General features: G+C 37.3%; 1 protein-coding gene across 2 annotated transcripts; it reads right to left on the reverse strand.

The window, feature by feature from the left end:
* Nucleotides 1-35,712: 35,712 nt before the first annotated feature.
* tafa3a (TAFA chemokine like family member 3a) lies at nt 35,713-121,243 on the reverse strand. 2 transcript variants are annotated; one of them, XM_059570153.1, is made up of 6 exons: nt 121,117-121,243; nt 120,789-120,921; nt 61,214-61,326; nt 42,479-42,628; nt 40,116-40,240; nt 35,713-36,523 (listed from the first exon to the last, which is right to left on the reverse strand). In XM_059570153.1, exons 3-6 carry the CDS (start codon nt 61,323-61,325, stop codon nt 36,512-36,514), a joined length of 399 nt encoding a protein of 132 aa, XP_059426136.1. In that variant the 5' UTR covers nt 61,326; nt 120,789-120,921; nt 121,117-121,243; the 3' UTR covers nt 35,713-36,511. The 2 variants fall into 2 exon arrangements, with proteins under 2 accessions (XP_059426136.1, XP_059426135.1); XM_059570152.1 differs by having other exon boundaries at nt 120,789-121,229.
* Nucleotides 121,244-143,839: the final 22,596 nt, after the last annotated feature.

The raw sequence follows: 143,839 nt of genomic DNA on the forward strand, positions 1-143,839 counted from the left end.
TTTTTTAGACAACGTGAAAGGGGGCGTGTTTCAAGATACCCAATGGAGTAGACCAAACTAAACAGGGAGGGAGGGCAAAACACTCATCCAAACAAATGCTTCATTAAATTGGTGGTATTGCCAGCTTTGGTTGCAATACTCTTATCGCATATGTTGCACTTTGCTGACTCGGCATCCACTTTTATAAAGTGTAGCCACACTTTAGTCCTCTTTGGCATTGTAAAACGGAAACGTTTTGAGAAAAAAACAACTACACTTGTGTTGTGTGACTGCGAGTATCTACAGAAATCACACAGACACAGCCGCTTGGCAAAAAAACAAAAAAAACAAAACGGCCGCTTGGCTTTTGGAACCGAAATTTGGCACCGAAAGATAAATAATTTTTCGATACTCATAGTATCTAAGTTTTTCATTCGATACCATAAAGGCATCGAAGTTCGGAACCCAGCCCTACACCCTATACAGTTAGTACACCCAAGTAACCAGTTTGAACACACTATAACTATTTAGAACATCCTAGCAACACCTTGGCAACCACTTAAAACACCATAGTTTCCACTTACAACACCCATGCAAACAATTAGAACACCCTAGTAACACACCAGAAACCATTAAGAACTGTTTGTAACAATGTATCAACACCTTAGCAGCCACCTGCGTCCTCTAAGAACACCATAGCAAATACTTAGTACACGCTAGTAACACTGGCAACCACTTACAACACATTTAAAGCAACCATACAACTAATTAGAACATCCCAGTAACACCCTAGCAACCATTTAGAACAACATACAGTATCAACACCTGAGCAGCCACTTACAACCACTTAGAACAGCAAACATATAGTGCACCCCAGTGAACAACGAACAATGGTTCGTGTATATAAACAAAGCTTTGAGAGACAGGCAAAAACAGGTTGGACAGGATTATTAATGAAACTGATTCCATTGCTGGAGGGGTGAGCATATGTTATGATAAATAAATGAAATTAAATGAAATTAAATGAGCTAAATAAATAATGTTGATTGGGGATATGTCCAGAGAGAGAGAAAGAGAGAGAGAATAAAAAAGGAGAGTTAGCCTATAGGCTGATGAGAGCTTTCTGGAGAAGCGTTGCAGTATTAGCCCCCTGTGTACTGCCATTAAGTGTGATTAGACCTCCGCAAACTTCCATTAAACAAATGGAGAAAAGAACCAATAAAGTCTCACAATATGAAACCAATTGTGGAGCAGACTTCAAAAGGCTAATGTCTTTCTTGACAGAGAGTAAAGCATAAAAGAAGGCCGCAATTGTCTTTTCACCAAGGTTCCCACATATTTTCAACAATTAATGTATTTTGGTTTTGTTTCCTAGAAAAGGTTTTAAAAGTTATTTTATAGGCTTTCCACTTTTCCACATAAAGAACAAATGCTATTTGTTCAATTAACTAGCTGGGGGGGGGGGGGTGGTTGTGGACTGTACTGTAATATCAAGAAAAAATAAAAATAAACACACGCACACATTATGTTTTTCCAGTTAGGTTCCAATGCATCATTTCTAATTTTCATTTAAATTAGGTGTACATTTTTTATGTTACATTTATTTCTTTATTTCAATGTTCAAAAAATTATTAATTTAGTTAACAATAACATCACTGGTTCTAACAGGCATAAAAAGGCAAAACATGACTATTATGCATGTATCATGCATTACAGATTGACCTAATAATTTTATCACCGTAACTTTTTTTTTCTAAATGTTTACCCTGAATACTTAATGCTTCTGTTGGCTGAAAACATGCTTGTTTTAATTAATTTTGTTAATTCTTCATTTCACTGTCATCTTCACTGTTTAATTGTCTTGACTAATTATTAGGGATGTAACGATTCACTCAACTCACGATTAGATTTGATTCACGATTTTGATTTCACGATTCAATTCGATTCGATTCAATTCACTTTTATTTTTATTTTTTTACAAAATGATTTAGTTATATATTACATGTGCCCTTTTATTATTACTTGGGCAAAATACTGCATGTTTCTTTGTGAAAATGAAATATAACACTATAATAGTATAGCACTTGCATATTATTGCTCTTTTTTTGGTTTTGATTGCTTCTATTGTCCTCATTTGTAAGTCGCTTTGGATATAAGCCTCTGCTAAATAACCAAATTTAAATATAATGTAAATGTAAATAACAAAAATAAATTGAAATTTTAAAACAAGCCCCAAATCAAATAAAATAAATAAAATAAATCTCTTCATATAAAAAAAAAAAAAAAAAGCCTTTTTGTGCTCTTTGCATTTAACATAGGCAACCACTGCATTTTAATCATGATCCAAACAAATGTTGCATACATGCAAAAAAAATTATCAGTTTTTAATCTAAATTAGATTGTATAATTTCGAAATTGGAAGCAAAAAAAGAATGGTTTGACTTCAGTTTTGTAAAACTATAAATAAAAAATATCTGCATGAGACATAGATTCACTCTTTGCCAGCAGGTGGCGCTTATAGCATTTCCTTGGTTACCACTGTAAACAAAGCAACGCTGCACTTATGAACTTTATTCTGTTAGCCAGCACCCCGATGCGGGCGTCCTCAACGCCCCTCAACTTGCACGTGTCAGTGTTTACGAATAGATTAAATGAAACAGGACAAATTTAATCTTGACAAACTATATATCATTATAAAGCTCTAAGCCTCGAGCATCGATGACAGCTCGCTGTTTTTCAATGGAAAGCTTATAAAGACTGTATTTGCTACATTTGTGTAAGCAGTACACATAAAAACATGAACAATCCACTGGAAAAAAAGTGAATGAAAGATAGGCGAAGGATAGTATATTTGAATTTTGGCGCTCTCTCCTGACGGCTCGTGACACGCTCTGACGCACCTGTCAGCTGATGGAGGCGGAACTTATAGCGATCACCTTTTTCTTTATTTGTTTTATTTTTCAACAGTTTTTATATATGTGAGAGTGTGTTTTATGTTGAATGTGAATGTATCTGCATGATTACCATCTGTTTGAGTGCAAATCAGCCCAAATCAGCTCGTTATTACTGTATGATCATGGATATCAAAGTGAACGCGTCTATATGAATAGAGAGAGTGGATTATTTACTGTATGGCACATTTGTGTTATTACCATCTGTACAAGTGGCCATCAGCACTTATATGCATCGTAATTCATTGTAAATGCTGCATTTCTGGCAATCTCAGGATTTTCTGTAATTGGCAAACAAAGTTAAATATTTTTTTATTTTTCTTATTATTCTTATTTTTCTTACTCAAATTATTCTTATTGCCTTCAGTACAGTTGGTTAATAATTTTTGTATATTTGGGGGGTGGGGGTGTAGACATAGTCTCATAAGAATATTTGCAGGAGTCTCATTTTTCATCTTGTTTAGATTTGAAATAGAAACTCATGAGACATGTGGCTTTCAACCCATTACTTTTCTAGATTGCTCCAGGACTGATTTCATGTATTTTTATATCAAATAAAAAAATATTTAAGAGTGGTAAAAAAAAAAAAAATTCAAAGCACTTCAGTGTCGATAACTTGTAATATTTTTGAGCATTATCAAATCCGGTTGATAAAAAGTAAAGCCCAAAGGGTCTTCTTTCCAAAGACACCAAAATTATGTTTGTAACACAAGTAGGAAACTGTTACAATTATAAGTTATGTAGAACACTTTCAGCTGTGAGTCCCATAATGGGGGGTGTGGTTATGCATTATACAGAGGCAAGATGAAAACAAAAAAATACCATCTAAACTTTTATTAAGACAGGAAGGTCCCCCTTAGACATGCATTCATATAAACTCCTTCCCCTAATTGAATTGCGATTTGTTTTTCATCTCAACCGATTTGAATCGCCACATATTGAATCGATTTATATAAAGGAAAGATTTTTTTTTTTTTTGGCTGTTTATTCCTTTAAAAGTTTTGGAATGATAAACACAGACAGGGAGCCTCAGTCGTTCTACACAAGTACTCCAAGGTGCTAAGCATATTTTGATGCTCTTTGTCTCCATTCAATAATTGATATCCCATGCACTCTTGCTGAGGAAGAAATTAGACATTGCAGCATTCAAATAACTTTTGAGATAAAAGATTGATTTCAAAAAGATAAATAAAATTAAAAAGGGGAGATGGAAGCCCTGGGGAACACACTCAGCATATAAATGAATGGGAGAAAAGGAAACTTCTCTCCAACTTGTGCATCCTACTGCCTGACTGTATTTCCTCTGGCCTGCGTGACCAGACATCATTGTTCACTTATCACCAGAACCCACATTCACATCAAAGCTTAATCATCACTCTTATCTAGAACATATACTGTCAATTTTCTTTTCTTATCTGTAATATTCTCTCTTTTCTGGTGTTTGAATGAGGTTTAGAAAAGTTAGTTTAAAATCACACACAGACAGATAGACTTTGCTAGCAAATGTCTTCTGATGTTAATAATTTTTCAAACTATTACTGTTTGGTAAAGTTTACTAGTTTCAAGATCTATATCTTTGTGTCTTTCCTAGGACTATCAACTTAATATGATTTTTAAAAAATGCAATTAAATAAAAAAATATATATATTGGTATACAATAATGTTCAATTTGTTAAAATTTTTAATGCATTAGATTAAGCAACTAACAAAGAACAGATTTTTAGAAATTAAGCATTACATAAAAATCTGTGTTTGTAATAAACATATTCATCAAGACATTCATTTCAAACCATTGTTTGTGTGTTCTGTGAAAAATCACTCCATCTGAATAAGGAGAGAAATATGCACAGACCAAGCATGTTTACAAGCTGGTTGGTGGATTTAAATGAGAGGACAACAGGTGATGAGCTTTCTCACTGTAGGAAGCGTTATTATGGATTAAAAACTCATATTTGGCAAGAAATAACAATTTGGGGGTAAACAGATCTTAATGATGGATTTGTTTCTTAGAAACAAGCTCTTATCTCTTCACAAGGCATAAATTGATGGACTGGAGTTGTGTGATACTTGTGAATTATTGTGATGTTTTTTTCTCAGATGTTTGGACTCTCATTCTGACGGCACCCATTCACAGCAATCCATTGATTCATTGGTGAGTAAGTGATCTCATTTGAAATGTAATTCTCCAAATCTGTTCTGATGAAGAAACAAACTCATCTACACAACCTAAAACTGGTCGCACACCGGATGAGAAGCGCAGTGCCAGATCGCAGCACGGTACACCTTTAAAATACAAACACTTTATGTGCCTCAAGGGTATGTACATTTTCAGTAAATTTTCATTTTTGAGTGTTCATTACTACGTACTGATACCTAGTGATATTAACTAATGTTAACAAATTAAATCTAGTTTTAAATGTATTAAAAAAATGTACAACTCTATTCATTGTTATCTACAAGTGGCTTCAACATTATATCCTGGGAGAAATCAGCCCTGGGAGAAATCAGACGCCTCAGCGACAATACACAAATCACTATTTGTGCAGGATTTGTTTTTGAATTCCTCATTAACCATAAGTTATGTTCACCTTGTTCACAGTGGCTACGCTAGTTCATTGTTCAGCACTGAATTGGCAAGTCAGATGATCCCAGCATACAATCTGCTGCCAAAGACTGCCGCCAAAACTTCAGCTCTCATCAGCTCTGCTTCCAATTGCCAAGACTGCAGCACACAAGGAGCTCAGATCAGGAAGAGGAAAACAGCAAAGAATGATCCTGTTGAATCCCACACAACAGTCCACTCAAACGCAACAAAACACTTAATCTTTAGAGAGAATACAGTAGATGTGAGGGTTCAGCTGTGAGATCAAACTAACAGATTCTCCAGGTCAACACTGAGGGGTTTAGATCTTTTTCTCTGGCAAAGTTCCCTCTGGTATTGGTTTCAATTTCTGAAATATACACACTACCATTCAAAACTTCATGGTCAAGAAGATTTTAAAAAATGTGTCAAAAGTAACAGTACAGCCTTTTATAATGTTATTCACAAACTCACCAACAGCAGGTTACACCGACAATACTCAACAAGGAACAAAGGCAACATAAAGGCTATTTGTATGAAACAATGCAGGTCACATGACAAAAACCAACCAATGAGAGACAGGACACATGACTAAGACAACCAACATGACACATGAACAAAAGAACCAATCAAAACATAACGCAGAGAAATAATATTTGAAAATTAATATGTAAACACACGCACACATACATATATATACATAACATAACATAACATAACATAACATAACAAACAGACAGATAAATAAATAATGGATAAATAAATACAATTTCAATTAAACGCCTTTACTGTAAGCCTGGAAACAAACAGCAAGTTTCAGGATTTTGAAAAGAGAAGTTAAAAAATAAAACGTATATATGTTTTGCGACTATTTTTTCCCCTATCTCTATTCAAAGAAACACATTTGCACCAGACTGCTCTCTAGAAATCAACATCTCTAGATAAACCCATACCTGTCAACTGCTATACACAACCCTGGTAATTCCCTTCTCTCTCATCTCTCAAATATCCCTTAAAAGACAGCTAAGGAAGTGAAAGCTCAAGGGCTTGATTTCTTGACTTCATGCCACAGTTTTTCTCATCCCTGCTCCCTACCCCGAACCTGCTGCTTCTAAAACTCCAGAGACAGCAAGAAACAAACAATAACAACCAGAGGCTGATGAATGGGTCTTGGCATAGGAGCTGGGATCGAAGCGATTGATCCGAACCTGGCTATCTCAGTGGTGCTTTTACCCTCTGTCAAACCCCTGCTAGAGGGAGATGGATTTTGTCGGGCCGGAGCAGTGGATTAATGGTGGAGAGGTGACAGCTGGGTCCGGCGCTGTGGCCATCCCCCTGGGCAGGGTGCGTCTGAGCATGTGTGCGTGATGTATCGACAGTTCTTCAGGAGGTAGATGCTTTCTGTGACTTTATTGTGCGCTGTTGTGTTGACAGCTTGAGGACCTGTAGATCGGCTCGTCCCTTGGCTCTGTGATGGGACTGCTTTTGTGTGGGCCGGTCAGGTGGTCAAATGGTGAAGATATGCAGTCATTTACTCACCCTCATGTCGTTACAAACCCATGTGAATTCTTAGTTCTTGTTTGGAAGATTGAAGAATCCAATGGTCACTTTTTTTCATTTCTTTTACATTTTTTTAATCGATTGACAGCACTTATATATATATATATATATATATATATATGCAGGGTTTGAAATAAAAATTTTGTAGCCAAATTGGCTGCTGAGTGAAAAAGTTAAAGTTACCGGCCATTCACTAGCCAAAAAAAAAAAGTATATTAATTTAAAAAGTTATTACCATTTAATTATTATATGAATTTAATAACATATAAACATAGCGTTAGTCTTAATGTCAGTCGATCCACTGGTTCATATTTGTTGCACAAAAATATGGGTCGATTTTTGCAATGGTCTGAACAAAAAGAGCAGAAGGCTTATTGAAAATGCACATTCATATTCTCTGCCAGCAGCAGGCGCTTTTGGAACTGCAGATAATAGTGTTTTCCCCAGTAACAGTTGTACAGCGCAGTAGCTGACTTTGAAATGTGCAGTGCTTATTTTTATTCAATGAATTCATAGCCTTATGAAGTCAACACATTAAGCCATATCGCAGTTCCATCCCCAAATTTAAGACCTATTGAAATCATAATTAAGGCCTTGTTGTACTATTTAAGACTTTTATGGCCTTAAATTTGATATAACACAATTTAAGATGTTGGTGGGGTCAAAGTGCATGCTATCAGGAGAGTTCAACTGGACAGTGAGAAAATCCCAGAGTGTATGAGTTTTCAGTGCAATTAGGCTGTATTTAAATAAACCGTGATAACTCACAAGTTCAGTATTTGCACTGCATCTGCATTTGGCTTACATTAACCTCCCTGAGAATTTAGTGAGTGAAGAAAAGTAACCACCAAATTGGCTAGTGATCTGACAATGTGACCCACCACAGCTGATTTTTAACCTCATTTGGTGGGTATACAGGAGTAGCCAAAATTCTTTGAACACTAGTATTTTTTATCAGTTAAAAAAAAAAAGTTTTAATTCTGTTATTTCTTTCTCTTGCTCTAGTGTGTCCATAGGAAATATCAGTTTACATTTCCAAACACTCATTTTGCCATTGATGATTTTTGTTTGCACAAGGATTCTGGCAACAGCCAGTGCTCCTCACAAAGATCTGATCTCATCATCATTCAGTTGAAACAGAACAAACTGAGACAGACTAAATCCAAAGGAACTGTGGCAACGTCTCCAAGATGCTTCAAGAAACCTACATTTATATTATTTTTTGTTGTAATAATATTTCACAATATTCCTGTATTACTATGATTTTGATCAAATAAATGTTGCTTTGGTGAGTATAGGAGACTTTCAAAATATTGTTTCAAAACTGTTTTAATCGCAGATTTTTATACCTTTGATATATAATTGATCATAATAAATCAAATGGAGATTAAAAAATATATAATATAAATTAGATAAAAATATTTTATACAATACTATCACCTCGAAAATGAAAACATGCCACCACTAATCAAAATGGTTTGGCATCAAATACTGTCAAAAAGCAATTGTTGTAGTCAGAAAAACAATCTCAGTCTTGGTCTGTTTCTCCTTCTGTATAAAGCTAATGCATGACTTCAGAAAACTTGTAATGTAGTAGTTAAGTTGAATTAACTATTACTTTCATAGGGCTTTTATACCCCCATTTGGAGCTTGACAGCTATGGTCACAATAAATGTCACTGTATAGCGAGAGAAAAAAGATGCCCATCATTCAAAATTATTAAAATTAGGGTGAGTAAATTTAGGTGAACTATTTCTACTACTAATGTTTATTTCATGTGTGGGATCAGCATTTCTGTGTTTGTGGATACAGCGTCCTGCAACGAAGAGTATAAAATCTACACCATAGTTTTCAGAAATGCCTTTTCACCAGTACAACAAGGTCAGACCACCTCTTAAATAAAGAATTAAATAAACCATCCGCTCTAGATTTTTTTCTCCGTCCTAATTTTAATTCAGAGAGCGCAATACTTTATTCTCAAATATTAGGATTCAAAAGCCCATCTCATGTGAAAAGTACATGACAGAACACTGAAGGTCACAAGCTTAAGAGCTCTGGGGCAAACCATTCATTTCAATTCCTTTGCCAGCGTTCCAAAGTGCCGCATACTCCTCTTTTTTTGTTTTGAAACATTGGTTCGGAGGGTGAGGCGAGGTGTCGTTAGCATTCCAGGAGCGTGGCGCTCTCCTCTCCTCTCTCTCGTTCTCTCACCCACCACCACAGCATCTGCAATTTCTGCAGAGCCACACAAACCATTGCATTCTCACCCGAAACATTCCCTGTCAGCTCGTGAACACAACAGGGTGCGCGCTCACGTATTCTCATGCAGAGTAATGAGGATAAAAATGTAAGCAGACAGCGATGGAATTAACAAAACCTCCTTTTTTTCTGCCCCTCTACCCCTTCTGAACGTCAGCCCCCATCTTTCGTCCTCTTCTGTCTTGCGTATTGTGCCTTCCTGATATCTAATTAAAACAAAAACACTGTATGGTGAGACTTCACTCTATCCTGCGTTACTTACAATAGCTGAGCATTATGAGCATTATGTCATACGAATAAAAACGCTACATGAAACCACATCATTGATTGTGCTAATAGAGTGTTATTACTTTTGTAATTATCATTCTTTTGATCCTGAAAGTGACATCTGTCTTAATACCGTCATTATCAGTTGCTGGTTTTGTCATAAGACATGCATAAATAAATAAAAATACTTAAAATGTATGTAATCTACTATATAATTTTATGTCTGTAAGTCTCTATGCTTACCAAGTAGGGCTGCACAATTAATCAAATTTCTAATCGCGATTACAATTATGGATGCCACAATTATGTATCGTTCAAAGCGCCAATTTAGCGTTCAAAGTCCACTTATGTTATTCTGCGCGCTTCTTTCTACATATTATCTTAAGGGTTTTTCCCATTATTTTAGTTTTAGTTTTAGTATAACATTATAACACCAGTCACTTTTTTTTTATTATTAGGCTATTATTATTTAAAGAAGAAACCAATCCAATGTATAGTTGACATTTGAGGCTTAATACTATGGAAAAGCACTAAACGTTTTTCAGTTTTTGAGTGTTTCCAGCTTATTTTCATATAAAAATACAGCATTGCAGTTGCATCAAACAATGTTATAAACATCATTCAATGTAAGTTGTGGTAATCGTAATTAATAATCTCAATTATAATTTCAAGGGAATAATCAACAATTATGATTTTTGTGATAATCGTGCTGCCCTATCACCAAGGCAGCATTTATTTGATCAAAAATACAGAACTGTTTTGATTTTTTTGTTTGCAATTAAAAAATAATGTTTAATTATATGTATATATACATCAAAGGATATATATATATATATATATATATATATATATATCCTTTGATGTAAAAGCTGAATTTTCATTAGCAATTACTCAAGTCTAATATGCTGATTTGGTGTTCAAGAATCATTATCACAGTTGTGCTGCTAAATATTTTTGTTAAAACTGATACATTTTTAGGATACCTTAATGAACAGAAAGTTCAAACAATGATTTGAAATTAAACAATGATTTGAAATAGAAATTGTTTGAAATAACAATTCCTTTTTACTGATACTTTTGATCAATTAAATGGATCCTTGCTGTATTTTAAAAAATACATTTTCAAAAAAAAAAAAAAAACTGACTCCAAACTTTTGAACAGTAGTGTATGTTGCCATCACCAGTTAAATAAATTTATGCTTTAAAGTCAACATGAATTAAAATGGGTTATGAATGTCATTTCTGTTGACTCATACTATGCAAACTGGGATGTGGTCATAGATAAGGTAATTCGCACTGACGCTGATACGGTATAGTGCCAGATCACTGCACAATCATAATAGAAAGTTCTAAAAGTTGCCTCCACTACACGAGTGTGCTGAGGGTAACAGGGAAAAGTAGTAAAAAGACAGAAAATGAAGGAATCAAGTGGTTGTCTGAGCAAAGGGGACGGTGGGAGTGGGAAGGGAGACAGATTGTTTTCTGTTCTCCAGAGCTGCATGAGAACTAAGGGAGACTTTTTCCCTGTCCTCAACCAGCCTATTCATCTGTGTCACAGCCGACGCAGATGTGAGAGGGGAAACGAGAGAGAAGAGTTCATTTTAAAGCGGCTCTCAGTGAGGAAACTCTGTATCTCAGTGCTCATCAATCTAATCTATTATCCCGCTTACTCCGAGCCAGTTATCGGATGAAATAAAAAAAATATATTTTTCGCCCACTCAACCCTTACTTGTCACGCATGAAGGCCACACTGCTGTACGAGTTCCTTTTATCTCTCTTATGTTCGCTCATTTTTTGTTATCGACTGCTTGTGGAAAATTTAAAGGATTTTTTTTTTGTATTTAAAGGCAAAGTTCACTAAAAACGAAAGTTTGCAGGCCATTCAATATGTAGTTTCTTTTTTAGTTAGTTTGTTCCTTTATCAGAACAGATTTGGAGAACTGAGCGTTACATCGCTTTCTCAGCTATGGATTCGCTGCAGCGAATGGGTGCCGTCAACAGATGATAAAACATCCCAATTATCCACAAGTAATCCATACCACTTGCAGTCCATCAATTAATGTCTTGTGAAGTTCAAATCCATCATTGCATTTTAACTTCAAATTGTTGCTCTGGCCAAAATAGTCCTCTAGCCATATTATCGCTTTCTCCAGTGAAAAAGTTCTCATCTGAATCAGGAGAGAAATATGCACAGACAAAAAAAACACCATTTACAAACAAAAACACAACAAAACAGTACTACACAAATATGTTGGTGGATTTTGAAAAGAGAAAAAAAGGAACAGACTTTTTCACTGGAAGAAGCGTGGTGGAATACCATAATGAAATGGTATATAGTCAATTACAAAAAAATTAAATTTTAAACTGACATCCCATATAATATATAAGGGTTTCAAGACACTTTCATTATTGAGATCTGCTAGCGAAAAATAAAATGTGATGCTTTCACACCGCTCTTGTGGTGCAGTGCCAGACTGTCCATTCACACAGATATGTGAATAGTCTTGCGTTTAATGGCTGTGCTTGGAAGAGTGTACTTCAGCAAGTCAATCAGAAGAAGTAATTGTGTCTAATAGGTGCGCCCCGTCGCTCGGCCCGAGAGATTTCTCTGTTCTCTGATCGCTGCCAAACCTCTGACGACCTGTCTTCTCTCATGAGTCCTCTGTCACCAAAAATAAATTGCCTGCTCACTGAACGGGTCACAACAACAAGCGATGTCATTACTTTCACGGCAATTGATCACACCTTCGGAGTGAAAAGTCAATAGTCAACATAATTGTTAGTAGTGTTGAGCCTCACATTGAAGAGGTCTGGATTGTAATGCATGCAGCTCATCTTGCACCCCTTCACTTAAGTGAAGTTGTGCTAGATTTTGAAACAAAATTGTGTGATGGGTCCTGTACATTTAAATTCTTAAAAATAAAAGTGCTTAAAAGTTTCTTCACAGCGATGCCATAGAAGAGCCATTTTTGATTCAACAAAGAACCAGTCATTCAAAGGTTCTTTAAAGAACCATCTCTTCCTTACCTTTATGTAATCTGAAGAACCTTCTTTTGCCACAAAGAACCTTTTGTAAAACAGAAAGGTACTTCAGATGTTAAAGGTTTTTTATTGAACCATTTAAACGTGAAGCACCTTCATTTTTATACATTTATACATTTATTCACTTAGCTAACGCTTTTATCCAAAGTGACTTACAATTGCCACATATGTCAGAGGTCGCACACCTCTGGAGCAACTAGGGGTTAAGTGTCTTGCTCAGGGACACATTGGTGTCTCACAGTGGATTCGAACCCGGGTCTCTCACACCAAAGACATGTGTCTTATCCACTGCGCTAGCATTTTTAAAGAGTGTACGCGCAACGAGGGTCCAAAATTAACAATTAGGTGCTAACAATGAGAAAAAAAAAATATATAGAAAATGTCCAGCATAATGCATAATTTAACACTACATCTTAAAGCAGTAAGATCTGCAACAAATAATAAAATATGTTTCTCCAACATAAACCTGAATTTTCTTTTCCTAGCCTGCTGTAAGCACAACCAAAAAGGTCATTTCATTATGATTTCTATTTCACCAGCAAATATTTACACTTGCACAGTGTCAAAAATAAATAAATAAAATAAATAAATGTGGTAGATACTGTTTGCACGAACAATAAGTGCAACAAATACCATCTTGTTTACACTAATTGTAAACACTGATAGATGCTGATCACACAAAGTGTAAAAAAAAAAAATGCTATTTATACCAAATGTAAAATATCTGAGCCATGGTGAGCAGTTATGGAAAATAGCCTTTCGGTTCCTTGGTTTAAAATTCTGCTCCTGACAACTGTATATAAAACATCAGTTTCTGATTGTCTGTGATTTTTGTTCCATCATTCAAATTTGTTTTTTTACAATGTGGATAGATACATTTCTTTAACTTGTCTTGCCTTTTTAGGTACAAAAATGTAGGAAATATTAAAATCTAAAATAAATAACATTCTCAAAAATTGTGATATAAACAATATAGGTATATAATACTGGTTTAGACCGGGTTTATATATATATATATATATACAGTACAGACCAAAAGTTTGGATACACCTTCTTATTCAAAGAGTTTTCTTTTTTTTCATGACTATGAAAATTGTAGATTCACACTGAAGGCATCAAAACTATGAATTAACACATGTGGAATTATATATGGAATTATATACATAACAAAAAAGTGTGAAACAACTGAAAATGTCATATTCTAGGTTCTTCAAAGTAGCCACCTTTTGCTTTGATTACTGCTTTGCACACTCTTGGCATTCTCTTGATGAGCTTCAAGAGGTAGTCACCTGAAATGGTCTTCCAACAGTCTTGAAGGAGATCCCCGAGAGATGCTTAGCACTTGTTGGCCCTTTTGCCTTCTGTCTGCGGTCCAGCTCACCCCTAAACCATCTCGATTGGGTTCAGGTCCGGTGACTGTGGAGGCCAGGTCATCTGGCACAGCACCCCATCACTCTCCTTCTTGGTCAAATAGCCCTTGATCCCTTCAGTGTGACTCTACAATTTTCATAGTAATGAAAATAAAGAAAACTCTTTGAATGAGAACGTGTGTCCAAACTTTTGGTCTGTACTGTATATATATATATATATATATATATATATATATATATATATATATATAAACATATCTTTTGTTGTTTGATTAACATGAATGACAGACAGCAGGAATATTAGACTGCTGTCACTTTAAGAGCTGCCCAGATCCAATATACTGCTACAGATGTTTTCTTTCTCAGCTGTTTGCTTTCACTTAAGACCAAAATTACTGTGTTTATGAGAACAATAGACCAATTTTAGACATAAATATATCACCCACACCAAATATGTATAACATATATTAATATACTAATTTAAATATTTAGAGATCTACTGTATATATCTTGAGAGGCCCCTAGTTGAGAAGCGCTGGTTTAAATGTGTTGTGACAGGTGACGTTTTAATGGTTATATTATGCCAAGATTCTGGTTAGCAGCTATGTGATGCAGTAAGCGGCACCATGACCTACGCCATTGTTTAAAATATGGAATTATATTTTGCATAGACTTGTAAAGAGTTAATGTATTTTATACATAGTTTATTTATGTATGTATTTGTTAGTGCAATATATAGTTCATATAAAACTATATATTCCCAATTACATTTTTTACAAAATATATAACATGTCAATTACTGTATACTTGATTCCTGCATAATATGATGCAAGGTGTACCTCAGTGTCCCGGTCACAACTGGCATTCACACTCCCACTCTACTTCTGATATAAAAAAAATATTTTTCCCCCTCTCTTCTTGTGACCATCTGCTCAGCTGTGAATATACATACATTTGTGCAAACCACCATTTGGCCTTTCCTCATAGTCACAAATGCATCACAGCTAATTAATGACTTGCGTAGTGAGCACAAATCGATCTCTGCAAAGGGTCTAATGGGAAATTAAAAATGGTTACCGATACTGAATCTTGCCAAGCAAGAGTGAGGCTGCTGCCACAGCCATTTTGAGAAAATCTCAAAGACACCAACACACCCACATACCCATACACACACACACAGTAAAAAACACCTCACTCTTCCTCCCTCTACCTCCTCACATACACACAGACATACACACACTTACTCTTTTCTTCTGTCTATGTTGTCCCACAGGATGTGATTAGATACAGCAGCAGCCATTCGGCAGTGTGGGATCCCAGTCTGGTCACATAGATTTGAGACTTTGAAGGCACATATATCATTTTTCCTGCAGGCCTCCATAGCCCTGGCCTCCACTCATTATAGAGCTCCTGTCATATGTTTCAGCCTGATAAACTGAATGTCACACGTGTACCGTGAGAAAACAGTCCATATATACTAGTAATCGTAATTTGGATCATGTTGATATTTGACATTATGATCAAATATCTGATTTAATGAGTGATCGGGTCATTATAGAAAAGAAAAGAAAGATGAGGGGGCTTCTAGGAGTCTACGCAGGCATGAATAAGAATAATAGCACATCTGAAAATTGACTCTTTTTGTAATAGGTGATCTACAAAACGGCAGCCAGCCAGATGTTGCTATGTCCCGCAATGTGTTTACCTGCGATTTTGCAATGTGAATCGCAGGACATCCTGTCCGATCAGGATTCCTCACTAACAACTGACAGTACAAGGACACTGTCATGCTAAATGTGTTCGAGGCTGAATTGAGGCAGTGTGAGCCAAAAATAAGGCAGCCTTTCTCTTTTTGCTGCTTCCCTTTCTCTTTCTCTCTCATACACACAGAGAAAAAGGTTCTTTCCACTAAGAGGATTCAAAATGATGAACCATGCTGCTTTTAAGCACATCAGATATCAGAACACCCCTGAAAATAATTTTATTTCATTTGATTGCAGAAAAACAAAATTTTAAAACATTTTAATGACCAAATGTGACATTTAACAGGGTAAAAAAGAAAAGAAAAGCAAGCACACTGTAAAAATTTCAGGGGTTTTTTCACATTTAATTCAGTTACTTGCCATTTCTTTTTAATTGTTTGAGAAATTTCCTAGCAATTTCTGAGACAATTTTTACCAGTGTAAAAAATAAAATCACAAATTTTATATTTTAGTACATTTGTACAGTTCCTGTTTTTTTTTTTCTTTTTTTTTCAGTATCATCCAGAAATCATTCAAACATGCTGATTTGCTGCTTAAAGGGATACAGTAGTTCACCTTCAGTTGCTGGTCCCCATTGACTCCCATAGTATGTTAAAAACACTATGCAAGTCAAAGGGGACCAGAGACTAAAGGTGAACTATCCCTTTAAGAAACATTTCTTATTGTTATCAGTGCTGAAAATGGTTCAGTATTTTTGTAAAAAACCTTGAGTACACTTTCCTCAATATTCTTTAATGAATAGAAAGTTCAAAATAATAGCATGAATTTAAAATAGAAATAAATTGTAATATTATACGTCTTTAATGTCACTTTTAATCAATTTAATATGTCTTTGTTGAATAAAAAAAAATAATTATATATATATGTATATATATATATATATTTGAATCTGCAAAAAAGACAAAATTGCACAACATATAGAAAAAGAATAGAGAATAGAAAGAAACTGTGAAAGTGACATTCAGCCAAGTATGGTTACCCATAGTCAGAATTCGTGCTCTGCATTTAACCCATCCAAAGTGCACACACACAGAGCAGTGAACACACACACACACTGTGAACACACACCCGGAGCAGTGGGGCCTGGGGAGCAGTTGGGGGTTCAGTGCCTTGCTTAAGGGCACCTCAGTCGTGGTATTGCCGGCCAGAGACTCGAACCCACAACCCTAGGGTTAGGAGTCAAACTCTCTAACTATTAGGCCACGACTTCCTCCCAGGTTTTGTAATATTTAGTTAGTCCAAATGTGGTTAAACTATATATTTTTCATAGTTAAAACATTTGTTTTCACTGAACAGCTGCCAAAAATTAACAAAAGACTGTACCCTGTTTGTAGAAGAGTTCTAGACACACACACACACACAAACCACAGACACTAGAAGGTCCAACATTTCTCTTAACGTCATCACAATAGCTTGTCAGCTGGCTCTCTTACCACCTCTGACCGCTATATTACTGCTTCACACTGAAAAGGAAAACATCTGACATTGTGTCCATTGAGTTTTCACTGGCATTTTACAGTAAGCAGCTTTAGGTCTGGCATTGTGAATTCCTCACGCCCTTATTTAACCTGTGCTTTCAGAGGTTCTCTTACGAGAGCTCTCTCGTACTGCGTCTTAGCTAAGACGCTACGGGAAAAGTCTCTTTTCACGAAATACTGAAGCAAAAAATTATCCTTAATTTTGTATTTTTGTAAAGCGCATTTGCAGCAGTACACAGCCATAGGCGAGACGGCTCGCTCGCTCACTGGCTTGTTCTGCGGCAACTGCACAGCCTATCGAGCGCAGGCTGATGCAACATCAGACCAATAAGGGCGCTTCGCGCCCTTCTTGCCACTTCCCGCCGAAACGGGTGTGGCCCAACCTATAAAAGGAGCTCGAAAAGGCTGACTCACCTGATTTTTCATCTCTTCAGCGAAGCTCACGCATCGCTGGATCACGAGGAAGCAAGCGCCGTCTGGAAGAGCACATCAGCAGGACGAGCCATCCTGAAGCCGCTGGCACCGCCGCCTTCCACTGCCGTTCCTGCTGCGCTATCCGGCGCCCATATCCTTTATAATCCTTGTTCTGTCATAATCTGTGTGTGTGTTCGCCCTGCGACGCACGTTCACAAAAGAGCTGCGTCTTTTTAAAGATGCCTTCGTGCGGCTCGTGCAGAACCCCGCTCAGCGAAGGAGATCGTCATGTCATCTGCGTCTCCTGTCTGGGTGAAGACCATGCAGCGCTCGCGCTCGCTGATGGAGGATGTCCTCATTGCGAGCTGATGCCTATGGTGACTCTGAGGACTCGCCTGGCATACTTCTCGAAGCCTGCATCATCCGCTGCGCCGCAGCGCCGTAAGAAGCGCCACTCGCAGCGCCTACCAGAACCGCCTCCAGCTCGGCCGAGCTCGCCGGTTCCCTCCGCTTCGCCGGTCTCCCCTGCATCGCTTCCCGATGCTCAGTGTCCGCTGCTTGCCGACGCGTCATCGGAGGAAGTGGATCTCAGGCCCGCGTCGGAGGAAGAAGACACGTGCTCTCTGCTGGCTTCGGGCAGTGAGGGTTGGACGAGCTCCGTGGATCTCGCGCCAGCTGCTCAGAGGCCCAGCAGACGGGGGGATATCGATAAGGAGCTGATGCGTGTACTCTCGTTGGCCGCGGCGAGCCTCGGCCTCGAGTGGTCTGCACCAGCGCCCCCTTCACGTTCCCGGCTGGATGGTAGCTATCTTCCGGATGAGCGCTCTTCCTCAAGCTCAAAACACGCCCCTTTTCTTCCTGAGCTTCACGAAGAAGTGGCGAAGGCTTGGGACGCTCCATTCTCGGCGAGAATCCGCTCATCTGTTTCGCCAGCATTCTCCACACTGGACGGTGCTAAGAACAGAGGCTACCTGTCACTTCCGCCGGTGGAACAGGCTATAGCAGCGCACCTTTGCCCGCCCTCTGCTGGACGGCGGACTAAGGCGGCGTTGCCATCCAAAGCCTGCCGCATGACGTCATCGCTGCTCACACGGATATTCTCTGCTGCTGGGCAGGCTGCGTCTGCGTTACACACCATGGCGACGCTACAGATTTTCCAGGGCGATCTTCTCCGCAAGCTGGATGAGATGGGACCTGAAGCGATCTGTCTCGCGGATCTGAGGAGTGCTTCGGATCTCTCCCTCCGCGCTGCTAAGTCCGCTGCACAGGCCATGGGACGGGTTATGGCTTCCGCTACGGTGGCTGAGAGGCATTTGTGGCTGACGCTTTCTGACATCAAGGAGTCTGAGCGCGCTGCGTTTCTTGACGCTCCGCTAACTCCTACCGGCCTCTTTGGATCTTCCGTCAACGAGTTTGTGGAGAGATTCGCCGAGGACCAGAAAGCTTCACAGGCGTTCAAGCACTTCTTGCCGAAGCGCTCCAGTTCTGCAGCTAGCCGCTCTAGACCGGCCCCACAGAGCTCTCAGTCACGCCCACCGCCTCCTGCTGCGCCATCACGACAGCGTCAGCAACGCAGCTCGGGACCCCGTTCTCGCTCTTCGAGCCGTCGCCCCGCGCCGCGGGAGCCGCGGCAGTGGATTGCGGTGAAGCCAGAAGCCCCGAAAGCATCCTAGCACTGCTGGGAAAGCGCCGGTGTTCGAGTTCCGCTGCGGCCGAGCTCTCACCCAAGCGCGCCGCTGTTGCAGTTCCAAGAGTTGCGACTGCCTCAGTGTTTTCTGCAATGAGCAAGCCTGCACGAGTGCCCGCTTGCCTGCACACAAAAGCCGGTATCACGGCTACCCAGATGTTTCACAAAAACAGCGTTTTTTCTGGTGTCCCGGCCACGGCCGATGGTGCTATAAATGTTGTGACGATGCCCACTCCTCAGTGCCCATCTCCACATGTAAGCACAGCCCTACACACAGGGCCTGCGCTCATAATGTCGACTCAAGTCGGTCGCGCACACTACATAGTAAACGTGCCCACCCCTCAGTGCCCACAATTACTATGTCACACGCGTCATGCGGTTTCTGTAAAAACGAAACCCGTGCACGCTCGTCCGGCCACGGCCGATGGTGCTTTAAATGCAGTGACGATGCCCACTACCCAGTGCCCATCCCCACATGTAAGCACAGCCCTGCACACAGGGCGGGCGCACATAAGATCGACACAGATCGGTCGAGCGCGCCGCATAGTAAACGTGCCCACTTCCCAGTGCCCACATACACTATGTCACTTACGGCGCGGGGCTTCTGTAAAAACGAGGCCCGTGCACGTACATTCTGCACAGGCAGACGGCGAGTTGGAAGTGGTAAAAGTGCACACATGCAACCCACGGTTACTCGCAGATATATTGAGTCCCACGGGACCCGCTCAGCCTCCCTCCAGTCGGTTAAGCGCCGGAACGGGGTCGAGGATGAGCGATCTGCCCGCTGTGATCAGCGCGCTCCCCGCCTCAGATGCGCAGCACACTCGAGCGCCGCCGTTGCCCAGTCAACGGAGCGCGTGTCACATCCAGCCCTTAGCCATTCATGCGAATGCATGGTCAGCGCTTCCAGGGGTTTCGGATTGGGTGCTAGGCATTATAAAGAGAGGCTACTCGCTACAGTTTTCTCGACGCCCACCGCGCTTCTCAGCGCGCGTCGAAACTACGGTCAAAACAGAAGTAGCACACATACTTCGGGCCGAAATATCGAAACTGTTGAGCAAAGGGGCTGTAGAGCCTGTGTCTCAAGCTCAAAGCGAGGGGGGGCTGTACAGCAGATACTTTCTGGTGCCCAAGAGAGACGGGGGTCTCAGGCCCATACTGGATCTAAGGCAGCTGAACAAGGCATTGATGAAACGCAGTTTCAAAATGCTCACGACCAGGAAGCTCCTCGCGCAGATTCGCGGAGGGGACTGGTTTATGTCAATAGATCTGAAGGACGCGTATTTTCAAATACAGATAGCGTCAAACCACAGGCGGTTTTTGAGATTCGCCTTCGAGGGCCAGGCATACCAGTTTGCAGTCCTGCCATTCGGCTTGTCCGTAGCTCCTCGTACGTTTACGAGGTGCATGGATGCAGCGCTCGCTCCTCTCAGACTCAGAGGCATACGAGTGCTGAATTATTTGGACGACTGGCTAGTTCTGGCCCAATCACGAGCGGAGCTCGTGAACCACAGGGCTGTTTTACTCGATCACCTCGAGAAGCTCGGCCTCAGTGTCAATTGGGCGAAGAGTTCGCTGAACCCCAGTCAGACGATCCTGTTTCTGGGTATAGTTCTGGACTCGTGTTCCATGACGGCGCGACTGTCACCACAGCGCACGATGGGCATTCAGCGCGCAGCGAGTTCTTTCCGCTGCGGCGCGACTGTGTCGCTCAAACACTGTCAAAGGATGCTGGGTCTCATGGCCTCAGCATCTCCGGTTCTGCGGCTGGGCCTGCTCCGCATGCGCCCCCTGCAGTTCTGGCTGAAGGCTCGGGTGCCGCGCAGAGCGTGGGCGTCTGGCCGGCTGCATTTCAAGGTCGATCAGAGCTGCGTTGCGGCTCTAGCACCTTGGACAGCGAACGGCTGGTACCGATCAGGTGTAAGCCTGGGGACTTCCCCGAGTGTGAAAATGGTGTCGACGGACGCCTCCACTTCGGGATGGGGAGCGCTGCTCGAAGGCAGACCGTCCTTTGGCCTATGGTCAGAACGGGAAAAGCTCCATCATATCAACTGCCTGGAAATGCTGGCAGTGGAGAATGCGCTGACGCGCTTTTGTCCCCATATCAAGGATCACCACGTCGTAGTCCGTTCGGACAACATGTCCGTGGTGTCCTACATAAATCGCCAGGGCGGTCTCGGGTCCCGAAACCTGTACAGGCTGACGGAACGCCTCCTGATTTGGGCTCAGCGCAACGTGCGCTCGCTGAGAGCGGTGCATGTGCCTGGACTGCAGAATCTGGGTCCAGACAGGCTGTCCAGAGGCAATGTCCCTACGGGCGAATGGTCTCTACACCCGCAAACAGTTCGGCTGTTGTGGGAGAGATTTGGCAAGGCGGAGGTGGACCTCTTTGCGTCCCACGAAAACGCTCACTGCCCCGCATTCTTTTCCAAGAACGAAAGCGCGCTGTCACGGAAATGGCCGTGCTGCCCGCTTTATGCGTTCCCTCCCGTCTCCCTCCTTCCGCAGGTGATAGAACGGGTGAGAGAAACGAGATGTTCAATACTGCTTGTGGCACCTCTTTGGAAGAACCAACCATGGTTCCCAGATTTGATGCAATTAGCGGATGTCGCCCCATGGCCGGTACCGTTGAGGAGAGATCTCCTCTCGCAGGCCAGGGGCTCGATTTGGCACCCTCAACCGGAGTCGTGGTCCCTCCATGTATGGGCACTCAACGGTTACCCGCTGATCTCGCAGTGGGAGTGCTAAATACCATCACTCAGGCTAGAGCTCCGTCGACACGACGTCTGTATGCCTCGAAGTGGTCGGTGTTCTCCAGCTGGTGCACAGCTCGAGGTTATTCACCCCTTAGTTGTGAGGTGACGGAGGTCCTCTCCTTCCTACAGGAGCTGTTGGATAAGGGCAGAGCCCCATCCACGCTCAAAGTTTATGTGGCGGCCATCGCGGCGTTTTCTGAAACGGCGTCCGGTCAGTCAATAGGAAGGAACGATTTAGTCATCCGGTTCCTCAGAGGAGCTAGGAGGCTGAATCCTCCCAGGCCTCCGTCAGTCCCTATGTGGGACCTCGCGGCGGTTTTGGAGGCCTTGAAGGGTCCCCCTTTTGAGCCTATCCAATCGGTTAGCCTTCAGCATCTGTCGTTCAAGACAGTATTCTTGTTGGCTCTCGCTTCTGTGAAGCGTGTGGGTGATTTGCACGCGCTCTCGGTGAGCCAGTCGTGCTTGGAGTTTGGGCCCAATGACTCAAGGGTCATACTCAAACCTAGGCACGGTTATGTGCCGAAATCCCTCAACACACCGTTTCGGGCTCAGGTTATTGCCCTGTCCGCCCTGCCGGTGTCAGGGGAGGATGGAGACTCGAGTCTTCTTTGCCCTGTCAGGGTTTTAAGAGCTTATGTGTCTCGCTCTGCTGCCTTTAGGCAGACGGAGCAGCTATTTGTCTCATTCGGTGGACGTTCCAAAGGAATGGCTGTTTCGAGACAGACTCTATCCAGATGGATAGTTGACGCCATAGCGTTAGCTTACGCTTCCAGGGGCCTTCAGTGCCCGTTGGGCGTCAGAGCACACTCCACAAGAGGCGTCGCCTCATCGTGGGCGTGGTCTACTGGGATCTCCTTGCAGGATATATGTATGGCGGCGGGTTGGGCCTCGCCGTCTACATTTATCAGGTTCTATAACCTGGAGGTTCCCGCCTTGCAAGCAAGGCTGCTGTCGGTATAGAAGAATCAGGGCCCTGAGGGGAATTCTGAATTCATGAGCGCTAGACGCTGCCGACTGTTATATGGGCAGTATTGCGTAAGACCCGCATTGCCACATTGGTCAGGCCTTGCCTCGGCTGTGTGATGTCATATTGCCGCATCTACGGATGCTGCTAGATATGGGACGGAGGGTTTTTTCCCCCTTTTTCTGTCCCGGACTCTCTGTGAGTCCCTCAGGTGACTGTGCACTGTATATCCTGGGCGTTGCTTCAGGTTTATCGGTGTGTGATCCCTGCGCGCACGGCGTTTTACATCGGGTTCCCGTAGCGTCTTAGCTAAGACGCAGTACGAGAGAGCTCTCGTAAGAGAACGTACTCGGTTACTAAACGTAACCTCGGTTCTCTCTAGAAGAGCGAACGAGTACTGCGTTCTCTGCCGTGCGTACGATTCACTCTGGTTCGCTTCGGCGATGAAATAAATCAGGTGAGTCAGCCTTTTCGAGCTCCTTTTATAGGTTGGGCCACACCCGTTTCGGCGGGAAGTGGCAAGAAGGGCGCGAAGCGCCCTTATTGGTCTGATGTTGCATCAGCCTGCGCTCGATAGGCTGTGCAGTTGCCGCAGAACAAGCCAGTGAGCGAGCGAGCCGTCTCGCCTATGGCTGTGTACTGCTGCAAATGCGCTTTACAAAAATACAAAATTAAGGATAATTTTTTGCTTCAGTATTTCGTGAAAAGAGACTTTTCCCGTAGCGTCTTAGCTAAGACGCAGTACTCGTTCGCTCTTCTAGAGAGAACCGAGGTTACGTTTAGTAACCGAGTACGTTTTTGAAAGCATGTGCGTTAGCTTTTTTTTGCTTGCACACATGCATGAACACACATACTGAAAAACACATCGTCCACAGTTTTTCCATATCAACCTCTCTCACCCCCTGCTCTCTCTTATTATTCTTTTTTTTCTAGTTAAACACACATATGCATATGAGCCCACTAGCTGCTGGAGATGTAAATGATTTTTTTTCTTGAATTATTCACATCCCTAAATGAGCTAACAACCTCAGCAGAGAGCACAGTGTTAAGAGCAGAAAAAGCTGGTGTTAGGTTTAAATTCAGACGTCTATTATTAGAGAGCTCTGGGACCGCGCTACATGTTTAGTTCTGCTAAAATTGTACTGTCAGATTTTACTAAAGATGCATAGTGATGAATTAGCGCTGAAAAGGTGTGGACAATTATTTTTGCATTTGACCTTATACTGAATATGCATTTCTAGGAGTTTCCCTATCAGACGCAATATTTATGAGAGGAGAGTATTCAAATAAATCACTCAATGCGTTTAATTAACCTTTGCACTCATCGAAGCATTTGCGCCATTATTTTAACACCCAAAAAAGCATGTATTAAACTATTTTGCGCTTGAAATGGCTGCAATTATTGTTGCTAAAATGAGGCACCGCAGAGAACAGAGCACGTGGTAAGGGAGAGGATTTTTTCCACATGTAGGCTATTAATTTATTTTGAATGCCAAAAGAACACATTATCTGAACATATCATTCACCAAGACATGTTATTTTTAATTTACTTCAGGAAATAAAAGATGACTTGGAACCCTCAACTAGCAGTCACACAATACTAGGTCTATCTAAGCTTCTAGCAAACCTTCATGTGTTGTCATCCGGTTCTTGTCAAATGTACTGTGACTTCTTCATTTCTTTATTCTTCTTTTACGACTGCGCTAATTTGTGCTGCGCTTGGTATATTGCGTTTTTGTTTGTTTTTTTGCACTAATTTGCCCTGTTTAGTAAAACTGGCCCTAAATCTGTAAATACCTAAAAGATACAGTTGCTTGGGTGTTATGGATTTCTACTGACTGACGTGTTGGAGATCACTGATTAGAGCTCAATTCTAATTGCACAGTTTTTACTGTATGTCCCAATCAGTAGTAAACCACTACTAATACAAGTCTATGTTATGACAACATCACGTCTTTATTAACAGTTTTCTGATTTTCTGTTACACCGTGTATTTGTGGAGTAGATGGCGGAGGAAAAATTCTGTAATGACACTAACCCAATGTCATAACAAGAAAAACATGTTGTTGATGAGGAGGAGGTGCCAGCAGTGTTTGCCGCTCCAGGCATGGGAATCTCATCTGCTAATTACCCATGAATGTTAACAGCCATCCCCTTCCTTGCACCGAGGGCCCTGGGCTTAAAGAGAGACCCAGACTGCACTGGTTGGGCTGGGCTCGGCACCTCCGCTGGCACTCGTCTGGTCCCACACAGATGGAGGGGAGTGCCCTCCGGTAACTGGAGACATCATATAAGACATGGATGACCAGGTCTCTCGCAAGAAGGCAGCAGTGGGCATTTGGGTACTGCACTACAACACATAATTAGTGAGGAGCATCTGTTCTAGAAGGTTCCTCCAAACTCAGAGGGCTTGGAGAGCTTGAATAAGCCTCTGGCCTTTGGTGGATGCTGTACCCTTTATTGCTTTGGATGATAAATTGCACTTTGTTGCCCGTTGAGGGACTTGACGGTGATTATGGTAACGAATACAGATCAAGTATGTTCTGCGGTGTGTTGAGACACTAGCGTTATGCAGAGTGGAAGTGGGGCACAAATGAAGGGGTCTGATTCGGTGTCCTTGTTGGATCTGTTGTGCATCTCAGCAGATTTAACAGTACAACTATAGATATAAACGAGCTTATAAGGGGGTTTTTGCAGTAATGCCAAAGAACAACCATTTTAGGTTCCTCAAAGAACCTTTCAAAGAACTATTTTTTTTCTTAGGGTTATGAACATGTTCAAATCTAAATAAGATTTTCCAATATAAAGAACCTTTAATGGAATAAAAAGTTTCTGTGGATGTTAAATGTTCTTCATTGAACCACCAATGCCAGTAAAGAACCTTTATTTTTAAGATATGCAATTTGAAGTCATTATAGGTGAAGGTCTAAAACATATTATTATTTCACCATTATTTCTCATGTATCTTCTTCCGGCCCATTGTCATAAAGTCATTCACAGAATTCAAAAATTATTGATAAATAAATTAAAATAAAATAATCTAAAATAATTTATCTATCATACCATTTCTTTAGGTATATATTTATTGCACATTAAGATTTACATATAGATAAACAATTCAACCAATTTTTGTATTAAAGCTAAAATATCTTGAAAGTAGTATTTATTTATGTAGTAGAATAATTGCGTTTTACATATTTTTTGTTAAATAAATTACCATATACAGTGAATATTAAAGCAGATATTGTTGCTAAATCTGATAAAATTTCTCAGCATCTCTCTCTGTAATGCCTACCATCTTTCAAAGTCCAAGGCTTTTCAAACCAGCTTTTTCATTCCAACATTCAAAGTTTGTCTTGAAGAATTCTGAATCTACTCATTTTAATTCTATTTTCTTACATTCAAATTCAAATCGCAGTCCTGCATCATGCAATTCAAATCCAAAACCTGATCTGGAATTTAAAAAGGCAATTTCAGTTCAATCTGGTATGCTGCACATTCCTCCAATCCCTTTGAGATCCACAAAGGAAAATAATACTTTCTCTGAGGGTTGTTCTTTTGGTATAATGTGATGACAAAGCAGAAGCTCAAAGACACATCAAACACAACATATATGTACATATATATCTTGACAAATAAAATGCAGAGGTGAGTGTCATTAAGGATAATGTAAACTCTGACAGTTATCAAAAAGTACTCTCATCCCAACCTTTCGTCCTTCCTCACAAGAAGCATCAACATCCTCTTGAGGGAGCCTTATAATGAGAGGCTTGTCGAATGAGAGCACTCACCTTTCCTGCCAACTCATCAGCCTTGCTATCAATGTTCTGACCCACCTTATGGAAACTTGCCCATTAGGCAAAATTGGCTCTCTCCCCGAGAAGCTATTTACCACAGCAGAAGAAATAAATAAATAAATGCGCACACATCAAGAAATGGGGCCAAGGAGAAAGAAGCTGTTAGGAAGCCATCAAATAGTCATTCTACGTGTATCTCGCTCTCTTTCTCGGAGTAGATAGGTATCAACTCATTCCAGCACTAGCTCCCATTAACCTGTTCACAGGTTGCAAAAGAAAGGAAGTGGTTTTTTTTCTCTTCCCCCTCGCAGTAGCTCTGTCTCTCCTCTTCATTCGCGGTCCCACTTTCCATCTCTTTTGGTAAGAATCACAAAAGATAATTTCCTTTTCAAATGATTGTGGCCCCCTCAGCTGACCCCTGGGCATTAAGGCAATGCAGAGAGGGAGCGGAGAATGAGGTTGTGAGGATAACTTTCTCAGGCACGCCGGATGGTGGAAACCTCACAAAACATTGCATTCATTATCCGCGTAAATAAGGCTGATAGGAAAGAATTAAGGAAGAAGAGTATTCATGCAGGTATGCAAGGGTTATATTCTCAAACAGTATGCGACATCTGGTGTGGAGAGAGCATAAATGGGGCAAAAATATACATCTAATTAGAGACTGGCTACTGGCCTAGAGGACACAATCCCGTGCACCTGATGGGAACCAATGCAATGCTGTTCGCCAAACTACAAGCTGCTACTAATTTAAAGCACAATGTCTTTAAAACGAGACCCCTTTCATAAGCCCTTAACTGATTGTGGACTAATACATATAAATGCTGGCCCTTAGAGTTGAGAAAAAACATTGCAAGAATCTGGAAATTCTTTCAAAATTCTGAGTTTCCACAAAGCATATTAAAATTATTTCTGAAGGATACGAAGACTGGAGCGAAAATCTTAAAACTTGTAATAAAAATAAATTATACTTTAAGCATAAGAGACTTCTTTTAAAACATAATAAAAACTTACCAACCCCAAACTTTTGAAATGAAGTATGCTTAAAAAACACTATTACTTCAAATTATTGCCCAATTCTGTGTTCCAGTGGTGAAACTATATGTGATTCTCCCTTATACATCTGTATAAATACTGAATGACAACAAAGTTAACATTTACAGCTTTAATCAGTTGACCCCCAAGGCTGACCCAAAGAACCTCACAACTTCCAGTCAACACAGCACATCACAAGTGACAAAAACCTTTCTGGCTTTTTTCCCAACAAAGACAATAATTCCTTTTCTAGATTTTCGAAAGGTGTAAACAATAGCTTGTTGCACTTGGTTTAACAGACTTAAGAGAATTCTGAGTTTTATTTAAGTCTAAAACACCTCTCTGAGTCACTGCAAAATAACGTCTAGAGGAGTCGTATGAGGTTTCAGGTGGAGACGAAAACTTTTATTAAAATTCTGTCTCTCTCCAGAGAATCCCATTTTGCTCGAAGTCATGGCGAAGTGGCCCTTGAAACAGCCTCTTCACGACGAACAGCTCAGGGACATGTAACTAAAAACAACACACAAGAATAAATTCACCCTTAACCAAGTTACAACATACAGTCTGAAGATGAAAGCCATCCGGATATTGAGCAATTAGATCAATCTGTCGCCAAAGTTCCCGGGTCCGACTTTTTACCCAATTTGACTGGAGCGTACTCCGGATCCAATGCTTTTTTATTAAGCTCTGTCAGGTTTCATTACTAACTGGAAAATCTAATTTTGTTCTGTGTATCTGACAGTACTTCAAACTAATTCATCTTGTCAAGGTGCAGGCTCGACAAGCCCAGCAGATGGTGTTTGCGTAAGACGAAACCCTGATACTTGCCCACCAGGTTCTTAAAGGGCGCCATTACCTACAAAAACAATCCTTGAGATTTGCTCTTCGTTACAGTCATCTTCCAGTCTCATTTCACGCCTCAAAGCAAATCTTCTCTGCTTCACTGGTGCCAGAAAAAGAAAAACAAACATATAGTAAGTGTTGCTGGATTGTTCTAGAAATCTCATAATACACCCTGTACTATTTTTAAAACTGAAAGAGAAGGTTTATGAGGTCCAGTAGTTGAGTGTACCCACTCAAATTTCTTTGAAGGTCCCTAGATATGACCCAGTTCCATTCTTCAATGGCAGTCTATGGGTAATTTTTTAAATAAATTTTTTTCAGCTGTTTTATTGTCCACGTCTATTATAACTCTCTTTTCTATGCATTGATCATCATTTGATAAATTATGGTAGCCATGATCACTAGAAACAGTTCCAAAACCAGTGTTGTTAATGTTAACAAACAATATATATATGTATATATATATATATTTTTTTTTTGGTAAATAAAATAAAATAAAATTTGATGACAACCCAAAAATTAGAAATAACCATGGCAACTAAATGAAATAAGTTAAAGTTGAAGTATTAAATTTAAAATAATATAATAATAATAATACTTTAAGCTGTAGAAGTATTAAAGAAAAATACAATCATAAAAAAAAAAAATTAATATTATTCATTTTCTGAACAAAGGAATTATAGAAAACTTAATGTAAATAACTGAAAACAAACACTAAAAGCAAATTCAAAATATTAATAAATAATGTATATAAATGATACAAAAAGTAATACTTAATCTCTTATTAATACGTTTTTCAGCATTCAACTAAATTGTGTGTTCTATGGGAAAAGCATGTAAGCCGCATGATGGCTGATTAGTTAAGACAGCAGTTTTTGTGATGAAATGCCATGCAAGAAAAAAAAAAGTATCCATCATGTAGCAGTCAAATAGACCATAATGAACATATTCAACAATCAGTTTAACTGATGAGACCACAGTACGTCAAATACCCAATCAGCAGATATCTAATATGGTCTTAATTTACTTCTTTCAACTACAAAGAACATAAGATAACATTCAGAGGAAAGATATGAATAAAGTGTTTAATATTAATGCATTATAGATGTAAAGTGAACCACAAAAGGTTTGTTTTAGTACTACTGGGGTTAGGAGGTGCATAGAGGTTAATTCCAGTATCCAAGCCTAGATTTACTTTACTGTTTGTAGATTAAAGAGGGCTTTCCAGGGAACGTTCCTCACATGTTTGCTGTCTCCACCACAGAGCAGCTGAATGTATTGCGGTCTGATTAATCTTAATGAATTATGCAAATGTGCTTTATCTCAAGCGATTTCAGAATGTTTTTGTATTGTTTTATTAATGCGCTTTTGAATTACTTCGCACAATTACAAAGCTCCCTCTCCTTCTCACTCGCACGCAGCGCAATGTTTCTCATTCAGTCGCGTTCCTTTAATAAAAACTCACGGCGGTCTCTGGCGGGATGCACGCACGAATAAGAAATTAGTCATTACTGTAATTTAATAACTTCAAACCAAACAAGACTGCGGTCTAGATTACTAAGCGTAACCCGAACCCTCCTCCCTGGCATCCCAAGGGTCTGATCTTTGGGAGTATGTCTCCTTAATTTCTACTTAATTAATTATGTTTGTTATCATGACTACCCTGTGGTGAGAGCGTGGTTTCGATTACAATGGGAAAACTGACATAACAATACAAAAAGGCCTTGACGAACGCTCTGCTAGAGATTTTGGAAGTTTCTATTGACCGAGTAAGCTCAAGTATCTATTTATTACTCTGTGAAGAACTGTTCCGCACATTGGACTGTTTCAGGACAGGACCTAATCGAGAGCTGCGCTTTACTAAACGTGAATCATTCCATTGATAAGAGAAACATTATCAACGCTTTTAAATATATTTGCTTACACGATTCACTTCAAAGCGCCCATCAAAAGGCTCCAGCAACACTGCTTATCTCCATAAACGTGATATAAGGCACAAATCTAAGGATTATGAGGGGATTTGGATAACAATTTGCACGTGGGCTGAAATGCTATAGATGAGGACGGGTTAATTTGGACTATAAAACTACAACGAGATGACAGCTCCAATAGATTATATTAGCTGCCTCTTCATGTATCCTTCAAATGACAGCTTGTGCATTCCAATCAGAATGTCCAAGGATTATGAAACATCCAGCGTGTAGCATTCATTCTAATGCGTGATTTCATATTCAAAGCATAATGCCGATATGCTTATCAATGCGCTGTCATGCTCAGAAGAAAATGCCAACAGACAGCTTTCATATTAAAGTCAAATTGCAACACTCATGCCACTACAGAGTCTCCTTGATTTAATGGCTTTTTGGAGAACCTTGCTGTGGCCTTTGTGCGCCATATGTGTGACCACTCAGGGTGCAGATGACGCGCACCTGGTCTGCTTTCTTCACCCTTGATTATGGATCTTCCAGTGTGCCAACTGACACCAATAAGTAATGATGCATGCTAGGTGGACTTAAGCCTGGTTCATACGGGACGATTTTAAAATTGTCGGCCGATTTTCCAAACCTGAGAGACCCCACACACGGCGATAAAAAAATCACGGGTCTAACAGTTTTGGTCATACAGTGTGTGGTGTGCAGCCACACGGCAAAATCAACACATCACACACGAACCGATTTGACTCCCGAGCATTCCCAGGTCAGACGGGAAATCTCGCAAAATCCCTCGAGATCAAACGTGACTTCAGAGTAAACAATCATGGCGGACGAAGAGGATGCAGTGGCCATAGTTTGTGCTTTGTTTGTAACCGAAAAAAAAAAAACATAAGAAAAACAAGAAAAGGCGATGGTCAAAGAAGTGGAAACAAAGTCCTCCATCTCCGACGTCCACCGGAATTTCTGGTGCGCCAAGCCGCCGGCTGTTTTGATTTTGTTTCCCGGTACTTCCTCGCCGCCTCGTCACCTCGCTTTCTGATTGGCTACATGCCACAGTCCACAGGCTGCGTGATCGTTTGTCCTCGGGGGACACCACACACGAGAAGAAATCGGGCCAAATAAATTCAACATGTTGGATATCCCCGATTTGAGACCGGAGTGGTCCCGACGTCCTTCCGAGCTGAGGAGAGCAGTCTTAACACACCACACACGGCAGGAATATCTGATCAGATTATTTTACGATAATCAGAGCATCCTTAAGATTGTCGGAAGGTGTCAATCGGGGCTAAAATCGGCCTAATTATCCTGCCGTGTGAACCAGGCTTTAGCAAAATGCCAAAGAAAAAAATGGTTGCCACATTTCTTTACTTGCAACTCTACAAGGCCACATGAAATTACACTTTCATGGGCATATGAGAATTTGAGAATGCACTTGTAATTTATACACGCACACACAAAAAATAAACGTTTTTGCTTACATAGTTGATTAATTAATTAATTGCAATTAATCATCTGAGAGCATATATATATTTTATATAAATATATATAATGTTTTACTTGCTCTTTCTTTGTACTTGCCACTCTCAGATTGGTTTTTCAGTGCACTGAAACTCTGAAATGTTTGAAACATCTGGTTTGATGTCCTTGAGCCAAAAAGCCATTAGTTTTAATTGTGCAAACCGTTTCTATGATGATTTTTGGTTGGATAAGATCACTATTAATTGTCATCATTTCAAAGAGCTGTATGAAGGTTCTTTTGGCCTTCACATAGAAAACAAAGTCATACAAGTTTAGAATGACATGAGTGTGAGTAAATAATGATAGAATGTAATTTTTTTGGGAGGATTACTCCTTTTAAATCTTCCACATACCATCTGGCCATCATGTTTGATGAACAACAGGCACTGATGCATGCGACATACCAAATCCATGGGCAGTTAGTACCAAAACCCCACACTTAGGCCACACAATGCACATGAATGCAAACCTTTTCCAGGATTTTGGAACTGATGGGACATTCTGGATGCTACTTTATAAACATGGAATATGATAATCTTAATTTACATAAATCTTTTTCTCTCCAGTTTCACATTCATCCCTCTCATCTGGCATCATACAGAAGTGTCGAGGAGGAAAAAAACAGCAAGTTTCCTTACATATCAGCCCTTTCCACACCATCCATTAACCTAATTTAGGTTGTTGAACATTATGCAAATCCTCGTCTCAATTACCAGAAATCCTTAAAATGACAAATATTTAAAACAAATCCAAATAAAACCCTGCATTTTTTAACTCTCACAGCACACTCTCTGGCATTCCTCCAATCTTTTGTATTGTGACTGTATTCCTAATGTCCCCATTACCATTCAGATGCGGGTGATGCTGATGAAAGCAGTGGTAGGTGTTGGGTGATGCGACATGAGGCAAACAAACCGATTCCTACCTGTGTCTTCCCTGCACCCTAATGAGGCCGGACGCCTGTGGACTCAATCCCCCTCACAGCTTCCTCTACAGAGGCGGGAGCGCACTCCGCATGTAGATAAGAATGCTAGGCATGATAATTCTTAAGGGTTCATTCAGGATTCTTCTTGAAAGCCTTGAGAATTCCGGGGCTGCTGTGACTGCCCTTGGCCCGACGGATTAACGGCTGAGAGACCCAGCACGGAGAAGTCTGGTTAATCCTAGTCGCTCTATGGGGTATCATCACTGTCCCATATCTGGCATTGTCCTCAGTCTGATACCACTCATTAGACTCCACAGCTGGGTTTTTATACATTGTGCATTTAACTACACTCTCTGCATTTGAATCAAGCAACTCATAAGTTAAATTATAGTCAAGGAATCTTTGTATATGGAATACGTTAGATATAAACTACCAGCAAAAAACAGCTACATGGAAGACGTTTTATATGATTTATCACTTTGAGGAAGTATTTCTTTTTAAAATCAGTGTACATCGGGATCAAAAAAATAGTTGTGATTTCTGACTCGTAAACAAATTGTTGTTTTGATTCGGATCGTTTCAGTGAATCAGGACGGAGCGATTCATTCACAAGATGAATTGAATGGTCCAAACGTCCAAATATATCACTGACAAAGCATAATTTTGACAATCAATGTATATAAGGAACAAAAAATTGCGATCTCTGATTCATAAACAAACTGACTCAGTGATCATCCAGATGGTTCAGTCAGAAATTCACTCACTCGACACGCCCAGAAAGTGACAAAATACACATATCTAAGCAGGTATCAAAACAGTGACAAAATGCAAAATTCAACTACTAAAATAAAGATGTAAAATGTTGCGCCTGAATTGATGAATCGAATTATCAAATGAGCTGATTCACTAAAAAGAAGCATACTTCTGAATCTTTTAGAAACTTTTGATTACTGCCTCAGTTCGGCTGTAAAGGCCCTTTCACACCGGATGCGTAACGAAAAAGCGAAACGAAAAAGCGAATAGTTCGCGTGCGAATAGTTCGCGTCAAAACCATTCACATCAGCCGCGACGCGAATTTGCGATGTCTGTGACGTCCAGAGAGCTTAAACATTCCAAAACTTTCGCGCCGACAGTTGAGAAAATGGACACTTCAACATCATCATCCAGTGAAGACGAGCTTTTCATTTTCTTTAAAAGACAGAAAAGAAGGTTTTGGGTGCACCCAGTCCTAAAGAACAGAGTCTGAAGGGGAGTATGCCAATCTTGTACAGGAGCTAAAACTTTATCATGGCCGGTTCCGCACTTACTTTCGGATGTCTGTGGGACAATTCGAGGAGCTCCTTCAGATAGTGGCACCGCATCTGACGAGACAAACCACAAACTTCAGGGAACCAATTGATCCGGAGCAGCGTCTGGCAGTCTGCTTAAGGTGAGCTGTCCTCTTAAAAACATCAGCCCATAGAACTACTGCTAAAATTCGCGCTCGGCAGCGTTTGTGAACACAAAGCCCGCCTACTTTGATTTGATTAGTCATCTCAAATATTCTGACACTTTGACGGGCAATGACAGGCCAATGAGACTCAGATGAAGCCTTTTTGTCGCCTCAAAAGTAAAAAAAAATCGACATCGAAGTGAAAAAAATAAAAGTCGTTTTTTCGCCTCAGCACATTCGCGTTCAGTGTGAAAGCACTCATTACACAAACAGCTGATCAAAAAATAATACCATCGCGCGAATTATTCGCGCGTCAAAATCGCGTCCAGTGTGAAAGGACCTTAAGGCTAACACTTGTTTAGAAAAAGTACTTTATTAATGGGGTGCTACTAAAAATGTGGTTACGTTTCTAGTGTCACTGTGTTATTCACTCCTCAACACTGTTATGAATACTTCAAACACCTACCGTGATTCAAGGGCAAGGAAGGTCTTTGAGTTCTCCATTTCAGTTGACCGACCCTTTGTCCCAATGCCATGAACTGTAGCACAATGTCCTGAAAACACAGTCAAAGCACTCAAAACTGCCTCAACACACATACAAGCCTAAATGCTTTTATCTCCTAGTCTTGGCTAATGACACATTCTTTCAGTTGAAAGCTCAGTCTGCAATTAGCTAAACACATTAGAACATTAGTCCATCATTATGAACGCTCCAGTGTCTGAACATTATGTTTATGACATGTTCGGAGCAAGCCTTTGTGTGACTTCTCAAAGTAAATGACATCTTGACTAACCTCGCCTTGCCCCTCCTTGTTCTGCTGATGATATTGCTAATAGTAAATTAGCCAGACAAAATCGCTGGCAAATGGTATTATGCTAATAGCATTAGCCCTGCCCTGTACAAGTCAGTCTGAAGTGCTCTGTGACAGCTGCAAAAGCGTTACGTGACTCACTGACTGAATGCTAATAACGTGGCATCTGCACATAAATCTATATATCAAAGACACAGGTTACACGTCAATTTCAATGCGAACATTAGCATAGCCATGTGACATCTTGATGCTCTTGAAGATTTTATCAAAGCTGGCGAATGCGTCGTGACAGATGGATAATGAAAGATATCTGATTGTTTATTCTTTTTGTTCTTTTGGTGGGTGGATGTTACGTTTAAATGCATTTTCTCTTTTATGATGGCAGAGTAATCATGCTTCAAAGTTACAATTGGACAAGATATCCCATAGAGATACTTTTATTTGAGATAATACTGACACTTTGACTCAATATTGGCCACCAAGGCTTTTAAAAACAAACAATAAATCTTTTTGCTATATTCTTTTTCACAAGCTCCCATAGACCACTTTTTCATCCATTATTAATAGTGGTAATTCTTAGCGTCATACTTGCCTCTTGCTCTTGCACAAGTCTGTTTCAAAATGGAGCTGAGTGCCCCCAAAACCATACCCAAAAATCATACACTTCACATTGATCAAAAAGTCTGCCCATAGTAGAACAAATAAAATATTGGCACCAAAGGATAGGGGACTGAATATTAGTGCCTCTGGAACATATGATTCAAGTAATAAGCCAACTTTTCAAGTCCACATTCACTTCACAAAAAGAAAATGTAATCCATTGTTCTGAAATCACAGAATTGTCTCTGAACTGGTCCACATGTTGATTTTATGGAGTATTTACTATACATGGTGTATGATCTTGTCCGACACTGTTAGAAAGCAAAGACGGCAGTTTGGCAGAGCGAAAATAGAAGAAGGGGTGAAAAAAGAGAGAAAAATTCCATGTGTTTAAATGGTCCATTCCAAGTGATATTAGTATTCAACAGAGGTCCAACAACTTGATCCCAATAGTTGTGAAGTAGTTTGAAGTCAATGAATCTTAATTTCCATTGCTTTGATCAAAAAAAAAAATTGCTAGTCCCATATGTATATCGGTCCCAGACTATCGTGTGACCTGAAAAAGAGGAGTCCAAGTTATCATTTCATGTCTGCATGTGATTTCTGTAAAGCTGTACTGGATAAAAATCTGCATCAAACCACTGAAATAACATTTATACCAGTGGATATATATACAGTATTTGCATGTGCAGGACTCATATACTGTTTATTATAGGATACATATAGGGGGAAAAAATTTTATATTATACATTGAGATAAAAACATGACAAACACTTCACATTTTTTAATTCTTACTCATACTTTCCAGTCATTTTTTCTATAACAAAATAAATGTCTTAATAGAAAAATGAATTTCTTAGTTTCTGCATGTTCTATTGAGTGATATTGTTTCAAATCATAAAAACAGGTTTGTGTTGAATGACTTTGATGACGTTTATCTTCACAGTGCAAGCTACAATATTAATAACAGTAAAACATTTATCTTCTCTTTTAAATGCACAATTGACAGCAGCTTGAGATGTAAATTTATATTCATTATTGAAAAAGTAAGATTTGTAAAAACTGTAACAACTTCAGTTTTACATGGTGAAATTTAATTATTCTGATTGGTCGAGATTTATTCAAATTAATCATTGGTCGTCCAAAGTGGCACACATTTAGATCATGATAAAACCACAAATAATATCATGATAATATTCGAACTATATGGTTTTTAGGTACTAGTTTTAATTATTTGTTTGTTTGTTTGTGCCATTTCTACAATGATTTCATACCGCCCACTGAAATGCTAATGTGAGGTGTCATTGCTGTAGACTAAACATCACAACAATTGTATATATCATCATAAAACAACAACAACAATCACAGTGTTAACTAATTATCTCTTGATCATTACAGGGCCTTCAGTGCTATAAAAATGAAAATTTTTTCAATTAGAAGTTTCCTCTAAGGCATGAGGTGTTAATATGGGGACTGACACATGCTCACACAGGCACATGTATTGTCACCTACAAGTGTCATTAACCACACCACCAGCATGAGCTCAGCGGTAGCGGCCCGAAATAGAGAGCAGCACACTGAGGGACCAGAACCGCTAGCTCCTCTGGATCTGGAAGGGTTTAGCATGCAAGTCTGGTCCTGTTCCAGCTTTAAAACACAAAAGCAAGGCTCTGGGTTCAGAGGCCAGGGTAGGGCAGGTCTCGATAGTTGTGGACGAGGCCAAGCTGGCAGGCTGCTAACGGAAGCCCAGTGTAATCTACACCTTCAGGTCATTGCCAGCAGGCAGCCGGAGGACACACAGAGGAAGTGGAAGGTGTCCTGGCCGCCGTCTCCTTAACGTCCCACCTCCCTCTCTGCTTCAGACATGGACTCACTAGACCACCATTCAATAGAAACAAGTTCAGACTGAGCTACTGAGAATATGAAGGATATTCCTGAGTGTATATTGAAATTTCTCATGCTGCACAAAACTTTATTCAAAACTTTGTGTTAATATAATACAATAAAATAACTATATTACACTACCGTATAGGATTTAGGGTCAGTACAAGTTAAAAAGAGGTCTCTTATGCTAAACAAAGCTGCATTTATTTAATAAAAAATACAGTAATATTGTGAAATATTATTACAATTTAAAATAACTGTTTTCTATTTGAATATATTTTAAAATATTATTTATTTCTGTGATGCAAAGCTGAATTGTCAGCATCATTACTGCAAAATCATTTATTATCATCAGTGTTAGAAAAAGTTGCTCTGCTTAATTGAAACTGATACATTATAAAGATTATAAATCCCAGTGAACATGATTTATTTGAAATCGAACACTTTTGCAATATTGTGTCTTTACTGTCATTTTTGATAAATGCAATGCATCCTTGCTAAATAAAAGTATAAACTTCTTAAAAATTGCACTGGCCCCAAACTATGGTAGTGCATATTATATCTGATAACTGTTTTCCCTTTTTCCCCCCATTTACAAATTAGCATATATCTTAATTTTTTGCTGTGGTTTTAAGAATTAAAAAATATATATATTTTTCTTGTCATAGACTCTAGAAAGATTAGTGTCACGCTTTTTTTCCAGAACAAACCACTGTCAACCACAACTTAGAATATATATTTAAAATATATAAATCATAATTAGCACTTCAGAACATGGACAAAAAAAATGCATTATATTTCCAATTTAATCCGATCAAGGGAAGTGGTGAAAAGTTCAAAAGTAATGATCAAAGAGATCAGACCTCAGATTAAACAATCCCATCATGCCCTCATCATTTCTGGGATCTCTTCTTGCAGTTATATTGCATCCACGGACAGTGGCCTGAAGGGCCCCAAAAATCAAGCCCAGGTTTGAGAGTAGCTCCCAACACCTCAGAGGTCTGCCTGCTGTTGACGTGAGTGCAGCCACATGAATTATTAAAAGGGCTAAAATAAAAAAGATCTGCCTCACGCAGGCCCCTCTGCCCCATGAATAATGGAGGACTCGACTGAAGCACAGGCATTTGGTGAGTCAAACTTCTCAGTCTGATGGATGGCTACAAGCCCTGCGTGTCAACCAAACATACACAGCGGCTCGCAAACATGCGGCAGCAAACATAAAAACAATAACTCACATTAACCTGCGGAAGCGCATCATTGCCCTGCGCTGACTTTCCTAAATGCAATGCCACATTGTGTTTCTTTTGTCTAGGATTTTGTTGAACAATAAAGTTGTCTAAAATCCCAGTGTTTTTTAAAGACAGTGTCATATGCAAGGACCACTAAGTAGCTGAAAGCATGATAGTCGAGGAAAGCAAAAAGATAGCAAAGATTAGCAAAAGGCTTTTAATTTCAGATATGATATCAAAACCAGTCTTAAGTCGCTGGGCTATATTTTTAGCAATAGCAAATAATACATTGTATGGGTCAAAATTATAGATTTTTCTTTAATGCCAAAAATCATTAGGATATTAAGTAAAGATCATGTTCCATTACGATATTTTGTAAATTTTCTCCCGTAAATATCAAAACTATTTTTGATTATTAATATGTAATTATGTAAAACTTCATTTTTTTGATAACTTTAAAGGCGATTTTCTCAATATCTAGATTTTTTTGCACCATCAGATTCCAGATTTTCAAATAGCTGTACAGTATCTTGGCCAAATATAAATGTATAAATCTCAATTTAAATAAAATAGACCTTTATGTAGGTTTTGTGGTGCATGGTCACATTTATCAAATATAAAATTACCTGTATATTTACTGAAATATACTGATATTATTATAATTATTAAATGTAAATTAAAAAGTTTTTAGCATTTAGTTTTATAAATGTGGTGTATATATTATAATACTGTTATAATATTATAATATAATATATATAACATTTCAAAATATATACTGTATTTGTGTGTATTTATATATACATAATAAATATACACAATAAACACACATATATTATGTAAACAAAAACTTTTATGCTGGATGGATTAATCATGATTAATTATTTGACATATATATATGCATTAGCCCACTTTATCAGAATTATTGTTGTCCAGTCTAACTGTTGTTACAGATATTTCGGAACGTTTCTAAATCTGGTATTGGCATTATTATGATGGGTATACGACTGTGCTGTAATTGGATGTGCTCCCTCTCACCTTGGTCGTCTTGACTTTGTTTCCCGTGCTGCAGCTCCAACCTTTTAGATCCGGCAACACCTTACACTCCTCGCCCTCCATACACGGGTGCATCTGGCACCACCACTTCTGTGCTACGATAGAAGCTGCGCAAACAGAGAGAAAGAAAGAAAGAAAGAAGAGAGAATCTTAACACTCTGCTCACTCTGTGTCAACTGCCAAAACGGGAAAGAAACAAGCCCAAATCACCACGCATCCAAGACTTTGAAGGATGAAGCAATGAAGATTGAGAGGAGGAGAAAACCTCAGAATATCTCACTCACGTCCACTGTCAAATGAAATGAAACTACATCTTTGTATCTCTTTCTCCCGAAAACAATGAGGCTAGTCAGGGAGGAGGTCTTTGATTCAAAGCTGACGGTTTGAATCAATCAATCCGATGTGGGCCCGACGCTCACAGTATGTCTTTCGGGATAAAGTTCTTCCTTCATGTCAAGATGACAAGGGTTGTGGTCTTGGGGATTGGCACAACGTTGAGGGTAAGGGGGAACAGAGAAGCAGAAGGAAGACATTGTCAAGCTTGAGGCTTTTAATATGGGGCAGAGAGGAAGGAGCTATAAACTTATATTTCAAAATCAAATTTGTGGATTTAAGTCCACATCTATCAGCTGAATCCAACTATATGATAAAATTAAATTTTAGGCTAAACGGAAAAACATACCACTACCTACAATTTCCAAAAAGGCACCTATACATCAAATTCACTGCAGCTTCCAGTTAATATGAACACTAGTAACATTAAAACACCAACAACTTTGCTTTTTTTTCACACAAATTATGATTACAGAGGCACCGTTTAATAAGTTTATTTAGTATGATACAGATTTAATACATTATTTGCATGATTCCTTGCACAATATTATGTTAAGACCTCAAAATAGCACACCATACTGCACGATTTGTAGACTAATACATTTTGAGGTTTGCATGACAACCAGGTTCATATGTATGGCTTTTCTGATGTAACAAACTTGCTCAGTAGCGCACCTGGTACAGCTTTGCACTTGCGATGAGCCCTCTTGTACATTCAAAGTGCCACGAAACATGCAAGCAGAAACATAATTTCATTCCTTACAGGCACACTTTTTAATGATCCTGGGTGAAACCTTTACCAGATGTGCATTTAGGAAAACACCCAATACAATGCTTTCTAAAATCAGAATGTCCTGTCTTCCGAGAAGAAAAACAAAAAAACATTTGCAATTAGCAATAGAAAGGTTTGATGCAATTTTTAGGGACTACCAAGAATGAGCCTTTTAATCTTTAACCTTCCGTCCAAACTCTGTTTCAATTTCAAATACAGGAAACACGTAAAAGAGCACTATTTTTTTTTTTTTTTTTTTTTCAAATTTAGACATACACTTGTAGTTAAATATGTATTCACTCCCACAAATCTACCAAAATAATCGTTTTACTATAATTAAACATGATAACTGGCCACCACTGATATTCTCATTCTCAAGTAATAACAAGAGTATTTAATATAGCAACTATAATTAAAATGGTGCTTCTTTGAACATTTGAATTGTGTTTTTGGGGTCCAAAAGTCTGAGTCCACTAATGATTTTTTTTTCCCAATACAAATTACATTATCAACAGTTAAGTGAAAATATATGAAAAAATTTCACATTTCCAGCGTTGTGTCAGACTTTCACAACCTACAGTACGTAGACACAATCTACCGCATAAAAACAGTGTAAGGAGGACAAGTGTCTTTCAGCTTTAAGTGTAGTGGCTTTTGTCCTCATTCAGGAGGTAGAATCATGTGCTGTGGTCTCGGTGCTCAGCAGTTGGTGGCAGCACCTGTCAGATACATTAGAGGGCAGAAAAGAAGATCAAGATCGATTGACCTGTCTGGTGAGGGGGCGCTGACATGTTATTAGACAAGCAGCCCACGCTGCACTCGAGCAAACAGCAGGATGACGGTGTCACACTCAAACGGACCCTGACTCAGAAGTGACAGCCCAGAGAGATGAGACTGAGATAAAGACGGGCGACTAGACTTTAAAATGATGGTTTAATTTAAGAGCAGGTACTACCATGTTTTGAAGACATGTAACATTACATTAGAATGGCTTTCCTTGATGTTTATTGAAAACATCACTGTACCACCACTTTTTTTCTATTAAATAATACAACTAATTTAGTTAAAACAAAGATAAAATATATTAATTTTATCCTTATTAGTATAGATAGTAAAAAATATAATATGAAAGTCTAATATTTTATCTATTTATCAAGTATAACGTAAATAATAAACTACTTTGCTTCATAGAATCAAATCAGAAACCACACACACACACACAGACAAACAAATGTCTTACCGTCCACACAGGAAGGAGCCGCTCTTGTTGTCCCAGCAACTTGCCCAGGGAAGCAAGAACACTTGACAGTTTGGGAGCGCTCCTCGATTTTGTTCTTGTTACAGCAGCGGTGGGCTGCAATGACCTCACAGGTTCCCGCTTTGACGTGTACTGAGGAAAAACAACAAGGACATCGAGTCTATTAAAATCAGCCAGCTGTTTCAAACTCTCCTCGCCGACAAGGGAAACGAGGAGGCACTAATGCATATTCTGTTGCTGCCGGTGGCTGCAATGGAAATGAATCTGTTGATGTGGAGGCAGCGTACGATTTAATGAATGCTAATGCAAGCAGTTTGATTTGTCTCAGGTCAGAAATCAGAAAAAACATTCCCTGTGATCAACGGGTTGGGTTTTATGCTTCACTTACGTAATTACAAGTAAAACGGTTAATTGATAATCATGGACCTTTATGCATCTAGAAGCATCTTTCAGGCAAATGATTTATTCTCATTTTGTTTTGTTTATCCTTCACCTATGACTGAACAACAGCGGGGAGCAACGTCTCTTAGCATTTAAAAGCGTGTATTCACACATCACTTTGAAGCTCTAAATTGAGGAGTTTAAAAAAGAAGAGTATAAAAACATTTTGAAAGTTTTAGTGTACCTTTCAAATCAGCCTTAATTGCATTGGTAAAGATTTTCAATTTAAGACTTGAGTTAAAAATTGATTGAAAAAGGGGCCTCCATTTTCCCATTAGCTGGCCAATCTCAAAATCTCATCAACAACATTAAAAACATTTTGCCTCCGATCAATAAAGAGCCTTTAACGTGCACACAAAAGGCTCTGTCGAGCGGTAGGCCGATTGTGGGCTTGAGAAAGAAAAACAGAGATTTACTGATGCAAACGCCGGCAGGTGAAGGGCTGAACCCCCTTTGTGTGATTATCTCAACCCCAACACACTCCAGGGCCAAAGTTAATTTCAAAAAGTTTGAGCGGATGCAAATTGAATATTCAGTGGTGGAGTTTGTTCCAACATCTTATAGAAAATGATTGCTTTGATTTATTCAATGTGCATTACCACCTTTATTTGTGTACCGTCCAACTGCACAGTGCTTGTAAAAATCTATAAGAGAAACAAACTGGGATGGGTTACTCCACAAGCTGGAGTTTGACATGATGTGTGTTTGGCTTCTCTGCTAGAGCAACAATGTGGAAAATGGTTTGAGAATTAAAAAGTCTATGCTAAATAACATTTGCATACATTTACTGGCATGATATATTCATCATATTCAAAAATTTTTCTATTCATAAATAGGCCATTAAATGATTACATTAAAAATGTGCAGATTGATTAAAATTGATTTAATGCTCTCAGAGCTGATGAAGAAGTATAAAAAAAGAGAACCATTTACTGCTCCTGGATGGATTACTTTAAGATAACATAAACCAATACAAACCTGGGGTTGGATTCACTAAACTTTTTTTAACAATACATTTCTTCGTAACTAGTGATTTTGTGATGCAGATATCTGAGCAGGGTGACCGATATGAAGCCAATACATATGATATAACACAATTTAATTTAAAGGTAAATAAAAGCACATGTATAACAACTACTGAAATGAAATGTACATTTATTTTGCAAATTTCCATATGATATAATAATAAAACGAAATTATAAATAAAATAAAAACCTGTAAAAAAAAAAAAATGAAAAAAGTTTTATTCTGTATCCTATAAAAAGAAAGCAATTTCTTAAAAATGAAAAATAAATATTCTAAAATTAATAATTCAAACTGTTCTTAAAAACCATTGTAAATAATGGGTACAGTATGAAGAAGAAGAAGGAAGAACACTCCAGCAATGCAAATTTAATTGATTAAATTCCTAAGAACACACATACTTATGTACCTTGAGCGAAGTGCAAGTTTCTTTGGTTAAAAGTGTCTGCCAAGTGCATAAATGTAAATGATATTATCTATGCAAGAGCTTCTGTGAAAACTCAAAAAAAAAGAAAATTACGTTTCTATGTTTGGCGCTGATCAAAATCTGTTCCTTGACTCGAGGTCACGCTGAAATGAAATAAATTTTGTGAAATAAAGGAAGTGTCATGCTTCTGGAACAGAATGTTTTTTGGCACAACCACAGAGATCAGCACCAACACAGGAGCACCTGATCCCAGACCAGCCCACGACCTGCTGTGGGAAAGCTTCTCTCAGGGTAGCAGCCAGGTTGGCAGGGCCCGGAGAAACAGTGCAAACTAATAATTAAACCATAACCCTTTCACCAAGGTCATAAACAAGTCAACCAAATCTATAGGCAGTATATGTGTGTACATGAGCGATTGGCTCCTGTGAAGATTAAGCTGCAGTGTTTAGCAAGGTGCCTGAAGACCAACAAAGAGAATTAAACAGCTACTTCTTGGCTCCGTATACTCAACTGATGTGAGACCTTTTCTAAGAAGGCATTGTGTTTTTCTCTGGACATCTGTGCAAAATTTCCATGGACTTGCAATAGCTGCAATCGATATGTTTCACTTAAGGTGTGCAGGCTGGTCGTCTGGCAGAGTCAGGGAACGTCTGCCTCAGCAGCAGGAGGGGGTGCGATCCAGGCGCTAACAGTAATGGGAGCTGGCACGGCTCTTAGGCACTGCTTTCAACACCACAATCACATCCATTGATCCCACATTGACAAGCAACATCATCCCAATGAAGACTGTGAGGAAATGGATGAACTAGATGGAGGCAAAATAAAAGGAGCTTATTTGATATGCAATTGATATACCTGCCCACACTGCCAAAAGCACCAAAAGTTGGTTAAATAACCATGGTGTTGGTGTGCTTGACTGGCCAGCAAACTCACCATGCTTGGATACAGCACTCTGTGAACAGCCAGCTTCTTTGGCAATGAATGTTTGTGGCTTACCCTCCTTGTGAAGGGTGTCAAAGATTGTCTTCTGGACAACTGTCAGATCAACAGTCTTCCCCATGATTGTGTAGCCTAGTGAACCAAACTGAGAGACCATTTTGCAGGCTCAGGAAACCTTTGCAGGTGTTTTGAGCTGATTAGCTGATTGGCATGTCACCATATTCATCAATAATTTGTTGAGATAGTTATTGTTAAATGTGAGCCAGAATCATCACAATTAAAAGAACCAAAGACTTTAATTTAGTCTGTGTGCATTGAATTTATTTAATACTCGAGTTTCGCAATTTGAGTTGAATTACTGAAATAAATGAAATTTTCCTCAACATTCTAATTTATTGAGATGCACCTGTATTTTAAGTGTGGAAAAATATTCCAGATACTTTTGTTAGAAATATCAAATACCTTTGCAAATCCAATAAAGATAAAAAAACCAAGCATATGGTTTTTCCAACAGCCCAAACAGTTTTTCAAGCAATGACAAACATATGGTTATTTCACAGGATTTGCAAATGTGCTGGAACTTGTCAGATGTGGTTAGGATCTAAGAGTCTCCATGCAGTTTCTCATTAATGTGAGTTGAAGGGTAAAATCATCTAACATTGGGATGTGTGACATTCTCCACAAGGGTAAAGGCCATTTTAAAAATAAAACAGAACAGATTGCTGCCTCAGATGCAAGTATGAGCATTAAGCAGGCATTTTTTTTACCCTTTTGCCTTACTTCTGTGCTTTTTCAGTCTGTCATTGATGGGCTTTTTGGAGCCAAGAAGCTCTTTTTCTACAAACATCGAACATATTGAGGAATAACAAAAAAAGGAGAGAAAACATATAAAATGTTCCTACTAAGCTTCTATTGAATTAGCATAACACAGCCACCCTCTGCTTTGGTGCATGAGAGAGAGAGATGACAGACTTTGTGTTCACAAAATTGCTATTCAAAGGCTGTTTTTCCCCCCAGAAACACTGTGATGGAGATGCTGGATGAAAAAATAAGAGTGAGGTGCGTAACCGTTAAAGCAAACGATGACTAAATATCACCATATACTTCGTAGTAAACAAATGATTAAACCGTCATTAGCCGAGGACACATCAAAACGGCTATTATGTTGCCATGCTAAACAAAAGCATAAAGGGATACTTTACCGTACAGTCTGCGTTCGTTTCATGTGACAGGCAACAATTACTCATGAGCAATAACAAAGCCTCTTCATATCTGTTAACTCCCCTCATATGTTTCAAACGCAAAGCTCTGTTTGCATCCTCAAGGCTAATAACTACAGTGACAGTGTCTGTTTAATCAAGAACAAAAATAAAACATTGGCGACCAGATATGATCCTGTATCACAACAAAGTACTAAACCATGTAAAAATTGTTAAATGTCGTTGCATTTTATAATATATGTTTTATTTAAAAAAAAAAAGAAGGCAGAAGCAGAAACTTCTGATATTTTGAAGTAAGGCTGAAGCATCCAAATACTGACTTGGAAGATGCAGGTTTAAACCTGTCCTCAAACATGCCTAATGCAACATGCTTAAAAGCATTCATTAAAGCATTCATGAAGTCGGTAGGTCCATTCTGGAGCCAAACACACATTCATCACCAGAGTCTTGGTAGTCTCTCCAACCCAAGGCGCTTGACAGACAGTATCAGCCTCACCGGCTCAATGGAGCAGGGATGGTGTGTGTGTGTGTGTGCGTTGCATGATGTACAGAGTCTGATACATCCAAGACGGACTGACTCTTCATGGCTGTAAAGAACGAACTGTTCCTCCATGAATGTTCTATGCTCAATGAAGAAGGATGGGTAATATTGATTAAGTCATCCGAGAGTTAAATAACATCATGAAGTATTCATTACTGGTGCATTGACCAGTGCACATGGGCACATCCACAAAACACCTTAGCTTAAAAAAAAGCAACACTGTTTTCAGAGTTGATAATAATAAGAAATGTTTTTTGTGAAACAAATCAGCATATTAGAATGCATATTATTCAGCATATTATTCAGCTTTGCCGTCACAGGAAAAATTTATGTTTTGAAATATATTCTACATAATTAGAAACATTTTTTCACAACATTACAGTTTTTATTGGATTTTTTATAAAACGAATGCAGCCTTAATGTCATGAGTTCGGACCCGGTGTTCCTCCCTCTCACCACCAGAGGGCTCCACTTCCCCATCTCCCAGACTCATTCACCGTAACACTATACACCTGGTTCACTCTGTACACCTGTTGCATCCACTCACTCACTTACACACACACAGCTGTTTCCCATTCGTTCACTAGTATATAGTTTTTTTCTCACACACCACTCTGCCTGCCTGGATTATTGTATGTTAGTTATAGTATTATAGTATTACGTATGTTTCTAGTGCTTGTGTTATTTCGGCTTGTTCCCTGTGGTTGTTTCTGTTTTGTTTTTGCCGTGTTGGCCTTTTAGTTCTCGTTTGTAATAAAGTGTCTCTTCCCTGCACTTGGACCCAGACCTTGCTCTGTCCACGGCGCCGTCTCTACCGCGCCGTGACAGAATCCAGGCAGCAAGCATGGGTCCAGCAGGGAGTTTCCTCGATGTCCGCCAGGGAGAGCGATGCATCGAGGACTATGCCTGGGACTTCGTGGGGGCGGCTCGGTTGTCAGCGACAGAGAAGACCTGTCTTATGGTCTTCTTCTGGGGAGGACTATCCGAGCCCTTTAAATCTTTCATGCCGTACTGGCACCCCGACGAGTCGCTGGAGGACTACGTGAACCTGGCTCTGGAGTTGAGTGGCTCAGCCGTCAGGGTGGGGGTGCTGAGTCAGGAAGTTCCCGGCGAGGCAGCTGAGCTCGCGGATGTTTCCCGCAAGGTGGGGAGTGCCGTTCACGAGTCCCCCGAGGAGGCGGCAGGTGCCGTTCAAGAGTCCCCCGAGGAGGTGGGGGTTGACGCTCACGAGTCCCCAAAGGAGGCAGCGGGTGCCGTTCACGAGTCCCCCGAGGAGGCGGCGGGTGCCATTCACAAGGCCCCCGAGGAGGCGGGGCTTGCCGTTCACGAGTCCCCCGAGGAGGCGGCGGGTGCCGTTCACGAGTCCCCCGAGGAGGCGGCGGGTGCCATTCACGAGTCCCCCGAGGAGGCGGGGCTTGCCGCTCACGAGTCCCCCGAGGAGGCGGCGGGTGCCATTCACGAGTCCCCCGAGGAGGCGGCGGGTGCCGTTCACGAGTCCCCCGAGGAGGCGGCAGGTGCCGTTCAAGAGTCCCCCGAGGAGGTGGGGGTTGACGCTCACGAGTCCCCAAAGGAGGCAGCGGGTGCCGTTCACGAGTCCCCCGAGGAGGCGGCGGGTGCCATTCACAAGGCCCCCGAGGAGGCGGGGCTTGCCGTTCACGAGTCCCCCGAGGAGGCGGCGGGTGCCGTTCACGAGTCCCCCGAGGAGGCGGCGGGTGCCATTCACGAGTCCCCCGAGGAGGCGGGGCTTGCCGCTCACGAGTCCCCCGAGGAGGCGGCGGGTGCCGTTCACGAGTCCCCCGAGGAGGCGGCAGGTGCCATTCACAAGGCCCCCGAGGAGGCAGCGGGTGCCGTTCACAAGTCCCCCGAGGAGGCAGCGGGTGTCGTTCACGAGTCCCCCGAGGAGGCGGCGGGTGCCGTTCACGAGTCCCCCGAGGAGGCGGCGGGTGCCGTTCACGAGTCCCCCGAGGAGGCAGCGGGTGCCGTTCACGAGTCCCCCGAGGAGGCGGCGGGTGCCGTTCACGAGTCCCCCGAGGAGGTGGCGGGTGCCATTCACGAGTCCCCCGAAGAGGCGGGGCTTGCCGCTCACGAGTCCCCCGAGGAGGCGGCGGGTGCCGCTCACGATTCACAGAGACAGCGTTGTCCACTCACGATCGTGGTTCTGCCCTGGGTCCCCCCCCACCAGCTCTGCCTCAGTCCCCAGGTCCCCCTCCAGCACACAGAGGTTAAGTTACAATAGAACACGACTTGGTGGCGCTCAAGCACAAAACGGGCTTGCCGAGCACACATTAGTGATACCTAACTACAGAGAGGAAGTAAGTAGACAAAAAAGATGCATCGAGGCAAGATGAATGTAGAGTTGCTGGTCCCACTGGTGTCTAAACACAAAGGGCTTGATGACCAACGCGACAGCGACTCTTGATAAGAGAATCTCGATAAGAGGGAGCTTTTATGGAGAGGATTTGCAGCTCATATAGGATTCGATGTGTACCAGGTATTTATGTTTTTCATTAAGCGCCATCTAATGTCAGGGAGGGAATTTGAATTTGAACACACAAGACACGTCGAAAATCACTGGCGATAAGCACGTGCGATAATCGTCCTGGTGTGCACGAGGCTTAAGTCAGCAAAATCTTTTTTAAATCCTACCAACCGTAAACATTTAAACGTTAGTGTACACACACACAGAAATTTCCCATGCATCTAACCTGTAGACTAAAATTTAGTGTGAAGACCCATCAAAACATCAAACTTCTACAACCGATAAAAAAAAAAATAAATAGAGAAGCTACATTTGTAGATGATTACGGGTGTTCAGTAGATCCAGTGCGGAAAATGCTGTTCAGTAAACTACATCGAGATGCACATTACTAGCACATTCTCCAAGTTGTGCAGCAGGAAATGAGTGCACTCTTTTTCCTCGACACTGTGATCAAGCTCAAATTCACTCCGTCTGTCCTAACACTTATTACTCAGTGTGACTGCAGCGAAAAGAAAGAGAAATGCTTCTCTCCCTTTTTTTTTCTTTGACCAGATAGAGAAAGTGAAGCAGAGTGGCAACCCAATTACCATACCATCGCCATGGCAATTTACAGCAAGTCACTTATGAAATTGTTATGAGGCGATAAGAGAACTAGCCATCTGCGGGCTGCAGAAATGGAAGATCAAACGCTCTGTCTCAATGCCACACTGGTTACCTGATCAGAAGTATTTTGGTGCGGGGAGGGATGAGAGGGTCTCTAAAAAGTCTAAATGAATAGATGTCACATCAAATGTTCTTTACAGGGTCAGATCTTTGACAAAAATACACTGTTTTTTTTCTTGACACAAGACACACTCTGATAACCAGCGAGCAGTGGAAAGCCTAGACTGGGGCGATGACAGCAAATTTGTGTCTGTAAGATACGGCCGTTCAGGTTCTGCAGAAAAACAACAACACTACACAAACACAGCTAAAGTACCTCTGTGGTTAGCGAAGGCTAATATGAAGTCAACACTCCCAAACAAGCGCGAGTCTGGGCAGAGGTCCAAAAACCTCATGCTGGTGTTAACAGAAATTGAAAAGCACACAATAGAAACACGCATGAGTACCTGAAATTGATAACCATTTGCTTTTGATGGTAGGAACCGTACTGTACTGTGTATTAGCTGTCTAGTCTGAGAGTCTTTGACTGTGTCAGCTTAAATTTGAATTATTTTAGCACCCCCCACCCCCGGAATTATTAAATAATAAAATTAATATGCATAATACAATTAGATAATGTCACAATTTTTTATTAAATTAAAATGTAAAAAATAATCATAGAAAATCTTACCAGGGAGGGGAAAGAATAACTAATAATAATAATAAATTGTTATATTATTCTAATATTTTAATTTAATATTTTAGTTCAGTATTCATTAATTAATATATAACATGTTAATTAATCCATAAATGTAGCTGTATTATATATATATATATATATATATATATATATTTACATAAAATGGCACAATTTGTTATTAAAAATGATATTTTTTATCATAGAAAATCTTACCTCTGAGGAGAAAATATCTAATAATAGTAAATCATTAAAATATAATAATATATTAAATAATGGATTTCACTATATGAAACAGAATGTCCATTAGTACTGCAAATGATTTTATTTTGCATTTTTTAAATAATACAGAAAATTGTAGAATTGACATTGCAAAATTGGTAAATTTCCCTGTTTTTCTTATTTTTTCCTGGTCTTTGATTGACCCTCTATGTTTTGCCAATACATATTTTTTATACTTTTGCTAAGAACAAGTTCAAGGTACAGTCCTTTAATTTCTTCCGCAAATAAACATTACACCCCTTTAAGCACAAGTCAACATTATTAATAAATCCATTTTCGCTGATGAAGCCTCGAGACATCACCAGTGGCATCATAATCATTTAACAGAACTGGAGTTGTTCTCTTTCCATTGTTTCTCTTTAAAAACAAATTAGTGATCTCTTCCTAATATGTGAGATCACCATAATGCGATAATCAGCAAATCTGTATTTACATGAATGCTTAAACAGTTTGAAAAATATTACATTCGCAATCTGGGTCAACACGTAACCGCACCGCTTAATGAGGCAGGGATAGTGATTCCAAAATACTCCACAGATCATTGCTTATCATTCTCCCTCTGTAAATATCATTCATCATGGCGGTATCCATTTGAAAGATCTCCCTGGTTCTCTTTCCTTCCCCTGCTGTATCCTTTTCCAGACACAAGGGTGCACATAGTGGTCAAGCCAAAGGTCTGGTGACAGATTGCTGTAGCTGACAGATTCAGAACACATCGGCCAAGGGCTCAAATGAACCTCTGTCCAACACCATCCATCTCTACATTGCACCATTAATGGCTGCCCCTGATCAATTGTGCTCCCTTGAGGAACCACGCACCTTTCTCAGTCAATGCTCTCTGAATGTTATTACATTTAGGTTCTTGTGTAAAAGAGCAACACCATGAAACTAATAGAGTCGCTGTCACCGTTTGACACACACTTGGCAAATGGTGGATAAAAGTAAAGCTGAGGAATACTGCTCTTACAGCATTTCAGAAATGGCACGAAGTCTGGAGAAAGGCATTAAGAGTTGGGATTACGGAACTTTCAATCCATTAATGGCATGCACATACATGCAAGAATGTTTGCTTTCATTGGTGCAATTTTGAATTTATGATAATTTAGCAAATTGATTGTTTAATTATGACTAGCAGCTATTTTATATGGACTTTTCAATGGCAAATATCTAGTAATTTAGCTAAGTGAACCACGGCCACTATAATTTAAATGTATAAAATGAAAACATGAATGCACTAAATAGGATATCAAACAAAGTGTCAATTTTTTATTTACTTTTTTTTTTTAAAAAGATCAATGACACTTGGTTTGATATATAACACAAAGACATTCAAATAAGTATAAAGGGCTGTATAAAGTGTCTGTGGGACACTGTATGACATAAAACAGTTTAAATATTATTATAATTAAAAGGTAAAGTAATATTTCCTTAAATAATTCAACAACAAAAAAACATACTGTATACTGAACTTAAAATAAAAGTAATATGTAGTAAAATAAATCAATAAATAATAAATACAATTATTTATCAAAATATTTTTAAATAGAAAAGGATGTAGGTAGGTTCTGAAACTAACACAATGGAGAGCTAATATTTCTATTTATCACCCAAGAAGGAATATAGCTATTGACCAATAATTTCAAAATGGCCAAATAATGGCAATTATTTTAGGCATATCACCATTTATTCATTTAGAAGATAGTTCTAAATGAATAAGAAATACAAATTATTTTCATCCTAAGGTGGCAGTAAGCTGTTTTGAGAGGTGCTGTAATACAAAGTTCTTAGGCACACTGTATACTCTTTAGCAATAGTGCTTAAATATACATTACATTTTAAAATATATATCTTAGCCCTGGATTCTCCGTAGTTTATTCAGGGAGAATTCTACTTTTCACACTTCTGAGACTTTTATTACACCTGCCTGTCTTGGTGTTCTTGTTTTGTTTTGCTTTCAAGACGATAGTTTCATTATTTAGTTACTTTTCCCATCCATTAGAGAAGCATCCAAGGTCAGAAGCTTTCCTGAATAGCATTCACATCACAGCATCTGACATTATTGGAAAATGATGGAAGTTAAAAAAAAATGAAGGTGTGAAACATAAACACATTCTTTATAAAGGCTGTGGTTTAATATTACAGTACGGTGGATTCTAGCCAGTCCAAAAGTCTAAAAGCTAATAAAATAAATGAAATTATCATATAATATCATAGGAAACATATATGCACAAATACTACTTAAATGGACAACTTTTATAGCATTTTTTTGTTATTTTAGAGCCATGTTCAGTCTAATACCTCCATGAGCAGAAAAATCAGTGTTGGTTTTCCCACGTGTTCATTCATTTCGAGTGCATCCTGCCTCTCACACAGTCATGTTTGCTCTAAATAGCATGCTGTCCCCACCCTCAAAGTGTGAGTAGTGTTTTATATCTCACATATGCACACGTACACACACAATCACATACACTCTCCTCTGAGCCTGCAAAACATGACTGACAGGGGAGATGTCATCACACATGCTGCCGTGGTAACAAACAACACCCATCAGCTTCCTGTGCTGTCGTCTACAGACTGAGGTGGAAAGGAAAAGCCCATGAACTGATATAAACAAACTCGCTCCCATCCAGAAGGGCATAAAATACAGTACATGATCCAAATACAAACATTACCTGGCCTTTACTAAATGATGATTTATTTTAAGTTTTCAAATGCAACTTTTTTTTTATTTTCGAAAGGATCTACACCTCCGAAGGCAATGTAAGTAAGGATGGTTCATCAAAACCATCATAAAACGTTCCATGACTATCTCGGACTCATTTAACTACGCCATTTCGGGTGAAGGTGAAATATTGCAAGGACTAATTGTTAATCGGCCAAATTACAATGAGTGTTGAGCAAAGCTGCCGACAGCCAGAGGTGAAATATTACAATGATGAATTCTTAATAGTCTAAATTACTTTAACTGAGGTCTGTTCAAGAGTCATTAACCTACTGTATAGTAGCTGCTGGTCATAATTAATTCACATTTGAGAACACCGCATCGCTCCCCGACACTGAACATTTTGTTTTGCATAATTTAACCAGCATCTATTTTCTAGTAGCATCACTGGTCACTGTGGGTCACCAGACAGGGATTAGACTGCATGTAAGATATGAATGCTAAATTAATCACTGCAAAACTGATATGCGTCCAGTTGAGAACGAAGCATGAGTTGAATTCTCAGTCTCAGACTTAAATATTGTCTCAATCAGGGACATCAAGACTGCAAGGTGGAAAAAAAAAATTCAGGCAAACAGCACAACAATAATCACATGCAGTAATGCATGCTGGGAGCTTGCAGACCCTTAACCAATCAGTAGCACTGTTCAACAAGAAATTGTTCAGGCTCTTTTAGGCTTGTTGGGACACAATTTGAGGCAATACTGTTAGTCTAACATGTGCTATTATGTAGATTCATGGTAATTCACATTTCTAAGCAACTCTGACTCAAAAGGCTGCCGTATGCTGGATAAAATGTAATTGCAGTGTACAAGATGAGTCATCAATATTTTTGGTTCATTTCCTGGGAAGAAAAAGATATTTACAATTTAAATGGGCACTGTATATCTGCTCTATTTTAGGAGAACCCTCACATACAGATGTTCTCTGAGCAAACTGAGAGGCTTATGGTGTAAGATTCTGCATCCAGGGGTTACAATTATTTAAGGCATATGAATAGAAATTTGCCTTCATAAATACAGGACTATTAATGTAGCATCAACACTGGAAATGTTTGAATTACAAACATAATTCATTTTTATTGTCGTGTCACATTGGTTGATATTGGCTAAATGTGGAGCTGTTGAAAAACTGCTTTCTGAATTCAGTTGCCTCAATTTAAGTCAACATTATCGGCAACCAGAAAATAAAATAAAATATATTTAATCATATTGTCTTACTCACTAAAAACAAGAAACATTTCTTTTTTGACAAGGTGTACAGATGAATTATGTACAATAAGACCAATAACTGCTGAGGCATTGCAAGCTATATACTGCCTACATGGACGACATGCCTATAAATAAAAAGTAAAACATTCAATTTCACTTGGGCCCAACTACCTATTGTGGGTAACTAGCAGAACTTTAAAATTTTTGGGGTGAGGTGTAGTGGAAACTAATATAGAGAGGAAGGGAACCAACAACCCACAAATCCACAAACCCTTCGGAGCATCTCTCACAATAGATCTCTCGCCTCGTCTTCTTTAGCGAAGCATGCCTGCTCGTAAATGTCTTCCAGGATTGATATCATATTATTACTTGCACTTATTGAGTGGGTAGTTTCAAAGGGACAGTTATTAAAGCAAATATCTTTAATTTACGATCTGGGGCCATCAATCTGTTCTGGTAATAACAGCAAGGAATTCCTTATTAGAGTTGAGAGAGAAATATTGAGTTTCCTGACATATCCTCAGCTGGGTGAAAATATAACCATGCTCAAACCATGAAATGTGACTCTACTGGAGGTGTGCAAATGAACCGTGAGAAAAAAGAATGGTCTGCATTATCAGTGCCGCAGTTAACAGAGTGAAATCCAAAACTCTGATTGAATGTCACCATGCAAAGGTATATGTGTGCATTCGAAATCAATTAAAGCGCTTGTTTCCTTACTGAAAAAATGAAAATCTTACTGAGGATCTTAAGTGAGCTTCTACGTAAATATATTGTATACTAATAATAAAAGCTAGAAAGTCCAACAAAATATGTTTCATGCAAAGTTGGTCTTGCAAAGCATACACAGAGTTAGGTCTTCACCTTTAAATGCACGTGGCAATCTTGCTTGAGATTGAGCCCCCCAAAAAATCCAAAGCTGAGTTATTTACAGTAATTCAGCCAGAGACTGAATAAACCCCACCTGTCACACTTATCGTCTCAAAATTTATGGCGAAAATTGCAGGGTCCCAGAACATATAAATGTGAGACTTTAGAAAAAAAATAAAACTGCAGTGAGTAATTTTAAAAGCTTCATGATGGCGATGTTAACGCGCTGTTCTCAGCACTGCCCGCTAGACCGCTGTCAGCACTTCCCTGCTAATTGCCTCCATCAGTTAAAATCATTATGATCCCCTTTTATTCCAGACCAAAATAGAAAAAATCATGTTGCTCGGAGTCACATACTGACTGTCAGGGAGTCTCAATGGCTACTAATGAGATGCTACTCAAGGGTGAAGCCTTGTGTATGAGCAGGGATTACTGTATGAAAAGTCAGATGAGCTATAATGACAAGAAACTAGTGCTGGAGGAACACAAGCTCACTTAAACTGACTATGAAAAAAAAGGTAAAATTGTTAAAATAGTGCTTAATATGTTAAACACATTAAAATAGTGCTTAATATGTTTCAGTATGCTTGCTTAAGCTTATATACTTGATGTTTCAGTCCAGTTTGATTACACCTTGTCAAGCTTAACAATTACTATTGTCCATATTTAAAAATAGTCGTTTTTATATCAGCACTTTTTACAATGGACAGCGTTCAAAGCAGCTCTACAGAAAAAATACTGCTGTAATAAATAACAACATGGAAGTTCACTACTTAGAGACTAAAAACATATCTACAGTATACTGTACTTCTGCTTCAAAAAGTAGTCACCCTCTCATCGACTCTGCACGATAATGGATGTTTTTTAAACTGCTGGCTACTTTTCCTTCACTTCTTTCACCTTGTCAGGCAACAGCCATCTACGACAACTGAAACAATTGTTACTTAAATGTCACATCCAGTACTTGGGTCAAACCACTTTGAGTCAAACATTTATACCATGTCTGTCTGTCTGTCCTATATTATCTACTGTATTTTATAACATCTTTTAGCATCTGTCTATCTGTAAGTCTATCTATATATAATATCTATCCATATAATCTACAAGTGTCTAGTATCTATTTTATCTATCTAAATAGTAACCGTCTAATCTATTTTACCTTGCTAGCATATTTTACAGTATCTATTGTATCTTATAGAATACAATCTGTATATCTATCATCCATCTAATCTATAGTTTATTGTACATTATTGTATCTATCATATATCTACCTAATAGCACCATCTAAACTATAGTGTCTATTGTATCCTAACAGTATCTATCTATCCGTTGATCTGTTATCTATCTACAGTATAGAATCTATCCATCTTATCTATTGTATCTATCTTACATATATCTATCTAATGTATTGAATCATATAATATCTATCTATCTATCTTCACCTCCTCAAACATTACATCATGTTTTTATCCCAGTGCGCTGTGAAATGTATTCCACGAGGAGGAAACACTGACCTGCCCTGCAGACACCAGAATGTCACAGTCCGAATGTTGAGATGTCTTCCTCCTCTCTTTCCCTATTACTAGTTATAGCACTGAGGCATGCATCATTTCCCTTGTAGACATGCGAGCCAACTCTAGGTTGAAATACAGCTGTCAGTGTCAAGCCAGGCAACATGTACGACAATATGGAAATTACCTTAAAGATGATTCTAAAAACCTCTAAAAGTTCATTTAACTGAACAATGCTAGAAAGAAACCTTATGTAATTTATAATATCAACCAAGAAGACCTATAATACCTGCAGAGAAGTACAATGTCAAGAACCTCTTGTGTAGGTACTTGATACTGTACTTGTTCTGGTGTAGTTATGAAATCTACCAGCAGGGGCTAATTGCATCACAGGAAGAGACAAGCCTTCAACTATGTCAACTATTATTTATTTGGACAAACAAGGTAATTAAACAAATGCAAGCATTAACGTGTAGGTGGGTATGTGCAAGTTAATCTTGCACTGTGAAATATTCGGATGATCTCATAGCCTTTATAATTCAATTCAGTTTGGAGCCATATTTCATCTTATCATCAACAGAACATTCTTCCAGAAACAGTTACATCTCTAACTTTATGACCTGCCTAGTGTATCACTTCAAGCCCTGTATCTGAAGAAAAGAGACCAGCTGTCAGATTAAATCTGATAATCAGCTCTTGCAATGTGGTTTTCACGCCTCCATTATTCCAGCATGCATTGCAGAATCTCCCCCTGCAGCTACTGACTAACAAATCAGAAAGTGCTTGATTGCTGTGTATTAATATAGAGACACATCTATTTAAGGAGAAGAGGAGGGAAAAATTCCATCTAATCAACAGTAAGGGATGATCTTATTGCTCTATGTTTTTATATAAAAAGATTTTACACTGATGCAATGGCTCCTTCAAGATCACCCACATAGGACAAAAAATAATAATAACAAATGAAAATGATCTCAATTGTTTCTTCTAGACAGCACTGAGTTTACTTGATGAGCAAATGGAGTTTCCCAACATGTTCTTCCAGGGCCAAATTATCAGAGCTATTAATGATACTAATGCCAATTTTACAGTTCTTACTGTACAGTTTTCAATAGTATAACAGTAGCTCAACTGATTACAAAATAGTGTTGCTTTTCCAATAAGAACTTACTTTTTCCAACAACTAGTATTTTTGCCACTGTTTAACAGTCAAGTGCACTGAACATATTTGTTTTTTGTCTTCATATTACATATTTGTGTTCTGAAAATAAACCTCACCAAATTGAGTGAGAATCATGCTTGAAAAAAAATGACAATGGGTAAGAAAAAATGTAACTCATATTGTGTCATCTCAATATTGTGTGAAAAATAATGTATACACATTTTATGTACAGTATTTATTTATTTGTGTTTCTCAAGTGATTTTGTGTTCAAGTTAATATATTTAAAAACTTAATAATTAAGACAATTAAGAATATTACTTTGAAGTGCATTTTTTTAAGCAGCATCCACAATAAATATCTGAGACAAAAACAAAACAAAAAAACACCTTGGAAGATCAACATTTTCTAAGAAAAAAAATGTAAAAAATTACAAATACAAATAAGAAAAAATTACAAATACAAATCACAAATTGGCCATGTTTATACACAAGACCCCCAAACCAACTAGAACTTAAAGGCATTTCGGATAATTTTTAATTATTATTTTTTTTATTTTTTTTTAAGTTGCCAGATTTTCATCTGCTGCCATATCTCTCCCAACCTTACCCAGTCTTTCTCTCTCTCCCTCTCATGACTACCTAATAAGTCCTGGCATTGCTGTTGTCCCTGTGGTGTTATTGGGCTGATCTGTGCTCTCTTAAGGGTGTGCTGAGAGGTTGACTCTCTAAAGCAGCAGGAGGCCCACACTCCTCTTAAACAGCAGGGCTAAAGAGGTTTGTTTACTGGGTAACACCTTGGCCTGACCTCCCCGAGCCGTTGGGAGTTACTCTGTGATTAGTTCTGTGCTAGCCTGGAGCCGAAGAACCGGCGTCGGGTGGAAAGCCACTCTCTTCCCACCACAGGGTGAATGAATGGCCAAATCACGCTGTAATCAATCACCCTTTCTACCTCCGACACAGGTATACACATCCACCGGAAGAAGGATGGGGCCTCCTAAACTTGTTGCTATCTTTGTCACTGTGCCTGAAACTGTGCATGATTTTATTTAGAGTCGGCCTTCGACTCGATAACAGGAGATTAATTGTCGCTGTTGCTTCGCTTTGTCCCCAATGGGTCTCTGTGGCTTTCGGCTCACAGAGAAAGGATATACTCAGGTATGTGTGTGTGTGTGTGTGTGTGTATGTGTTCAAGCATGACTTTCTCTTTTCACTCCTGGTTGCTACTGTTTGCCACTCGGCCCCTGTGGATGGGGGCTCATTATTGCGATGTGTATTCACATCTTCCACCTTTTGCCCAGGGTTCTCCTTCTCTTTCACTTTGCTGCTTTCTACTTACAATAAGATTTCTGTGACAAGCCTAACACCTTCTCCTCTGGCGTCCCTGTTGGCCTGAAACTGGGGTTCACTGACCTAACTCTGCCCTCGCATCAAGACAAGAGACTTCAGAAAGAAACATCACAAAATGTATTTTTACAGTACATTTTACAGTGCTTTTATATTTCAGTGGTTTCTCCCAGACAAGAGTGATGGGGTTAAAAAGGAGATCTCTGCAATGGCTAAGGGCTGCATGATTAATCAAAATCCATAATTGTGATATGGCTTAATGCAATGATCAAATCACAAAGGCTGTGATTTAATCAAATAAACACATATGCTGTAAAGAGAATCTTTAAGGGCTCCCGGTCTCTGCCAAAATAAAAGCATGATGTTTTTATGGTTTGAAAAAAGATTACCGGTAAGTATTAAATATTAGTATTGTCATTTTAAGTTGTACTGTAAAATAAAATGTTTTTCATAACCTCATATTACAATAGTAATATTTCTTCATTTATTAATTTAAGTGATAATCAAAATAGCTGTTTATTAGTTGTTGTTATTTTATAATAGTATTGATATTGTGCAGCCATACAAACAAGCACAGAAAACCTGTGAAGAAAAGTTTTTTATTTTAATGATTTTCATTAACTGCAATTAAAATTAGATTTTTTTTCTCTAAATTATGCAGACCTTATTTACAATGTTTGTTACATTGTTTATATAGACTGCATGATTTTGAAAAATGATTTGTTAACACAATTATCACATAAACCTATTATCCACCTTCTTTTTATAGCTTCATAATTTTTGCTTTGTCAACAATTTGTGTCTCTTTTTAATTCTCTGAAAGATATCTGAAAGAAAGAACCATAATCGAGACCTCGAAAAAATCTCTGGAGCTTAAAAAGAGCAGCATTTGGATATTCTGCGGATTCTTCCTGCATCTACAACATGAGAAAACAAGTGCAGATCTTTTCGCTTGTTTTTATTCAAGGTAAAGCCAAATGGAACATCATTTATCCACAAGGTCAGGTGGGTCGTTTTTTAAAACTCTAGTACAACAAACAGCAAATAATGTCTATGAATTTCCAGGAAAAATGGACTTCAGAAACTGGAGGTCAAGCTCATTCAATACTACACACAGCAGCCAAGTGGACAAAATCTCAGCTGATACCCTGTTTCCGCTAATGCTTCCTATTAAAGTTCATGTGTATATGTTTGCATGCAACTCACCAATATGGCTGCGATGTGTTGAGGCCAGACTCAACTGACCCCAGAGAGACAGCAGACAGATGCCCAACAGCAGCAATCTCCTGCCCACACGCTGCAGCTCCCGCTCCCGCATCCTACAAACACACACACACACAATACCTGTTTAAACTTAAGAGAAGAAATTAACATACGACTCAATGACATTTGGGAGAAAACAGTCAGTAAACAGCGAATTTATTTTGAATACACAATCAAACACATGGAAATAAGTACTATGGTTTAGTAATCCTATCAAATTGTAAAACTATAGTACTTGATATGAAGGAAACTGAGGCTAGTTGTCACATAGGCTGTATTCAGAGGGCAGGAAAAAATTATTATTATTTTTTCTTTAAATCATAGACCGTACATATTGTTAAAGTGCAAGTGATAAAATCAGATTTATGTGTCCAGACATAACCAACTTATCAGTATGGGCTGCTTTGGTTATGATGCAGGTGCTCCCATATTCTTTAATGAGGCTTTCAAAACAGATGCATCATCATAATCTCCAAATAAGCACCCGTTGAGTCACAAAACTCAGCGATGGAAGTGGCTGGGATATATTGTAATGTTCTGACTTCAGCTTCGTTTGAATACAGTATGAATACTTCTGGCATTTCCGTCAGCGGTTTTGATGATATCATTACGTGTTAAAAGTGTTGCAAAAGATGACTTGAAATCTGAATTTAGCAGCCAGAGCATCTAGAATGAGACGCATATGTAAAATTCAGATTTAAATCCAAATGTAGTTTGAATCAGATTTGAAAAATCCAAGTTTCATTAATATTTTGGCTGTCCTGATTTGAAAAACCCATCTGGATATGAAAACAAAAACAACAAAAAGACTGGATATTTTCTAAACATATTCAGGCAACAGTATAATACAGGTAGGTTTTAACTAAAATCTTTCATACAGTCTTAAAATTGGAAAAGTTGTAAGAATTTTTTTTTTATTATATAATTCATCATTAAATTTATTACTCACAATATTTGATAGCCAAAACAAATATTTAGGAATTTATGAATGTTACACTAACCAATTTATTGTTTCATCAATTGTATTACAGTCCAAAATTTAACTGAAAAACCTGTTATTGTCACTGTGATAACTTCATAATCAGGGCATGTTGTATCAAAAGTTCATGAAATGGCAATTTTGATTTCTAGTTGACTTTAATGTAACACCATACAACTTTTCTGAAGGGAAACATTCTCATTTTACCCTATTTGCCAAACAAAACATTTTACAGTTTCCTCTAATTGGCACAAACACCCAGAAAATAGCCTATTTGCCATGTAAATGTCAGACCAAATATCCCATTTTATTCTGAAATACAGTCAGCATAGTCAAACGAACGACTCCGAAGCACAAAAAGATCTATAAATCCTCAAAAAGCGAGATCGTTTAGAACACTCCAGACACGATTCCAAACAGCCATTAATTTCCTCAAATATCAGCCATCCTTCAAATGCGTTAGCGAGTGACACAATCTCGCTCTTTGGCGGTGGTCTGCTCTTGTCTGGAAAACACAGTAATCTTGATATACTATCAGAGGCTGCAGGCCAGTAATTCCCTCTCTGTCTTTGAGGGGTCCGGAGAGACCAGAACACACAAAAGCAATCATCGCGCCGCCACGCCAAGCTTGTGTTCTGCTTGTGGAGGGAGGACAACAGCAGTATCACAGGCATCTTTTCATGTCTTTTGCCAGCATCCCTCCTCAAATTACAGCAAAGGCGGGCTTCATATGAGGGGCTGTGAGTCTCCGTGTTTGGCAGAGACTGTGCATATGTTCAGTATTCAGTCTGACTCTGGAGGTTTCTTTGTCCTTCATTACTTTACGCTAAAAGAACACTGGTTTGGTTTTTGTGGCCACAGCAGAAGCATGTGAATAACCCAATTTGAGGATTTGATTAAGGCAGGGGTTTTATGAATCAGTACTATTGAATTTGAGGAAATCTGGTCTGCATTTTGCAAGCCAAAAAAAAAGACTTTAAACATATTAATGAACAGTACATCAATATATATATATATAAGAATTAGATTTGTGCAGAGGTGCTTACACATGCAAAACTGACTGCCACAATGTAGGGTGTTCTGGGTGGTTGCTAGGATGTTGTCATGCAGTTGATAAGGCAGATTTCTTTTAGAATGCTGTTAATCGTTTGCATGGTGTAAACTGTCAAGTCTGAGTAACGTGCATAAGCCACACAATCTCGTGTAACATTCATGTCTATAACAAAACTACAACAGACTCTAAACTTCTAAGAGAAACTAAAACAGTGAAGAACACACACACAAAAAACAAGCTTTTCCAAACTTGATTAGAAAACGCAAGTCTTTGCACACATTGTCAGAGCCTCATAAGCATCATTCATCAAGCCAACGTCTTTTCTTTCCATATTTCCTTCGTGCTTTCTTCCTGCCGCCCATACGCACAATTAGCCTCTCTGCCCGCAATAACCGCACAAAGCCGATGGGGTTCACAAGCTTATGAGGTCGTTGACAAGTCACTGGAGTTGAGGTATTGAAAACACACACTGTAAATAGCTGACGTCGCCCTGCATGCACCCAAAGGGCTTGCGCGTATTGATTGAAGAGAGACATGGGTAAATAGGAGCCAAAGAGGTCAGAATGTTTTTTTAACAAACCCAAGTGTGCAACAGCCCTTTCCTGAGTGGACATGTTATGGTTTAAGGGCAGAGCAAACCTTCAATTGCATTTTATGGTGTTAAGAAACAAACAATGTAGTCTTTGACAAGCTCTCATGTCATCCAATCAAATCCTCTGCTTCAAAACACATGGTCTTATTATGGGTATGATCGAGGTATCTTGTTATTCATTTGGTCAAATAAAATATTATGCATGATGTGCTGTAAGGTGCTTATCATAAAAACTTATTTGCATACTGTGCATAAGATACATTATATACAATGCATAAACAGTGAATGTATACAATATTGTTGAAATGTTTGGGATCGGTAAGATTTTAATAAAAAAATGTTTAAACTTATCTAGCAAGAATGCATTAAATTAATCAAAAGTGACAGCTAAGACAATACAAACTGTTACAAAAGATTTATTTCAGACAAACGCTGTCATTTTCAACTTTCTAATCATCAAAGATTACACAAAAAATATGAAGCAGCGCAACTGTTTTCAACATTGATATAATACAAAATATTTCTTGAGTAGCAAATCAGCATATTAGAATGATTTCTGAAGGATCATGTGACACTGAAGACTGGAGTAATGATGCAGAAAATACAGCTTAGCATCACATGAAAAAAATTACATTCTAAAATATATTCAAATAGAAAATAGCTATTTAAAATCATAATCACAATACACTACACAGACAAAAATACTGAAGAAATAAGCATACTTTTCAAATGATCCAAAATTCATCTTTCCTTTGTGGACCCACAATTCTCTGCTACCTCTAAGGTAGTATGACTCACTTTTAAAGCATATAAACACATAAACCAGAGGGAGAAAAGAACCAACAAGTTATTAAGTGGCTTCTCCTCTGACTCATCATCTGTGTAAAACACTATACACCTAAGGGAAACCAACGACAGCAGCTGATTGACAGCATTAAAGACACCAATGAAGGCATTTTATAAAAAATTCAAAGAAGAACATGCATTAAGAGTAAAAGTGCAATTGCCAAACCACTCAAACGCAATAAAGCAAGTAAAGGAAAAAAAAAAACTCCTCCACCTGTTTTCCCCAAGAAGAGCGAATCACTTTCAAACGAGCAATCCAGCCCACCACGGCTGGCTAATTAGTCCCTTTGGAATGCCCCTCGTGCAGATGGCAAGATGTCTGACATATTTATTTTGGTCCTTCACGTCAAATCTCTTCTTTCTCCAGTTCTTAAACTCACCCTCTTCGTCTGAACGGAGGCGGTAAATGCATTTAATCCTGCAGATGTAGAGTCATACAAGTTCTCCAGACTCGCTTGACCTTGCTGCGTGGATGTAAGTGCGCTCATATGAAATAAGCGAAGAGAAAACAAAATTACAGAGCCGCCCAGGTAGGCGCGTTTCCCCACAGGGCTCGAAGGAACCGGGCACGCGAGGCACACGTCTGCCAGCTTGCCAACCGCAGGAGTGCAACTTAAGATCTAGACATCTGCTGGGTGAAGTGGGGAATCAAAGAAGGAGAAGGTCTGAAAGGAAAGAGAGAGGGATAGAAGTGTACAGAGGAAGAAAGGAGGGCCTCAGGTGTATTTATGGGTCCACAGCAGCATTGATGGGCCTTGACAAGTAAGAGCCAGGAGGGGAAAACAGACGTTTGGGCACTAGGCAATTTCAACAAATAGGATTCAAAATGGTACTTAATTAGTTTCCTTTTTCTACAAATGCTCACTCAAACGAGGTACTTAACCTTCAAAACAAAATAAATATTATATTAGCTGTTTTATTTTCTATGAGGGACCCTATGAGCTTGTTGTTCAATTTAGGACATTTGAATATAATTAAAGGGATAGTCATTCATCATATTTCATTCATCCCATGGAAGTCAAAGGGATCCTAAAATGTATAGTTACTAACATTCTTCAAAATATCTCCTTTTATGTTTGATAAAAGAAAGTAAGTCTTGCTGGCTCAGAACACCATGATGAAGAGTAACTGATGACATTTCACATTTTTGGTGGATTATGCCTTTAAATGGACTATATATATATATATATATATATATATATATATATATATATATATATATATATATATACCAGAATGGATAACATGGCTGTGAATTTGCCTAAATTAAGCTTTCACTTCATAGGAGCTAGTCTACTGTGAACCAAATGTTCTATTTTCTTGAAAGGATTTCGACAACAAATCTTTTAAATACTAGATCTTTTGTTTCTTGATGCTCCAAACAAAGAACAAGTAAATGAATGTGGACAATACACAAATATATTTATCCAGAGAGCAGAGTCAGACAGTATTGTTATCCTTGACTCAACAATACGACAAACAGCATCAAAAATGTGTTTGTCTTGAAGTTAATAGAACAACATATGGTGGGCAGAATGCATTTTCTGACACTGTCAAACATGTAAAACAAACCTTTTGGTTCAGTCGCTGTGAAAACTTCTGTAACAGCCAATATGGAAACTTCAAAGCTCAGCGTTTGATGGCAGTTGGTGAAATCAATTGCAATATGTGAACATTTTTACAAATGGATTCGGCTGTATTTGAGTTCAAACCAATATGCAAAACAACAGCTTTCAGTTGTCATTGTTTTAAAGGAATTAAAGTGGTGCAATCTGTTCGGCTTAAATGTTCGTAGCATAGTTAGCTAAACATCTAATATAAAAACCTATAGATGACCCGACCTCTATTTTCACATAAAATGCATGACATGCAGAAACTAAGATTGTTCTCTTAGTTTGTCTTAGTTTGTACTCTGGTTCTTATTCAAAGGACGACGACTAATGCTGTATGGTTTTTACTGACAGCCTGGTATGCCATACTCTGAGCAACTGGAGCAATTTGTTGTTAAAAAAAAACGAGGGAAAAAGGAAAGAGAATGCAATATAGATAGAAGGAAAAGAATTCTGCAATCTGCATGATTACACACCTGTATGAATGTCAGAGTTGAACATAATTTTCCTTGCAGCCTCAAGACAGGCTTTTCAAGAAGTGGTTGTTAAAATACAGGGAAAGCTAGTCGAAGTCTTGAATATCTCGTCTGTATGTCAAACCGCAGACTGATAACCTTCTTGTATTTCACCGAGCTGAGAATACAAAGGGTTTCTTTGTTTTTCCGGGTGATCTTTCCACTTCATGGCACAGCAGAAACTCCTCACAAATACTCCTGTACTCTTCATTTCCAGATGAATGATTTCTGCACTGAACCACTGAAAATCTGTCTTTAGTCTGCCTGTGAATGTGGAATGATTTTTAAAAGTGATGTGGTCGTGTTGGTATGAAGTGGTGAAACTAAAGACATGTTAGCATCAAGTTGCCTTATCTTCATAAGCCAATATTGCTAAACCTAGGCTCAGTTGAATATGTCATGTAATTATAGTAGGGGTCTTATACTCAAAGTACAATGAAACGGTTTACATGCACGCACACACACACATTTGTGTCAGACTGCACTGTGGATTCGTCTAACTCATTCTGCAAGTGTCTCGTATTTTCCAGGCCTCTCCTCAGAGGTCCTGCTGAGGAAGAGAGGTCACAAATTTTGGATTTTGAACTAGCACACAACTCCGAAGAGAAAACGAAAGGAATATTTCAAATATGATGTCATATCAGAGGGCATTTTTTTTCTATGGGTGAAAAATACAGTACAAAATATGTAGCTATAATTAGGTTAATTCATTAAATAAGGAATAGCAAAGTTGTTCATTCAGATTACATACTCAGAATTACATTTTAATTACTTTTTTTTAATGCTGAAAAATGAAAATGGTAGATGGATTAAGAAAATAACCCTTTTATTATGTTCTGACCTGATTTTATTTTATAATATAATTTATAATTTATAATTATAATTTATAAAGTTAGCCGTTAATTATAGAGTTTAATCCTATTATTTCAATTATGTATCCCCCCATTTTTTTATTAGATTTTGCATTTACCAGTTTAACAACTGACCTTATCATGACATTTTCATAACAATTTACCATGGAAAAGGAAAAAAAAATATCATTAGGACATTTTGTTGTAACAGTAACACTGTCCTATTTATTCCATTTGATTTTAAAGGTGATGTCATTTTTACAGTATTTGTGAAAAAAAAAACACCTTTGGCTATGTCAGAACAAGACCAATCTTTTTAAAGGAAACAAATCAGTCTACAAACAGCCTACTTAACAGCGGTCTCTGCACGTGAACATATAGGATAAAAAAATGTATTCGACATTGAAAAATTACACGCTACATGGTAAATTCAGCTACGACCTGCCATCTTGTGCATTTTCCGAGCCAAAGTCTCTAGGACCTCAGCGAAGTGCATTCTGAATAATCAGTATGCAATCAGTATGCGACCCTGGCTGCTTTTAACTGTTTCTTTGATCTGAAAATTTGTCTCTGGCTTATTTTAAAAACCTTCCCACTTTCCCTGTTTGCAAACTACTAGTATTTTTCCCCTCATCAAAGCCCAGCCGCTCTCTCCTTCGCCGACCGAGATTTCACTCAAGCAGATGATTGCTAAATGCTAATGCTAAAGCACGAGGGGGAAATCTGACACAAATTGAAAGCATATTGAAGGCCAGAAGAGCCGTAATGCGATCAAAGGCATGCTGAGTGGATCTCCAGGCTTCCCCCTGTGCTTTTCAGCTGACACCGTGTCTGCCTGAGCAGAAAATTATGCTTCTGTTTTTGTCAATCATAGGAAACTACTCCTCCTTCTAACTGTGAACCCTGGAGTCTGAAAGCTCTAATGCTGATGACAGAAACCCATAAATTGGCACGAGATAAGAGTTAAGAGGCATTAAAAGAAGTCTTGAATTGAAATTCTCTGCACAAAGTAAAGCTTTGCAGTAGAGCGTTATGTAGGAAGTAAAAAGAACAAAAACAAAAAAACACTTGCTAACAGAGTGACTGAGCATCACATGACATCATGCTGTTGTTCTCTGCAAGTGTCAATCACCTCACGGCTCACTCATGGACTCAAACAGGAAACACTCTTTACTGTCAGTTAACATCAGACCACTACGTTCTCCCATCACAAGCAGACCACCATAAAGCATTGGAAACTGCAGAGTTTGTATCGGAGAAATGCCCAAAACAGAATGATGTACTGTGATATTTACTCTATGACTGCGTGTTCCATCGATAATTGTGTTTTCTGTTGCACTTGTCATCTGTACAGACAATAACAGCAAGACATTTTTACTGTAAGCCACAGAAGAAAGAATGATGCAATAAATAACATACATTGTCTGAAAAACTCTGTTTTCGGCAACCAGGTTCCACATGTCTACATGTCTCTATATATTCGAATTAAACCTATGAAAAATACATAAGAATTAACAAGTAGGCCTAGCAGTTCACCAATATACCATACACACAAATCTACTGGCCAATGTCACTCCAATTATGCACTTTTTTGCATCATTTTTGCATCATACGGATCAGATAGGCATTGCTTTCTAAACTAAAGCACATCACTTTTTAGAAACAAGCTTCCTTTTTAGTTGATTTACTTGAAAATTTTTACTTGATTATTCATACAATGCCAAAAAGGAAAAATATTATTATTATATACTAAATAAAAAGAAAACAGATAAAAATAGAAAAAGAATAGAGCAAGCTATTAGATGCTTTTTTTATATATAAATAAAAGAATAGTGTGCAAGTCTAAAAGGGGCACGTTATTTTTAAGAATAGAATTAGAATAGAGAGTGCTAGAGTCAGAGGGTCAAGCAAAGATGGAAGAGATTTGTTTTTAGCTGATTCTTGAAGATGGCTAAGGACTCAACTGCTCGGATTGAGTTGGGCAGATCATTCCACAAACATTATATTATTATAGCTAACAAAAATTAAAACCATAAAAATAAACATTTTCGTTACTTGAAAACTTTCTATATATAAAAAAAACACTACTAAAAAAAAAAAATAAAAAAAAATAAAGTGATTCAAAATAGTAACATAAATAAACACTATCACACTGGTTGTAAATCAACATTAATTTACAAAACCTTTTCACTTTTCATGTTTACTGTTTATATGAAGCCATTTGAATTACCATAGTGTATGAAATGTGCTATAAATAAACTAGTTTTGCCTAATATTATTTGACCTTTAAAAATTATCTTTACAATGAATTACCCAATTCATGGGTAAATAAATGGAATAACAGGAAAATGCACATGTACCACATAGCATGACTGAAGTATAAATACTTATGAGCACTACACCAGTAATCTTGCTCTACAGAAACTGGTGGACTGTTACTATCAGCTTGTGTTTTATTAAACACTAAGCTTTTAGTAAGTAAACAAATGTTTCACGTTAATGGGTTGAGAGCAGCAGAATTGAATCTAAGCGAAAGAGGGTAAGGCAAACCACGAACTCTCAGTCCTGCTTGGGCTGTGTTAATAGGCCTCTTTAAAACACCTGCTGTGAAGGTCTACAGAGCCAGAATGCTGATCTAGAATCAGGAATCTTTCTCACTTCACATTAGTCTTAGTCAGCAAGCGGAGAGAAGACGGTGTGCCCCTGGACCGGGGCTGCCTGGTGAACAGCCTCCTTGCATTATTCACAGTACCAGTAGACAGGTTTCGCTGCTCCATTTGCTGCCCTGCTGTCAAGAAGCAGCGAGCATGCAGTCTTACATTATTGACCAATGCAGCTTGCAAAGAGGAAGCAGGCAAAGGGAGGGAGAGAGAGCAGGAGAGAAAAGGGAGAGAGTCCACAAAAGGGTTAGCAGGATAATCTGAGTTTAAAGAGGCGCTGTTTGCACCATTCTACCATGGGAAAAAAACACCACTTGATGAGTAAGCAAAAGGAATAATAGAACGACAAATAAAGCAGAAGAATTACAGCGGCCTACACTTTTGCCACCACAGATTATTTGATTTCTGGCATCAGCAAGTCATTACACACTAACAATTTAAGTGAGAAAGGATTTTCTTTTTGTGTTTGTCCTGGTCAAGGTTTTTATATATATATATATATATATATATATATATATATATATATATATATATATATATATATATATACACCCTAAAATGGTTTATGGACTCAAACATATTCAACCGACATGGTTTTCTAGAGCAGTACACTCAATCCACCTCGCTCTGCAGCCCACTCTCTTTTCTGCCGTAATCACTAAATAGAGTGCAATCAAAGTGCCCTCCTTTTTAACTAAAAATAAAATCACATTATTTAAAGTCGTGTATGCAATCCATGACCACTCAAGTCAAAATCAAAAAAATGTATCACCTTTCAGTGAAATGCATGTTTTTCTGCATTAAAAATATTTTTTCTGTTTTCCAGTTATATCTCGCATGTGTTATTTTGTCAATATTATAAAAATTACCCCCCAAAAAAGCACACACATCCCTGTTGTAATGAATTGAACCTTAATAATCATCGGGAAGAAGGAGACGGGAACTGGCTGACAATCAAAATGAAGCTTTAATTACAAAATAAACACAAAACAGCGCACCAGCCCCTCACGGACGACTGATGCGCACAAAATAAAACCAAAACCTAAAATAAAGCCCAGGCCTGGTCCTCTCTCGTCCTTCACTGTCGTCGCTCCAGTTTTATATCCTTCCATCTCCTCCGTGGGCCTCGAGACCGGCGGGTCGAACAGGTGTAGCTCATCTCCAATCACTCCACCGGCCTCGCTCCCATGTCCCTCGGCCCCGCTCCACTCGTCACACCTGTATTGTATGTTTGCATCACCAAATCCCTATTTAACCCTATACACTCTTAAAAATAAAGGTGTTTACAATGTTCTTCACAACAATGCCATGGAAGGACCATTTCTGGTTCCACAAAGAACCAGTCTTCAGCATGTCATTGACATATCCCCCCCCCCCCCCCCCCCCCAGTCTTTGAAGCATTTCCGACATCTTTTTTTTTTCTGATTTCATAAATTAATCTATTACTTTTCCTACATAATTTTTAACAAAAAACATTGGTAAAATATATATTTGGGAGTCTTAGACCTTTCCTACGATATATAGTTTGTCAAGATTAGATTAGATTTAATTGTAATATAGTGAAGTAAATGTAGGTGTCCCGTATACGGGACAGGGTGACAGTTAAAGGGTTAAAGGTGTAATCTGCCGATTGTCCTGCAGGTGACCGCATAAATCTGTCTTCTTACGATGCATTTAGGGCTTAACGATTACTCCAGAGTACCCGTAGATCTACAATGATTTTCAAGTGCTACTTAAGTTAAAATGCTTTTGGGAAAGAGACCGTAATATTAAGATCAGTCGCACGATCGTTTTTACAAACTTCTTAGGCTTAAGAAGCTTTTTGAAAACTCAGCCCTGGATGGTTGCTTAATTCAAGTCAAAAGAATACAATCCCAAGTCTCTGGTTCGAATCTCTGGATTTTATTCATTTATTTACCCATTTTAACATCTGGCAGGTGAAAGTTTTAAGTCTGACCACTTAGAAAAGTAATAGCAGACCTCTACTCAACATGCCACGTGAATTGAGGTAATATTCATGTCTGGAGCACTTTCATTACTTCAGTGGGACAAGTGTTTCTTTCCTTTATTTTTTTCTTTTCTAAGAAATGAGAAATAGCAATCGTGATATGTTCCTTAGCAAGCAGCACTAATTTTCAAAGCCTCGCAAATGACATTAATTTGTACTGAATCGGCACAACATTTTTGCTTGTTTGCAAAATGTGAAATTCCTTTTAAGGGCAGCTAATAAAAACCGCTCCAGCTCTTAGCCTTGTGAGATGCTGCTGACATTAATTAGATATGTAAATGAGTTCCCTGGCATGTTTAGACAAGCTAATCCTCAGAGCAATTTTGAGCCTTTATTCCTTTATTTCCGTTGTTAAAGTTCCACAATCCTGAATTCTTTCAAATCATTACGCGGTTTTCACAGACCACTTCAGATGCATACAGATCAGCTCCTCAGCCACACCATCACAATAATGAAGCCATATACAGAGTCACTATGTGTACCATATCAGAAATACAATCATTTATCCAAAACAGCAACAGAATACAATAGAGTATTAAGGCATTTACTGTACGGCCTCAAAAATAAAGGTTCCAAAAGTTCAGAGTCATGCCATAGAAGAACTATTTGGGGTTCCTCAAACTTTTCAGTGAACAGTTCATTTTGTCTTAAAGATTCAATTTAAAGAACCTTTTTCAATTATTAAGAAGCTTTTGTGCAGTGAAAAGTTTCCATGGATGTTAAAGGTTCTTAATGGAATCACAGATGCCAATAAAGAACCTTTATTATGTGATCATGCATTTTTTTCAGAGTTTTTTCAATAAAAAGTATGTTTGACTTCCTAACTGCAACATGTCTTCTTTCTAAAGACCCTTTGTAAAGATTTTGGGTCTATCTTTCTATTTATAGTCTTTTGCACTCAAGTTTTCAACCTTCATTTATGCACATAGTCCTGAATTTGATGCTATGCATATAGTTTAATATGTATTTTGCCTATAGCTGTCTTGCTGCACATTTACACTCGCCTGCAGCGTTATGGAAAAACATTACTAAATATCATCATAAATTAACGTGTTACATAAAGCTGTGTTTACCAGGGCTTCACTAAATTGGTTGTAGCCTTTTTGACACAAAATGTTTTGCTGTTATCACCATCATTCTAAAACACATAACTATAGAAATAAAGACGCAATATATTATTCATAATTTAATTAAGACCGTAAGGTTTTATTTCAGCTGCGAGGAAACCACGTGCTAAATAAAGATAAAAGTATATGTAGCAGATATGCAAATATATATGTTTGAACATACAGCGGAATAGTACAGCCACAAATGAAGATTCTGTCATAATTTACTCACACTTATGTTGTTGCAAATCTGTTTGCGTTTCTGTCTAGTGTCGAATAAAAAATATGATGAATAGGTAACTAAAAAAGCACCAGAAAAGTCCATATGACTTGCAAACAATATTACAGTAGCTTTGTGGTGGGAGAGACTGTGCTTTAAATAATTTTTCATTTAAAAGTTTCTCTCATTTCTGAAAATATGCAAACATAATAAGTTTTCCACATTGTGATTGGTTATGAAACTTTTAAGAACCAATGACATTTGGCACATTTTGACATACCATATTTGAATATATGCAAATTAGCAGCACTGGAAAAGATGATTGATAAAATGACTTCAATTTATATATTCTTCTTCTCGCACAAAATCTATTTCATGGTCTCAGAAAACCTGGAATATCATGTATAAGTCATGAGTTAAAATAAGAAATGAAGTCACACAGGTACATACTGGAAAAAGTAAATCAACGGGTGAGCTATTTGCCCAAAAATGCCACTGTAGTTTATATTCTGTAAATAACTATTTAGTCAATATGGATATTTAATCAATAAACTTACTTTTCTGCAGATACCAACAGGATTCACATTTAAAAAGGCATCACTATGCAGTTCATTTTTACCAACAAACTAAACTTTGATGGACTTCAAAATGCTAATACGCCATTAACAAATGTATTCCTTTTGAATATCAGAGAACAACTGAGGGAATCCGGGAAAGATTGTGCTGTCGGCAAGCCATCTGCATGAGCCTGTGCTTGCTTATGTGTAAAATGAACAGAGGGAAGAGCTGGGAGGGGAACAGCATTCTCATCGCTTGTGAATAGATGCTCTTGACATTGCATTAAACAGACATAATTGCCAGTTAACCCCTTGCAGGTAGCCTGGGGCAGGGCACTGCCTCCACAATTGCAGTTCCAAAGAGCGCACAGTTCAGGGGCGTAGCCCAGGGGCCACCCAGGTGAGGGCCAAATGTCTATTTATTTCTGTTTACTCTTTTCTCTCATTATTTTTCCGCTTGTCAGTCCCCTTTTATTTACTCAATTTCAAACTCTCACTCTCTCTATCTTTGTAACTTCTCTGAACCAAGGATCTACATAAACGACTGAACTAGTTTATCATGAAAAAACTGTTGAAGAATTTGTTCACTATAAAATGAAAGTTCTGTCATCATTAACTCGGCCTCATGTCATTCCAAATCCATCTGGAGGTGAGAATATCCACCCACAAGATTTAAATTGGTGATTTAAGTCAGTATTACTTTGTCTACAACAGTATAATTCAACTAAAGGATGGTTTATACCACTAACATATCCCATTTTTGTACAAAAAGATTTAAAATAGGTACATTTACACAAAGAAATGTACAGTAAAAATATTATGCTAATGCAAACACTGTTTCTAACCAATTTAGAGCTTCACGTCCCTTAGATTTCTATTGTAAGTGCACTTAACAAACTAAAGGACAAAATGATCTGTGGTAATGTTGCTGATAGAACTTGTGTTGAACCCAAAGCATTATTTTAAACTTATAGAACAATTATTAATATGTATACGCAAACACTGATTTTCATAAATGTATCTACATAAGTTATCTCTTCAAGGTAATACTGTTGCTGGAATCCTTTCAGCACTCCAGATGCAAAAATGGGGCATAAGATCATGCCAAAAACAGAGATAAAACATCAGAATTGTCCCTATTTATTTGCTCCATACATGAACATGAAAGATTCACCAGCATTTCAAAGAATAATCACAATCCTTCATTATTTTAAAATCATGTAATTTTATAATTATTCATTATAGTCCCTACACTCTGACCACCAGTCATGTTCCAAATGATAAAAACAACTCATCAACCTACATTTTCTCCTCATTAAATTTCCTTTTTCACTTAGAAAAATGTCATATTATGGGAACAAAATGGGTTACAAACATGTTTCACATTGACTTTAAAAAGTCACAGTGACCGGGACAATCAGAAAGCGACCTACTACCACTGACCTCTGAATATTAAAATATAGTCCACTTAATTTGGGTCGAGGTCGTAATAGTATGTCACACATTTGTGTCTACCGCAGCCACAATTAATGAGATAAGCTGGTCAAATATATCCCATGCTCTATTAGCTCGTCTACAAGGCCCTGTCAACAGAGCCTCATTACTGCACTAAACACAAGTGCCTCCGGCCGACTGAAGAAAAGTATAAACCATTTGCAACCAATTCTATAATTCTGGGGAACGAGCGGAGTCTAGACGTTAAGCACTTGATAATATGTAGTGCCTATTTAGGTTGCTGTCCGTGGTCCTGAAACATCTTCCTCACGTCCTCCGTTCCTATCCATTTCCCTCCAAGGCAGCTTTGACATCATTTTCAATATCACACAGACTTTAACATAGTGGCATTGAAATTTGGCCTGTGCACAGACAGCCCTTAGGAGTTTTCTAATATATCAGGACACTGAGGTTCAAGGCTTAGATGTATTGCAATGCCCTTAAATGCAAGTTAAACAATTAATGCATCTTCAAATGCCTTGTATTGTAAGCAGATTTAGTAAGAAAGTTACATATGGCCTGAAAACACAAGTATGCAAACAAAGATACAAATGTTTAATCCATTTGCTGGTAACAAACCTCATTACTTGAGGGAGCAAGTTACCTGTCAGTGCCAATAAAGTATTAGATCACCCCAAAATTTAATCTGGCAAAATTTAACTAGTCTAAGGTCATTCCAAACCTGTTTGATTTTATTTCTTCTGTGCAATACAAAAAGAGATGTTGTGAAGAATGTTCACGCTGCTCTTTACAATGAAAGTGGATGGAAACGGGGCCAAAAACACACCATAAAAGCTAAATAAATACTGTGACTTATGCACTAAATTTTAAGACTTTTGAAGGGATATAAGAGTTTTGCATAAAGAACAGGCACTGTTCACTGAAAATCCATAGTCAACACCAGTGGCTTTCATTGTGTGGAAAAGAGCAGCTTGGAATTGTGCTAAGAATAACACCTTTGTATTTAATCAGTCTTGCATGAGCCCCGTCAGACTGGTCGTGGAGGAGGTGTTGCAACAATATATAGTGATATTCTCAATGTTACCCAGAAAACAGGATACAGGTTTAACTCTTTTGAAATACTTCTGCTAAATGTTACACTGTCAGACATGCAAAAGAAATCTAATGTATCTCTTGCTCTGGCTACTGTGTATAGACCACCAGGGCCGTATACAGAATTCCTAAAAGAATTTGCAGATTTCCTCTCAGACCTTCTAGTTACAGTTGATAAGGCGCTAATCATGGGAGATTTTAATATTCACGTTGATAATGCAAATGATACATTAGGACTTGCGTTTACTGACCTAATAAACTCCTTTGGAGTCAAGCAAAATGTCACCGGGCCCACTCATCGTTTTAATCATACACTAGATCTAATTATATTGCATGGAATCGATCTTACTGCTATAGATATTGTACCCCAATGTGATGATATTACAGACCATTTCCTTGTATCGTGCATGCTGGGTATAACTGATATTAACTATATGTCTCAGCGTTACCGTCTGGGCAAAACTATTGTTCCAGCCACCAAAGACAGATTCGCAAATAACCTGCCTGATCTATCTCAACTGCTATTTGTACCCAAAAATACACATGAATTAGACGAAATTACTGACAACATGGGCACTATTTTCTCTAATACATTAGAAGCTGTTGCCCCCATCAAATTGAAAAAGGTTAGAGAAAAACGTACTGTGCCATGGTATAACAGTAATACTCACTCTCTCAAGAAAGTAACTCGTAGTCTTGAACGCAAATGGAGAAAAACTAACTTGGAAGTTTTTAAAATTGCATGGAAAAACAGTATGTCCAGCTATAGACAGGCTCTAAAAACTGCTAGGGCAGAGCATATCCACAAACTCATTGAAAATAACCAAAACAATCCAAGGTTTTTATTTAGCACAGTGGCTAAATTAACAAATTACCAGACGCCACCTGATTCAAATATTCCACCAACGTTAAATAGTAATGACTTTATGAATTTCTTCACTGATAAAATAGATAACATTAGAAATACAATAGCGAATGTAGATTCTACAGCATCTAACACTTCAGTTTCATCCATCGCACCCAAAAATAAACTGCAGTGCTTTACAAATATAGGACAGGAAGAGCTAAATAAACTTATCACTGTATCTAAACCAACAACATGTTTATTAGATCCTGTACCCACTAAATTACTAAAAGAGCTGTTACCTGTAGCCGAAGAACCGCTTCTCAATATCATTAACTCGTCGTTATCTTTAGGTCACGTCCCAAAACCATTCAAGCTGGCGGTTATCAAGCCTCTTATTAAGAAACCAAAACTAGATCCTAGTGTACTGGCAAATTATAGGCCTATTTCAAATCTTCCATTTATGTCTAAAATTTTAGAAAAAGTTGTGTCTGCTCAATTGAGCACCTTCCTGCATAAAAATGATCTGTATGAAGAATTTCAGTCAGGTTTTAGGCCCCACCATAGCACAGAAACTGCACTTGTTAAAATTACAAATGACCTGCTTCTTGCGTCAGATCAAGGCTGCATCTCATTTCTAGTCTTACTTGATCTTAGTGCAGCGTTCGACACCATAGATCATGACATACTCATAGATCGATTACAAAACTATACAGGTATTCAAGGGCAGGCTCTAAGATGGTTTAGATCCTACCTGTCCGATCGCTACCATTTTGTTTACTTAAATGGGGTGTCATCTCATTTATCATCAGTAAAATATGGAGTGCCACAAGGATCCGTCCTAGGTCCCCTTCTATTTTCAATATACATGTTGCCCCTTGGTAATATTATTAGAAAATACGGAATTAGCTTCCACTGTTATGCTGATGATACTCAGCTATATATTTCAACGAGACCAGATGAAACTTCCCAATTATCTAAGCTAACAGAGTGTGTTAAAAATGTAAAAGATTGGATGACAAATAATTTTCTCCAATTAAATTCGGATAAGACAGAGATATTAATTATTGGACCAAAAAACACCACACAGAATCTTGTAGATTACAATCTGCAACTAGACGGATGTACTGTTACTTCCTCTACAGTCAGAAATCTGGGTGTTATATTAGACAGCAATTTGTCTTTTGAAAATCATATTTCCAATGTTACAAAAACCGCATTCTTCCATCTTAGAAACATTGCCAAGCTACGAAACATGTTATCTGTTTCTGATGCAGAAAAGCTAGTTCATGCTTTCATGACCTCTAGACTGGACTATTGTAATGGACTTCTAGGTGGTTGTCCTGCTTCGTCAATAAACAAGCTACAGGTAGTCCAAAATGCAGCAGCTAGAGTCCTTACCAGGTCAAGAAAATATGATCATATTACCCCAATTTTACAGTCTCTGCACTGGCTACCTATTAAGTTCCGTATCTGTTACAAATTATCATTACTTACCTATAAGGCCCTAAATGGTTTAGCTCCTGCGTACCTAACTAGCCTTCTACCACGCTACAACCCATCACGCACCCTAAGGTCACAAAACGCTGGACTTTTGGTAGTTCCTAGGATAGCAAAGTCCACTAAAGGAGGTAGAGCTTTTTCACATTTGGCTCCCAAACTCTGGAATAGCCTTCCTGATAATGTTCGGGGTTCAGACACACTCTCTCTGTTTAAATCTAGATTAAAAACACATCTCTTTCGCCAAGCATTCGAATAATGTATCTCTTAAATTGTGAGTGTAGTTGCATCTGCATTTTTATTCTTTAGCTTGGGTTAAACTAATTTTACTTTGTTGGATCAGCAGCTATGCTAATGATGTCTCTATTTTGTTTCTATGTTTTGCCACGGGATTTACATCCCGTGGTAACTAGGATTTACACAAGCTCCAGTCTGGATCCAGAACACCTGAGAAGAGATGATGCTGACCCTCAGAGGACCCCAGATGATCCTAACCTTGAATCAACAAACAGAACTAACAAATATTGCTACATGTGTGACTGCATCCTATAATTACTATTAATTAATAATATTGATAGTTCATCATCTAGCTGACTACGTCTTGTATTATTATTATTATTTTTATTTTTCTAAAATCCTGTCAAACGTGCACAAACTACTAGCTACTACTAAATATTGTAGAAACATAATTTTCTGTAAAGTTGCTTTGTAATGATTTGTATTGTAAAAAGCGCTATACAAATAAACTTGAATTGAATTGAATTGAATTGTGCATCTAGAAGTGCTTGACTTCAAAAAGAGTAAATATCAGGCCTAAAGAAATGCAAATGGCAAGTCATTTTATTTCCACCAGATCTCCTGCTATGAAAGAGTACAGCCATATATTTACTACAGTAAATGCTGAAGTAAATTCCTCTCTGTGCTGGCAGAAGCTGTAAAATTGTATTTTGAAAATCCATAAATATAATGTGCTCTCTACAGATTTATTTCCAGAGGGTTTATCTGATTTTATATTTAATGTGAAGCCGATAAGCCCTTCCATCCAAAAGATAAAGTAAATGAATTTCATTGAATGCCTGAATCATTTGTCGAGCAAATGCTCAAAATAGCACAAGATCATTCTTATTGACAAAGTAAGAACCTAGTTAAGATCCATAATCCCTGATAAACCATGCCTGAAAACAAAACAAAACTGATGAGTAAAACCCCAAACCCTCCCTTCACTGAACTTTTTTACTATTATTACAAATGCAAAAATTAGACTAACCCTAAGCCAATTTACTGTACATGAACTCATGAACATTACCTCCTATACCCTTACATCGATGAGTTATTTTGTGTTATGCAAAGACATACCTGTGTCTATGATGCACAGCAGGCAAATATCCTTTTGAAAAAGTCATGTTTTTATTCATGTTTTTGACTTATTTAAGATCAAGAGTAGACAAGACCAGAAATACTCTACATAGTCCAAGCTCAGATATACATTTGTGTGTATATTGGCAACTTTTAAATGATCAGCTGAACAGATTCTAAGATAACAGTAATAAATGTAATAAAATGTAATAAAATATATAATGTAATAAAATAAAAAATAAAAAAATTACTTCAACTAGGAAATAAAAATAGTAATTGCCCATGATAAATCTGCTAGCAGGACATTGAAATGATGTGGGTTGTTGCTAGTACACCGCAATGCAGTTTCGCTTAACAGAAAATATGATGTTCCAAAAAATTGTTTTTTCATTGATGCAAGTCTATAGGATTTAACATTTTAATGTCAGCCCTGAAAAAACCAAGTCTGATCACTTCAAGTAGAATAAAAGCATTTAAAAAAATGAAGGTATCATTCATGTCTGTGTCACAAAACAGCAAGTTAGGCTACTATGAAAAAAAAATTATAGTGAGGGTTATCTTCACAAAATTCACTTAAAATAATAAAATTTTTAGGAGCATCTTGTGCTTTTTCATCAAGAAGATGATTCATCATGGTGATGATTACAGGGAAGACGTAATACACAAAAAGCCTGCATAGTCCTCTGTTGTGTGTGTCAGAAAAATGACAAGGACTTATAGTTTTATAGCAGCGTTCCTTGATTTATGGTGGCATTATTTAATTCAGTTGCATGACAGCATGAACCTGTTGGACATCTTCATCCATTAGCCTTTCACATTGTATTCACATCTACCTTATCACCGTAAGAAAGCCAAGCTCTGAAAGGAACAGCCTGCGGTTTTCATTACTGTATTGTGGCCAGGCTCAGAGATAAGGTGAGGGAAACAGTTCAATGTGTGACCAACCGTTTTTCATTTCCTGACAGCAACAAACCCCATGCATATTAGCATACTAGCATTAGAATGTATCAGGCATTACATCTAACTCTTTGAATTGGAGGCAGAACATTATGTTGTTTTGCACAGCAGCAAAATTCCCAACCTATTTTTTTCCTCCAGAACTGCATCTGCAAACAACAGGGGAAACTGATGGATCAAATAAACAAAAGACTGCAGCAAATTTAGCATTCTCCCGCCGAGAACAGTTTGTGTGCCATGGGTTCATTTTTAGCATAATTAGTATCTCTCTTGTATTTAGCAGCACTGTTGTTCAGAGAAAAATCTGCACATTTGTCATTTTGAGCAGCTAATTCATCAGCAATTATCACTTTATCATTTTAGAAAAGGAAGCTTGATTTGAACTTACAGGACATTATATAAAGATGGTTTATTCCCAAAGAATACACTGCGTCTGCTGATATGCCCCAAAATGATTGCAATTTGAGAACAAAAAAGAAAACTTCTTAGAGGAATACCTGTAGTTTAGCCAAAATGTATTTTAATTTGTACTCTCCTTAAACCTGTATTACTTTCTTAGAAATGTCCCAAATTTACTTAAAAAAGAAAGAATATTAATGTCACCTGCAGTAGTACAGAATTTGTTCAACCTGATAATATATTACATCATATATAAAGATGATAAATATCTTTCCTCAGAAGAAAGAAAATTAGTGAGTAAAGGTTGACAGTTTACATTTTGGTCAAACAATTAAACTAACCTTAACTTACAATTTGGCTGAACAAAACAAAACAGATTAAATTAAATTAAATTAAATTAAATTAAATTAAATTAAATTAAATTAAATTAAATTAAATTAAATTAAATTAAATTAAGACAGAAACTGGTCAAATAAAATAACATTAAAAATAAAAAAAATAACAAAAAGAAAAGAAAAGAAAACGGAAAAGAAAAGACATGATTCTTCATCTACTGCTGAAGAAATGCCTTTCTCAAGGCTTGCTTTTGACAGCCTTGAAGTTCAGGTGGTACCACGAGGGGTTCATCGAGGCTTACACCACAGGCACTGCTGAATATGTTTCTACAGGACAGGAATGCCCTGAGCCCCTCTCATTAGCTTGAAAGCAGATACTCCATCCTTGCAGGGAAACAATTTTTTTTATTATTAGTTAGGCTGTGATCTGTCAGGCTAGAACTGACGGTGAGCTGAATGTTAACCAGTGATGTGGTGAAGGAGAGCTAGTCCAGATGATGCTGGAGGTTTGAAAAGGTTTGGAGGTGAGCTTTCTCAAGTTAGAAAAGGATCAATGACCTTTAATGATCCGATTCTTCTTTCAAGACACTGCGCTGCTGTACTCGGATATGAGATCAATGAACTTTGACATCCTTCTCAAAAGTTTGGCCAAAGATTAGACAGCACAAAGCTGGAACGAATAAAGCGAGCAAAACCAGCCTTCAACCACGGTTTCTGCATGTTCCTGTCAAGCTTTCTGTGATGTCATACTTCTTTTTTGTTTCACATCAGAGGGTGCGAAAACAACAAATCTGCCAAACGAAGCTGTTAATCGGTTGGCAACGGTCCTCGCGGGCTTCCGCCAAGCGCGGGAAAAATACATCACAACGCAAGAAGCCCTAGCATCTGTTCTCTAATCCAGAAGACCCTGTGCTTTTTCGATTTCTCTGGCTTTTATTTATTAGCTGTCATTTTGGCTTAGCTGTCTATGAGAAGAACGTGACATTTCTAATTATGAAAAGGCAATTCATTAGCGCAAAAACATGCCAGATGCCTGGGCAGGGGGTCAGAGAACGGAGAGTGTCACCGCACCACAATCTGTGTTCAGATGCCACAAAAACGAGAGGCTTTTATCTCTTGACACGACAGGAAGGCGAACATCATTGCGACATTGTCGAGTCTTCAGCCGGAGCTGTGAAAGAGCCCAGGCCCAGCAGGGGAGACACAGGCGAGATGGCTTGATCTGCGGATGTCTCAGCTTTGGGGAAACGAAGCCGTTTCAATTCGACAGCGGAGAACACGAGCGAGACAGGCTCTCAAATGGATCAAACCTACAGGGAGGTGAGCATCATCTCAACAAAAGCAAACTCTGTCATCCTACAGCTCCATTTTTACATCACAGGAAATGCTTTAGCCAGTCTACCGTGAGAATTCAGGGAAGTCTTAAAAACTTGAAAGGCCCTTAAAAGCTCAAGTCAAAAGCTACAGTTATCAAAGTAAAGCCACATACTTGTGTGTAGTACTCACTTATGAATCATAATTCTAAATGTCACTACCCAGGGTGTCCCTGTAATAGAGCCCATCTGCAGTTTGCTAGCATAGATATTGCTGCCGTTTTATGGTACCAGCGTTTACCCTGTTATGATATCATTACTTTGGGAGCACATTTACTCATCCTCATGTCATTTCTTTCTTCAAAGATATTTTAAAGAATGTTTGTAATGGTATCCAAACAACATTTGATTTGTATGGCCAAAAATTTTTTTTTTCAAAAGATAGACATTTTTCAAAATATCTTATAAATGATTACAATGTTAATTTTTGGGTGAACTATTCCTTTAATGTATTTACTGAATTGGACATTTTTAACCTGTTAACTGTCACCCCGTCCCGAATACGGGACGCCTACGTTGACTATACTATATTACAATCAAATCTAATCTAATCTTGACAAACTATATATCGTTGGAAAGGTCTAAGACTCCCAAATATATATTTTACCAATATTTTTTGTAAAAAAATATGTAGGAAAAGTAATAGATTAATTTATGACAAGAGTGCACCCTCAGAAATCTACATTACAAAAGGAGTTTTGACCTTTGTTTAAAAAAAAGACTTCCTCGTTGCCTTTTTCTATATCACATTTTAGAAATCATCAGTAGTTATATATCACTTGAAAACATAAAATCTCAAAATTCATCCTTTAAAACCCATTTTAAAATCAGACATTGCATTACCATGTAAATGGCACATCAAAATCATGTTACAAAATGTTTTCAGTCATGAATTATAAAAATTTTGGTTTGTATCATGCACATTCAAGTCTATCTTCAAAAACGTGAGTGACAGTATTAATCTGTAATGGATCTAAAAATCAATTCCAACAACAAATGTAAAATCAGTTTGTACAAACATCTGGTCTGTCCGGTGCATTTTATATAATATGTTCTTCCAGTACTTTCTGCTACATTATCCAAATGAATTGCCAAACTCAACACTTACATTATTTAGTTGTTGCTTAAAATATACCATAATACAGTAGTTTCATTTCATCAGTCACCCAAAGGGTGTTTATTACTTGCCAGAGGAACTAATACAATACTAAAGTACCAGAGGCCAAAAATTAGTATCAATCCAATCCTAAAAATAAATCCCAGGTAAAAAAAAAAGTACACTTCCATAATGTACTTATAGTGCTCTTTTTCAGCATAAATAAGCATATTACAATGATTTCTGAAGGATCATGTAACATTGGGGTGGGGGGAAACATAAATTATATATATATATATATATATATATATATATATATATATATATATATATATATATATAAAAAATTTTAATCCAGCCTTGATGAGCATAAGAAAATCTAACCAACCCCAAACTTCTGAATGGTATGAACACTGTGATATAAATAGCACTGTTAAATCTACTATTTGAATCAAATGGTAAACCACCATAAAGCAAACCCCTACTATATTACATCTTCATCTCTATAAGGCCTTTGCTTTGCTACTAAATAGATTTTTTCCTGCCAACAGAAAAACAGGGTTTGAGCAACAAAATTGTAGGAAACATTTGGAAACTGTTTGGAGTGTATAGACGCACACGCAGAGAGAAACCCTATAGTCAAGTACAGGTGGACTTTCAAAACAGTGCTTAGCTCAGTAAACAAAAGCCATTGAATGGGCATTTGTATGTTTCTAAGGAATAGAAAAGGAAATAAATGCAAGAAAAAAACTGGTGCTGTGCACATTCAGAGAGTAATTCCTGTGGGAAAAGAAGACAGAGCCGGCCGAATCAAACCTTGCTTAGGATTTATTATTTTTAGCCTTGTTTACCGGGTGGCCTCTCCAATGCTCTTCTTCTACAGTGCAGGAAGAAAAGCAAGAAAGTGGCTCGGTGGAATGAACACATCATTATACAATCTGATGCCACATCATTAAGATCAAATCAAGTCCCTAGACAATGCTAAAATATAAGAAAAAACAACGGAGGAAATAAAACCAAATAAAATAATGTTGCTGTGCGAATCCACACTATGCAAATTACTTCTCTGTAGTTTACTGTATTTTTAGACGAGGTGATCAACAGTATATGATGCAGAATCATCTCAGTTCTGAACACGCTCGGCAATGCCTGCTAAAAATACCCAAAGATACCAGAACTCACAGGGTAAACGCTAGTGCTAATGAAACAGAAGTTAAATTAAGGGTCTGCGCTGTTAAATGTAATTTTGATGTTTTAGTACACTTAAACACCAGATTTGAACATCCGAAGTATGTGTTATACTCATAATATTAAGCAAATATATATATATAATGCTAAATGAAAACAAGTCTAAAATGTGCAGCTGACTTTCCACTTTGTACAAAATATATTTATCATCATTTTAGAAAAAAAAAAAATCCCTGATACTGGGATGGTAAAATATTATACTATGTGATGTATTTATGACTTAGCCCTACAAACCATCATAGAGCATGAGAGTATTATTATTTTACATGTAGGTGTGGATTTGCTGATTCAATATTTATTGTTGCACGCAAATCAAATGCAGCTCACTACTAATGCTGAGAATATTTGTTTATTTAGTGAACACTGCTCTATTATATATTCCCTAAATAATTCATAAGACATGACAGTATTACAGTTTAAATGGACATAATATATTTATCATGACATGTTGTCTTTTGCAGTTTCAAATGTATAAGCCAAGAACATGTTCCATTTACACAAATGAGAGTCTGCGAAGATGAGCGGTAGAAAGTATAGCATCTACAGTACTGACAGACCACAGAGAGCATTTGTTCATTACACCATGCTTTCACACATCTCTCTCCTCACAGACATTCATTCAACAAACTATAGATCTTAGACACAAAAGATGCCATGTTAAACAAAGCTGTGAGGTATAAATGTAATTCTTTCTTGCTCAACGGCAAAAACGGTGCTAGAGTTGGAAAAATGTATCAATTCATTTCTGAAAATCTCATTCATCGCTAAATGATAAAGAGAGTCTACCTTCCTAAGTAAATTAATTAATTAATTCTACTTTTCCAGCACTTTAGATAATAAACAAATATCTTTTTGAAATATTAAATAAAATATTTAGATATCAAGATAAGCATCTCGAAATATGAATAAACCAAATATCTTGCAAAGGCTGGAAAATTCTGTGATCAGTTTAGCTTAACTGCTCAGGTCTAGGGCTGCAAGATTATGACAAAAAATCATAATTGTCAATTATTTCCTTGAAATTGTAATTGGGATTATTAACTACGATTATCTCAATTTACATTGAATGATGTTTATACCATTGTTTGATGCAACTGCATGCCGTATTTTTATATGAAAATAAACAAGCTGAAAACACAAACTGATAAACCTTCAGAGCTCTTCTATACTATTAAGCCTCAAATGTCAAATATACATCGGATTGGTTTCTTCTTTAAATTATAAAAACAAGTAAAAATATGAATGGTATTATAATGTTATACTAAAACTAAAACAATGGAAAAACCCTTAAGATAACATGTAGAATGAAAAAAAAACATATCTTAAGTGTGCAGAATAACATAAGTGGACTTTGAACAATTAATTGCCGCTTTGAACGATTACGTAATCATGGCTTCCATAATTGTAATCACAATTAGAAATTCTATTAATCATGCAACCCTACTTGTAAATGGTACTGTAACTCACATATCAAACTGTTTTCTACAGCAGTTTGATTCAAAAACAGCAGTAAGTCAATAAAAGAGTCACTCAATGGCACAAATTGACCGACTTGGCCTCTCTTTCTTTCACCTTTATCATTTTCTCTGCATCAGCTGTCATGAACGCTAGCATACCCATATTCCAGCACTCAGAGATGTCATAACCAAAAATATGAATATTGCAAAGCTCACTGACATACTGGCTATTAAATCAAATAACAACCTTCACAAAAACACACCGTATGATTTGAGTTTAAAGAGACCTCACTCAAACTTCACCCCTGAATCACTCAAAATAAAACCCCTACCACAGATGTGGGAGGACAAATTGTCGACTTTGGTGAAAATTAATCGTGAATGAATATCACCATTCTGTTTGCACACACTATCTGCTTTGACTTATTACCTTAATGACTGAAGAATTCACTGCTTAATAGAAATGTCGATGGTTAGTGAACAAAAAAAGCAGCTTTTAAGTTATAACTGTCACTTTAATCAGTCTGCATCACTGTCTTTGACTGCAGGAATGGTTCACCAGTCATGTATAAAAACTAAGGTCAAATTGAAGTGTAGACAAAAATATTCAGCCCCCTGAGAACACAGTCAAGCCCTTGAGAACTAGTCGTGCTTTCCTGGTCTAATCCGATCACCTGATCTTCCCACTTGGTGTCTTTCTGTCCTCACAAACTCCCACTCGTTCTTTGACAGATTCATCCCTCCATCCTCTTCTTTCTTTCCTCTATTTGCAAGATTCTGTCACACGGTTACATCAGCCAACCCAAAGGGCCAGAAACGCAGGCAGAAGGGATAAAAAAAAGAGCGAGGGAGCATCAGACAGACAGTTAGACAGACCCTGTGAAAATGGGAGGAGCCAGTCCATTAGACACACCTCCAAAATCATACACTCCGTCCACTCATCAGCTCTCCGTAGACCGTAAGTTAATGAGTTCATCTTGATGGATCCCAAGCATTCATCTGTCTCATTCTCCATCCAGCTCGACAGCCCAAAGTAATTTCTATCAGCTCTACCAAAAGTGTAACAACCCAACAAAATGCTAATTGCCAATGCCGTCAAAATTCTACAGAAACGGAATAATTCATTCCAAAGACGTACAGTAGGTTCTGCTTTAAGATCAGTAGGTATATTATAAAAAACCAATGCAAAAATGCTTTCACTTACACAATGAAACTGCATGTTAAAGCAGATTAGTTCCTGTTGTTTAGAGTATGCTGTCCACTGCCTTTTATACACTGAATAATATCAACCAAAATGTGTATATATATATATATATATATATATATATATATAGCTTACATTACATTACAACACAGCAAACAAGTTTGAACTCCATTTCCTTGTTCTTCCAAGCAAAATTTGTTTTTATCTTGCTTTAACTTGGGACTGCTGAGCTTCTAGGTATACAGTAGATCAAAAGGTTTATGCGCGCTATAAAATAAATACTGAAGTTCTCTGAGGACATTTTACTACAGTTGATAACTGCTGCAATAAAGCGATGCGGTGATATATGAATGCAATCTTGGTTTACTGAAAAAGAAATAAGATTAGGGATAAATAATAAGCCCAAAACCTCCTGCACTTAAAGCATTTACCAAAAGATCAGACAAACTACTCTATCAAAGCTTTTAATCATTAATTGGGCAAAATCTAAACAATATTCATAATTTCACAAAACAGTATGTCTATAAAATATCCACAACAAAAAATTACTCCCATTTATGTACTGCACTATATTGGCCATCCCGGAAAACCATTTCAGTCAACCACTGTCACTTTACAATACAGTATGTTGATGATGAGCAAGAATTTGCTGTTCAAATATGGTCAGAAAGAGTGTTGACCTTCAGAGATGATAAAGTATCATTCACAAAAGATCTACATTAAACCTGGTCTTTTTTTTACAGTTTTGACAGTCTTAAACAAATTACCAGATATCTGCAACACCACACTGCAGGTACTGGACAGCTCATCTCACCATCCTCCAAACAAGCACAGAAAAAAACATAAAAATAAAAAATCACTTTAAACAAAATTTCAGTTTAAATATACATTTATAAAATTTGTTTGTTTGTCAAATTTTTGCACCTAAGACCTACAAAAATTGGTCCCATCTACTACTAAGCAGCTCCTAACTCAAGTTTTACTCAAATTTTTTATATTAACTTTTTTAATATTATCTCTGTAATATTTTGCATTACTATTTAATTATTTGTTATTTAAATTATTTAATATGTATTTTTGAAAAAAATACACAGTGTCTAGCTATATAACTTTAATCAACATTTTTATTGTAAAAAATATGTAGTTCCCATCAGAAACTGATTGAATCATGGCTTCTGTAACATACTTTGAAGACAGGTTATCTCAATTTATATTATATAAGAAGGCAACAATCATCTTTGGAATAATATGTGATGAATTGCTAATAAGACAAGAAACATGCATAAAGACACTAAATAGGATCAAGTTTGATTTTGCATTGACATGCATACTAGATTTTTTTTTTTTCTAAAATATAGTCACAGGTAGTGGTCGACCGATATATCGGCAAGGCCGAAATATCGGCCGATATTTGAATTTTTTTCAATATCGGCATCGGCTGATAAGTTTTTCTGCTTGGCCAATGTGTTCATGGTGGTGCACCGGACTTTTATTTTGATGGCACTGAGAAAGGCAGCACCTGAGCGCACACAGTGCTCACACGCTCTTGTCTGCTGTTGATGTTAACAGTTCTGTCTAATATAAATAGAAGACTGTCTAATAATCATATAGAATGGTTAAACAAAGGAATTAATGTACACAAGAAGTATTATAACGATTGATTTTATATTAATGGTTAGAGTGTTTGACTCCTAACCCTAGGGTTGTGGGTTCTGCAATATCTCGACTGAGGTGCCCTTGAGCAAGACACCGAACCCCCAACTGCTCCCTGGGTGCCGCAGCATAAATGGCTGCCCACTGCTCTGGGTGTGTGTGTTAACTGCTATATGTGTGCACTTAAGATGGGTTAAATGCAGAGCACGAATTCATTGTGGTCAAAGGCAAGAACATGTAATGTGTACATTATGTCCAGGAGTGAAGACTTTGTCGACATCCGTTGTAAGCAATCTAATTTAATGAAGCATCTCAGAAAGACACACACATCTACAAAGCTAGTGGCCAAAAACACTTTTCTTACAAAGATAATACTTGAAGTGCAGGATAAAACTCTTATTGTCTGTTGACGTACAATAAATATCGAAAGTTATGTACGAACACCTGTCTGTTCTACTCATTTCAACTTGTTAAAATTGTTAAAACTGCTCAAAAAATACTAATTCTTTGACATATAGCAACTTTAAAAAAAAAAAAAAACAGTAACGCAAATAGTTACTTTCCCTGGTAACGAGTTACTTTTATTATAGAGTAATTCGTAATAATACTTTTTTAAAGTAACGTTCCCAACAATGGTCACCATACTTGGCTGTATGTCACTTCACTTTCATTATTAGTAATAGAAAGGCAAACATTATAATATTTTCTCATTTGCAATCAGCATTAAGCAAATTAATATTTAATTTCACAAACCTTGCAAACTTAGTCGAATCCAGCTGGGAGATCTTGTGAAGTGTGCTTTTTTATCCAGCAAGATCGCATGTTCTCTGTGTGAAGGTCGGTCTGTGTGAATTGAATGCTGCGCTTTATGCATTCGCCCACTGTCATGTTCATGTCATTTTCTCTGTGTGCTATATGTAAAATGAGTGTTACCTTGGCTTCATTTGAAAAATATCCCAATGCACACAAACTTCCCAGAAAACTGAGTGCCCTGTTGGTTACAGTGGTTACTTTTTAATTATATTTTTATATTTAACATTTATCTTTTAACCCATTCTCAAATGATTTCAAATTTCTTAAATATGAATAAAAAATATATATGTATTATCTTTATATCGGCTATCGCCCCACCGTGCTTTCCAAGATATCAGCATCAGCATCGGCTGTCAAAAAAACAATATCGCTCAACCACTAGTCACAGGGTTAAGAAAATATCACTTTAAATTATAAAACTTAACCCTCAGCCAAAGGCAAGTAATGCTAAACATCACTTTCCATATGTTATGATACAACATAACTAGTTTTATTTATCAGGACAAAAAATAAATGTAGTACATAACTTTTTAAAGGTAACTTTCTACAGTGCCATTCACATACGCCTATAGATGTGTTCCAGCATCTGTTTGGGTTTGAGCGGCTGCGGGTGGCTGTTAGATTCTTAATGTGTCTCGTGTAGTCGCATCTCCTAACTGCTTGCTCTCATTCTCTCTCTTTCATTATTTATTTCTCCTCCCAGCTTCACTTGGCAGTTATTTTGTCAGGCTGTGTGGGAGACAAAATAATTGCCTCTATATTTTCCGAATTGATTTTCTTGTGCAAGTTTAATACAGTTCTCACTGCAGAGTCTGCTGACAGCCATTGTGCACTAGCCCTCGTTTTATGCCATTTACATACTTGCAGGTATTTACCAAGGCTTACGTAAGTCTAACTCTCATTATAGTGGCTTGATTGGAAGAGAACCAGGCGGCAAGGGAGATCATTTTGCTCTTGTGTTTATTTATTGTCATTTAGCAAATAATTGTGGAGAACAACTGCGTTGTAAATTAACTATGGCACTGTACATTATACTTGTTTACAGATACAGATGTTATAATACAACTCTTAATACAAAACCTTAGATGAAACATCATAAATAAAGTTTGGCAGATGCTAATTTGCAACCTAGTGCAAACAGTAATCTATATTACTTGCAATTCACATTTATTCTTGCTCATTCCATATGTATGGTGTGAATTATAAGTGGCAGAATTGCTGCAGGAAGGAAATGTTATTTAAAGGCCATCAGCAAAATGTACATACAACGGTCACTTCAAGGAAGTAATCGTGTGGTTTTTGATCACATGATCTCTGATGGCTCATCAGGGGTCGTTTATTAACAGTGTTCATCCACTTTTTTAAAGTCATCTTCTTAATAGAGATGCTAATAATGAACATAAATCATAAGTCACTATATTTCAACCTTTGATTTGAAGCTTAAAAGAAGAATGAAAACCACTAGAAAAGAAAAAGGTACTAAACTGTTTTATGAATGAACTATAGAAACAGTATGAAGGGTTTATATGCTCCAAGAACGGACACTGCACTAGTGATACAAATCAAACAGGTCTGTTCAGAACAATACTTTTAATACAGACACATTATTATGAGACTGGGCTACTGTACATTTTGATGCTGTATTCACAAGTATTTTCCAAGCAAATTAAGTGTAAAATTACTGATTAACATGCCTGATAAAAGCAGTTCTGGGGTTTTTTTTTTTCTACACCAACAATATAAAGTACTATAGGTGTACTACTTGCAGATTACAGATTTATCAAACTTGATGTGCTGTTGTGGTAGGCCAGCTTCAAATCTCATGTTTGGCACACTTTTTCTGGTCCTCACTCAATTTAAAGTGCTCCCACACAGCTGAGGTCTTCTGCATTTTTTGTCTTCTCTTCCAGATGAACTGAATCATGACGTTCACTCATGGGCGATTCATATTCAAGTACGAATGAGAACTGTTTCGCGGGGGATGCCAGGTGTTCGAAAAAAATAAAAAAATAAATAAGAATATTCAAATGTCAAAATTGAAAATCGAATGCCAACCCACAGACCGAATATTCGAATAATCGAATATTCTCGTCCAGCCCTAGGAAAAATGCTGCCAAACGATGACAAGAAATGCAAAACAGTCTATGAAAACACTCTTTAAGAAACTTAACAACCAAATAAAAAGTGCATTAAGATCACTACAGTATTCATGATGTTGCATAATTTTACTGTGCCATCAAAATCATCACGACTACATGATATTATTTGATACAGGCTCAGCCCAGTTGCAAATGTATTAGTATATTGGTATTATTTCAACAATAGCCCACCATGTGCTCTAGATTCTAGATCATTGAAAACAATATCAGTCCATCACTGCAAGATGGCAACTAAAGCTGGTTTTCCACTTTGAATTTTTCTGTTTTATCAGCTTGCTGAATGTTGATTAAACCAAAAAATCTGAGAGAAACCTCAGCCCCACACCGTTGGCGGCCGAATATAGGCCCTGGCCCTGGAGAACCAAAAACCAGGACAGCCGGAGAAAAAGCTGGCTGAGAGCAGAGGGAAAATGAGAGGAGAAAAAAAAATAGGCACAAATGAAAAAGAACAGCGGCCTTTTTATCCACTCGCCTGCCCACTCTCGTCCCTGCTCTTTCCACTTCATCCCTCCATCTCACATGGGCGGTGCTCCCTGGGACCCGAGAGAATGAAGGTAAAAAAGGAAAAGGAAAAAAAGCCTGGGAAATTGTCTGTCGAACATCACACCTGTGTCAAAAAAATGTCTCTGTCCTGTCAGGGGAAGGCAAAGGCCGCTTGCGGAGAAGAAAGAACAAGGTAAGAGAATGCATTAGAAAGGACTCATGCTCTCTCGCTGCCATTAATGAGAGGCCAAAACGACATGTCCATCCACACGCACTCTTGCCTTCATCGAAACACACAAGCATACACTCTTCCATTGTCTGAATTGAAAGCCTGCGATACAAGGCCATAAATAATGGAGAATAGTGCTTTTAAATGAATTCACAGATGTGCGTGTGTGTAGATGCATATGCAGCATCTACTGCTGGGCATTTCCAGATTTATATTTTTCGAATGTTCACCAGAAGATTCATTCTTGTTATCTTACAGTATATTGCAAACTATACACTGAACTAAATTTAAGATAATTCATAGGGTAATTCATGTTAGAAAACCAAAAGCATCTCTAAAAGTTAGCTACACCAGTAAACCTGTATTGCCAGCTGGTGTGTTAATGAGGAGAGAAAGTGAGGAGTGGTTAACAAATAAGCCAGATGCAAGATGAACACACTGTCAAAGACAAATCATCTTATTCACGTGATACTGTTTCTCAAAATACCCTTCAAAACAACAGTGGTGTCACTGCACAGTGATTGCCTTGAATGGTAATACCATGCTTTGCTATGTACTATGGTAAAGAATGATTACCATTTACAGTCATTTTGTTCTTTAATATTTACAGTGTACTCTAAGTCGAAGGCGTGCTATACAGAACCACAGTAACATTACATGTCTGAAAACATGAAGCATTTTGCATACTGTTTTGATAATTTTCGGATTTAGCTTTGGAGAGTGGCGCGTTCAGGTGTTGAACCTTCTTCATCGTTGGTAAACAAAACAATAATACGTATCTCCGGGTTTAGTTTCCATGAATTGAAGTTATCTACTTTATCCTGTGCTATTTTTGCAAAACGTTTCTTATTTATGTTTTATGGAATGACAAACCGACTCAAACGACTTTTTTTGGCATGTCAGAGAGCTCGAATTCGAACTGAATCATGAACTGGTTCCCATTTGGTCGAGTCATTGAAAAGAACAGGCTCAAAATGATTATTCGGTTCCGAATTATAAAATCTTGTTCTGATTCTAAGCAACTAAGCAGCTAAGACGCTAATTGCGCGTTGTTTTATGGAATGGGTAACTGGAAACGATTCGAACCGATTCAGACAATGTTACTATGCCAATCAAAAGTTTATTAATTTGATTCAGCTTTGCTGGCTGGGATTCTAAACTGCAAAATATCGGCATGCAAAATAATGTTTTAGCGAGAAAAACTATTAACTTATATAGAAAAGTTTTCAAAGCAATATATAAAAATTAGGGATCTCCCGATCAGGTTTTTTTGTCCTCGAGTCCGAGTCATTTGATTTTGAGTATCTGCCGATACCGAGTCCCGATCCGATACTTCTATAATACATAAAAAAAGAATAAAGAAGAGCGAAAAAACAGATCCAGGATGTTCAATAAATTACATTTTGAAATATATTCAAATATAAAACAGCTATTTTAAATAGGCTAGTAAAAATATTTCAAAATCTTACTGTTTTGCTGTACTTTGGATCAAATAAATGCAGGCTTGGTTAATAGAAGGGACTTCTTAAAAAAAAAAAAAAAAAAAAAAACAACCTTAACAAGCTTACTGTTCAAAAACTTCTGACTGGTAGTATAGGCAACTTTATTTTTTCTCTAATTTCTAGCTTTTAATTGGCTTAGAAATCTATAAATGCTGGACAATAACAAATAATAATGATTTTTTTATATACTACAAATACTGTTTATCACATAATAATGCAGAATAGTTTCTATACTGTAATAAATACTATGTCAATCAGCACTGCATTGTTCATACTTTATTTATCACCTGCTGGAGATGACTTGAAGAACAATTTATTGTCGTGATCGTATATTAACGTCTTCGTGTTTGCATAAGTTTCTGTTTTCCTGTGCGCACCACAGCATAGCTGGACGCTTTTGTCCATATTAGGAATTTCCTGATATCAGCGCGAGAGCGCGCTCCGGCTTCGAGTATGAATGAAACACACACTGCATGAGAGTTTAGCGCTCTGTGATGTTCATCTCGCTGTATCCTAAGTCCGAATGAAATATCAGGTCATGCGCAAACTATCATGTCTCTTTGAGTTTGAATCTATATTTATTCACACCAGCTCTTGAAAACAAAGTGATGTCATGCCGCACGCGTCGCTGTTTCTGTGTGGAGTCAAAAGGGTCTAACTCTGTGCCACCGCATAACAAAAGATGTGTTAAAAATTAATGAGAATATATATATATATATATATCCGAGTCCTGATCGGGAGGTAACATCCGATTCCGATCGAGTCTGAAACCACGCGATCGGGCCGATTTCCGATCACGTGATCGGATCTGGACATCCCTAATAAAAATAATTCAAACTTTTCTCCAGTACCTGAACACTCCCTCAGCCTGAGGGCCTTGAGCTTCAGATTGAGCATTAATGGGGCCCTGTCTTTCAATCCATCAGTAACACTCTATCTATATAGGCTTGTCTGTCTTGCAGGCTGTAAGGTCTGTATAACCTTCAAATGTAAAGGCTTTTTAAAAAAATGTTTTGAATTTGAAGACTTTGTCAAGTCACATTCAGAGTTTTTCTTGACCAACTTTCCTTTCCTAGTTATCCAGTTTATTCAGTCACTGTCAGCAGATTCTCATTCGGCATACCTCATTTGGTTAGTTCGCTCACAAGCATCATGTCCTAGTTCGTTCAGTGCTGTCTCAAGTTATTCAGCCGCAAAACACCAACTCGTTTAGTGTATATGGCATATTCATTCAGTATGTCCAACCAATGATATGTTACTTCACAGCCCCAACATAATGTGCTACAGTCAGTCTTTGAGGTGAGAAAAGGCTAAAACAGGCCTGTGCTTCACAAGAGACAGAGTTCAATGAACAAAATATAGTTCATGGAAGTGAGTGAGAATGGTTTGTTCAAGTAAAAATACCACTAACGCAAGTCATTTGGACACCAAGATGGTTTGGAAACCAAGCATCCTTTCAAAATTATTTCAGTGATGTCAGTGAATATGGAGATGTGGGTTGTAGGTCAGAACCCTGTTTAAAAGTTAATTTAGCCCTACAAAGATTTTTCTCACTAAAAACCCTCTAAGTGCCCTTTTATGCGGATCGTACAACTTTATGGCCAGATTTCTGTGAGACACATTCATCACTGTGGTCATTAAAGACAAGATTTTCTCAGTTTTATCTCTCTGCATTTTTAATGTTCCATTAAATCTGATAAAACATTATATGTAAAATAAAAGCCATGATGTTTTCATTGTGATTTATGGATCATTCCAGCCTATTATTCAAAAGTTCGGAGATACAGTAAAGACAATAAATTATATTTTAAAAGATATTCAAATAGAAAACTTTTAAATTGTAATAATATTTCACAATATTGCTGTTCTTACTGTGTTTAATAAATGCAGCCTTAGTGAGCTTATAAGACTTCTTTTAAAAAAACATAAAAACTTACCAACTCCAAACTTGTACATGGTAGTGTACAATTATTTGACATTTAATTGTGGCCCTCTTGGAAAGACATAATCTAGAAAGTTTTGTATAATAAGTTTTATGTAAGTTCAGGAGAACATGTTCAGTTGAGGACATGAATCAATAGCAACATCTGTCTGTTTTCAAAATTCAGAGTAATTTTGGAAGTGCAGAATTACTTTTACTGAAAGATCTGCATGTGTTCTTTGACATTTAATTATGTTTATGCCAGTGTTTCCAGCACAGCACCATTACAAAATAAATTATGTTTTACCCAAGTTGTGAGTTTGAATGGAATTTGATGGCATAGAAAAAAATATTGTAGACAACACATCTTTCTATTGCATTTGCTTCACTAGCTGCACACAAAAAAAGAAAAGAAATCAAAATAAAATAAAAAGAAATAAAAAAACCCTGCTGCATGGAAGAATATTCTTTTAATAAATCAAACATGAAATCAAATTGCTCTGATGGTAGAAAAATTCCTAATTTTGGCACTGCAGTTACTCATCATGGTGCATTTTTTAAGGTTTTTTTTTATATTTAATGCAACCAAATTAATGAGTTAAATTAATTTCATTTATAAATAAATGTATGTGGTTAGGATCAATTAAAAAGGTTTTGCACAGGTCTTTGCAAAAAAAAAAAAACTATTTCTGCCGGAAATACTGTTTTGTGTGCATGCTTTACTTGATTGACAGGTCTTTTCCACTTGGCTGACATGCATTGAGAAAGTGGAAATACCGGCAGGGAGAGAGGGAACATCAGGGTTGGCGTCTCGAACACACACTCGCATGCAGAAAAAAGATTGAGGGAGAGAAAGAGGGGGGCGTTCATGTCCGTCTATGATTTGTCCGCATTTTTTGAGAGGAAGTAAACATGAATCAGGCTGTCAAACAGACAGGAGGCCATAGAGTGGGAATAGAGAGCATGTCAGGTTCCAGCGATGTGGGCAGCTCTTCCTTCCTGTGAAAAGTAGAGCAGAGCTCATCCAATCTTGGCTTTGCCTCTTCCTCTCACACGTTATCATTTTTTCCCGCTGAACTCTAAGTGATGGTTCCGTAGCTTGGAGAAATTAGTCACCTCCACTGATGCAGAGGCACTGCAGATAAGCCATTGTCTTCTCTCTTCTTACATAATAATTCTTGACACTGTCTCAAAATGTTGCTTCAAAATCCAACCCACCGCAATGTCTTGAATCAAAAGTAAAACATGTGGGACTGTACTTATAAACTGTTCTTGAAGCAAATCTGGAGAATGTAATGGCAGAAAAGTTTTTGCACAAAGTGACTGTGACATAAATATTCAAGATGTCCAACTGTATGTGCCTAATGGGCCTAATTTGTAAAAAGCAGCATGCTTGGTTGCCTGGTGATCTATCAATGAGTGTCTAAAAAATAAATATCCAAATATTTTTGTGCATGCAGCAAGAACGTGATTTATAGAGACCAGAAAGCATGTGATAAAATGAAAGCATGTGACAGAACTAGTTTTTTTCTGTTGTTTATATTGCAAAACTCGACTTCATGATGTTAAGATACTGTATGTGGTTGCCAGGGGTTGCTAAGGTGTTATGAGTGTTTTTAGTGCATTGCTATATGGTTGTTCTGGATGGTAGCTACACTCTAAAAATGGCTGGGTTATGTTTTAACCCAAAATGCTGGGCTGAGTCTGTTGGGTCATTTTGTTGGGTTATTTTATTTCTTTTAAACACTTTTGGGTAGTTATTTCACGCGCCTTGAAGATGTTTAAATCACTATTTAATGTTTTCATTAATAATTATTTTAAATTGGCAGAATTATAACTTTTTTTGCAGGCAACAATACTGTTAAACTTCTACAGGCCAACATTATTTACGTTAAATGATGAACAGTTTACCTCAAACAGCCAACCTACGTTACTCGCATAATTGTGTAAAGGTATCTGAGACAACAGATTAATACAGTTTTATTAAGTTTCAGACAGTGACGGATGGCTGAAATATGCGAATACCTGTGGAAATAGAGGAAAAAGTCATTTCTGACACTGAAAAGCGAATTTAACATTTAAGTGAGTCAAATGAGTTCAACAAAGTGAATACGACTTTCTGCTCTAATGTAAACGCCTGCAGTTGTCCATGTCGACAATATAGTCGGACCGCAGGTCTAAAAGAACCGACGATCCGGTTCAAATAAACCAGTTCAATAATTCTCGAACAAAGTGATTACCGAAAAATAATCGACGTCTCAGGGTATTTCAAAGTGCTCGCACGCACAGCGAGTGACGTAGGCCGCGTTAGTGAGATGATTTGATGCTTTTGTGGTTTATAAAGTCTTTTTGGAACAAACATGGAATTCCTTAACCGAGCAGAGTCCACAAAACCCCATCCAGTTGTCGTGGCGATTTAAAAATGCCAGCAGATCTCTCAGGCATTGATCATAATCAATGGACAGGTAAGGATATTCTGGACAATTTTCAAAAGGAATTGCAAATTGTATATTTAATTGCATTTTTCACAAATACATTGTGACATAGTCCAAACGCAATTGAAAAGCATTTGAATTTCAGATGCCTTACACAGAAAGCTGTCAATTTGTGTCAAGGGTGGGACTATACTATGTGGCGTGTTTGCATTGGGAGATATTTTGTAGTTTTTACCCCAAATCTCTCACTGTTTGCACTCTGATGCACGTCAACAAAACAACATTGCAGTTCTACTCTTATTTATCTATTTGCATCTTACCCTATATTTTATTCCTCAGGTGAAAAGCATTTGGTTAATGGTGAATATTGACTAATAGTACCATGTGGCTCTAACTGTTAGCAGGGGATAGTAGCTGCATTTGGGGTAAAAATGACAGAATTATTTATTGTGTAAGGTGCCAAGAATATAGGTAGATCCGGGTTGCACTGTCTGTTCTTTAACACGCATCTCTCGGAGCGGCAGCTGCCTTTAGTAGTGCCTTAACCTCCATTGTTCAAAGCATTTGGCACATTTGTCTTTGAGTGACGTCACCTCCCAATACAAACACTCTCCGTAGTATGGTCCCACCTCTGGCAAAAATTGACAGCTTTCAATGTGAGGCATTGGAAATTCAGATGCTAAAGTAATTGCGATTCCATTTGAGTTTTGGCAGGTAACATGTGCAAAACAGTGAAAAAAGACATGGTAATTAATAACACCTCATATACTTGTTCTTATGATGCATCTATGCTAACATTAGTCTGTCTCTCTCTTATTCCGAGGTCACCGTAGCCACCCGGTTCCAGTATGTATCCAGACCAGATGGTGGATCAGCACCTAGAAAGGACCTCTACAGCCACGAAAGTCAGTGGAGACCAGGACAACTAGAGCCCCAGATACAGATCCCCTGTAAAGACCTTGTCTCAGACGACCACCAGGACAAGACCACATGAAACAGATGATTCTTCTGCACAATCTGACTTTGCTGCAGCCTGGAATTGAACTGCTAGTTTCGTCTGGTCAGAGGAGAACTGACCCCCCAACTGAGCCTGGTTTCTCCCAAGGTTTTTTCTCCATTCTGTCAGAGTTTTGGTTCCTTGGTTTTCCTTAGTTGGGGACAATTAATATCAAGCGATATCATCGACTTGATTGCACAGAGGGACGATACATCACTGAATCAATGATGAACTGACTTTAACTGAAAACTGAGTGTTTACTGTTGTCCCTTTGCATTATTACACACTATTTTCCTATTTAATACTGTAAAGCTGCTATGATGCAGTATTTGTTCAATATGACAGGCTTATTCATAATACATGGAAAATACAGCTGCAAACGGACTTTGCTTTTCCATTTGAAATTTGGCAGTCACTGTGCATTCATGAAAACTGAAACAGTCATTTTTGTTCAAGATTTGCAATTGTGTTTGGATTATGTCACAATTTGTCACATGTGGAAAACGCAATTTCAATTCCTTTTGAAAATTGTCCTTCCATAGACAGGCTCTATAGCAAAGTACACTCAGGTGGAGATCTTTGCTTCAAACCTTTCTAAGTGTTTGACAATAGTTCACCCAAAAATAAAAATTGTCACTAATTATTCACCCTGGTCTGAAAGCTCTCGAATTTCATCAAAAATATCTTAACTTGGGTTCTGAAGATGAACGAAGGTCTTACGGGTTTGTAAAGACATGAAGTTGAGTAATAAATGACAGAATTTTCATTTTTGGGTGAACTACCCTAAGCAGTGCACATCTACCCACATAGGAGTCTTTATATACTTGATATAAATTTTAGGACATCTTTAAATGATTTTACATTTAAATTTAAAAAACGTAAATTGTCAATGTCATTTCACTGTGTATTTAAATAGCTAAACATGTAAAAATGTAATAGTTAAACAGCTAGACACAGGTCATTCTGAAATAATTTTCTTATTTATTGCAACTGTATTTCTGTGATTTATTTTTTATTTTATTGTATTTTTTGCATTTTCTGAAAACAAAAAAAAGGGAAAAATCCATGTTTGTCATTGGTACAAATTTGTGAATGTCATGATGGCATTAAAAATATTTTTTTAACGGTCTAAATAACCTGTTTTCTTCATTATGTATTAATCCATGATTGCTTTGTTAAGCAAAAGTGAAATTATGAGAATAACCCAGCAAGAATAACCCAGAATCATAAAAATGCAAACACACAAATGGTAAAAATGACTCTATCTTGGGTTTTCTCAATAAGCCAGCATGCTGTGTTAAAATGTGTAAACCAGCATGCTGGGTTACTTTAACCCAGCACGTGTTCTGTCCAATATTTACCCAGTGCTGGGTTGCCAATTGGGTGATTTTTAACCCAGACATTTTTAGAGTGTATGGAGATTTTTCAACAACTTTTCCAATGCAAGAGGAATATGAGTTTGATTGCTTTAAAAGCAATATGGCTATAATACCTTTTCTCAATAAGTATTATGTATATTTCAGCACTGTCAGAAAAAAAAGGGGGGAAAAAACAGTGATTTTAGGGTTGCATGTGAGTGTGTGTTTTCAGAGTTTGCTGGACTGGCTGATGCTGTTCTATAAGCTGCTTAGTTCCCTAGAAAATCAGAATCAATGAGATGAATATGCGATTTAACTTTCAGGTTAAAAAGTGTAAAATTCCTTCAGGCTCATTTCAGTAATACCACAATATTTTAGCCAATACTGCAATTTACCAGTAGTGAGTGTTGTTACATGATTTCACCAGTAGATGGAGACACGCAGCAAGTCTTTTTTAGTATTGTGAGCTATTTTTGCAAGTGTTAATATTTCTTTCTCCTTTTTTTAATCACTGAGGGAAATGGGCTCGGGATGGAAATGCTGTGAGTTAAATTGTCGTATTGACTTTACATTGATTCATAAAACATTATAGTATAGTTTTTCCTTCCACCTTATATTATTCCATCACAAAAGTTTTGAGAGAGAATGCAAAGTTTCTCAAGGGACAGCAAATGTTGTGCAAGAGAATGCAAAGTTTTGTGAGCTAACTCAGAGTTTCTCAGGGGAATGCAAAAGTTTTATAAGAGATTGCAAAGGCATTTAAATAAAAATAAATTCCTTTATTATAATATTATTTTCCCATCACCACATCCCTTTAGGGACTTGATAAGAAATAGTGGTTAAGCATCAAAAATCAGATCTCTGCATCAAAGCAGATGTATTAATAATCCTCCATTTTGTTAACATAAACCCACTTTGGCTTGACTTTCCAGGCTTGACGTTTAGAGAAAAACAACAGCAACAGCCTAGACCAATGACTTATGAGTTTTAATAATGTCCTGACATGGTGAAACTATTTACCAATTGTGCTCCAAACCATATCTTTTCCATTGTAGCACCCAAGCAAAAAAAAAGAGTAAATGAAAGACCTGTAAATCACAGCACAGTGTTAGACTGCCATGATGGTCGTAAGAATGCCGAAAACAAGCTCATATTGTGTTTGACTGCTAAAACTGACAGGCTCGATTGGACCATGAATGATTTGACTTTCCTCCCCCGCAAAATGTGCCCGTGATATGGAATATTTTTGTGATCGCTCGTTAGGTTTTCAAACGGCTCCAGTTCAACAGACAAATTGTTTCGATCTTCAAATCTAGTCTTATCTCCGCATGTAGCTATAGCGTATTGCTCTGACATATACAACTGAAAGAAAACGGCTTGATAAAAATGTCATGTGCCCAAAGCTGCCCTTGAGCCAAGTCCAAGTCGTGGGTGGGGTTCGGGACCGGGGGCGGTGGGGTTGAGATAACAAAAGTGAATATTCTGATATATGTTTCATATTCTTTGTCACAGATCAAGGCTGCCAAGGAATGAATTTATGATCAGAGACCTCCTTTGAAGTTCTCGCTGTTCTTTCAAAGAATTGTCTGACGATAAGACACTTGAAGACTTTCTATGTTAGGTCAGAAGAAAGTGCCCTAGCAGGTGGTGAAAGAGAGAGAGTAAAAGAGCGCGAAATCTTTCCTCTGTCGATCTTTCGATCTCTGCTCTGCCAGCTTATTTATTAGACATGAGAGGGTCAAAAACTGCCAGGGGCGCCCATTTCAATCTGTCAACTCTTCACTGCTGCAGTTTGCACCCGGGGACTCCCGCCCCCAGCCCCGCCTGACAAGCGCAAAACGTGGAAACCTTTCACATAATTGTGCGCTTTATTGTCTCGTATTCCCCTAATTACAATCAGAGACGGGTCGTTTCAGCCCCGACAAAGAAATAACAAGCATCAGAGAAAAATAACAACCGATTGCTGTAGCCTATAATTGCAATGTTCAGCCCCAAATTGCAGCCTAATGATTACAGGCGTGGGGTGGACCTGGCAGAGGTTGCTGGGATGCATGAATGCTGCCTGAGCGAGAGAGAGAGAGAGAAACAGAGAGACAAAGAGAGTAGTTAAAAATATTATAATCCATTTTTCTGTTTATTTAGAACTCATAAAATGATAATTATCCATAATATAAAATTATCCATAGCAAGACTAATTTTATTTAAAAAATATATAGAATGCCATTTCCATTGCTGTCATTTCCAGAAATAATGGTGATCTGAGATGTGGATGAAATTTTCTTGGGATGCATGTGTGTACACTGCTGGACACTGCTAGCAGACAAACTTAGCAGAGTGTTTTGAGGAAATTAATTTTCCACGGAGCAAAAGTGGCAATAGTTGAAGAAACACCCAATTACAACAACTTCTGTTCCATCATAGAACGCAAGAGCAACTGCCGCTTTATCTGAAACCGTAAACCCAACCGAACATTCAGCGCTGTGTCGAGAGCTGACAGTAAAGGCCTCAGGATGTTCTGCGGCATTGGAGATAATGGAGATTCGGGAAAACGGAAAGGGGAAGGAATAAAGGCTGCCAAACGCCGACACGCTACAACAAGCGTAGAATGGGTGTGTGGCAGGAGCGGGAACCCACAGAAGGGGAGGGCAAGTGGGACGACTCCAGCTTAGATGGCAGCCTCCGAGGCCGGTTCCAGCTCTGCCACGATTATGCTGTCAGGAACGTGGGCGGTACATCCGTGACTTGTAATGGTGGAGCAGAACTCTACAGCGTATGGTCTTTATTTGCAAACACCTCATGTCTCAATTATATGCAGTGCTCATTGTAAACAAATAAGATGATCAATATAAATATGGTCTGTCTACTTGCATTAAATTAGCGCAGCAGAAAATCAGTTGTTCTACAGGTAGTTTAAGGACATAATTCTCATGCAAACCAAATTTTCTTCTCATATACAAATCCTTATTGTTGTTATGATAACCTCATCAGAAAAAAAAAATATTGAGTAAAAAATCAGCATATACTGTAATAATGATTTCTGAAGAATCATGTGACACTGAAGACTGGAGTAACACAAAAATAAAATACATTTTAAAATATATTTAAATATAAAACCATTATTTTAAACTGCAATAAAATTCATGTTTTTTACTGCATTTTTGATCAAATTGAAATTGAATGGTAGTGTATACAGCATATACTTATGTGTGCTGGAAAATCAAACAAAATTGTTTTATATCTTACAGAATCATGTTTTAACACCTATTATCCAATAATCTAGTTCATTTCTGTTGATGAAATTTGCCTGGCAACAGAACACTCACACACATGCATATAGTATACTATGTGTCCAGAATCGACAATCTCTTGTCACAAGGGTTCATTTGTAATGACTGAAATGCATTTTTGATGTAAATAGATGCAACCTTATAGATAAGGTTGCATCTATTTACATCAAAAATGCATTTTTTCAGCGTCTTCAAAGTTTAATTAACAAAAACTGGTTCTGACCCCGGCTTTGAGAATAAAAATAAGCCACCGAGTCACACCGCTGCTAGACCCAGTGATCGAAACAACAGGGCTGTTCCAGAAACATCATTGCCACTTAAATGCCAGCCGCATCTCAATTTGTCCTTCCGTGCTTTCCGAGCATGTAAGTGAAAGTAAACTAATGAGAGTGCGATCTGAAATCAAGGTAGGAAGGAAAATTGAAAAAGTCACGCTAAGCTGATCATCAAAATTTCAGCCTGGGACGATATTTTTCTGCACAACCCTGCTATATTGAGAGAGCTTATGGTAATATGGTTTGCTTTGAGAGTGGCATATTGAAAATAAGTCCGGTGGGATCGAAAAGAGAGTGTGGAGAGAGGAATCCGGCCCTGAGCAATTTCACTGTGTTTACACAGCGCCTCACAACAAGACTGCCACATTAACTCAGCCTGATGGAGCCCAGGGCAACCGGTGGACATACAGAGACCGGCGAGCACACTGTAAGAATCACATTCAAGATAGAGAGAGCAACACATGCTATTGCAGTAAAACACAATTACTATAGCACATACACCATTGCATTAAGGATATTTGTGTGTAGGAACAAAAGCAGAAGGTGGAGATAGAACTATGTAGATATATAGGAAAACAAAAATTTTAACTGAGATCTCCTTTTGAGATCAGTGCAATGAGATTAAATGAAGAACTAGACTCCGGCAAGCTCACATGTATCCTCTAGTTTCAGGAGAAAAAGAAAAACAATGTCACACTGCCTCAGATTTTCCAAGATACGAAAGTGTGCAAAAAAAAAAAAATAAGAAGAGATCGTAGTGTGAACTCAAATATTTCTCATCGAATTGTGGAATTAAGTTGAATTCATTGTATAGCTCTCTACCCAAACAATCAACAACCGCAGAAGACAACAACTGTCTCATTTGAGGGTTTTTTGGGGGGGTTTTGGTGTGTTTATCTGTTTTATTTCTCTTTATTTCTTTAGGAAAAACATTGGTCACGCTTTATTTTAAGGTTCAACTATTAACAAACCATTAACTACAACTTTTGTCTCAATCAACTCCTAATTTGTTGCTTATTAATAAGGTAGTTGTTTAGTTTAGGTACTAGGTACGATTAGGGATGTAGAAAATGGTCATGGAGAATATGTGCTTTATAAGTACTACTAATAAATAGCCAATAATATGCATGCTAATAAGCAACTAGTTAATAGTGAGAATTTGTCACTCTTCTAAAGTGTTACCAAAACATCTGAGAAAAGCTACTGAAAAGAGTTTACTGGGGTCTTTACTTAGGAAACAATCCATATAATACTGAAAAAAAGTGTGAGGTCAGAATTTTTTAAAGAAATAAAACTTTTACCCAGCAACGATGCGTTAAATTGATTTAGCATTTTTTTTAATTACTTTGCAATGTCATGAAAAAAGGTATTTTAATGCTAAATGCTGTTCTTTTGAACTGTACTATAAAAGAATCCTGAAAAAAATATTACAATTCCTGCAAAAAAGTATTAAACAGCAAATGTTTTTAATAAGTTTTAAACAGTTTTTATTACGAAGAAATCAGCACTGTGTATTAGAATGATTTCAGAAGGATCATGTGACACTGAAGACTTAACTTATGGTCAAAATTTACGTTTGCATTACAGGAATAAATAACATAAAATATATATATATATATATATATATATATATAAACAATTATTTTAAATTGTAAGAATATTTCACAATATTTTTGAACAAATAAATGTATATACTGAATAGGTTTTCAGCAACAACTGGAATTTAAGAGGAAATATTTGGTAGCACTTTATTTTACAGTCCTGTTCCTCATGTACATACTATGTACTTATTATTGTAATTACAATAACTATGTAATAACTAGGTACTAACCCTGAACCTACCCCTAAACCTAACCCTACCCTATGTAGTTACCTTTTATTACCAGAACTTTCTTAGATAAATACACTCTAAGTACACTATAAGTACATATAAGTACACGTACTGTAAAATAAAGTGCAACCAATATTTGAGACCAAGTTCAAACTTGAATGAAACATAAGAGAGATGGCCATGAGAGAAAGAATGAGTCTGCGAGAGATGTATTTCCTGTTTTAATCTCAAAGGAACACACCGTGCAGGATGAGGGGATGTTCTTGCTCTGGTGGGAGGCGGCGATGGCACACTGACGACTTCTAGGCAACCAATTTGTTTGTTTATTGTCTTGGTGTATTGTCGCAGTTACAGTTCATTGCAGTCTGCCTCCACTCCAGCACGCTCTTTTAAATGGCATCTATAAAACATGCGGCCTCTTTCGCCTGTCTTCCTCATCCCTCTCTCGTTTTGTAACCCCCTTTCTTTCTCCATCTCTTTATCCCTTCCCTCTCCTTCCCTCCCTCTGTTTTTTTCAGTAACTGGTTTTCTTCCTCTCTCTTTGTCTCTCACTCCACACATCAGTCAAGCATTATGTGGCGGCACAGAAGCTTCCAGGATGCCCACTCACATTCTCTGCGCTCACAAAGCCGCCCTGCTCTCTGCTAAATCCAATCACACACGGAGCTGCATTCGACAAAGAGCACATCGGCACAGGGAATAATCGCTTGCAAAATATCCGCAAGGTTACGCTGTTGCATAATCAAGGTGAAAAAAGTTTAGCGTAATGATATCCAACTAGCTCTTTATGTATGAACGATAAAACTCAGTTTTGTGGATGTTTCTGCCTAAAACATTTTAAAGGTGACTTCTGCACCACTGGAGTCAAAATAACGACTGTTTTCAAACAGGTTTCTAGATCATTCTAAATTCGTGTAATTGGTTGGCAAAATAAAAAGCCTTACCCCCAGACTTACATTATTGGATCCGCGGATGTCTGGCTGCAAATGGTATAATGTTGCAAAAGCATCATACTTTTCAGGAAAATCAACCTATGAATAGTTTACTTATAATTTCTGCATTTTAAAATTGAATAGGAGAACATATTTTAAAGGAGAAGAAAGTATCAAACCACCTTTAATTTCACAATAAAGGTATAGAAATGAAACAAAGCAAAATAAGTACTATTACAATAAAAAAAAAAAATATTATTTTTAAAGTGAAAGTTTAATAACACTGGGATTTTAATAGCATTTTCAGTAACATTTGTTTAAATTATGGTTATATTAGGATTAGTGTTTCAACACAAGGGTGTGCTTGCAGAAAAATATAATAAGAAATGTAAGTTTAACACAATGATTTTGTTTTTTAATTTTAAAAACAAAAATCAGACAAAATCAGGAGATTAACTACAATTCGTTAGAATTTTTTAAAATATATAATCTTAATACAAATACAAATATTAATAACCCTTTAATAAATATAATAAATAATAATTCATATTTATTTTTTGGAAATATGCACGTTAGTCTGCTACCAGCTATAGCAATTGTTGTCTTGAACATACATTTAATAAAATCAATGAAACTACATACTGTTCAAAAGTTTGGGGACAGTAAGATTTTAATAAAAGAACAAATAATTCAAATTAGAAATAGAGTAAAAACTATTTGCTGAAATATTAATAACATTTAAAAATACTTTTTTATTTTAATATATTTAAAAAATAAAATATATTATTTATATACAAAATATACTAAGATTTATTCCTGTGACACCGAAGCTACATTTCAGCAATCTTCAGTGTCACATGATCCTTCAGAAATTATTCTAATATTTATTTTCATAATGTTGAAAAAAGTTGCACTGCTTAATATTGTTGTGGAAACCATGACGCATTTGTTCAAGATTATTTGATGACTAGAAATTGGATAAACGTCTTTACTGTCACTTTAATGTATTACAGTTTTTCTTGATTGGTTTGGTTCATTTCTTGAAACCGAGATGACATTCTCAAAACCATAAGGTCATTTGGCCAAACAGTCTGACAGTTCTTCTCAACATTATAGCTCACTAGCAAAATCAAATATCTTTCCCCAAACTCTTCTTTCATGTTTCAAAAGCAGATTCCTTTCCCATATAAAAGGTCAGTACAGTCAAAATAGCACAGATCCTTCTCAATTGCCTTGGCACATGTGCATTCATTTAGTGCTTTTGTCAAAATAACCTGGATGGTTTAGCACAACACCATGGATCCCCTGCAAAAGCTCATATCTCTCCCAAAACAGTTTATCCATGCGTCAAAACTAAATATCCTTCTCATATAAATAGTCAATGCCCCCAAAAAGCATTATACCATTGGCATTGTTTAAGCACTGCAAGTCAAAATGCTTAGACGTTTTGTCACTGAGGCACAGGTCTAGCAACAGAATACCACTATGAATAAAACTAAAAGATTTTACAGTAAAATCAGCCTCCAATAAACCACTCATACTCAAGGAAACTGTAAACATTTTTATTCGTACAAAGAAATGTTAACATTAGAGAACATACTGTGAAAAGAAAACATATACAGGATTCTGTAAATGTGAACAGTTATAAACACAAACAAAAAAAACTCTAGCCTACCATACTGTAAATAAAGTTTCAGAACTATAGTACAGTAATATTTTCAGTGGTCGCCATTGTCACCCTCTCTTTCCTGGCCACCATCCTCATCCTCCTGGCCATCGACGCGCTGCTCTCTGTTAGGCCATAAATTCTCATCCACATCGCAACGGATATTTTCTCTTGCGATGCAACGAGGGAAGAAACGGCGTGAATGTCTCAACCATCCCCTACATTGATCCCCTGTGATGTCCTCACATGCAGCATCCATTGCATGCAGCAGGGCCCTCTGGTCTTGAGCCTGATGCTCATACACCCTCCACCTCCAAGCTGAAAAAAACTCCTCAATTGGATTTAGGAAAGGAGAGTAAGGTGGAAGAAACTCCATTAGCATCCGGGGATGGGTGGTGAACCAGGTTCTGATGCGTGGGCCACGGTGGAAGTTCACATTATCCCACACAATGACATAATGTGGTAGCTGAGGTCCTTCTTCACCTCTCTCATTTTCCGGGATCAGATCAGTATAAAGGTGGTCCAAAAAATTGAGGAGCTTTTGTGTATTGTAGGGCCCTAAACTGGGAATGTGTGTGGCCACACCTCTTTCTGATATAGCGGCACACATTGTTATATTTGCTCCTCGCTGGCCTGGGACATCCACAGTGGCTCGGTGGCCAATGATGTTACGGCCACGCCTTCGACCTTTGGCCAGGTTGAAGCCAGCTTCATCAACGAACACTAGGATGTGAGAGGTTTCGTTGCCTTCTAATGCCATTATTCTCTACAATAGAATAAAAATAAATCTAATCAGTCAAGTAGAGACAGATACTGCAGGGAGGATCTAAAGTACTGTAAAAAGAGGGAGTGAAAAACTGAAGACAATTTCTAGGCAAAATGCTCTAGTCACACAAAGCTGGATTCTGAAGGTAAAAAGGATAAAGCAAAACAAAAAAAAGTGGTAACCATGTCTTCCTGTAATAGTGTTACAATGATAGACAACCAGTAGTTGACTTACATGCACATACTGGTACCGCAGCTCTTGCACTCTGTCAGAGTTTCTCTCAAATGGTACCCTGTAAATCTGTTTCATGGTCATCTGATGTTTCTTCAATACCCGGTCTATTGTGGAGATGCTGATAGAGTTTATATTTTGGAACATTACATTGTCTAGAAGGATTGCATTACGAATCGGTCTCAGTGTGATGGCATTATTTGCAATGACCATGTTGCATATTTCTCGTTCTTGTTGTTCATTTAGAAGTTTTCTTCTGCCACCCACTTGAGGCTGTCGTCCAATCCTAGACATACAAGTCAAAGGTCAACACTTTAAATTTGTTACAAAATGGGTTACCAATGTAATTGTACTGCTGTTTTATGGTACTAAAAGTGTGATGCACTGCACAGTGACTGGAATACTATTCACAGTATTTTCTCAATTTTTTTTCTTTGTCATTTTTATAGTATCATATAACATCACATGAAGATATTACAGTACTCTAGGCCTACACACACACCAACACTGAATAGTTCAATAGAATAGTTCTGTACCTGTTTTCCCTGCGAAAGGTTTGGATGATGGAGGAGACTGTAGACCGAGGCACATTAGACTGCACTCGGCGACCTGCCTCTGCCATTGTGAGGCGATGGTTTATAACGTGGTCAATAAGGGTGGCCCGGATTTCATCTGGGACATCATGGTGCCTCCGTGCTCCTCGGCCTCTTCCTCGAGCAGGAAGTTGCTGTTGTACTTGGCGAGGTGCTTCCATGTTCACACTGCAAATGAAACTGGCCCCGGGCCAAGCTCTGTCTATATACTTTTGGCAGCAGTCATAATCATAGACAACACCTGTCAGGTAACTAAACAAACTGTTTGATTGGTCATCTGAGATGTGGGAAACTGCTCCTTCGTTAGTTCTAATTTCACCTGATTGATTGTCAAGTACTGTCATAAATTTATCAAATGTTCCAAGAAATTCTTTCATGGTATTATATCTTTGACTAATTTTGACAGTTGAACAGACAATTGTGCATATGATGACTTACACAATGAAACCATGCTGATATGTTTTGGAGAGAGTAACCATTTCACTGAAAAATCAACTAATCAGTTTAGATCAGCAAGATCTATTTATTTGGAAAATGTGCTAAATGTGGGCTCATTGTGCTAACTGTAGCTACTTGTACATAATCATTTGAAAAAAAGCACAGAGTCACTTGAGACATGTACTAAAGCATTTGCAATTTGATAAAACCAATGAAAAATGCCATTCTGTTGTGAACAATTGCAAGGTGGTTTGGAGATTTGTCCATGTTATTTTGAGAATGTCATCTCAGTTTCAAGAAATGAGCCAAACCAATCGAGAAAAACTGTAATGTATATAATTCTGTGACCACCTATATTAGGAATATTCTTCTGTACCTCTCTGTCTGTGCTGATACTTGACTGTTGTTGTTGCTGTTGTTTTGTTAAGGCTTTGTCATTGTTCTTGCATACACACACACACACACACACAGTGAGATAAGCTGCGGCTCCTATGAGCCATCACAGCTTTCTCAATCGGCTACGCAACTGAGCTTTGGACACATTACGTAGAGGGTGACATCCATCTCAATGTGTGCTATAGCTGCTATATTTGCAGATTCAGTAGTGGCTCTGAATTGATAATTCAAGCAGGCTGTTTTGAGACTGCTTTAGTACTTTTAATTACAAACCCAAAGATTAGGATTCAAAGGAAGAAAAATCCCCAACGATGCTTCATTATCCATGCTAGCTCTGTAAGAATGTAAAAACCAGGTGGATGTGCTAAAATGAGTGAAAACACATGAAGCGAAGATGGTAAATAGGAAGATTGGCTTTGGGCATGTTGTCACAATACATGAGGTAAGCTGTCACAGTGGAATCTGCTATTAAACAGACTATTATAGGCTTTGCAGCTAAATTTAGAGAGTGAAACATTTAAGAGACACTAAACAATTCAAGAAATGTAAACAGTAACGTATAAAACATTCGTTTTTTGACTGAAAACCTCATAGATCCTGAGTGTCTGCCTGTGTTTCATTAGTTTCTTGCTAACAGAGGCCAGACTGGCTGCATGATTTTAATCTGACACAGCAACGGTGTGATTGCACTGAGCAGAACCTCATTTCTGAGGCAGGAAGACAATGGCAAATCCATCTGGCATCGGTTGCAGTTCCCTCTCGCAAGCATGCACAAGCAATATCTCCAAATTACAGTCTCTGGAATTCGACAGGCTAAAGCCAGAGGACACGACTAGAGCACTCTGTTCCTCAGGAAACAAAACAGGCTGGACGGGCCTCTCGCACCTCTGCCTCGCCTCCGCAATAAATCACCTGCCATCGCATGCATGTATAGTGATCTTAAACACCCCTCCCTCTAAAACAATTCTGCCCAAGTGATGATCTATGATTGGTCGGCGTGGCTTGAAGTATAAGTTGGAACGTTATGAGAGATGAAGAGCAGTGGCTATCAACTGGTTTTATATAACAACGATAGATAGATAGATAGATAGATAGATAGATAGATAGATAGATAGATAGATAGATAGATAGATAGATAGATAGATAGATAGATAGATAGATAGATAGATAGATAGATAGATAGATAGATAGATAGATAGATAGATAGATAGATAGATCTATCTATTCAAATAATACCACAAAATATATATGAATATTGTCTTAACTGTTATATTATATAGTATATTACATTGTACACAAACATTGTGTGTGTGTGTGTGTGTGTGTGTGTGTGTGTGTGTATATATATATATTTATATTTTATATATTTTAACTTTTTGAAATTTGCATTTAGAATTCTTCTTTTTGCCTGCAGAAGAGGCTCATTTCTACGCCAGTTGAGAACCACTGACGTAATAATAATCAAAGAGGCTGCTAGACACCACCTGCTTTCCGGAAACTTCTTTTCCTGAAATCATAGTGCAATAGCAGAAGTGATTCATGCACCTGCTTCTTACACATACTTAGGGCCTATACTTGCAGACAAAAGCTAAATGTGATAAAGATATGCTTCATGTGTAGTTCACCGATCCATTAGTCTTGTTCTAACGTTCCTGACCTTAAAAGCAAATGTTAAGTCCTGTATAATTGCTACTGCAAACGTCTGTAAAAAAGTATCTTGTCATCCTATTACCTCTAACGATTGCTGCATTGACCTGCCTTCCAGAGAAAGTCTGAGAGCTCCTCCTACATGCCAGAACGCCATCTATCTATATCTCACAGATCAGAAGGTCACACTCTCAAACGGATAGTACCTGAGCTTGACCACGGCTACAAATGAGAAACATCTGTTCATATCTAACTGACTTTCACTATCTTGTCAGGTGAACCGCTTGCAAAAGCACTCTTCATTAAAATGGTGTCATTTTCAGTGTAAGATTAGAGGAAAAAACATTGCTCTGTGCAAGAGGAAGGATCTTGTCAAGAGCAATCTTCTGAAATATATGAAAGCAGTGTTTTGCCGCAACCTCTATTTAAAGGAATAGTTCACCTAAAAACCTCAAACCTAGAGTGACATATCTTGATGTTCTAGAAATCTGAAAAAGATTTCAGTGAATAATAACTTAAATGTTGGTATTTGCGTCAACATATGGAGATTATAAGAATCAATGATTATAGGAGTATGTTTTACAAGAAAACACTTCTTCAGTCTTTCTATGCAAAGCTTTTACATTTAATTTAGTTTCTTGGTAGTTATTTGTAACTATTTCTGAGTGAAAATATACTGTAATTAATTATAGCAGATTAAACTTTGTTGAGATAACTTAAATATCCAACTTAACTAAACTAAAGTTAACTAAAGTTAAATTTTTAAGTCAAGCATGAATGGCTGAAAAATGATTCCGTATTATTGTAATGCTGCAATCATTTTTATATGCAAATGTAATATATGTACATATTAAAAACATATTAAATTTCCACATATGAAATAGTCATATGAACATACAGTATATTAAACCAATTAGAAACTAACAATTTAATATATTAATGTGGTGTCAAACGATTAATCGCATCCAAAATAAAAGTTTTTGTTTACAACCCGAATTCCGGAAAAGTTGGGACGTTTTTTAAATTTGAATAAAATGAAATCACATGAGCCAACATTTTATTCACAATAGACCATAGATAACATAGCAAATGTTTAAACTGAGAAAGTTTACAATTTTATGCACAAAATGAGCTCATTTCAATTTTGATTTCTGCTACAGGTCTCAAAATAGTTGGGACGGGGCATGTTTACCATGGTGTAGCATCTCCTTTTCTTTTCAAAACAGTTTGAAGACGTCTGGGCATTGAGACTATGAGTTGCTGGAGTTTTGCTGTTGGAATTTGGTCCCATTCTTGCCTTATATAGATTTCCAGCTGCTGAAGAGTTCGTGGTCGTCTTTGGCGTATTTTTCGTTTAATGATGCGCCAAATGTTCTCTATAGGTGAAAGATCTGGACTGCAGGCAGGCCAGGTTAGCACCCGGACTCTTCTACGACGAAGCCATGCTGTTGTTATAGCTGCAGTATGTGGTTTTGCATTGTCCTGCTGAAATAAACAAGGCCTTCCCTGAAATAGACGTTGTTTGGAGGGAAGCATATGTTGCTCTAAAACCTTTATATACCTTTCAGCATTCACAGAGCCTTCCAAAACATGCAAGCTGCCCATACCGTACGCACTTATGCACCCCCATACCATCAGAGATGCTGGCTTTTGAACTAAACGCTGATAACATGCTGGAAGGTCTCCCTCCTCTTTAGCCCGGAGGACACGGCGTCCGTGATTTCCAACAAGAATGTCAAATTTGGACTCGTCTGACCATAAAACACTATTCCACTTTGAAATAGTCCATTTTAAATCAGCCTTGGCCCACAGGACATGACGGCGCTTCTGGACCATGTTCACATATGGCTTCCTTTTTGCATGATAGAGCTTTAGTTGGCATCTGCTGATGGCACGGCGGATTGTGTTTACCGACAGTGGTTTCTGAAAGTATTCCTGGGCCCATTTAGTAATGTCATTGACACAATCATGCCGATGAGTGATGCAGTGTCGTCTGAGAGCCCGAAGACCACGGGCATCCAATAAAGCTCTCCGGCCTTGTCCCTTACGCACAGAGATTTCTCCAGTTTCTCTGAATCTTTTGATGATGTTATGCACTGTAGATGATGAGATTTGCAAAGCCTTTGCAATTTGACGTTGAGGAACATTGTTTTTAAAGTTTTCCATAGTTTTTTTACGCAGTCTTTCACAGATTGGAGAGCCTCTGCCCATCTTTACTTCTGAGAGACTCTGCTTCTCTAATATTATATATACACAAAAACAAACATCAAAAGTACCGTATAAAGCAACACTCAAATGCAAGGGTGAAAAAAATAGTCTTTTAATTTGATTTAAAAACACAGAGTGATGTAGAGGCCCTGGTAATGAGGGGTAAACCGCTCCATAGGATTTACAGAGAGACGAGGGACAGATAAAATAAGCTGGTTACAAGATCTTAACGACCTAGAAGTTGTTTCACTTCGTCAAAACATGAGAAAAGATGCTGTAAAGAAGAGTCATTTTCAAGTTTGATTGGAAAGTAAAGTTAGAGGTCATCAGTGTAGCAATTATTGTAAATATTATATTTCTGTAGAATGGAGCCAAGGGGAAGCATGTACAGCAAGAACAATAAAGAGCCAAGAATAGAACCCTGTGGAACACCATAAGGGATGGGTGCAGAAGGTGAGGTGAATGACCCAATATTTACTGAAAAAGTCCTACCATTTAAATAAGAGGTGAACCACTGTAATATCGTGCCTTGAACCCCTACTACACATTTGAGTCAATTCATGGTCGATAGTGTCGAAGGCTCAATTAAACATAATCAGTACACACACATATATTATGTAAACAAAACATTTTATTTTGGATGGGATTAATCACGATTAATCATTTGACAGCACTAATATTAAGTTGTATATCTAGCCCTACAAATATGTATATGTACTAAGTTTTTGTTATATATGTCATTCATCTTAAAATTTGTCAATACAAGTTGATATGACATATAAAATATGTTTTTTATTTCAAAAACATAAACACAGATTTCTGTATATGTTGTTTTAGTAAACTTGCCTATATAAATAAAATATATATATATATAGTTGACACATGTTTGCTACATATAATACTATATAAAAATCATCATATAGCTATTATAAACATCCAAATTTTACTATGGGGATTTTATATATAGATTCTATATATTATATATAAGTTATAAACTTATAATCTACTAAGAGAACGTACATGTACATGACTCTTCATGATATAATATATTTCCGTATGGGGACATTCTGCACAAGCTCTTCACATGAGTTCATACAGGTTTGCATGGTGAGTAAATAATGAATTGCAGAATTAGAATTTATGGGTGAACTAATCCTTTAATAAGAAAAATAACAAAGTCTTTCCGTGGTGCTGAAGAAAATGATCTGAAATGCCAATATGTGGGTGAAACCGAGCGTCTGTTTCAGTAATGCAATGTGATCTGTCATCAGACTGTCAAATGATGCTCTGAGACGTGAGACAGATTGTGATGCTGTGACCTTTGTTTGCGTGACCTAGAGAGCATAACCAATTTAAGTTGGCCAGCAGACACATTGACTTAAACTAACAGGTCAGCGCCGCGTTTCAGTAAAACAAACCAAAAAACACCCTGCTGCCCTTTGGTCCGTCTGTCAGCAATTCCCACAAATAACACAGCACAATAAAATCATGGCCCAACAGGCCCACAGGCATTTTCAAAGGCTGCTGACAGCAATCTATAAAGCACAGTAATGGGTCACTTGTCATGGGGCGTGAAAGGGAAGATCTACGGCGGCTCTCCAGTCGCTCTCCCGGGAGCGCAATTAATCAAGGACGAATAGTATCAGCATGCAACAAAAGCCGTAAGGTTATTACAGCCACTGTTCTGCTGGATGAAATGCGATGATATCGCTATTTGCATAAAACAGCTGACCGAACATGAGACGCCAAAAGCAAGATGAAGGGCAGATAACAAGGATGGAGACAAAGGAGGGGGATGTAAAAGGAGGAGAAGTTGTGTGAGAGTTGGTGAAGTTAGGGTCTACCCTGCTGACAAGATAAGCCGGGGTGTTCGCTTTCATTTCAGCTGCTGTACTTCTTGTTCTTTTTTACACTTAGGATTCATTACAGACTATAAGTGAATATGCTATCGATCTTGATTACTAATATATAGGTAGGCAGCCTGCTCGCCTAAATTAACAGATATAATTGTTAATTTGATGAGGCCTCTTAAAGGGTTGTTTTGGACCCCACTGACTTTCACTGAATAGTCCAAATATCTGTGATTTGCAGAAGTAAAGCCATACAGGTTTGGAATGATGACAGAATTTTTATTTTTGAGTGAACTAAAATCAAAAAATTATATATGGAGCTAACACTTGAGTGGGGAAAACACTTAAGTTTTACTTAGAGGCCCAAAGTGAGCAAAAATATGCGGTGCAGATGTTTTTTTATCAAACTGAAGACACTTTGATAGCTTGTAATGTAAACCAATAATTTTATAACAGTATAGCAGACTACTAATACTTACATAAGATGCATATAAATATCAGTTATCACTCTATGTCTTAGTTTTTTGATCAAATCTCTGTGGAAAACATACAATGCATTGCAATAAAATAATGATGTATGGATGTATATAGATAATCAAAAAATCTTTAGTAAATGTTCATCACTTTAGTATATTGTCATCTTGAAATATTAATGCACAATTGTTTTTCATGCAATTATGCCATTTAAAAAAAAAAAAAAAACATGAAAGGTCTTTTAGGCAGAAGGCATGTAAAAAAAATGCCAAGTTTTGATCGTATTGATAATTCAGAGGTCTTAGAAATTAATGTATCTAATATGACACAGTAGGGGTAAGGTTGTCACTTGGAAATGTTCTATCCAGTTTAAATTTGTAGGAATTTGGGGTAATGTTGATGAAAAATAGTTAAAACCATGCCAGAAAATTTACTTGTTTATATGGTTTAAGAGAACTTAATTTCCCATCATTCTCTGTCGGCAGCATGTGAATGATAAAATCCACATGGAAAACTTCAGTTATGCTCCTTTGCTTTCCACTTTGCAATATCGCTAAAAAGATTCCTAGAATCAGGATATGAAAAGAGCTCAAGTTATATGAAAGTGCCTAACTATGTCCATTTACTCCCAAACAATGAATCAAATCACTTGTGAATCATCACACGCATAAAATCTCTCGTGAATCATCACAAACATCAGAATCACTTGTGAATCATCATATCATAATTACGACTTCAAAACTCAACATTTCTTGAATGTCTTTGAACTCTGATAAACTAGAACGAATGTAAATGAGCTTTAGACAACCAAGTGAATATTTAATCACTGCAATGCTTAGAAGAAATACAATTCGAGATTAAAGGGGAAAAAATGAATTTATTAAATGATTTACTTTGAAACTGTTCCGTCAGATGCCACTTTTATACTTTGAACCAAGTGCTTAACTACACACACAGAATTGTGGGATTCATCGTCACTGATTCGTCAGAGAAGGATAAATAGATAATGGCTTTAATAACCACTAAATGGTGCAATATCTGAAGATACAATGTTAAAATCAACACAAAATAATGTTCAAAATGCACATGCATTTTACTTCTGTAATGTGACGTACTTCCGGGTGAAACGGGATATTCACAGAGAAAAGGGGGAGGGACTTAATTTGGGGTATTAGGAATTGTTTGGATTGTGAAAAGCTATGTCTGTTTGGTTTTAAGAGGAAGGAGTTAAGGAATGTCAGTCGAAGCTTTACTCAAACATTGGATGCCAACATACATCCCTATATGGATAAGGCATTATTTTTGAAGATTTCGGACAGAGACGTTGAATTCATTCACTGTACTGTGGCCTGCAGCACAGATGCTGACTGACTATAATAATACATGTTAGGTAATTATAGATGATGTGACATTGATCTGCAACCCCAACAACAATCAGCAATGATTCGGTCCAAACAAGAAGATTTTCCTTTAAAAAGCCCACCTACACTGAAGATTTGGCATCAGTCTGCTGGATGTTCCACCATATTAGGCAATGGCCAACTTTAGTGGGCACCATCATCTTTCTATTAACCACCCAATCCATCAACATCACCATCAGATCCGGTAGGATCACTACCATCTTCATCTTCATAATACCAGCTCTATATCATCTTTTTGTAACCAATGTTTCCCATAATTAATAATAATGACATAAATGTATATCTAGTACTGGTACACTTTAAATCAAGCAAAGGTAGAACAGCAGTCAATTATGTTCAAGATATGACCTATGATTATGACTGGTACAGTGTTATTTTAATAAAGTGTTACTGGTTAAGTGTTATATTAATAGTAATTCTATTTATATATAGGCTACACAAAATGTTTTCATTGATGTATTTTGTGTCTTCTAAATTTGTAAAAAAAAAAAATTAAATCTGTTTAAAATATGTATTAGTAAATGAATATGATATCGAACACTAACACGTACGTTTTATGCTTCAACAGTAGCAAGATGTATAAAGCCTTTTTTTAATATATATAGGCTAATTTATTATAGGAAATAATCGAGGACTTACCTGTCGTTGAGCTGTCAATAAAAGTGAAGGGATAACGCTCTCATTTGCTTTTCATTGTCAGAAGTAAAACCCCAGCAGAGCCAAAGACTGATAATTTCCCTTTGCACAAAAACGATCCCAGGAAAAGCATCACCTACAGATTCAAACTAGAACGCAAATGAAATGAAACCGATTCCTGCACCAGTTCAGAAAGTCTCAAATGAGTCTTCCAAACTCCCACTCTCTCCAAAGTTCCTTCAAATGCGTCTGAACTTTGCGCGCTAGAACGGATCTGAATGAGCGTGTGTGACGAGATCTTTTGTTGCAGTTATTATAACGAAGGGTTCACATCTGCAAAATCCCTTTATCCATTAGGCTTGCATGCGCTTCTGGAGTGAGGGTTTTGGCTGCTGCAGTCCTGTGTTCGGGATGGCTGCTCTGCTCTCTGTGTTGTGTGGAGAGGGATGGTGAGGAGCTCGACTCGCCTCTCAAGTGTTCAGCTCTTCAGCATCCGCTCGGAACCCATGGGAGCTCTGCGCGCGCGCCGTGCTGTGGTCAGATGGCGCCCCCTGCAGGCTGATGACTCGCTGTGCGTGATTAATGAACGTCAGTGGCATTGCATTACAAAACATCAAACAAAATATATCCAATGGAAACCATACACATATTAATAAAAAAATAAAAAAGAAAGTAAAAGACTACTTAATAATGAATAAGACTTATTAATTTTGATATTTAATATTTGAAATTATAAATATTTATTATTTATATATTTATTTAACTTCTATTTATATTTATTTTACGATTTGGTTTACCTAAATAATAATAATAATAATAATAATTGTATGTATGTTTATATTATTATTATTATTATTATTATTATTATTATTATTATTATTATTATTAATAAATGATTTCAGAAGCAGACGCATATTTTTTTAAGTAAAAGACTACTGAATAATAGTAATAACAAATAATTAGTATTTACATACTGTACATATTTATTTAACTTGTGCTATCTTAAATGTATGATTTGATTTATCTTCCTCAAAATAATAATAGTAATAATACTTTTATTATTATTATTATGAGTAGGACAAACAAAATAGAAAATTATTATTATTATTTTATGAAATAATTCCAAAAGAAATCTAAATCATATTAATTTTTAAAGAGTACAAGACAAAAGAGTACTGAATAACAGGAATGACTAATATTAAATATAGCCTATACATATTTAATTTTTTATTTAATATTTACAGATTTTATCTTAGAGGTACAAATAATTAAAAAAATGGTTGAAATAATTATCATCTAGAAAATAATCATTTATTTGCAGATGTCACTGATTTGATATTCTGCATATAATGCAATCGTTTAAAGGCATTTTAAGTGTGGTTAAAAATCTAACAACCTGAGAGAAAATGATCATTGAGAACATTTTCATTTATAAAAATCACATTGAAGGAAAAATGGAAGGGGGGTGGGGGTCATTTCAGAAATTATTCAGAAGTGGTTATGTGAAAAATCTAGCATGATTTGTTTAAAGTTGCCACTTCATGTGGTATTTTGTGTGTAATGCAATGACATTAAGTGTGTGGCTTAAACTTGAATCAAATATGATGGGATTGAGTAATTGAAAACACATTTGTTAATGAACCCCAGACTGCACAGAACTTTGATCACTTATTATTCCTAATACACTTTGTTCAATCAATTCCAGTGTGATTTGCACTGAGAAGCTTTATTGCGACGAGTTTGATATTCCATGAATGAATCTATTTTGCAAAGATACCTGAAATGAAATGTTCATCTTTACATGTTTTTGAAGAGAATCTTTTAATCTCTAGGTCTCAATCATAAAAGGGTTCCATATAATTCCAGTACTATTATGACTTCATCAGATTGCTCTGGCTTCCCACTTCCATAAGAAGCAGATGGGAAGAATAATCAATGAGGTCAGTGATTGCTTTGGCTCAGGGATGATGCACAGTACATTAGTGGCACTTTTAATGACCAGACACTCTACTAGCATCATAAACAAACCCTCCCGCTGATGGGCCGTGGCATGCACAAAACCCATCAATGCTTTTTGCTGCTGTTGTTCCCTTTTGTGATGTTGGTCCATTTGAAAAACTTAAAATGATATATATTTTTTTTAAACAGATGAATTAATCAGAGCATATCATGACCCAAATGCAGGCCGATATGAAGTAAAGTATCCAATGGATAATGTTCAAGTTAAATTTTACTCCCCAAAAATGAAAACAAAATATTTATTTATAATATTTTGTCCATTTTTGATTTTTGCTTTGACATTATTTTCATGACAATTAAATACATTCTCAAAACCATAATGTGTTTGCAATTCCTATTATTATCAATGGTGATTCTTTTTATTGATATAAAATACAATTTATTATTATTAATATTATTTAAACCTCCTTAAATTAACAGTACAATAATACCATAATGTTAAATATTTCAAATAAATAAATACAAAATATTGTTTCACTTTTTTGTACTATGGTTATGATAAATTAACAGCACATACATAAATAAATAAATAGTCATATATATTTAAAAGTTTATATATATTTTTTTTTCATTGCATTGCATTGCATTGCAATCATTTATTTATTACTGTAGTGCAATAATAAAATTGGGGTAGATGAATATGAGGGAAGAATATGCTACTGAAGTGTCATAATGTAATGTACTGTCATAATGTAAAACAAAAATCTTTATGGTTCTAATATAGTCTTCGTTTTGCATATAGGCAAGGCAAGGCAAGATTATTTATATAGCACATTTCATACACAACGGTAATTCAAAGTGCTTTACATAAAAGAAAGTAAAATAATAATTTAGAAAATAATCACAACAATAAAACAAGGAATTAAAAAAACATTAAATGATTTAAAAATGGAACTTAAAACCGCTAAAAATAAGCAAAGGATTAAATAGTGTAAGTATATATATAAACAAAACATGTTCTTGACAGGATTCTTTCCTTAATTCACCCAAATAGATGAGCATGTTACCTACATAAAATGATGATTTACAAAACTTTCAACATTTGCAGCCCTTATGAACAAAACTGATGTTTTATGCTATATGTGCTATATGAAATTAATGAGCAGAACCGATACAAAACTAGTAAACAGAAATGCAGTTTATCCAATATAAGCATCCTCAGCTGTGGTGGTGTAGCCCAGAGAAGATGAAGAACATAACGGAGCTGCATTGTGGAGTAATCTGTCCTCATTATCAGTGATGGATGTGTGTCTGTGGGTCTGTGTTATATAACCTTTCCACTGAAGATACTTCATCTTCACTGGCCATGTAATATTCCCAAAGAATTGATGGCAGTGCATCAAAACAATATTGAAGCAGAGCTCCGCTATATCCAGGCTAGTGCAATGCATGACATGATAGTGAAATAACAGATGCGAATGTGTGCGATAACAACGTGCACTGGGGGCATTCGCACAAATACTGAATTCAAATGGGTCACAAGACACATGAGAACTAGTAACAAGTGACTCGCCGATGACTAAAGAATCATACCTGCATTATGCTGTGGATATGGACTCTGCTCACATTTGTTCTTATTTATTGGGAGCCAGGACTTGTGTATCTCATTAAGTCATTTGCTTAAGGGTGAAACTCAAGCCTCTAAGATGAAATGTATGTTATATGCATCCTGAGATATCTTTATTGTTTCAAAACCAAGCAGTCAATCACACTGCTTTGCTTTCTTAAAGTTTAAAGCACATTGAGTGTAGACTTCAACTGTTTGTTGAAGGCTGACTGGTGAATGCAGTATATTTTGATTGATATTAAATATGTAATTGTAGTCTTCAAAGAGTATATTTTAAAAAAACAGCATTTGTAGATAATGTAATAGAAAGAGGTACACTTCCATGACTAACACACTTGTACACTTTTTAATCATTATGGTTTAATAATGCTTTGTCAAGTTTTTAAAAAGTACACCCATTTTGATGTGTTGAATAAAGTACTAAAGCACATCTAAGATGCTTGATTATACCCTGTAAAAATATTGCAGCAATTAGTTATTACAATTTAAAATTTGAGAACTTAATTAACCAATTTAACTAAACGAAATAATTTTAAGTCAAGCATGGACACTTACTTTTATGTTGAAACGTTAATTTTAAGTTGGGTAACTGTAGTGTCCTTTAATAATTATATATTATATAATTATATCTAATATATAACTGCAACTTATTCATTGTAAATGTGTACAAATACATATCAAAATTATCAAAAGCAATTATATTTTAGTTTACCATGAATGCTTGTCAGTGCAATTATTATATTTCTAAGTCAATCTAATTATGAGATTATATATAAAGACGTAATTAAGTCCTGTTAAACGGGGTTAAAAGGAGATCTTAAATTTAACCAACTGCATTTAACTACACATACATTTAATTTAATTTTAAATGACATGCAATTAAGTGTCTGAAAACACATTTAGTTCTCAAACACGGTTTAAACTGTTTTTTTAAAAAAAACTATTTGTGACGGGTGCGTAGCTCACTTCACAGTTTAAACTCTACCATGATTTAAATTTGTTTATTTTGAAGTTTAATTTAATAGGGTTTATTTTGTTTTTAAATTCCCTCAGGATAAGAAATAAACACAGGACAAGTTATCAAGTTTATTAAAGAGTAAACAGTTTATTAAAGTTTGAATATATAGAAGGGTGCACACTACTTATATTCTCTTTTGCTGTTAAACTCTACCTGAGTCCCTAGATTCTTCTGGTCCATGGAGTGAACGGCCGCATTCCATGTGTCAGGAAACAAAGGGAGAGGCGGGGCATTAGCCTCCAAACTTGTACTGTTCCGGAGGAAATTGGACTGTACCATCGTAATCCAAATCGGAGGGGATCTTTTATTTAGTTTCATTCAGTTTCATTTTGGTTTGTTTGTTTGGAGTAGTTTTTGTACTGTGCTTCAAATATTTGATGGCCTTATGTCAGGTACGATACAGTGTATATTTTGTTGTAAATATTATTGTTAATTGGGGAAAGTTTTCTTTGGATATTTACCTTTATTTTTGTTTGGCAGAGGCTAAAGAGTATATCCTGCAGTGGTGAATATCAGAGGAGTCATATCTGTCCAGCCATAGTAACATCATCATCATCTGCTGATCTTTAGTGTTTTGCTTGTTTTTGTTAACAGGGGAGATTTATTTTCTAAGTTTGTTTTATTTTTCTTAGTTTCAGTTAACTTCCATCAAGTCTTTGATTTTTATATGGACTTTATTTTTGGAAATTATTTTCATTATATCTGCCCCTGTATATGATTTAATTTTGGGAGAAATAAATCAAATCTATTCACTGCCTGTCCTGCCTGTTCTTGGCCACACCCTTACACCATTATTAGATGTAAAATGTATATCTCTAGAAAGGTTGCTTCAAATATCAAATGTCGGTCACCTAAAAATGTAAAACTGTAAAATTAAAATAGAGATTTTGGCCTGTCGCACCTCAAAGGTCTATAAATTAAGGTCTATATTAATCTGTATTTAACTTTTTAGAAGCTGTATCCAGACATGGGGACTTGTGACTTGGTGACTTGGACTCGAGTCGCTATTTTTATGACTTGTGACTTGACTTGACAAAAAATAAAATACTTGAGACTTGACTCGGACTTGGAAGTTAAAGACTCGGGACTTGACTTGACTTGAGACACGATGACTTGAATGACTTGAGTGTTAATCACATTATGTTTTCAGTTTGAATATAAAATATATAAATTATTTTTTTTTTTAAATAAAATTGATTACTCAGCTGGAGCGCAGGCTGAGAATCGCGTTGTCATGACTGGACCAGGACACTATCATCAGTCATGCCCTCTCTACCTTACGCAGACCACGCCCACTTAGATCAGATATCACATCACATCAACATCTCAGCTTGAGGGGTACCGAGGGTCATCGCTTTTGTCGTCAATAATTCGCGCCTAAAAACGCGTGGAAATCGCTAGTTGCGCCGCTTTCTCCTTGTTTCCAAAGCGCTCGGACAGTTGCGCCCCTGAGGCGTCAAGCGTGTCTCACCGCGTGCGCGTCGCGACCGCGTTGCTTCCATTATGAGCGCGCATACCGGTGTCGCATACATGGTGGGATAGGCCAGATCGTGCTTGGCTTGCAGACAAGACTCTCTCGAATCTTATATTTTGCAAGTGCAATACCTTGTAATAGAGGTAATGTCTTACGGATGTACTCTGAGAGCAGTGCTCGAATTGAGTCAAGTCTTATGGGGGGTCCCCAAGTTTTTTTGGGCGGGGGGTTGGTTAGTCTCGCAATATACACTTTATACAAAATATACAATATATTTGATCATAATATGCATAAATATATATATTTATTAAAAACACTTATATTCACATACATATATATATATATATATATATATATATATATATATATATATATATCTTCTTTTAAATTACTTACTTGAGTAATATGGATTTAGAGGGTGACAAAGCAGCAGACTCAAAAGGGCAGCTATGGCAAATATACCAGGGCACTACATTTAAGGCACTTGAACACCCGTAAAAGCAAGTGACTTCAAAATACATTGAAATGTCTCAAAAACAGTAGAAAATAATCAGATGGCTTCCAGTCTCACTGGATGGTATCACTGTCAGATTCAACAGTGGCACAGGGATAATTATTTCATAATGTCTCCGAAAGCAGTGAAAAGAGAGCAGTCAGTCATTTTATTTTTCAGGATTTTTTGATGAAATGAAAGTTCAAAAGAACAGCATTTATTTGAAACAGAATCTTCTGTTACATTATACATGTCTTTACTGTCACTTTTGATCAATTAAATGCAACCTACTGAATAAAAGTATTAATTTCTTTCCCAACATCTTTTTATAAATTCTAACCACAAGCTTTTGAATGGTAGTGTATAATGCTACAAAAGTTTGTATTTCAGATAAACTTTCTATTCATCAAACTAAATTTTTTTTTAAAATACTGTAAATAACGGTTTTCAACATTGATATTAATCATAAATGTTTGTTGAGCATCAAATCATCATATTAGAAAGATTTCTGAAGGATCATGTGATGAACACTTGGAGTAACGATGGTGAAAATTCAGCTTTGATCACAGAAATAAATTATATTTTATTGTATTATTATTTTACATTGTAATAATATTTCACAATATTACTGTTTTTACTGTATTTTGGATCAAATTGAAGGCACATTGAAGGCAATAGTAATTCACTCTCTAACAAAATCCTGCATTAGAACATTTTCTGATGTGTTATTATGGAAATATGACCCAGAGGAAATGCCATCCAAAGCATCTGTATATGCCAAAAAAGCACATTGGGCATGTCATCATTTTCTTATTTCAAAGGTTCTCAAAAAAAGGAGCACGTAGAGGGCAGGAGTAATTCACTCTCTAACGAAATCCTGCATTAGAACATTTTCTGATGTGTTATTATGGAAATATGACCCAAAGAATATGCCCTCAATAGTAACTTTATGTGCCGAAACAGCATATTGGGCATGTCATCATTTTCTTTTTTCAAAGGTTCTCAAAAAAAAGAGTACGTAGAGGGCAAGAGTAATTTACTGTCTAACAAAATCCTGCATTAGAACATTTTCTGATGTGTTATTCTTGAAATATGCTACCCAGAACTTGCCTCACCATTTAACTTTATGTGCCGAAAAAGCATATTGGTCATGTCATCATTTTCTTGTTTCAAAGGTTCTCAAGAAAAGGAGCACGTAGAGGGCAAGAGTAATTCACTGTCTAACAAAATCCTGCATTAGAACATTTTCTGATGTTTTATTATGGACATGTGACCCAGAGAATATGCCCTCAATAGCAACTTTATGTGACGAAACAGCATATTGGGCATGTCATCATTTTCTTTTTTCAAAGGTTCTCAAAAAAAGGAGCACATTGAAGGCAATAGTAATTCACTCTCTAACAAAATCCTGCATTAGAACATTTTCTGATGTGTTATGGAAATATAACCCAGAGGAAATGCCCTCCAAAGCATCTGTATATGCCGAAAAAGCACATTGGGCATGTCATCATTTTCTTATTTCAAAGGTTCTCAAAAAAAGGAGCACGTAGAGGGCAGGAGTAATTCACTCTCTAACGAAATTCTGCATTAGAACATTTTCTGATGTGTTATTCTTGAAATATGGTACCCAGAACTTGCCTCACCATGCAACTTTATGTGCCGAAAAAGCATATTGGGCATGTCATCATTTTCTTGTTTCACAGGTTCTCAAAAAAAGGAGCACATAAAGGGCAAGAGTAATTCACTCTCTAACAAAATCCTGCATTAGAACATTTTCTGATGTTTTATTATGGACATATGACCCAGAGAATATGCCCTCAATAGCAACTTTATGTGATGAAACAGCATATTGGGCATGTCATCATTTTCTTTTTTCAAAGGTTCTCAAAAAAAGGAGTACGTAGAGGGCAAGAGTAATTCACTCTCTAACGAAATCCTGCATTAGAACATTTTCTGATGTGTTATTATGGAAATATGACCCAGAGAAAATGCCCTCCAAAGCATCTGTATATGCCGAAAAAGCATTTTTGAGGTGTCATTACTTTATGATTTCAAAAATTCTCAAAAAAGGAGCACGTAGAGGGCAAGAGTAATTCACTCTCTAACGAAATCATGCATTAGAACATTTTCTGATGTTTTATTATGGAAATATGACCCGGAGAAAATGCCCTCAATAGTAACTTTATGTACTGAAAAAGCATATTGGGCATGTCATCATTCTTCTATTTTAAAGGTTCTCAAAAAAGGAGCACGTAGAGGGCAAGAGTAATTCACTGTCTAACAAAATCCTGCATTAGAACATTTTTTGATGTTTTATTATGGACATATGACCCAGAGAAAATGCACTCAATAGCAACTTTATGTGCCGAAACAGCATATTGGGCATGTCATCATTTTCTTTTTTCAAAGGTTCTCAAAAAAAGGAGTACGTAGAGGGCAAGAGTAATTTACTGTCTAACAAAATCCTGCATTAGAACATTTTCTGATGTGTTATTATGGAAATATGCTACCCAGAACTTGCCTCACCATGCAACTTTATGTGCCGAAAAAGCATATTGGGCATGTCATCATTTTCTTGTTTCAAAGGTTCTTAAAAAAAGGAGCACGTAGAGGTCAAGAGTAATTCACTGTCTAACAAAATCCTGCATTAGAACATTTTTTGATGTTTTATTATGGACATATGACCCAGAGAATATGCCCTCAATAGCAACTTTATGTGACGAAACAGCATATTGGGCATGTCATCATTTTCTTTTTTCAAAGGTTCTCAAAAAAAGGAGCACATTGAAGGCAATAGTAATTCACTCTCTAACAAAATCCTGCATTAGAACATTTTCTGATGTGTTATGGAAATATAACCCAGAGGAAATGCCCTCCAAAGCATCTGTATATGCCGAAAAAGCACATTGGGCATGTCATCATTTTCTTATTTCAAAGGTTCTCAAAAAAAGGAGCACGTAGAGGGCAGGAGTAATTCACTCTCTAACGAAATTCTGCATTAGAACATTTTCTGATGTGTTATTCTTGAAATATGGTACCCAGAACTTGCCTCACCATGCAACTTTATGTGCCGAAAAAGCATATTGGGCATGTCATCATTTTCTTGTTTCACAGGTTCTCAAAAAAAGGAGCACATAAAGGGCAAGAGTAATTCACTCTCTAACAAAATCCTGCATTAGAACATTTTCTGATGTTTTATTATGGACATATGACCCAGAGAATATGCCCTCAATAGCAACTTTATGTGATGAAACAGCATATTGGGCATGTCATCATTTTCTTTTTTCAAAGGTTCTCAAAAAAAGGAGTACGTAGAGGGCAAGAGTAATTCACTCTCTAACGAAATCCTGCATTAGAACATTTTCTGATGTGTTATTATGGAAATATGACCCAGAGAAAATGCCCTCCAAAGCATCTGTATATGCCGAAAAAGCATTTTTGAGGTGTCATTACTTTATGATTTCAAAAATTCTCAAAAAAGGAGCACGTAGAGGGCAAGAGTAATTCACTCTCTAACGAAATCATGCATTAGAACATTTTCTGATGTTTTATTATGGAAATATGACCCGGAGAAAATGCCCTCAATAGTAACTTTATGTACTGAAAAAGCATATTGGGCATGTCATCATTCTTCTATTTTAAAGGTTCTCAAAAAAGGAGCACGTAGAGGGCAAGAGTAATTCACTGTCTAACAAAATCCTGCATTAGAACATTTTTTGATGTTTTATTATGGACATATGACCCAGAGAAAATGCACTCAATAGCAACTTTATGTGCCGAAACAGCATATTGGGCATGTCATCATTTTCTTTTTTCAAAGGTTCTCAAAAAAAGGAGTACGTAGAGGGCAAGAGTAATTTACTGTCTAACAAAATCCTGCATTAGAACATTTTCTGATGTGTTATTATGGAAATATGCTACCCAGAACTTGCCTCACCATGCAACTTTATGTGCCGAAAAAGCATATTGGGCATGTCATCATTTTCTTGTTTCAAAGGTTCTTAAAAAAAGGAGCACGTAGAGGTCAAGAGTAATTCACTGTCTAACAAAATCCTGCATTAGAACATTTTTTGATGTTTTATTATGGACATATGACCCAGAGAATATGCCCTCAATAGCAACTTTATGTGACGAAACAGCATATTGGGCATGTCATCATTTTCTTTTTTCAAAGGTTCTCAAAAAAAGGAGCACGTAGAGGGCAGGAGTAATTCACTCTCTAACGAAATTCTGCATTAGAACATTTTCTGATGTATTATTCTTGAAATATGGTACCCAGAACTTGCCTCACCATGCAACTTTATCTGCCGAAAAAGCATATTGGGCATGTCATCATTTTCTTGTTTCAAAGGTTCTCAAAAAAAGGAGCACATAGAGGGCAAGAGTAATTCACTCTCTAACAAAATCCTGCATTAGAACATTTTCTGATGTTTTATTATGGACATATGACCCAGAGAATATGCCCTTAATAGCAACTTTATGTGATGAAACAGCATATTGGCATGTCATCATTTTCTTTTTTCAAAGGTTCTCAAAAAAAGGAGCACATTGAAGGCAATAGTAATTCACTCTCTAACGAAATCCTGCATTAGAACATTTTCTGATGTGTTATTATGGAAATATGACCCAGAGGAAATGCCCTCCAAAGCATCTGTATATGCCGAAAAAGCACTTTTGACGTGTCATTACTTTATGATTTCAAAAGTTCTCAAAAAAAGGAGCATGTAGAGGGCAAGAGTAATTCACTCTCTAACGAAATCCAACATTAGAACATTTTCTGATGTTTTATTATGGAATTATGGTACCCAGAACTTGCCTCACCATGCAACTTTATGTGCCGAAAAAGCATATTGGGCATGTCATCATTTTCTTGTTTCAAAGGTTCTCAAAAAAAGGAGCACATAGAGGGCAAGAGTAATTCACTCTCTAACAAAATCCTGCATTAGAACATTTTCTGATGTTTTATTATGGACATATGACCCAGAGAATATGCCCTAAATAGCAGCTTTATGTGACGAAACAGCATATTGGGCATGTCATCATTTTCTTTTTTCAAAGGTTCTCAAAAAAAGGAGCACATTGAAGGCAATAGTAATTCACTCTCTAACAAAATCCTGCATTACAACATTTTCTGATGTGTTATTATTGAAATATGACCCAGAGGAAATGCCCTCTAAAGCATCTGTATATGCCGAAAAAGCAATTTTGAGGTGTCATTATTTTATGATTTCAAAAGTTCTCAAAAAAAGGAGCACGTAGAGGGCAAGAGTAATTCACTCTCTAACGAAATCATGCATTAGAACATTTTCTGATGTTTTATTATGGAAATATGACCCAGAGGAAATGCCCTCCAAACCATATGTATGTGCCGACACAGTGTAGAGAGCATCACAACTTAAATATTTTACACGTTCTCAATAATAATAATAATTCACAATTCATTCTCCAATGAAATGCTGTATAAAAACATTTTATAATATTTTGTTATAAAAATATGTTGGTCAGAACCCAGCCCTCCTAGGTAACCATATATGTTGACATTGTATTAATGGAGTGCTAACTTACATTATTTGAAAGTTTAAAAAAATAAATGTGTGTGTGTGTGTGTGTGTGTGTGTGTGTGTGTGTGTGTGTGTGTGTGTTCAGATATATGTTCAGATATATGTGATGCTATTAATAATTGTACTTACGTTCCCAAAGACTTTGAACCTGTAACAATTAAAGCATATATTAGAAGATAGAGTATATATATATATATATATATATATATATATATATATATATATATATATATATATATATATTTATGATTGCTGTATGTAATACAATTACAATTTAGAATAAGAGAATGAAGATAACTGTGATCAGCCAAATGGATCAATTGTATCAAACTGAACAAAGCTTTATGAAAGGTATGTAAGTTTTAGGCATTAGTTATTATTAAGATTTGAACAAATCATTTTAACTTATACAAAATTAAACAATCCAAAACTTAGATTTAAACTTAGAACTTAAAGTCTGAAACTCATGTTAAAACTTCTGAATTAAAATTCACTGACCTGTAACGTGGTTTTGTCATCTTGAGCAGGAAAATAGTAAGAATGTATCCTCTGTGATTATGCACTATGGTTATGGATTACATTTGAGTATAAGGTTATTAAAGGAAATCATCAGGTAAAATAAAGTCCCAGTGAGACTATAAATAGCTACGCAGCAATGATCCCATTTTCTACTACTTCAGTTCTTTAAAGAATGTTCAAATTGTTTCTAAGAATTTGCAGGAAATGCACGTGTAATTAACTCAGATATGTGCAATTAAAGGAAATGTTACCGCTAATATAGGAAACCGTTTGGCGCCCTCTACAGACTGAGCTTATTTTGCACAATCTGAACAAACATAAAGCCTGGCTGTAGGTGGCGGTCATCTGCAACTCATATTTCCATAATCAAGTGTAATTTTAGTCAGATAATTTTATGTAGCACCCTATAGTCACTTTTAACTGGTTTGATATATAAAGTTACCTACAGTACATGGGCATGGTTATGAGCTTCATATTTTCATAACAAACCATTAGAAATTGTTCTAATGTAGGACTGTTAGAAGAATTAATTTATCTTGGCCTCTACGTGCTCTTTTTTTTGAGAACCAATGAAAAAATAAAATGATGGCATGCCCTTTTTCAGCACATAAAGTTGCTTTTGAGGGCATTTTCTCTGGGTCATATTTCCATAATAAAACATCAGAAAATGTTCTAATGCATGATTTCGTTTGTGAGTGAATTATTCTTGCCCTCTACGTGCTCCTTTTTTTGAGAACCTTTGAAACAAGAAAATGATGACATGCCCAATATGCTTTTTCGGCCCATAAAGTTGCTTTGGAGGGCATATTCTCTGGGTCATATGTCCATAATAAAACATCAGAAAATGTTCTAATGCAGGATTTTGTTAGACAGTGAATTACTCTTGCCCTCTACGTGCTCCTTTTTTTGAGAACCTTTAAAATAGAAGAATGATGACATGCCCAATATGCTTTTTCAGTACATAAAGTTACTATTGAGGGCATTTTCTCTGGGTCATATATCCATAATAAAACATCAGAAAATGTTCTAATGCATGATTTCGTTAGAGAGTGAATTACTCTTGCCCTCTACGTGCTCCTTTTTTTGAGAACCTTTGAAACAAGAAAATGATGACATGCCCAATATGCTTTTTCGGCACATAAAGTTGCATGGTGAGGCAAGTTCTGGGTACCATATTTCAAGAATAACACATCAGAAAATGTTCTAATGCAGAATTTCGTTAGAGAGTGAATTACTCCTGCCCTCTACGTGCTCCTTTTTTTGAGAACCTTTGAAATAAGAAAATGATGACATGCTCAATGTGCTTTTTCGGCATATACAGATGCTTTGGAGGGCATTTCCTCTGGGTTATATTTCCATAATAACACATCAGAAAATGTTCTAATGCAGGATTTTGTTAGAGAGTGAATTACTATTGCCTTCAATGTGCTCCTTTTTTTGAGAACCTTTGAAAAAAGAAAATGATGACATGCCCAATATGCTGTTTCGTCACATAAAGTTGCTATTGAGGGCATATTCTCTGGGTCATATGTCCATAATAAAACATCAGAAAATATTCTAATGCAGGATTTTGTTAGACAGTGAATTACTCTTGCCCTCTACGTGCTCCTTTTTTTGAGAACATTTGAAACAAGAAAATGATGACATGACCAATATGCTTTTTCGGCACATAAAGTTAAATGGTGAGGCAAGTTCTGGGTAGCATATTTCAAGAATAACACATCAGAAAATGTTCTAATGCAGGATTTTTGTTAGACAGTAAATTACTCTTGCCCTCTACGTACTCCTTTTTTTGAGAACCTTTGAAAAAAGAAAATGATGACATGCCCAATATGCTGTTTCGGCACATAAAGTTGCTATTGAGGGCATTTTCTCTGGGTCATATGTCCATAATAAAACATCAGAAAATGTTCTAATGCAGGATTTTTTATTAGACAGTGAATTACTCTTGCCCTCTACATGCTCCTTTTTTGAGAACCTTTGAAATAAGAAAATGATGACATGTCCAATGTGCTTTTTCGGCATATACAGATGCTTTGGAGGGCATTTCGTCTGGGTCATATTTCCATAATAACACATCAGAAAATGTTCTAATGCAGGATTTCGTTAGAGAGTGAATTACTATTGCCTTCAATGTGCTCCTTTTTTTGAGAACCTTTGAAAAAAGAAAATGATGACATGCCCAATATGCTGTTTCGTCACATAAAGTTGCTATTGAGGGCATATTCTCTGGGTCATATGTCCATAATAAAACATCAGAAAATGTTCTAATGCAGGATTTTGTTAGACAGTGAATTACTCTTGCCCTCTACGTGCTCCTTTTTTTGAGAACCTTTATAATAGAAGAATGATGACATGCCCAATATGCTTTTTCAGTACATAAAGTTACTATTGAGGGCATATTCTCTGGGTCATATTTCCATAATAACACATCAGAAAATGTTCTAATGCAGGGTTTCGTTAGAGAGTGAATTACTCCTGCCCTCTACGTGCTCCTTTTTTTGAGAACCTTTGAAATAAGAAAATGATGACATGCCCAATGTGCTTTTTCGGCATATACAGATGCTTTGGAGGGCATTTCGTCTGGGTCATATTTCCATAATAACACATCAGAAAATGTTCTAATGCAGGATTTCGTTAGAGAGTGAATTACTATTGCCTTCAATGTGCTTTTTTTTTTTGAGAACCTTTAAAAAAAGAAAATGATGACATGCCTAATTTGCTGTTTCGGCACATAAAGTTGCTATTGAGGGCATATTCTCTGGGTCATATGTCCATAATAAAACATCAGAAAATGTTCTAATGCAGGATTTTGTTAGACAGTGAATTACTCTTGCCCTCTACGTGCTCCTTTTTTTGAGAACCTTTAAAATAGAAGAATGATGACATGCCCAATATGCTTTTTCAGTACATAAAGTTACTATTGAGGGCATTTTCTCTGGGTCATATTTCCATAATAAAACATCAGAAAATGTTCTAATGCAGGATTTTGTTAGACAGTGAATTACTCTTGCCCTCTACGTGCTCCTTTTTTTGAGAACCTTTGAAATAAGAAAATGATGACATGCCCAATGTGCTTTTTTGGCATATACAGATGCTTTGGAGGGCATTTCCTCTGGGTCATATTTCCATAATAACACATCAGAAAATGTTCTAATGCAGGATTTCGTTAGAGAGTGAATTACTATTGCCTTCAATGTGCTCCTTTTTTTGAGAACCTTTGAAAAAAGAAAATGATGACATGCCCAATATGCTGTTTCGTCACATAAACTTGCTATTGAGGGCATATTCTCTGGGTCATATGTCCATAATAAAACATCAGAAAATGTTCTAATGCAGGATTTTGTTAGACAGTGAATTACTCTTGCCCTCTGCGTGCTCCTTTTTTTGAGAACCTTTAAAATAGAAGAATGATGACATGCCCAATATGCTGTTTCGTCACATAAAGTTGCTATTGAGGGCATATTCTCTGGGTCATATGTCCATAATAACACATCAGAAAATGTTATAATGCAGGATTTCGTTTGAGAGTGAATTACTCCTGCCCTCTACGTGCTCCTTTTTTTGAGAACCTTTGAAACAAGAAAATGATGACATGCCCAATATGCTTTTTCGGCACATAAAGTTGCATGGTGAGGCAAGTTCTGGGTACCATATTTCAAGAATAACACATCAGAAAATGTTCTAATGCAGAATTTCGTTAGAGAGTGAATTACTCCTGCCCTCTACGTGCTCCTTTTTTTGAGAACCTTTGAAATAAGAAAATGATGACATGCTCAATGTGCTTTTTCGGCATATACAGATGCTTTGGAGGGCATTTCCTCTGGGTTATATTTCCATAATAACACATCAGAAAATGTTCTAATGCAGGATTTTGTTAGAGAGTGAATTACTATTGCCTTCAATGTGCTCCTTTTTTTGAGAACCTTTGAAAAAAGAAAATGATGACATGCCCAATATGCTGTTTCGTCACATAAAGTTGCTATTGAGGGCATATTCTCTGGGTCATATGTCCATAATAAAACATCAGAAAATATTCTAATGCAGGATTTTGTTAGACAGTGAATTACTCTTGCCCTCTACGTGCTCCTTTTTTTGAGAACATTTGAAACAAGAAAATGATGACATGACCAATATGCTTTTTCGGCACATAAAGTTAAATGGTGAGGCAAGTTCTGGGTAGCATATTTCAAGAATAACACATCAGAAAATGTTCTAATGCAGGATTTTGTTAGACAGTAAATTACTCTTGCCCTCTACGTACTCCTTTTTTTGAGAACCTTTGAAAAAAGAAAATGATGACATGCCCAATATGCTGTTTCGGCACATAAAGTTGCTATTGAGGGCATTTTCTCTGGGTCATATGTCCATAATAAAACATCAGAAAATGTTCTAATGCATGATTTTTTATTAGACAGTGAATTACTCTTGCCCTCTACATGCTCCTTTTTTGAGAACCTTTGAAATAAGAAAATGATGACATGTCCAATGTGCTTTTTCGGCATATACAGATGCTTTGGAGGGCATTTCGTCTGGGTCATATTTCCATAATAACACATCAGAAAATGTTCTAATGCAGGATTTCGTTAGAGAGTGAATTACTATTGCCTTCAATGTGCTCCTTTTTTTGATAACCTTTGAAATAAGAAAATGATGACATGCCCAATGTGCTTTTTCGGCATATACAGATGCTTTGGAGGGCATTTCGTCTGGGTCATATTTCCATAATAACACATCAGAAAATGTTCTAATGCAGGATTTTGTTAGAGAGTGAATTACTATTGCCTTCAATGTGCTCCTTTTTTTGAGAACCTTTGAAAAAAGAAAATGATGACATGCCCAATATGCTGTTTCGGCACATATAGTTGCTATTGAGGGCATATTCTCTGGGTCATATGTCCATAATAAAACATCAGAAAATGTTCTAATGCAGGATTTTGTTAGACAGTGACGTACTCTTGCCCTCTACGTGCTCCTTTTTTTGAGAACCTTTAAAACAGAAGAATGATGACATGCCCAATATGCTTTTTCAGTACATAAAGTTACTATTGAGGGCATATTCTCTGGGTCATATTTCCATAATAACACATCAGAAAATGTTCTAATGCAGGATTTCGTTAGAGAGTAAATTACTCCTGCCCTCTACGTGCTCCTTTTTTTGAGAACCTTTGAAATAAGAAAATGATGACATGCCCAATGTGCTTTTTTGGCATATACAGATGCTTTGGAGGGCATTTCCTCTGGGTCATATTTCCATAATAACACATCAGAAAATGTTCTAATGCAGGATTTCGTTAGAGAGTGAATTACTATTGCCTTCAATGTGCTCCTTTTTTTGAGAACCTTTGAAAAAAGAAAATGATGACATGCCCAATATGCTGTTTCGTCACATAAACTTGCTATTGAGGGCATATTCTCTGGGTCATATGTCCATAATAAAACATCAGAAAATGTTCTAATGCAGGATTTTGTTAGACAGTGAATTACTCTTGCCCTCTACGTGCTCCTTTTTTTGAGAACCTTTAAAATAGAAGAATGATGACATGCCCAATATGCTGTTTCGTCACATAAAGTTACTATTGAGGGCATATTCTCTGGGTCATATTTCCATAATAACACATCAGAAAATGTTCTAATGCAGAATTTCGTTAGAGAGTGAATTACTCCTGCCCTCTACGTGCTCCTTTTTTTGAGAACCTTTGAAATAAGAAAATGATGACATGCCCAATGTGCTTTTTCGGCATATACAGATGCTTTGGAGGGCATTTCCTCTGGGTCATATTTCCATAATAACACATCAGAAAATGTTCTAATGCAGAATTTCGTTAGAGAGTGAATTACTCCTGCCCTCTACGTGCTCCTTTTTTTGAGAACCTTTGAAATAAGAAAATGATGACATGCCCAATGTGCTTTTTCGGCATATACAGATGCTTTGGAGGGCATTTCCTCTGGGTTATATTTCCATAACACATCAGAAAATGTTCTAATGCAGGATTTTGTTAGAGAGTGAATTACTATTGCCTTCAATTTGCTCCTTTTTTTGAGAACCTTTGAAAAAAGAAAATGATGACATGCCCAATATGCTGTTTCGTCACATAAAGTTGCTATTGAGGGCATATTCTCTGGGTCATATGTCCATAATAAAACATCAGAAAATGTTCTAATGCAGGATTTTGTTAGACAGTGAATTACTCTTGCCCTCTACGTGCTCCTTTTTTTGAGAACCTTTAAAATAGAAGAATGATGACATGCCCAATATGCTTTTTCAGTACATAAAGTTACTATTGAGGGCATATTCTCTGGGTCATATTTCCATAATAACACATCAGAAAATGTTCTAATGCAGGATTTCGTTAGAGAGTAAATTACTCCTGCCCTCTACGTGCTCCTTTTTTTGAGAACCTTTGAAATAAGAAAATGATGACATGCCCAATGTGCTTTTTCGGCATATACAGATGCTTTGGAGGGCATTTCCTCTGGGTCATATTTCCATAATAACACATCAGAAAATGTTCGAATGCAGGATTTCGTTAGAAAGTGAATTACTCCTGCCCTCTACTTGCTCCTTTTTTTGAGGACCTTTGAAATAAGAAAATGATGACATGCCCAATGTGCTTTTTCGGCATATACAGATGCTTTGGAGGGCATTTTGTCTGGGTCATATTTCCATAATAAAACATCAGAAAATGTCAGAGAACCTTTGAAATAACAAAATGATGACATGCCCACTCTGCTTTGTCAGAATACAGTTGACTAGGGCACATGTTTCTTCAACAGAAATTGCAGTAAAACAAGATTTTGTGCGACAGTTAAATAATGTATGTTTTTAAAATCTTTTACAGTAATGGATACATTTTAATAAAGATCTGAAATGACAAAACCATTACATCACAGCTGCAAACAATATTATCGTGTTCCATTCATACAGGGTATGTTGAAAAAGACATTGTGTAATGCATGGAGTTTAAATAAAAAAAGAACTCTGCCTGAATTAGTCACGTGAATCATTTATTGAAACATACAATACATTTTTACAGAACTATGTATTTTTTCCTTTCATTATTAACTGTTATCTGGAGCATGCCATTTTTGTGCAACTGTTCCTTTAAAAAATACAACCAATAGCACTGAGGGGGAAGGATTAACAACCACCCGAAATTTTTAAGGTGGAACGGATAGTTCGGCGAATAAGGAGCTGGCGAATAAGGAGCTGGAGTCAGCCTCGTCTGCGACTGGAGGTTTATTTTTCTCCATATTTTAAAAGCTTAAATTAGCTTCACCGGAGCGGCGCCAAACAAACAGTCCTGTCGACGATGTCATGCGCGCGCACAGCGCTCTTTAGGCGGGACGTTTACATTTTAAAGAGACATGACAACTAGCCTATAAACACACTTAAAATAAATTATTGTAAATAATCAATTCACGATATTTACTGTATCCTTTGCATGCATTTATTTTGATTTGTCATTATTATTTTTACTAAAATAAAAATATCCGAGGGACCCCCCTAATTCTATTTTTTACTTCTTATGGGGGGTCCCTAATACCTTATGGGGGGTCCCGGATCCCCCCAGCCCCCCCTCAATTCGAGCACTGTCTGAGAGAGAGATTGTGTTTGTGAGAGAGAGAGAGAGAGAGAGAGAGAGAGAGAGAGACACTCGTGCTTCACCTGATGAAGGAAACCCAAACTGAGTCTGACTCCAATCACAACCCCAACATTCAGAAACTAATTGACAAAAATCTGAAGTATAATTATGATGAAAAATGAAAAAATTAATTTGAGCTCCAAACCAAACTCCAGTGTTATTCGGCCCTAAACAGAACCACAAAACTGGCAAATTACTTATCACTCAAACAATTAAAAGAAAGACAAATCCTTTCAAAATATCGACTCCGTGATCATGATTTGGAAATAGAGATTGGTAGACCTAAAAGATCCTGGCTATCGAGAGAAGAGAGGCAAACACTGTGAGCTGAATCAAACAGAGGATGAGAAACACTTCCTTCTTGTCTGTCCCAAATTCAGCACTACAAGAGAAACATTCTTCCCACAGTTTGAAGCTTTGAATCCTTCATTCTTGTCTCTAAATGACTCGGAGAAACTACTCTATATACTTGGAGAGAATGAGACGGCAGTCACAATAGCTGCTAAATATTTATACACCATACACACCATACGAAAGGGATAATTTATTATATTCAACTGTTTTATTTGATATTCTTAATTGTATATAATTACTATTATTAATATTAGAAATATTATCTGCTGCTGCTATTTTTATTGTATTGTATTTTATTGTAATCATATTTTATTCTGTATCTAAATGCTAAATTTGGCAATACTGTAACTCAAATGTCATGCCAATAAAGCAACTTGAACTTGAACTTGAGAGAGAGAGAGAGAGAGAGAGAGGAGAAATGTAAGAAAGTTTAATGTTGTATGTAAACTGTGTTTGAGGGGATGTCGTGGCCTAATGGTTAGAGAGTCGGCCTTGCAATCGAAGGGTTGTGAGTTCGAGTCTTGGGCCGGCAGGAATTGTGGGTGCATGCATGTAAAGTTCTCTCTCCACCTTCAATACCATGACTTAGGTGCCCTTGAGCAAGGCATCGAACCCCCAACTGCTCCCCGGGCGCCGCAGCATAAATGGCTGCCCACTGCTCTGGGTGTGTGTTCATAGTGTGTGTGTGTGTTCACTGCTCTGTGTGTGTGCACTTCGGATGGGTTAAATGCAGAGCACAAATTCTGAGTATGGGTCCCCATACTTGGCCGAATGTCATGTCACGTCACATCGTTTGAGAGAGAGAGAGAGAGAGGTGGGTGTTCAGAGAGGAGTCTGTTGGATGTTTAGCTGTTATTTGTTTTATGGACTCAATGTTGAAAATGTAAAACATTTCTGTTGGCAGAAGTGAAAAATAAATAATTTTATGAAGTTACAATTTTGTTTGATTCCATGATGTATTTTACTGAACATGAGTATTTACAATGCAAAACCAAATTATTTTAATTTACTGTTACTTATATCTTGTCTTTTAACTTTATTAAGATCAGATTCTGCAGGTAAAATTACAATAATAAGGTGACTTGACTTGGACTTGACTTGACTTACTACAGGACTTGACTTGACTTGACATAACTTGTGACTTGACTTGACTTGCCCAAGAAAAAAATACTTGGGACTTACTTGAGACTTGAAGGTTAAGACTTGAGACTTACTTGAGACTTGCACATGTGTGACTTGGTCCCATCTCTGGCTGTATCCAACTTTTGTAGAAAATCAATTTTAATAAAACTTAAAATGTATTTTATTTCATGCAATGCAATGCAATCACACAAATATTGGTTTTTCAGTTTTATTTATACATATCCCAAATCATGGAAACAGGGTTTTAGATATTGCATACCTCATAGAAAATGAATTGAGTTTATTTAATTTGACCTCCTGATGCATCATTCACACTTTTCTTAGAAAGTGCCTTTTAGAACAGGCAGTAAGCACAATTTTTTTTTAAAGATTTTACACATCCTCACATCCAGGCAGTCAGAAGCGTACTGTAGTCTAACAGGGTACAGCAATGAGTCTAAAATAAGAAAGCTTGACCACAACCCCAGTGTCCTTCGTTTGAACTTAAAAAGACTTGTCTGTGAATACGATGAGTCCAGCTTGTCATGTGCTCATAAAAAAAATAAACCTGAAGGCTAATGTAGAGAGAATGAGGAAGTAATGGTTTCAGAGGAAAGCAGCAGTGAATCAATAATTCAGTGCGAGCTCCTGTTATTGGCAACATAATGCAACAGGTTCACAGCACACGAGCACTGAGACATATGTACACATTACTGTGTGCTCGTTTATTCTATAATCAAAAGATTCTCATAATAAAAACTGGCACCTGCAGCCGGTCAGTACATGGTTGATCCAGTTCTGCACATTTGAATGTTTTCCTGTAGAAAAGAAAATAGAAATATTTTAGTTGATAAAATTATATGTTTCATAATTAATGTTTTAACAGAATGGAAAAGAATCATGTATAATTATCAGCACAATAAGGTTCGTACTCTAATCCTGTATTGGTGGTTTGGTTGTATGGGAAAGTAACTGCAATTTCATGTGAGAGCCAGAAGATGTCAGTCTTTAGCTCAGAATGAGAAAGTGTCCTGGAACACTTATGTTCAGTGAAGATTTGATCGTTTTCTTTTCTTTTTGTTTGCAATGTAAATGTTGTGCTGTGTTAAAAGTAAATTTGAAAGAAAAAAGTAAAGGAAAAGTACTTTTTGTAGTTACAGTCCAACTTATCCTCAGCATCTCTCATAAATAGATCAGCATATGTATACAGAATCATGCTGTGGTTTAAAAATATGAGCTCAAATACTGATCAGATATCAAATATGAACGAAACTATCCTTT

This window comes from Carassius carassius, chromosome 17 (genome assembly GCF_963082965.1).
Source record: "Carassius carassius chromosome 17, fCarCar2.1, whole genome shotgun sequence".
In the NCBI taxonomy this organism is placed as follows: domain Eukaryota; kingdom Metazoa; phylum Chordata; class Actinopteri; order Cypriniformes; family Cyprinidae; genus Carassius; species Carassius carassius.

Bases quoted from the DNA above. Each gene is read 5' to 3' on its own strand.
- tafa3a (XM_059570153.1), bottom strand. From the start codon at position 61,325: ATGCGGGAGCGGGAGCTGCAGCGTGTGGGCAGGAGATTGCTGCTGTTG. The intron at 42,629-61,213 runs GTGAGTTGCATG...GTTTTTCCTCAG, and splicing joins AACACATCGCAGCCATATTG to TACACGTCAAAGCGGGAACC. The intron at 40,241-42,478 runs GTAAGACATTTG...CTGTTTGCGCAG, and splicing joins GGCTCCTTCCTGTGTGGACG to CTTCTATCGTAGCACAGAAG.